General features: G+C 39.8%; 3 protein-coding genes and 2 non-coding genes across 5 annotated transcripts; 3 read left to right on the top strand and 2 right to left on the bottom strand.

Annotated features, from left to right (window-relative positions):
• Nucleotides 1–51,610: 51,610 nt before the first annotated feature.
• LOC145577970 (uncharacterized) lies at nt 51,611–52,141 on the bottom strand. The gene has a single exon (XM_081635384.1). It carries the CDS (start codon nt 52,139–52,141, stop codon nt 51,611–51,613), a length of 531 nt encoding a protein of 176 aa, XP_081491510.1.
• A 1,617-nt stretch (nt 52,142–53,758) lies between these two features.
• LOC145577969 (uncharacterized) lies at nt 53,759–54,229 on the bottom strand. The gene has a single exon (XM_081635383.1). The coding sequence runs from the start codon at nt 54,227–54,229 to the stop codon at nt 53,759–53,761; it is 471 nt and encodes a 156-aa protein (XP_081491509.1).
• Nucleotides 54,230–75,324: 21,095 nt separating this feature from the next.
• On the top strand, nt 75,325–101,210 carry LOC145579146 (polyribonucleotide nucleotidyltransferase 2, mitochondrial-like). The gene is made up of 16 exons (XM_081636412.1): nt 75,325–75,675; nt 75,807–75,962; nt 76,263–76,433; nt 79,434–79,559; nt 79,639–79,800; nt 79,917–80,036; nt 80,569–80,706; nt 80,905–81,067; nt 86,974–87,099; nt 91,614–91,744; nt 93,830–94,049; nt 94,130–94,213; nt 94,486–94,565; nt 94,716–94,859; nt 98,237–98,824; nt 100,575–101,210. Exons 1-16 carry the CDS (start codon nt 75,382–75,384, stop codon nt 100,677–100,679), a joined length of 2,808 nt encoding a protein of 935 aa, XP_081492538.1. The 5' UTR covers nt 75,325–75,381; the 3' UTR covers nt 100,680–101,210.
• Nucleotides 101,211–112,196: 10,986 nt separating this feature from the next.
• On the top strand, nt 112,197–112,302 carry LOC145580436 (small nucleolar RNA R71). Its single transcript, XR_014099480.1, has one exon. It is a non-coding gene; the product is annotated as a small nucleolar RNA R71 (small nucleolar RNA).
• A 31,495-nt stretch (nt 112,303–143,797) lies between these two features.
• LOC145580561 (small nucleolar RNA R71) lies at nt 143,798–143,903 on the top strand. The gene has a single exon (XR_014099579.1). It is a non-coding gene; the product is annotated as a small nucleolar RNA R71 (small nucleolar RNA).
• Nucleotides 143,904–144,179: the final 276 nt, after the last annotated feature.

Raw genomic sequence — 144,179 nt, 5'->3', positions numbered from 1 at the left:
GAGGCAGTTTCGTACCCAGCCAGGAGAGGGTGCGACATGCGAAGAGAAGGCTCTCCTTGGGTTTTTATTTCCTGATTGGTGATGCATATAAATAGCCTTCTTATTGAATTTTGTAATCATCCTATTTTCCAATAAACATTAGAAACTAGTATTTTAGAGAGAGAATGTAGCTTATTCTTCAAGTTTCGTCATTGTAATCAAGACTTGGTAAAGGTTATTTCAATCCAATGCTTATTCTCTAAGTTTCCATCTTTAATCAAGTTTCTCATTAGTATTCTCTTATCCTTTCCTTTAGTTTGATTTATTAGCTTTGATATTCCTTGTTTTCATCTATTTCTTTAGTTGAGCTTGTTGGATTTGTTTTTCCCTTTGTTTTAATCATGTTTAATTTTATGTTGATTGAATCCTTGTTTAGTTTTGTTATGATGGTTAATTTCTCTTTCATAGGCAAAGTTTTTAGCTAGGGGAAGGGGGTGAAAAGCATGTATTAATATTGATGATTGATGATGATTTGATTGAGCTCATGCTATAAATTGATGAATGTATGATTTTTGATGGCTTGAGATTATTAGTAGCACATTCTTTGATGTTCCCTAATTTAGATGCACGAGAGTGATTTGAATTAGGTTAAGATCACCTTTACTTTAATGATTGCATGAAAGTGAATTGTTTAAGTAGAGTTTTATGTATTGTGCACTCTTAATATCTCAATTTGATTAGTGTCTAATTCGATGCATGAAAGTGATCTCAATTAGGCAAAGACCTAATTCATTGATTTGCTTAGACAATTGCATGAGAGTGGGATGTTTAAGTAGAATTCAGTATTCTATGGCATGTTCTTCATGATAATCCTCGTTGTCCATCTTTGTTTAATCGTATTTGACACCCCCGTACCCCCTAGCATTGTTTCCCTTATTCTAGTTCTTCTGGCTTTCTATTTCTTATTTTGCTTGTTTTCATTTCTTCGTAGTAGTAGTTTGACAATTGAAAAACACAAAATAAAAATTCATTCAAAATACCCCTTTGCAATAGATTCATAATTCACCTTGATTGAGAAAAACCCCTTTTCCTCGTGGATCAATCCTTTGCTTGCCCCTATACTTGTATTAGGGTAGTGAAGAGTTATAAATTTTGTTTGATTAGGAGGAGGTAGTAAAAGACCTACTTTACCTCGATTAGTACCCTGTGAGATCTTTCTATTTCTTCTTTTCCTTTTTCTTTCTTGTTTGCTTAGAATAGGTTTAGTCTAGGATGAGTTGATTGTTCGAGGATGCTTGCCTTGTAACACCTTAGAGTGTTTGGGATCATTGGCGATGTTGTCTAACGACCGCTTGTATGTCGATTGGGTTTTACATGTCTTGCATGCATTCTTGCGCATTTCTTTTTCTTCTCCTTTCCTTTTTATTTCTTTTCTTTTTCCCTCTTGTTTTCTATTTTTCAACCAAAAATGAAAAAGACAAAAAGATTTTGAGTCTTTGTTTTCATTTTTTTTAGTTGTTTAGCTTTTGTATTTAGACATAATACCATCCAAGCCTTTGCATTTGAATGAATAATTTCCTATGTCGTATCGGTGTGCATGTTTAGAGGGTATCTTTGGTTGATTCTAGAATAGGGTATGCTAAGGTAACGGTTTAGACCTTTTGGGGCCTTGTAGCCGGATTCCATTGGTTTTTGGTAAAAATGAGTTACTCCCTTTAGTGGATTTAAAGCTAATAGTGAGTTTTTGCTACAACCATGTGAGGTTTTATTTATTCTTGCTTTCAACATTTCTTGATTGAGCGGCACATGGATCCTTGACTACTGTATGCTTTATCTAGAATTTGACTTTCATCTCCCGAGATCGCGACCGAGCCATTTAGGAAGGATAAAGGCATCTTTTCGGGGTGGTAATTTTTACTTTTCTGGGATAGTTTTCTTTTCTGTGTTTAGGGTTTACATTTCCTTTCTTGCTAACCATTTGAGCCTTATACCCTATTTTTCAAGCCACATCTTCAGCTTTTGAGCCTTTTGTTTCATTCTTGTTCCCATCATTGGTTTTTGTGAAGCATTTTGGTCTCTATTGTTAGAGTTTTGGTGGATGAGAATGTTTGTTTGGTTCTTTTAATGTAAGCAAGTTTGTGTTGTAAATATCTTGTGAATAAAAAGCAAATGCAAAGTTGAAAAAGCCGTCCATAGTTAAAAGAGGCGAGGACAATGAAATAATGTGAAATTTTAAAAAAGTAAAAAATGAGAAAAAGCAAAGCAAATTCAAAAGCTTTGACAAAAAGTGAAAAAATGTGAAAAATGGAAAAGTTCAAAAATATTTTGATGTGAGTGTTTTCTCCCTAAGCATTGAGGGTAATGCTTTATTTTGGCTTGGGGTGAAGCGTTTTTACGCTTTTTATATATATGACTGTTATTTTGGTTTTGAATAAGCTTGGGGGTGTCGCTGTTTTTGTTTGGTGATTAATTGGTTTTGGTGTTGAGATTTGGCCAATCTTTGCTTCACAATTTAGGTATACCATCAAATTTCAAATTTTAGCCTACCTTCACCCTTTTCGCCCTTACATTACAACCCTTTTCACGACCTTTTGACCTTTGTGGTTGAGTCACAAGTCGGTGGAGGGAGATATAGGACAAGCCTATAGAGCGGTATGCAATATTTGAGATGTCGGGTAGGCTTAAAACTTTTTCTTTTCTGGTTCCTTCGAGGAACCATTGAGATGCTCACTAAAGGTGGATTTGAAGCTAGTTGGGAGAACGCGGTAAGATTGTTTGGGATGAAGGTGAATTGTGCCCCATTAGTTCTCCATGCTTAGCAGATCTTATGTTTCAATCAACCTTGGATATCTTGGAACATACATACCCTTATTGTATAGAAAATTGTTTATTCACTTGCATTTGTTCATTGGCAAAAGTCCATGTCAAAAGCTATTTGTTTGAATTTTTTATTTTACATTCTTTCAATGATTTTGCCTCATTTTTACCAAGAGTTATGGGTCAAACTCTTAGGATACCCTTACGAGACCTCACTCGTCCTCATTGGCGACTTTGGGGTTTAAAGGGCTAGTTGTAGCTAAAAACAACCGTGATTCCTACGAAAGTGACTCTTCGTGTACAATCTTATCTCTTTATTTACTTTTTATTGTTTGAATATTCTTTCATCCTATTTCTTCTTGCTTTGTTTTGCTCGAGGATGAGCAAAAGTCTAGCTTGGGGGAGTTTGATGAGTGTCATTTATGGCACTCATTTAGCTTCTCTTAGGATGATTTTTCATTGCTTTTGTATCTATTTTATCTCCTTTTCTCTAGTTTTACTTGTAATTTCTCTATTTTGCATTTTCTTTAGTTTTTTCCTTATTTTCTTGCTTTTCTTAGTTTATTTTGTGTTTTCTCCTTTACTTGTTTGCTTTTCTTTGATTTTAGTAGAATGGTGATGTTAGAGAAGCTCATTGGCGTTCTCTCGGGGCATACAAAGCCAAGGATGCAACCCGGTTCTTCCTCTTAAAGCTCAAAGGTGTTGGAGTGTGACCGAGAGGTGGATTCTAGGTCATTGAAACTAAAATTCCTCCAATCAAACTAATTTATAACCAAACCTACACCTAGTAATAGGGCAAGTTCGGGTCGAACCACTAGGAATAGGGGGAAGTTAGTTATTGCCTAAGTCAAGCTCTATTTTGAAGTGTAAAAGGTTGTAGGTTATCTAAGTTCAACTAAACAACAAAGTAAATCAATATATCAAGACACTAGGGATTTAGGATCCACATATTCTTGCAATGGACACACATTAATCGGGTTGGAGATTGATTAATTCAAGTATTGCGAGGGAAGATAGACAATGTAATCGAAAGAGCTCAACAAGATATCTCTTAGAGGTCTAACTAGCGCCAACTACGAAAGACTCTACTAGGAACGTCAAAAACCAAGCTCGATCGGTAAATGTAAGCTACAAATCAATGGTTCGTATCAATGTAGGCACACAATGCAATCTAGTATGACAATTAAAGTTAGCTACTCTTTAACTAATCACACACATGCACAAAATCAATCAACAAATTTAATCACAATGCTAAATCAATATCAAAAACTCCCAATTAGCTATGATCCATCACTCAAACATGCTTTACCACATCCCTAGCTAGTAAACTACTCACAATCCATGAAAGAAATCAAAATTAAAACTAAGGTAATCAACAAATTCATCATCATCATTTCAATCCAACAAATTCAACTAATCAACAAACTTGAACAATCAACAAACAATTGAAATCAAAAGCTAAAGATTGCATTAAAGTAAAAGAAATCCTTACAAACTTTGGTGAAATCAAAGGAAAATGTGCTTAGAATCATCAATCATCAACCATGAATTTCTCTCTCTAAAAATCTCTACTCTAAAATTCTAATTACTTCTCTCTCTAAAAAAAATGAATTCTCTCATGAAAAATGTCTCTCCATTTTTCTCTCTAAAAATAGAAGAAAAATCTATGTATAGTAGAACTAACAAAGCGAAATTAGTTAGATCGTCCAAAATAGACCCGTACAGGCGCGACCTTCTTCAAGGGGATGCACGGCTGCGCAAAAATGGGTACGGAACAGGGGGAGCAACAGGCGTGGCCGCGCCAAGGGCACGCGCGCCCGCACCTGGGAACAGGGCAGCTTCTTCCCCTTCATCATGACGCTCCTTGTGCGCTCCACTTGGTGTGCTTGATGAACACGGAGCATGGAAGAACCTAAAACACCTTGACGGTGGGTTCAACACCTAAATTATTGCCCCCACGGCTTGAATGCACGGCCTAAGGTCAATTGGAACTTGCACATCTCCATACTTGGGCTTCAAATGGAAGACACTAGGCATCCTAATCAATGCAAACTCGAGAAGAAACCTTGGGAAACCTTAGACAACGATCTTAACCTGAAAATGAAAGAAAACAAACAAATAAAAGGGAAAAAGACAAGAAAAACCAAGAAATGCATGAAAATAGGAAATCAACTCAGGAAAGTGCAAACTAAAGAAATAAAGAGCAAAACTAAGGAAAAAGGAAAGAAAAGAGCTATAAAAGCAATCTAAAATCACCCTCAAAGAGAACAAATGAGTGCCATAAATGACACTCATCAAATTCCCCCAAGCTAAACTTTTGCTCGTCCTCGAGCAAAACCAAGCAAGCAAGAATAAGGATGAGAGTTTTATTCAAAAATGAAAAAATAAGACATGAGATGAGAATATACACTAAGACTCACTTTCGTAGGATCACGGTCAATTTTCGCTACCAAAGATAAGCCATTTAAACCTCTAAATCGCTCTAGAGGACGAGTGATGCTCTCGTAAGGGTTTCCTAAGAGATTAACCCATAACTCTCAACAAACAATCATGTGGCAAATCACAAAAGTAAAAGAGATCAAAAGAAAAAATAAAATCAAAACCTTTACGAATTAGACTTTACAAAATGACTACACTTCAAATGAATAAACAACTTTCTTAAGCAAATAGGGGTATGCATGTTCCAAGATATCCGAGGTTGATTGAAACATAGAATATGCTAAGCGTAGAGAACTAGTAATCACAATCCACCTTCATCCCATTCGATCTTACCGCGTTCTCCCTATAGTCTCAAATCTCCCTTTAGTAAGCATCTCAATACCTGCTCGAAGGAGCCGGAAAAGAACATATTTTAGGCTACTCGACTTCTTAACTTTGTATCCCCTCTCCTTAGACTTTAACTCATAATTCCCTCCCCCGATATGTGACTCAACCTCTAGGTCAAAAGGACTTTCCCAAAGGTTGTAACGTAAGGGAAAAAGGGTGAAGGTAGGCTTAAAATTTAGAATTTGGTGGTATTCCTAATTAGTGAAGCAAAAGGGTGATCAAATCTTCTCCTCATAACCAAGTTAACACCAAAAAAAAAAACAAATTAACACCCCCAAGCTTATTCAAAGCTATATTCACAATCATATATACAAAAAGCGTAAATGCTTCTTCCCTAAGCTTAAAGGAAGCATTGTCCTCAATGCTTGAAAAGGGAGAAAAGATTAACATCAAAATATTTTTGCATTTCTCATTGTTTTTCACTTTTTCTTTTCTGTTTGCATTTTTCAAATTCATAACAAATGTCCTTGCCTCTTTTAATTATGGACGACTTTTTCAACTTTGCATTTGAATGTCCTTGCCTTTTTTTAGCTTTGGACGGCTTTTTCATTTATTCACTTGCCATTATTCACAAGATATACAAAACACAAGCTTGCTTACAAATAAGAACCATCATCCAAATTCATATACCACAATCTCCAAAAACATGATCATTTGCTTCACAAAAACCAAAAATGGAACAAAAATGAAACAAAAGGCTCAAAATTCTAAAGATATGGCTTGAAAAGAAGGGAAAAGGCTCAAATGGTTAGCAAGAAGGCAAATGTAAACCCAAGGACTAAAAATAATGAACACTATCCTAGAAAAGAAAAATCACCACCCCGATAAGATGTCTTTGTCCTTCCTAGATGGTTCGGTCTCGTGTTTGAGAATTATGAGTCAAGATTCTAGATGAGGTCTGCAATAGTCAAAGTCCATGCCACTCAAGCAAGTAAGTGTAGAAGGCTTGAAAAATTATAAACCTTACATGGATGTAGCAAAAACTCACTATTAGTGTCAAATCGACTATTGGAAGCAACTACCAAGCATGCCACAAACAAGTAGAATCGGGTTTCATGATCCCCCTAGTTCTTAGACATGCTACCTTAGCATACGCCATCCAAGAATCAACCAAGCATATTCTCAAACCGTGCATACCACTACCAATTAGGAAGATGTTTATTCAAAAGCAAAATTCCGTTGGTATATAGTCCAAATCACAAGAAAGACAACAAAAAGAAAAAGGAATGCCTTAAAATCATTATACAAACCAAAAACAAAATGAAAAGAGAAGAAAAGAAAAGAGAAGAAAAGAAAATAAAAGTAAAGAAAAATAAAGAAAATAGGAAAACAAAGATAATGGAATAGTAGGAAAATAAAGAAAGGAACAAAGATGCAAGTATAACACATAATCCCCAATCGTCAAACAAGTGGTCATTCGACAACAACGTCAATGACCCTAAACACTCTAAGGTGTTACAATCATACATTCTCGAACCGTTCAACTTCTCCTAAATCTAATCCTAATCTATGCATCCAAGAAAAGTAAAGAAATAAAAGAAATAAAATAAGAAGGATCTCACCGGGCTTCCAAGCAATGCTAATAAAAATAAGGCGAAAGAACAACCACCTTCATTAAACTCCAAAAATCAATAGTATCATCATCAAATCCAAGTGAGAAGAAAAATAGAAAATAGAGCTATAAACAAAGAAAACGGTTAGTAACATCAAAACAAAATAAAAGAAAGCAAAACTAACCAAAAAGAAACTACAAAGCAAAAATCAAGTTAAACTACAAAAAAGTAAGAAAAAGCAAAAAAATCTAAAGGAACTATATAGTAAACTAGCAACTAATCACCTAAAATACAAGATTTGGATTAAAGGGATTTGGATTCAAGGGTTTTGGGTATTAGGGCTTTAGATTCACGGGAGCAAACAACATGCATCATAATCATAGAAATCAACAAACCAACAACATCATCAAGAGAGAAAGAATAGAAATGGAAAGCTCATAGAAACAACAATCAAACACCATCAAGAAGAGACCAAGGCATGTTGTTTTGGGTAATTTTACCCATGCCACGTGGCCCAATCCTGTCCTGACATGTGCCATACTCTAGTTGGTCCGAATTGGACCAATCTCCATTTGACACGTGTCCTTCCTAGAACTTGGGAGAAAAAAGGCGGCCTTCAAGGGCTCAAATCCCGAGAAAGCCGTAATACAACGCAGCCCAGCAGAATTAGGTCAGAGTGACCTAATCAGGGGTACGTTTCTTAAAGAACCTATAAATAGGGAGATTCCCCCCATTTTTGGGGCATCTACATTTTATTACAGCATACCCTACATTCTCTTACATCAGAGAAACACCCGATCTCGGAATCTGAGAAGATCTCATTTCATTTTCCGCACCTTCTCCTACTCATATTCAAGTACTAACTTGACCGTCGGAGGTGGAACTCCCATCACCCGAAGTCTTCGTTGTTTTGCAGGTACTAGCTTCATGCAACCAGTCTTCGAGCCATAACTCTCCCGAGGGACAAAAACACCCAAAACATTTGGCTCCGTCAGTGGGGAAAGTACCTCAAGGATGGTTCAAGAGTCTGTACCACCTCCTGACCTTACGATTAATCAGCCAGAGGTCTTTACAGAGAATGAGGATGATGATCCCCAAGTCGAAACATACATGGCCAAGGATGGCTCACTCATCTCTAGGAGCATCAGTCCTAGATAGACTTTGGAACAGGCTGAAAGCCAGGCGGGTACAAGCAGGCCCCCTGGTCAGCCAGAAGGGGAAACCCAGTCGGCAAGAGGTCAGGCTCCAGTCACTAGAGACGAGCTCGTGAAATTCATGACGAGTTTTAAGGGTGAGATCAAGGACCTGATCGAAAAGAAAACGGTTGGCTCTAGCAAGGGTAAGCCGGCCAAGAAGTCACCTCGAACTGCGAGGAAGAAGTTAGTCAGAGACAGGCATCCTACTCCACACCCCAAGGACAAGACTACACCTGTCATTGACTGGTCAAAGATCCTTCTGTCCTAGAAGGGTCCAAGAAATCCCCGCCGGGAGGATCAACCGGTGGGTAACAAAAAATATACCCCTGACGCTCGGCAAATCATCAAGCGCAGGAGAAGTCAGCAGCTGTCTGAGTCAGCCTCTACTTTGAGCTTTCTAGACAGCTTTAAAAACACATCCGCAAGGAATACACAATCCTTGCATGAGAGCCATACAGGCGGTAATACCGTCCATTCTGGCCCTAAATGATTGGCAATGCACCGTACGTACCCCATCATGGTCTATGGTCCGTATTCTCCTCACTTCATGCAGCCGACCCTCTTTGGGGGTCAGGCGGCATACAATGTCCAACCTTTGGACTGGCAGCTCCGTCTGCTCAAAATTGGTGAACAAACTTCTGCGTTCACCAAGGAGATAACCGAGGCCGCACAGTCGGCCAAGGTTAAGAATGTGTTGGTAGGTGCCTATGATGGTACCACCAACCCGGAGGACCACCTCAGGCCTACTCCAACCTCATGCACATGCAGGGGTTGGAGGAAGCTATGTAGTGCCGGTGCTTCCCGGCTACATTGACGGGCATTGCCCAACAGTGGTTTGGCAACTGCCAGCCGGATGTATTGACAGCTTCAAGAAGCTTGCCTTCCTGTTTGCCTCCAACTTCTCGATGAACATCCATGCCAAGAAAACAAGTCTCGACTACAGCACCATCCGGCAGGGAGATAGAGAAGGACTTCGCTCCTATGTCAGGCGGTTCAACCTGGTGAGAATTCAAATCCAGGGGCTATGTGACGAGGTAGCTTATACAAACTTCTTCAAGGGTCTGAAGGACGGGTCGAACTTTAAGTTCGACCTTGTCCGGAAGAGGGTTTTCACCCTTCAAGAGGCGTTGATAGAAGCGGAGAGCTTTATTCAAGCCACCGACCTCTGCTCTCCCAGCCATCAGTCAGACTCTAAGAAGTTCAACAAGCGAAAAGAGGGTCGGTCTGCTCAACCGGCTCAGAAATCTGAAGGGAGCAAAAAGAGAGAAGAAGTTTGGGCGGTTGAGGAACCTAATCAGCCGTCCAAAAAGAAAAAGAAAGAATTCAAACCGTATATCTCACAGTATGAATTCAATAAAGACTGTTACACCATCTTTACAGAGGTGAAGGACCAGCTGACCATTGAGAAGCCGAATCCTATGAAGAGTTCTGTTTAGTCGCGGAACAAGAATAAATTCTGCAACTTTGATCAGGAAGTGGGCCATGACACCAATGAGTGCTATAGTCTCAAGCGGACGTTGGACCGTTTGGCCGACAAGGGCTTACTGAAATCCTACGTCTTGAAGTCCAAAGCGACTTCTAAGACGAATCCGGGGCAGTCGTAAAAAACTGTCCAGCCTACTAGTAGCTCGGATACCGATAAGGATCCGGTCTACACTATAGCAGGCGGATTCGCATGCGGTGGCGCTACCATTCGGGGTACCAAGGATTATCTGAAGAGGATGATCCATTCAGTTGATGATGGACAAGCGTCTTCTAGCGGGACTTTCCCAAACGTTCTCATCACTGAGAAGGATCTTACGCAAAGTTCGCCGACCGCATGACGACCTAGTCGTCATTGAATGCAAGGTCGCCAACCAGCTGGTTGGCCGAATCCTAATAAACACGGGTAGCTCCTCTGATCTCATCAGCTATAATTGTTTGTCCAAGCTTATTTACAAGCTGGACATTCTGCGCGACGTCTCCCGTCTATTAGTTAGCTTTGGTGGAGGAGTCGTGCACCTAGTCGGACAAATTGATATACCCATCCGGCTGGGGGAGAAGGGAAAAGGGCGACATGTGATCGTCCGGTTTCTGGTGGTTAAAGAGCTGACCGCCTACAATATTATTCTTGGCTGACCCACTCTGAACGAGTGCAAGGCCGTCATCATCCCAGCTCTAATGCTTCTCAAGTATGAAAAGGATGATGGCTTTGTTGGCTCCCTCAACGAGGATCAGAAGACGACCAGGGAGTGTTATCTCTCAGACGTCAAGCCGACTTTTGCTGCAGCCGGTCAGCAGAAGGAGCCAATAGACCTTGACGACGTCAAGGACCCTGATTCACCCCCTCCAGCAGCCGCAAAGAAAAGAAAAACTGACCATTTAGTGGAGGTGAAGAAAGAGAAGAAATTGCAATCACTGACCGGGGAACGGTCAGATGATCTCCGTCCCCAGCCGGCTGGTGAGCACATTGATATTCCTCTGGAAGACAGCCGTCCAGAGCGAACTGTTAAGGTGGGGACGGTTGCCTTTGAAAGGGTTGGTGCCAACTTGCACCTTCTACTGAAAGAATTCAAAGACATTTTTGCCTTTGAAGTGGAAGAGATGTCAGGCATCAGCTCGGATCTCGCTGTCCACAAACTCGCCGTGGATCCAAAAAAGAAGCACATCCGGTAAAAGAAAAGAAATCACGGCGAAGAAAGAAGTCCGGCGGCAGATGCCGAGGTCAAAAAGCTGTTAGACGCCGAGTTCATTTGGCCATGTAACTTCCTTGATTGGGTTGCGGGCGTGGTGCTTGTAAAGAAGCCAATCGTACTTGGCGCATGTTTGTTGATTACACTAACTTGAAAAAGGCATGTCCAAAGGACAGTTACTCGCTTCCAAAGATCGACCCACTTGTCGACTCTACAGCCGGGCATGCCTTGATGAGTTTTATGGATGCCTACTTCGGCTTCCATCAGATACCCCTGTGGAAAAAAGATCAAGAGAAGACGGCCTTCGTACTGATCAGGGGTTATTCTGTTATACAGTGATGCCGTTTGGCTTGAAGAATGCGCCGGCTACTTTCCAACGGATGATTAATCAGATTGGGAGGAATGTAGAGGCGTATATTGATGACATGATAGTCAAATCCAAGCTAGAGACGGATCACCTTGCTGATCTCCGAGAAACCTTCACCACACTCAGGCGGCATAATGTCGTGTTAAATCCCAAAAAATGCGTTTTTGGTGTTGAGTATGGGAAGTTTCTCGGATTCCTAATTGATCAAAGGGGGATAGAGGCTAACCCAGAGAAGATACAGGCGGTGATTGACATAAAGTCACCGCGCACTGTCAACGAAGCTCAGAGGCTTACCGGTTACCTGGCTACGCTTGGAAGATTCCTCTGCCGGTCAGGTGACAAATGCCTTTACTTCTTCCATGCAATTAGGAAGAAGACTAGATTTGAATGGGGAGATGAGGCTGAGGCGGCCTTTCAGAAATTAAAAGAACATTTACACTCCTTGCCGAGGCTTGTTAGCCCTTTGCCAAAGGAGACGCTTTACATATACCTAGCTGTCTCAGATCATGCCAAGTCTTGAAATCACTTACGAACCAAGGAAGGCAGTGAAGGGTCAGGCGTTTGCCGACTTCATTGTCGAAATGACAAGGCCGGTTGCTCCGGACAATCTTGATCAGGTTTGAAAGGTGAATGTAGATGGGAGCTCCATTATGAACGGCTGTGGTGCAGGTATTATCTGTCAATCTCTGGAAGGAGACAAATATGAATATGCACTACGGTTCAAGTTCCAAGCCTCAAAGAATGAGGAAGAATATGAAGCCCTGCTAGCCGGTATCCGCATGTGTATGGCGGTAGGGGAAACAAAAATTGACGCCTGCTCTGATTCTCAGTTGGTCGTTAGCCAATACCATGGTGAGTATGAAGCCACCCATCCGACTATGATCAAATATTTGCAGGCGTTCAAGGTTGAAGCTGGGACATTTGAACAATTTCATCTAAGTCAAGTGCCCTGGTTTGGAAACAACCAGGCGGATGCTCTGTCAAAATTGGCATCCTCCGCCTCCTTCGATACGCCTCGGTCAATCTTTTGGGAAGTGATGGAAAAACGGAGCATATCTGATGATAAACCCAATGGAGTGCTGGATGGAAGTTCTACTTGGATGGATGGCATCCGGGTGTATCTAACAGACGGCACGCTCCCTGATTCACCCCAGGAGGCGGCCGTGCTGAAGAAACGTGCTGCAAACTTCGAGATGAGATAAGGAGAGCTCTTCATGGCGGGGTTTCTGAAGCCTCTATTGAAGTGTGTTACCCCAGAAAAGGGGAGAGAAGTTCTCGAATAATTGCATGTGGGATACTGCACCTCTCATGCAGGCGGCAGGTCCTTAGCCGTCAGAGCCAGGCAGCACTATTTCTGGCGCACTCTTAAGTCAGATGCCATGGAGTTTCTTAAAAAATGTGATAAGTGTCAAAGATTTGGCAAGCTAATCCATCGCCCGGCTACTGACCTGACAACAATCCACAGCCCAGTCCCGTTTGCTAAATAGGGCATGGACATTGTAGGTCCTTATACGCCTGCACTAGACGGAAAGTGCTACATTCGCGTGGCTGTGGATTATTTCACCAAGTGGGTGGAAGAAGAGGCGGTCAAAGGCATCAAGACAAAGGATGTCATCTCCTTCATATGGAAGAACATTATCACCCGGTATGAGGTACCTATGTCCATGGTATTTGATAATGGACCTCAATTTGAGATGCCTCGGCTTAAAACTTGGTTGGGAGATTAAGGGATCTCACATTGTTTTGCATCAGTCGGCCGACCCTAATCAAACGGCCAAGTTGAATCCTTCAACAAACTCATCTAAGACGGTATCAAAAAGAAAATTGAAAGAGCCGGTGGTTTATGGGCTGAAGAGTTAATTCATGTCCTATGGGCCATCCGGACAACAGAAAAAGAGGCAACCGGTGAAACCCCATTTCTCATGGTTTACGGTGCTTAAGCCGTCTTGCCCATCGAGCATTATGAGTCGACTTTACGAGTCATGCTATACGATGAAGAGGCAAACTGGGAGGCCATGCGGCTTGCATTGGACTCACTCCCGGAGCGTAGGGGCAATGCCGCCATGCGTCATGAGATTTACCGTCTGAGAATGACTCGTGCCTATAACAAGAGAGTCCACAAACAGCCCTTGAAAGTTGGGGACTTTATGTTACAATAAATAGAGGCAAACGGTAAGGCCAATGAATAAGGAAAGCTAACTCCTAATTGGAAAGGCCCCTACCAAATCTATGCGGAAGTGAGAAACGGTACCTATCGGCTGGAAACCCCAGACGGCAGGCGGCTGCCTAGAACTTGGAATGTAGACAACTTGAAAAAGTACTACTTTTAAGATTTGTAAATTTTTGTAAATAAAAATCCCATCAATGAAAAGTTGCTTTTTGTTTCCAATTGCTTTGTATATACATGCGCAACAATCTACTACCGACTGTGGAAATCACAGATAGTCTATTGAATAAATAAGCTAGGATAAGTACCTAGCGGCTAACCTGAAATTGAGGCCAATGGCAGGATGCAAATTTATTTCATAAATTCGTCTACTCCAATATGAGTATGGCGTCCGGCGACGCCCCTCTGGGTTTTATCGTCGCATAGGGCATTCTATCGTTTGTTGTACCAGCATATACAGACGGCAAAGATTGAACGACCTAATTGGTTAACTCATAGTTATTTGGCCAAAATAGTCTAAAAGAATGATTAAGCTTAAAACCGGATGTAAAGTGACATCAACCGGTTAATTACTCAAAGTTCTCTGTTAGACTATTCAACGGGGCAGATGAACCAGGTGTAATGGATTACAGGCACCCCAGACGGCCTTTAAGCCGTCTGAGGAACATCAAGCAGGCGAACAATATGTTCCCTATTCCATTAACTGCCAGGCGGCAAGTTCCCGTCTAGCTCACAAAGAAATGAAATGCGAATGCAACAAAAAGGGGAAATAAGGCTTTGATCCAGCCTACTCCCCGGTTGGGTAAAATGGCTACTTATTGATTATGTGGACGGCTGTGTATTTGGTTTGGGGCAATCACTACTATGATTGATTGACTTACGAACATTCCATACTCTTTAAAGTATCAAACATTCCAAATTCAATCAATTAAAGAAGTACTGAAACCCACCACACATCCGCCAGGGGCAAGAATAGCCGGTACACTATTTGAATTGCCGAATTGCCGCATGCTCTAAAAAGTTAGGCAAAAATTCAAAAATCAAAATCAAATTTGCAGAATTTAAGTGTAGAAATTGAAACAAAATCAGCAAATTCAGCAAGCCGACTCAGTCGGCAAACTTAATTCAAGCCGGTAAAAACCGGATTGCAGTGTTAACCGGATAACATCCGGGACAACGAAAATAAAAATTGTCACCCGACTCCTTAGTCGGTAAAAATATACAAATACTCGGCACGCAGGCCGGAAAAGCTAAAAATTTGGCATACTGCCGCAGAAAATTCAAGGCTAGGCCGCCTGGTCCTCATTATGTTGGGCCGCCTGGTTCTCCTCTTTGGGATTCTCCCCATCAGATTGGATTTCAATGGCTTCTCCTTCTTCGGGGAGCTCCTTGGCAGGCTCCTCAAGCTCTCTGTTTGCCTAGGCCTCGAAGGACTCGGGCTCCGGCTCTCCTTTCTCTCTTAAATACACTACATTTTCAGCATATTAAAAAGCTAGAGCCCACAAACCATAGTCCTTGTTGGGGTAGAGAGCATTCCAGGCGATCTTCATCCGGGCTTCGGAGTCCTCTTCATTTTCAGCAATCAAGCAGTCTTGCTCCACCTTGATTGTTGCCTTGATATTCATTTGGACTTGCTCCGCATCCTTCTTCAGCTTCTCAACCTCCACCTTGAGATTAACATTCTCCTGGGAGGCACCCTGCAAGGCCTTAAGGTCTTCCTTCGCCTTCTTGAGGTTGGTTTTAGATGTGTTGGCCTTCTACTTGGCCTCATCCAGGGCTTTTTGAAGACCTCTGACCTGATCCTCCTGTTACATCAATTCGGCTTTAGTTTCAAGTTTATTAATTGTATATTGATATTCAGCAACATCTTGAGAATCCCTAGCTGATCTAGTGGCTCTCTTTACCTCCTCCCTCTTCCGGGCATATGGTCGTTTGAGTCCATCAACCCTGAGCATGGCCTTAATACACAAACGGTGTCAATCATGCGGGATATATTATACTTAGTTCTAGAAAAGGGGAATTAGGTATACCTCAAACAGGAGTGCAGTGATCCTTTCAACATTGAACGTCTCAATGCCCGGGATGGCATCCTTCTCCTTCTTGGGGACGTCCGGCCATCAGAGGGATTGATCTGCACCATATGTGAAAGGGGGTGAGTGATCTATATACGCGGCACCAGCTTGATGTCGGTTGTCGGACGAAGAAGTCTGTTGAGAGTGAGATTTCACTTGCAATGGCCATCCCAGCTCAGGCGGAGATTCGAAGGGATTGTATTTACATTCAGGAGCTTGTGGGATTGCACCACCCACAGGCGCAAAGAGGCCGAATGGGACCATATCAAAGCCCACTCCAAAGCCTCTGATGGTAACAATTCTCCCCCCGATACGGAGGCGGTTCCTCCCGGAAGAGCCTTCGGGTCCCGTCTTACCTGAAGCCGCTTTGGCAAACTTTACAGGCTTGGTTGGGGTGGAGGCAGTCTCATCCCGTCCCCGTTTGAATAGGTTCTTAGTAAAGGACCTAGGTGCCTCTCCACCCTGCAATTAAAGAAGTATTAAATATACAACCAACAACGCCTGTTGGAAAAACAGTGCAATGAGCTAGACGGTTCTTTACCTCAGCCTTCAGCTTGGCGGCCTTAGCCTCTGTCAGGTATCTCCGGATTTGTGTAGAGGACTGCTTGGGAGTCTTCTCGTCAGTTACCATGTTCAAAGCTTCTTCTGCAAAAATAATGAACACATGATTAGTGCAAAATCATAATTAGCTAACAATTGTACAAGCGGAATTAAACCGTATGTATATCAAACATACGCTTTGGAAACATCGTGCTAAGCCCACAGGCGAATAAGAACGCCTCATCTCTAAACCATGCGCACATGGGAATCCAATTATTAGGGACCTTTATTACGTCCCTGGTTGAGAGTGTCTCCGGATGGAGCTTAAAAAATTTGGTTTCCATGATAGCGTCATAGTCATCCCCTGGGTTCCGGGGAAGGGCACATTTGCGACCTATTAGGTCGGGCTTTTTATTATACCGGCGCAGCTCTCGGTTCACTCGATGGGTTGGGGCAGACAGTAGGTAGAAACGGGTCTTCCAACTGTCATATTTGGACACCTTGTCCAATGTCATTTGATACTAAGGGAGGGTGGTCAAGGTGTACCACGCCCTCCAACCGCCTGAGTTGCGGCTAAGATAGTGCATGTGTGCAAAAGCCTCCTAGCTGGGATTCAAGTTTTGCATCTCACAGGCGGCAACATATCCCAGACGCTAAGGCCATAACCCCTGAGTATGGCTCTCACAATATTGTGAAGCGGGAACCGGAGGCGTGCCAGGAATACCGCCTCATAGCATCCCAAGTAGGCATTGGCATTCTTCGGTCATCTTTCCAAGAGATGGTGCCTAGCTCAGGCGGCGCCTGGATAGTATATCCATTTCCCAAGGGTCGCTTCTTCACAAAGCTTTCAATGCCCTTTAGCATTATCCGCCTGTCTTTGGCGGAGATATGGATCTTAAAGGGATCATCCTTTGCTTCCCATTTTTTCCTCTCTTCATCCTACTATCCTCAAGCGGGGAAAGAGGGGCATCACTATCATTCTCAGGGCTAGACCCTAAGGCGGAGCTTTCACCGTCTCCCTCGTTGCCGGCTAACCCTGATGTAGACTTTTCCCCGTCTCTATCTTCGGGGCCAGCTTCATCAAGGTCCATCTGGGAGACGGCTCCCTCTCCATCTCTACCCTTATCGTATAAGATTGTGTCACTTGGGGTTCTAAGTATCCCAGACGGGGAATATTCCTTTGATCCTTCATTCCTCTCTGACCCCTCAACCGGGGTTACCTCATTAGACGGCACTTCCAAAGTACCAACTCTTAGACGCCGTCTGGTGGCTCTCTGTTTAGTTATAGCCATCGTGTCCTTCACAGACACATAGATGGTCGGTTGAGGAGTACAAAATTGCTCCATGCACCCAGAGCCAGCACTCCCAGTCCTATACTCAGCCGTACCAGGAGACCGGATGACTACTGACCTAGGTCGTGCCGTGTGTGTTGGTGATGAGTCCATTTATTGAATGAATTAAAGCAAATGTAAATGAGCTGAAGGGGGTAGAGGCGGTACCTTACGTTTATCTCTGAAAGGGGGGCAAACGGTGATGACTGGATGAGATGCTGCTGGAGTTGACTTTGCTTGCTTGGGGCACAGGAGGTTGTAAACCGGCTAAGGCAGGCAGAAAATGAGCAGAGCTTGTGTGCACACACGGACGGACGGCAGGCTCTTTTTATCTAGAATTGGTGATTTTCTCTCTCTAGAATGTTTTGGAAACGTCCAAAATGAGGGGGGTACATCGTGTATTTATAGAGGGGTTAAAAACAGGGGCATTTTGGCAATTTCCGCGGAATGTGAAAGGTTAAACTTTCACAGTAAAAAAAAACAAAGAAAAAAACTTTATTACTATTTCCTATGGTTGAGTGACATGTGTCACAGATGCCACGTGGCGCGCCACGTCACATCTATGAGGGGCAAATATTTTGGGAAATTTTTCCCATGCCACGTGGGCCAATCATGTCCTAACACGTCTCATACTCTAGTTGGTCCGAATTGGACCAATCTCCATTTGACACGTGCCCTTCCTAGAACTTGGGAGAAAAAGGCGGCCTTCAAGGACCCAAATCCTGAGAAAGCCGTAATACGACGCAGCCTAGCAGAATTAGGTCAGAGTAACTTAATTAGGGGTATGTTCCCCAAAGACCCTATAAATAGGGAGATTCCCCCCATTTTGGGGCATCTACAATTTATTACAACATACCCTACATTCTCTTACATTAGAGAAACACTTGATCTTGGAATCTGAGAAGATCGCATTTCATTTTTCGCACCTTCTCATACTCATATTCAAGTACTAACTTGACCGTCGGAGGAAGAGCTCCCATCACCCGGAGTCTCCGTTGTTTTGCAGGTACAGGCCGCGTGCAACCAGTCTTCGTGCGGTAACTCTCCCGAGGGACAAAAACACCCAAAACACATGCAATTATCAATCATCGAGGCAATAAGTAGACAAGGCAATTCCCTACAACAATATTGGCCATTGAGACAAACCCCTAAAAAAAATTAAAGTTCCCCTAAGCTAAACATGAATTCATCTCAACATCCCATCAATACAAAGCACAAAACACATAAAATAAGGGATGGAGGAAAAATTCACAAAATAGGGGAACTAACTACCACTCGGCCCGACACTATCATGATCATCCCCGCCATAGGAGAACTCGGATGGGGGACAATAAGGATCCCATTTCCCGGTGTAACCGGGTGGCCAACCATAGTGCCCCTTTAAGTTATCTTGTTGCCAAGGGGCAAGGGGAGTATATTGCTTGGGCAAAGCGAGCGGTAGTGGATGATCGGGGTGGACATAGGGGTAGTTAGGATCACCCCTATAATCGCTCCCGCCGGGAACACAGTAATCATAGTTACCGTGCTCATCGAGAAATGAGCGAGTCTTGGTGTTGGACCCTGGAGGTCCTTGCCAATAAGGATACCCACTTTTTGGAATAGGACCAAGTTGGGGTGGAAAATATGGGTAGTTAACCGCGGGGGAGATCTCCCCACGGTTAACACTTGCATCATACAATTGTTGTTGTTGGAGAAACATACCTTGTAGCATCTCCGAAATGCCTCTCAGTTGATTATTTGCTTCAAAATCTTGGTCGTACATGCCTTCCAAACAAATTTGCATCCCCTTCATTTGCGCACTAAGAGCATCCATATCGGGGTTAGCAAATTTTTGTTCTTGTTGCTCTTAATGTTGTTGTTGCGGTTGTCGATGTTGTTGTTGTTGTTGACGATGTTGTTGTTGAAATTGTTGTTGTTGTTGGTGTGGAGCTACTTCTTCTTCCTCTTCATTTTCTTCTTCTCTTATTTCCTCATCATCATCATGGGGGAGGCGGTTACTTAGGGGCACATGCCATACATTAGGCACATCCTCACGGTGGATAGAAGTCAAGGAGGGGTTAGGAAGATAGCCCCAATGTTTGTTCTCCCTAAGCCAATCAAACACCTCATCATCATCATTCTTAGCCAAAAATTGAACTTGCTTCAATTGTGCAATGTCGAGGTAGAGGGTGCTCAGATTACCCACCGGAGTACAAGAGGGCAAGAAGTGGCCAAGATGAAGGTTGGTCACGAGCCTCGTAACCATGCTACCACAAGGGACCTCTCCGGACTCCCTAGATTGCAACCCCTTGCAATATCTCAAAAACATGAACCCTAAGTTCAAACGACCTCGGTACTCCACCCTAGTAGCCAACCATAGAATCCGGAGCTCTAATTGACTCATTTTACCCAATTCTTGCTTTGGGATTATCGAATATCCCAAAAGCCTATGAAGAACTCGAAGACACGACTGGAAAACTTTGCTTATCGCGGCATACCGAGTAAGAAAGTCGCCTTCCCTCGAAATATCATCCCACCAAGAGTTTTTGTCATATTCATCGAATAAGAACTCGGCGAGAGAAAGATCATGGTGAATGTTAAAGAGCTGAAAATGGACCCGGTAGTTGCCACCTTCTACCGCCTCACATGAAACCGTAGCTAAAAACTCCAAATTTAGCTCAAAATAAGTACGGTAACATGTGTTCACGAAGGTGCTCATGCGAAGATTGCTGAACAATTCCCTTAAATCCTCATCAATACCCAGTTTGATCATATCTGGTTGAAAGTAGTGACGAGAGGGCTTCAGGGAACGGTTCTTTTTGAGCTTGGCATATCGATCTTTTTGTATTGGGTCCTTGATTTTTGTTTGGGGAATAGGAGTAGGTTTTTGTGGTTGGGAAGTAGATGGGTTTGAAGTGAAAGGAATAGTGTCCTTCGAACAAGTGTATTATTCCGATAAGGGGTTCAAAATTATTAGAAAGCTAATTTTTCAGTGAGGTCAAGTGATCAGAATGCTTGGGTGGAGGCCGCTTCCGATCAATTGTATTAATACATAATTAATATTACAACTTAATCTTGACTGAACCCTTCGGGTCACACCCAAGCAACTAACGAGCCGAAGCAACGAATTAATTAGGAATTAATTAATAAGTCGACCGAGTAATTAATATTTAGACGTCGGAAATTCGAGCTTGGAGCGTCGAAACCGAGCATCGGAAGTTGAGTCGAAAATAGTAAAAGACGAGACGTGAAAAATAATAATAAATCAATAATGATGGAAATACCCCTAGAATTAGTAAAACCGAGTGCTAGGGGCGCGGCAAAAGCTAGCGACCTGCACCAAGTGTGCGTGGCAATGCTAGCATGCGGTAGCTAGTAGCCCGCACACTTGGTGCGTGGCTTGCTAGGTCGTGGCAGCTAGCAGCCCACGCTTTTGGGCGCAAGTGAGGTGGGCCGAAGCCTCACAACCACCCCATGGCAGCCCACAAGGCAACCAAGGGTGCCCAAGTGAGTTGCCATGTGGCGCAACTCAAATAGAGGAGAGTTAAGGGAGGTGGCCGGTTATGGGGGCATGAGTGGGGGGCATGTTTGGTCCCCCTCTCCTCCAAATGGTCCTCACCTACTCCTCATGGTACGCTTGCCACTTGTTGATTTATTACTAGTTTGATTATTAATTTTATTTTAGCTTTAAAATAAAATGGGAAAATCAAATTATCCCACATTGATGGGAGAGCTTTTCACACTCATAATTTTCCCTATAAATACCCAAGTTAGGGTATTGGAAAATTCACTTGAGTAAAAGTTGGAAAAGGCATCACTAGTAGTGAAAACCTTTGAACTCAAGAGTTGAAAAAGGCATCACCATTGTGAAATCCTTTGAACTCAATTACTCGGGTTTCGGTCGGGCCTTGCTAACTCCAAGGCATTGGACCTAGTCGGTGTTTGAGTTTTGGGTGGACTTCCGTTGGAGGTCATCGTATTTTCGAGGCTAGCTTTCGAAGTAAGAGCCCCTCGAGGTCGGGCGAAGCACTTGTCAAAGGTATAATTATTATCTTAATCTTGTCATTAAGTTAATTATGTTTATGGTTTTTTTATTGTGAGTGCGGTCTTGTTTTTGGGTTTGTTTCCGCGGTGAGTGGGACTCACCAAACCCCAACAGCGGTATTGGAGCCTCACTCGTTTATTTTAAAATCATATTATTTTTCAAGGTGTTTTATGGCTTAATTTTTCTGGTTTTAAGTTGCTTATTAGATTAGTAGCTCGTTTTATTAATTTTAATCCCGTATTATAGCTGACTTCAGCTCCCGAACCCAGATTTCGACCCAAAAGTAGTGAATTTTGGGTGAAAAAGGCATTCTGGAAATGGTTTAAAACCCTTTTAAGCCTCTATTTTTAGCAAAAACACGACTGCACTTTTCGAGGGATTTTTCGTTTTGACGAAAAATTTTAAGTCTTTCGAACCCTGAAAATTAATTGCATATTTATGGTGGTTATGTAATTGGCTCAATACATATCTTATATGCAATTTTAAACCTCTTTAGGCATGATTACTTGGTAGTAATTTGTGTTTGAAAGCTTGGTTTTATATTTTCACATAATTGCAAATTAATTGTATTAAGTGTGAAATTGTTGTTCTTTGAGGCTTCTAAGTACTAAAGATTCAATCTTTAATTATGTTAACTGATTGAAAGTTTAAAGTTACTAAATTCCATGAATTTTTGTTGAACTTTGTTGATTTAATCATTTTAAGTTGATTGGAATCATAAAGTTTGAATCTTGTGATAGATATTTGTTTATCTTCATATTGGAAGATATAATTTTTCAAGGATTCACAAGTATTAAAGTTGGAATCTTTATTGAACTTATGTTCATTTTTTTCCAAACTCCTTTTAACTTTGTCAAAATCTCAAGATTAATTTAAATTGATTAAATTAATAGTGAGAAATTGCCTTATTTATTTTGTTGCACCAAGTTAAACTAATTTCATTAAAGATTGATTCTTGAAAATAATATTGGTTAAATGCACTTGGATGATTTTTATTTGAGTTAGACTTGTTTAATTTTCAAATTTTTGCTCATTAAAATTAGTTCTAAAATTAATTTAGAATTAATAAATTGTCACGCGAAATTTGGGATTGAAATCCCGAGGCTATTGCACGCAAATCGAGGCAAAGCCTCCCTTGGCTAGTCGGGCTGCATAGCAGCCTTGTGTGTGGCATGCACGTCCAGCCACAGCAGCAACGCAGCAGCACCAGCCAAGCAGCAGCATGCTGCGGCTGTGCTACATGCGTGCGTGTTGCTGCCGTAGCGCAACACATGGCTGCTGTGGTGCGGTAGGCTGTGCGAGCATTTTGAGTGCATGGCTTAGTGCGGCAGGGGTGTGCGTGTGGGCTGTGCTGCGAGCTTGCGGCATGGTGCACATAGCTAGCAAGCTTGTGCGACCTCGTGGCTTGTGTTCTTGCACGCCCCATAGAAGAGTCGACGCGTATGCGGTATTCTAAGCTATGGGTGTGACGCTTAGCATGGGTCACGGCTATGCGCACCTCCCCTTAATTAGCACATATACCCCGGTTTTAAGGCGACGTTATTTTGCATTTTAGCCGTTTATTTATTTTAATTAATCTTGTGTATTTTAATTAAAATTTTGGAGGCTATGCCTCGGTTTTGAGCGGCATTGGAAAAATTTAATTTTGGCAAATTTTGGGCTTAATTAAGTTGGATGCGGAATTTAGTGGGAGTTTCAAATATTAATTGCGCTTATTTACATAATCGGTTAAAACAACTTTGACTAGTTTTAATTAGGCTTGTTAATTGGATTAACCACCTAAATTAGTTACTAGTTATCGCGTGTTTATGCATTGTTACTTGTTTTATTGTTGTAAAATGCATGGGCCATTCACAAATAGTGAATGGATAAATGGAATATATGTTCTCTCACAAGTTTAATAAAATGGCAACTAGTGGGGCCCGATTAGGATAGAAAATACGGACTACGATCCGTGATGTATTTTTGTAAATCTAAATACGGTCTGCGTACCGTTGAGTATTTTTGTACCTTAAAATTTAGATTACTCCTAATCGTAGATACTAATAGTTGCATAATTTTAGTCAAGTCTTGAAGATGGAGGTTCTTGGAAGACAAAGCCATGAAGTTGCAAAAGAAGACCTTTTGAAGACTTGAAGAATTCAAGGGGTCATGCTAGTTGCCAAATATGCATCAAATGCTTATGCTTTACATATTTATAATCATTTATATGAATTATACGTTAGATGCATGTTTAGGATTTCGAATGTTGTGATGATTAATTAAGTTCACTTAAATCAACCAACATAGAAACCCTAGGTCCCTAAAATATTGAGTAAAATTGTCATTCCAAAACAACACTTATCGACCTATTGAGAGTAGTGATGGGCTACGCCAAAGCGAGGCATCACTACTACTCCCTAGACTCATAAGGCATACCGGGTATGCAAGTTGGTTTTGGTTGTACTCAACGATATGAGTGATGGAGTCCTAACATGTCGTGGCAAAGTGAATAAATTGTTGAGAGAGCATTAGATGCGACGATTTATTCAACCAAGAGTGGCTTGGAGCCATTAGCAAAGCGTTGCTTACCTTGGGAGATTGAGTGATAAGACAAGCCAAAGCATGCTTAGTCACTCTTTGTTTCCTTGGATCTTGGAATCGACTTATTTTCACAAAATAGGGACAATTTTATGTGTAAAAAAGACGTTAAATAAGTTTGAAATATGCATGAATTAAATATTCCGGAACAATGGAAGAAGAAATTCTCCAAGTACCTTCCGGATGTACTCCTCAAGGCTCTAGAAGATGTGGTCAATCTGAGGGTCACAAAGAGCGACAGATGTGGTCTAACTGTGATGGACTTGTGGAGGAAGTGACTAGGTCACTGTCTAACATGAGGATCAAGCCACCGCAAGATGGTTGTCTCAGCAAAGAGAGGCAAGAAGTATGGGCTAGGGTCTATAGTGCAAGACTTAGACCCGGGATGCCGCTTCAAGCCCATGTGCAAAAGATGACAAGGTGATTTAACCATCTGGAACTGATTGGTAGGCCGGTGGAGGATGAGCAAGCGGCTCATATGCTTTTAATCTCACTCCACTCGGGGTACATTGCAAATAAGAGGCAACTTACCAACAATTGGGATAAACTATCCTACAAGGAAGTTGTCCAAGAGCTCTAGAAAACCTATTCTTGCAAGGCGGCTAAGGTTGCTCTAAGGCCCAAGAAGAAGGAGTTCAAAAACAAGGCTAAGATGCGCTACTTCTATTGTAGTAAGCAAGGTCACTACAAAAGAGAATGTAGCGAGTATCTGGAAAATGAGGCAAGAGGAAAAGCAGCCTCAATCTCAGGTATCATCTTAACACTTGAATATAAGCAATTTATAAGGTATTAGATACCAGAAAATTGACTCACTTTATGCTCCTGTTTCAGGAACAAAGTGAGCAGTGCTTTTTCAAGTGGACATGAGTACACAAGTGGAAGATGAAGATAATCTATCCAAAGAAAGCTTGTAATCTCATGAGTTTTGTCTAAATTCTAAAACTTGTTGAGTTTTATATACCATACTTTGATCTCATGACGTTGGACGTCATTTTAACCATGATCACAAGACTTTTGTTTCATGTCTTGTTCATATTTATGGAAATGACACTTTTGTGTGTTTAGACAAAATCGTTTATTATGATACCAAAAGAGCTAAGACCATGGAGTCAAATCAAACTTACTTGTGGCATTGTCGTCTTGGCCACATTAACATCAAACGCATCAAGAAGCTTCTACAAGAAGGCGTTCTTGACTCTTTCGATTTAGAATCTTTTGAGAATTGCGAAGGATGTTTATTGCAAGATGATTAAGCAGCCATTTTCCAAGTTGGGAGAAAGGGCCGGTGACTTATTGGGCCTAATACATACCAATGTATGTGGACCAATGAGCTCCGCCACAAGAAATAGACATCGATATTTCATCACATTCACAGATGATTATAGTAGATATGGCTATGTCTACCTCATGTCTCATAAATCTGAACTGTTTGACAAGTTCAAAGAATTTTAGAGTGAAGTGGAAAATCAGCTTGGCAAGAAAATCAAAGCCCTTTGATCGGATCCAGGTGGTGAATACTTGAGCCAAGAATTCGATGACCATCTGAAAGATCATGGCATACTTTCAGAACTGACACCTCCAGAAACTCCACAATGGAACGGAGTATCCGAACGGAGAAATTGAACCTTTTTAGACATGGTACGATCAACCATGGGTCTTAGTGATCTTCCTATCTCTTTCTGAGGACACGCACTTTTAATTGCGGCACTAACACTAAACCGTGCTCCATCGAAAGCTGTTGAAAAGACTCCATACGAGTTATGGACAAAGAAACCTCCTAGGTTGTCTTTTCTAAAGATATGGGGATGCGAAGCATATGTCAAGAAATTGATTTCTGAAAAAATTCATCCCAAATCTGATAAGGTTTACTTTGTGGGCTACCCAAAAGAAACCAAAGGGTATTACTTCTATAATAAATCGGAGAACAAAGTGTTTGTTGCTCGCGATGGTGTCTTTTTGGAGAAGGAACACCTTTCTAAAATGACAAGTGGGAGGAAAATCGAACTTGACGAAGTTCGTGTGGATGAGCAACAAAATCAGAATGAAAGTTAAAGTGCTCAAAAAGCATCTGTTGACGAAGGTCAAAGTGATCAAAATATGCAAAGTCAAACCGACAATGCAAATGCTCAGTCCATTACCCTACATAGGTCTCAAAGGCCGAGATCTCAACCTGATAGATATCTTGGTTTAGTATTAACCGAGAAGCAGGACATCCTGATCATGGTTAGAGATGAACCGGCAACCTACAAGCAAGCGATGGCAAGCACCGACTCTGCTAGATGGCAAGAGGCCATGAGAGCTGAAATGGATTCCATGTTTGAAAATCAAGTCTGGGACTTGGTTGACTTACCCGAAGGTTACACACCTATCGGATGTAAGTGGATTTTAAAGTTGAAAACCGACAAAGATGGAAATGTATTCATTTACAAAGCTAGATTGGTAGCAAAAGGTTATAGACAAGTTCATGGTATTGATTACGATGAAACCTTTTCTCAAGTCACAATGCTTAAATTCGTTTGGATCCTCCTAGCGATTGCTGCATATTACAACTATGAAATATGGTAGATGGACGTCAAAACCGCCTTCCTAAATGGTATTTTGGAAGAAACTGTGTATATGACACAACCTGAAGGTTTTGTCGACCAAAACAACGCTGGAAAGGTATGCAAGCTTAAGAAGTCCATTTATGGATTAAAGCAAGCAAGCGGAAGTTGGAATTTGTGATTCGATGAAGCCATCAGTAAGTTTGGTTTTATCAAGAATCCAGATGAATCTTGTGTTTACAAGAAGGTCAGTGGGAGTGACATCGCCTTCCTAGTCTTATATGTCGATGACATATTACTCATTGGAAACAATATTCCGTTATTAGAGTCTGTAAAGGCTTGGCTCGAAAAATGTTTTTCAATGAAAGACTTGGGAGAGGCTCAGTACATACTAGGCATCAAGATCTATAGGGATAGATCAAAAAGGATGATAGGATTGAGTCAAAGTACTTATATTGATAAGGTACTAACTCGATTCAGCATGGAAAGAGCCAAGAGAGGCCACCTACCCATTTCGCATGGCATAACCCTAAGCAAGAATCAGTGTCCAAAGACACCTAATGAGAGAGAAAGGATGAATCAGATTCCATATGCTTCGCTAATTGGATCGATCATGTATGCCATGATATGTACTAGGCCAGATGTGTCGTATGCCTTGAGCGCTACGATCCGATACCAATCAGACCCAGGAGAGGCGCATTGGACTGCGGCCAAGAATATCCTAAAGTACCTGAAAAGGAACAAGGATAAATTCCTGGTCTATGGTGGCAGAGATGAATTAGTTGTTGAGGGTTATACTGATGCAAGCTTCCAGACAAACAGAGACGACTTCAAGTCACAATCTAGGTACATATTCTGTCTCAATGGAGGAGCGTTTAGTTGGAAGAATGCTAAGAAAAGCACAACTGTAGATTCTAAAACTGAAGCCGAATACTTGGCAGCATCTGAGGCAGCTAAGGAGGCAGTTTGGATTCGCAAGTTCATTGGTGAACTTGGTGTTGTACCCTCCATCGAGGGACCGATAGACCTCTATTGTGACAACAATGGAGCTATTGCTCAGGCCAGAGAGCCAAGAGAAAATCAGAAGGTTAAACATGTCAAGCGGCGGTTTCACATGATTTGGGAATGGAAATCAGAACGTGAAATCAAAATTTGTAAAGTTGGAACAGATGACAATGTAGCCGATCCACTGACTAAACCTTTGCCTCAAGTGAAGCACAACAAGCACGTTGAGGCAATGGGAATCAGGCACATCGGAGATTGGCTTTGATTTCCTTATTTTAGTGTTTTAATTAAATTTGGACAATTTTAATGTAAAGCACTATGATGAACCATTCAGTTTTAGAGTCATTAAATTTTTCATGCAATTTAAATCACTCCATTGGCTATTTAATTGTGGTTTAGAATTAAATAATGAGTCCATTCGATTCTTGGAATATTCAAAATAGGGTATCAAGACCAGTCTTGGTAAGGAAACACCTATTAAGTGAACATTGAATATTATAATAAAAAATTATCCCTAATCAAGATCATTTAAACGATGGACGATTAATGACCATTTGAGATTAGTGTGTAGTTTGATTTATAGCACCGTTTCTTGTGCTACAAGGACATGATTGTCATGAATCATTTGCACAGGTATTGGTTTAGAACCATACTGGATCGACCTATGAGAATACTTTAAGAGATTAAAAATCGTCATAAGTATACTTCTCATTATTGCTATTGAAACCTTTTTCCTCGACCATGAGTATTGTGAGCTTTCTTGTTTGAGTACTAGTCCGCTTTGATGATTGTCAAACGTCTGCCGTAACAGGGGATTATAACGGCATCACTCGGGCGGCTAGGTCCTCTCAGTAAGAGAAGCTACATTACAAGACTGGAAATGTCCTCCTCCTATTAAATATAGGGAAGATGTCTTTGTTGTTTACAAGGCCTCTCGTAGAGCGAGACTGTAGAATGCATGGCCCTGCTCGGATGGATTTTAGAAATCATCTGTTTATTGACAGTCAGACTCGGAATTGAGAAACACTTCTGGACGTAACAAGGATGAAAAATAAATCTTACCTTATAGTTCATGAAGACGCATAAGTGACATAGGAAAAGGGCTATACACTAAAAGCACACTTGTCCGAAAGGACAAGTGGGAGATTGAAAGGAATAGTGTCCTTCGAACAAGTGTATTATTCCGGTAGGGGTTTGGAATTATTAGAAAGCTAATTTTTCAGTGAGGTCAAGTGATCGGAATGCCTGGGTGGAGGCCGCTTCCGATCAGTAATATTAATGCATAATTAATATTATAGCTTAATCTTGATTGAACCCTTCGGGTCACACCCAAGAAACTAACGAGCCGAAGCGACGAATTAATTAGGAATTAATTAATAAGTCGACCGAGTAATTAATATTTAGACGACGGAAATTCGAGCTTGGAGCGTCGAAACCGAGCGTCGGAAGTCAAGTCGAAAATAGTAAAAGACGAGACGTGAAAAATAATAATAAATCAACAATGACCGAAATACCCCTAGCATCGGTAAAACCGAGTGCTAGGGGCGCGGCACAAGCTAGCAACCCGCACCAAGTGTGTGTGGCAATGTTAGCATGCGGCAGCTAGCAGCCCGCACACTTGGTGCGTGGCTTGCTAGGCCGTGGCAGCTAGCAGCCCACGCTTTTGGGCGCAAGTGAGGTGAGCCGAAGCCTCACAACCACCCCATGGCAGCCCACAAGGCAACCAAGGGTGCCCAAGTGAGCTGCCATGTGGCGCAACTCAAAAGGAGGAGAGTTAAGGGAGGTGGCCGGTTATGGGGGAATGAGTGGGGGGCAAGTTTGGTCCCCCCCCCCTCCTCCAAATGGTCCTCACCTACTCCTCCTTGTATGCTTGCCACTTGTTGATTTATTACTAGTTTGATTATTAATTTTATTTTTGCTTTAAAATAAAATGGGAAAATCAAATTCTCCCACATTGATGGGAGAGCTTTTCACACTCATGATTTTCCCTATAAATACCCAAGGTGGGGTATTGGAAAAATCACTTAAGTAAGAGTTGGAAAAGGCATCACTAGTAGTGAAAACCTTTGAACTCAAGAGTTGAAAAAGGCATCACCATTGTGAAAACCATTGAACTCAATTACTCGAGTTTCGGTCGGGCCTTGCTAACTCCAAGGCATTGGACCTAGTCGGTGTTTGAGTTGTGGGTGGACTTCCGTTGGAGGTCATCGTATTTTCGAGGCTAGCTTTCGAAGTAAGAGCCCCTCGAGGTCGGGCGAAGCACGCGTCAAAGGTATAATTATTATCTTAATCTTGTCATTAAGTTAATTATGTTTATGGTTTTATTTATTGTGAGTGCGGTCTTGTTTTTGGGTTTGTTTCCGCGGTGAGTCGGACTTACCAAACCCCAACATGAAGAAGGTTCTTCAATGGTGATGGTGGTTTTTCGTTTTTTAGAGGAAAGAGCTTGAATAAGCTTTGACATTGTGTTTTCTACAAATTAACCAATCAAAATCCAATTAATCAACTCCACAAACACCACAATAACACCACAAAACACTTCCAAACACCAAAATCACAACTCCTTAATCAATAACACCAATCACACAAGTAACACCTTACTACCAAAAATCCAAATTTCAAAATTCTCACAATCACCACAAAATGAACCAAATTTGCTACACAAACATACAACAACACAATGTTAAGCAAAATAAATCATCAACAACACAAATAACCAACCCAAATTTCACATTCAATCACTAAGTACATCCAAATACATATTACTACTATTCACAATCATAAACAATCAAAATCTTGCAACAATATGATATAATTATGTAAAATAGAGTCAAAGAAGAAGATTATACCACACTGGAAGCAAGATTGATCAAGAACAAGCCACCAATTCCCACCAAGTAGAAAAACCCCAAATTTGGTCTTCAATGGAGGAGAGAGATTGGAGGTTGATAATTGAAGAAAGTAGTATGAATTTTGTTGTTAAGGATGAATTTATAGAAGGAATTTGATGATTTTTTATAGATTTTTGATGATTTGAGGATGGAAAATTGATGAACAAGGGTTAGGGTTTTCGGTTTCTAGAGTGAGAAGGGAGATAGTGGGTGCAAGGATGAGAGTGAAGGGGAAAATGGGGGAAAGAAAGGAGAAATAAAGAAGATAAGGGACTCGGCTCGATAAGGTGCGCGGCCGCGGGACCTGGTTGCGCGCCCGCGCTAGTGTCGCGCGCGGCCGCACCCCTGCTAGGCGCGCTCCCGCCTGGCTTGGCTCCTCTTGAAATTTTTGCTCGGTGCGTTTTGCTGTGGGCTCATTGTCCAATATTATCCCGGGATTATTGAACCCACCAAGTATGGCAGTTTCAAAACATGATGACAGTGGGTTCAACATCCAAAAATAATGAGACCACTACAATGAACCCACCAAGTTATAATTTACTTCAAATTTTAACACAACTTCCCCTAACTTACTTCACTATATTACCTTACCCTTTTACCTCAAAATTCGATAAAATCGAACATATTCTCATCAAAAAACGAAACCTTTCCATTGCTTATGCTTGCTCGAAATAATCCATATCCAATGAATTTAACCTATCAATCCAAATAGAAAACAAGTGAAAGAAAAGAAAAATAAAATTAAGAAAATTAAGAAAAATAGAAATCAAAAGAAAAGGGTTAGAAAACCGGGTTGCCTCCTGAGAAGCGCTTGCTTAAGGTCCTAAGCTCGAACCTTCCTCCAAATCATGGAGGGTCAAAGAACACCACCTTATCCAAAGTGGTGGAGAGGGTAAAATCATTGCAAAGCTTGTGAAAAATCACATCATGAACCATGTCATCTTGAATAATAGAAACTGATTCAAACTTTTTAGGCTTTAACTTCCTCTTATATTTCTTTGAAACTCTCATCTTCTTCTTTGATTTCTTCTTCTTTAGATCTTTGATATCCTCATGTTCACCACTTGAAAAACTATTCTCGTCATCCTTCAAAGAAAGCTCAAACCAAGAAGACATTTCAAACTCATTCTCAAGATTCGAGGGATCCTTGTCTTCTTCACTAACAACCTTGCTTTCAATAATTTTAGGAACATCATCACAAGCTACGCACATATCGTTAGTAGAAGACATAAACATGGAATCATTAGCATTCGAAGGCAATGAGTTTATGCACATAATTCCTTGCACATAGGATAGAGACTCATGCATCGACTTGAGCTTAAAACTTGCCTTATTATTACCAACACACAAAGTAATCATGCCACCTTTCACATCTATCAAAGCACCCGAAGTTGCTAAGAATGGCCTCCCCAGAATGATAGGAATGTTGTTATCTTCCGCAATCTCTAGCACAATGAAATCAACGGGAATAGTGAAATCTCCTATCTTGAGGGGCACATCCTCAATTCTACCCATTGGGAACTTAATAGAACGGTCGGCCAATTGAAGGGTCATGTTGGTTGGAAGGAGCTCACTTAACTTAAGTCTCTTGAAAACGGAGTAAGGCATGATGCTAACACTAGCACCAAGATCACAAAGGGCATTTTGAAACAATTTCCCATTAATGTTGCAAGTAATGGAGAAATTTCTGGGGTCTTTCATCTTTTGGGGTAAGTCATTATGGATAAAGGCACTGCAACACTCCCCCAAACTCACCAGTTTAACCACATTGCAATCTCTCTTACCGTTCAAGATTTCCTTAAGAAATTTAGATTAGTTAGGCATTTTCCCCAAAACATTGGTGAAAGGAATAGAAAGATGAGTTTTCCTAAGCATCTCGATAAATTTCATGAATTGTTCATCCAATTTGTACCTATTGAACTTTTGGGTGTATGTAAGTTTCGGATTGAAATCCTCATTTTGCTTCCTCTCTTTCTCTTTTTTCTCCTCATTAGAACTCTCACTCATCTTGCTGGACTCAACACTCTTCTTTTTCTATTGAACTTCCTCTTTGCTCACACTCCTTGACACCTTGTTCTCATTTTCCTCACTTGAGTCACTCCTCTTCTCATCCTCCTCACTCATCCTAGAAACTCTCTCTTCAAGCACTCTCCCACTTCTTGTGGTAATAGAATAAACGGGTTTCTTAGGATAAATTCCTTGAGAAGGTAATAAAGAAGGGCTAGCATAATCTTTCAAGGTATTGGCTAGTTGAGTGATTTGGGTCTCAAGCATCTTGTTGTGTGTCATCATCTCATTAAACTTCTTGTCACTCACCGCCATGTAAGTGCTTAAAATTTTTTTTTGATTTTCAATGATCTCCTCTAAGTTAGTTCTAGAAGATGGGGTTTGAGCATAAGAATTATCACCATTTCCTTGAGGTCTTGGAGCAAACCCGGGTGGGGGTCCCCATTGATTGTTGTTTTGAAAATTGCCCCTATTTTGACTGTTCCAATTACCTCGACCTTGATTGTTGCCATATTTTTGGTGTTGGCCACCAAAGCCATGAGATTGGCCTTGATTTCCATACCATTGGCGTTGGTTTTGATTACTATAACCTTGATTGTTATACTTACCTCGGAAACCTTGATTTCCTTGGTTCCTATAACCACCATTGTTGTAGTTATCAAAACTCCCTTGTTGGTGAGCATTCCTAGTCCCAAAATTCCTTAGACCTTCAAATATTTGTCGATTGTTATTGTTGGAAACAAAATTCACTTGCTCACAATCATTGTTTTCAACATCATCACAATTCTCAAAAGTATGTGGACAACTAGAAGAGTCATGGTCATATGACCCACAAACATCACAAAAGACACATCCACTTGGCATATTACTTGAAGTAGAAGGAGGATTAGAGTTAGAAGATGTACTTCTCCCCTTAATGTGGGAGGGAAGACTCAGTGTAATTGAAGAGGCACTCTCTAGCTTAGCCTTAATTAATGTCATCTCCTTCCCCAAGTTTGAGATTTGGGAAGACAAATTATTAATTGCATTGAGATGATCAACCGAGCAGACCATTGAGCTACTTTTGCTTGTAGACTGTCTCTCTCCCTCTTGCCAATCCATGTAGTGACGAACTACATCCTCTATGATATCAACAACTTCTTCCTTGATTTTGTTCATAATCGGGCCTCCGGCTCCGGCATCAAGACATGACTTCCCTTGGGGACTCAATCCTCCATAGAAGATTTGTATTATTTGGTATGTCGGGATTCCATGGCGAGGAAATTTTCGTTGATATTCCTAGGATCTTTCCCAAGCCTCATAAAACTCTCACTAGGCTTTTGCTTGAAACTTTGGATTAGAGTTCTTGCCTCGGCGGTCTTCTTTTGAGGGTAAAGAGAGAAAGAAACTCTTTAGTGACCTCATCCCAAGTTCTCAAGGAATTAGGCTTCACTTCCTTATCTAGCCACTCCAAGGCTCTTCTGATTAGAGAGAACGGGAATAGCTTGAGCCTTATGAATTCTTGAGAAACCCCATTGACTTTGATTGTGTTGCAAAACTTCTCAAACTCTTTGAAATGATTTAGTGGGCTTTCGTGCTGGATACCACTAAATTGCCTTCGTTCAATCATTGTTATCATCGCCGGCCTTATCTCAAAGTCATTAGCCGGTGTTTTTGGTGGAGCAATACCACTCTCAAATCTATAGGCACCGAGAGTTCCCAACTCCTTCAAAGAAACCCTTAGTACTTCACCCATTCTTCTTTGTTCTTCTTCTTGAAATTCTTCTTCACTTGAAGAGCTAGAACTCAAGGATCGTCTAGCAAGGATCATCTAGCAACTCTTATCCTTGCAATTGTTCTCTCAATCTCCGGATCAAAAGGTACTAAAGTCCTTCCTCTTGTCCTATGCATACAATCTCAAAGAAACAATTAGTAGCACGGCTAAAAGTGTAGCCTAAAAGAGAAAAATCTTTTTGTATTTCTTAAATGAAATGAAATAGACTTAACAACAGTAGCAAACAACTACGCCATTCCCCAGAAACGGCGCCATTTTGACCGAGAGGTGGACTCTAGGTCGTTGAAACTAAAATTCCTCCAATCAAACTAATTTATAACCAAACCTACACCTAGTAATAGGGCAAGTTCGGGTTGAACCACTAGGAATGGGGGTAAGTTAGCTATTGCCTAAGTCAAGCTATTTCGAAGCGTAAAAGGTAATGTATGTTATTTAAGTTCAACTAAACAATAAAGTAAATCACAAAGTAAATCAATATATCAAGACACTAGGGATTTAGGATCCACATATTCTTGCAATGGACACACATAAATCGGGTTGGAGATTGATTAATTCAAGTATTACGAGGGAAGATAGACAATGCAATCAAAAGAGCTCAACAAGCTATCTCCTAGAGGTCTAACTAGCGCCAACTACGAGAGACTCTACTAGGAACGTCACAAACCAAGCTCGGTCGGTAAATGTGAGCTACAAATCAATGGTCCGTATCAATGTAGGCACACAATGCAATCTAGTATGACAATTAAAGTTAGCTACTCTTTAACTAATCACACACATGCACAAAATCAATCAACCAATTTAATCACAATGCCAAATCAATCAAAAACTCCCAATTAGCTATGATCTATCACTCAAACATGCTTTACCACATCCCTAGCTAGTAAACTACTCACAATCCATGAAAGAAATCATACTCAAAACTAAGCTAATCAACAAATTCATCATCATCATTTCAATCCAACAAATTCAATCAACTAATCAACAAACTTGAACAATCAACAAACAATTGAAATTAAAAGCTAAATATTGCATTAAAGTAAAAAAAATCCTTACAAACTTTGGTGAAATCAAAGGAAAATGTGCTTAGAATCATCAATCATCAACCATGAATTTCTCTCTCTAAAAATCTTTTCTCTAAAACTCTAATTAATTCTCTCTCTAAAAAAAATGAATTCTCTCATGAAAAATCTCTCTCCATTTTTCTCTCTAAAAATAGAAGAAAAATCTATATATAGTAGAACTAACAAAGAGAAATTAGTTAGATCTTCCAAAATAGACCCGTACAGGCGCGACCTTCTTCAAGAGGATGCTCGACCGCGCAAAAATGGGTACTGAACAGGGGGAGCAACAGGCGCGGCTGCGCCAAGGCCATGCGCGCCTGCGCCACCAGGCCGTGCGGCCGCGCCATCATCGCGTGTGCCCGCGCCCGGGAACATGGCAGCTTCTTCCCCTTCATCTTGACGCTCCTCGTGCGCTCCACTTGGTGTGCTTGATGAACATGGAGCATGGCAGAACCTAAAACACCTCGACGGTGGGTTCAACACTAGAATTGGGGCCCCCACGGCTTGAATGCACGGCCTAAGGTCAAATGGAACTTGCACATCTCCATACTTGGGCTTCAAATGGAAGACACTAGGCATCCTAATCAATGCAAACTCGGGAAGAAACCTCGGGAAACCTTGGACAACGATCTTAACCTGAAAATGAAAGAAAACAAACAAATAAAGAGGAAAAAGAAAAGAAAAACCAAGAAATGCATGAAAATAGGAAATCGACTAAGGAAAGTGCAAACTAAAGAAATAAAGAGCAAAACTAAGGAAAAAGGAAAGAAAAGAGCTATAAAAGCAATATAAAATCACCCTACAAGAGAACCAATGAGTGCCATAAATGACACTCATCAGAGTGCAAGACCCAAGTCCTCAAGGCCGCGCTCTCATGCCGCGTGGACATTAAAGTCGGTGTTGAACCCACCGTAAAGGCCTCAAGTGACTGCCTCTCCTACATATATCATGTGGAACGCACGGGAGCATCATCGAGCGCACGAAGCCTATATCCCCTGCTGCCAGGCGCAGTCGCGCACGAGTGAGGAGCGGCCCCGCGCAGCTTCCTCCCCCCTATTCCGTACCCATTTTGTTGCGGCCGCGCTTAGGGATGAGAGGCCGCGCCAATTGATGTTTCTTTTGGACGTCTAACTAACTTCTCCTTAGTTAGTATTACTATATATAGATTTCTTTCATTTCTAGAAAGGGAAGGACATTAAAATTGAATTAGAATTAGATTTTGATTAGAATTTTAGAGAGAGAAGCTCTTGATTTTGGAAACTTTGTTCTTAAATTTTAGAAAGAGAAACTTGGTTATGTTGATGAATACTACTTTCAATCTTCTTCCTCTTTGATTTTGATCAAAGTTTGTTAAGAATTCTTTACTCTTTAATGTAATTTCATGCTTGATTCTTGATTTGATTGAATTACTTGTAGTTTGTTTGATTTGATTTTTGATATGTTTGAGCATATTTTGATTACTATGTTGATGATAAAATTTGTGATTAGATTAGTTTTTTTGTTCAAATTTGCAATGTATAGTGAGTAGATTAGGGATAGGGTGAAGCATGTATGAGTGATAATTCATGGTTAATTAGGGGATTTTGATTGATCATCATTGTGATTAAATTGGTTGGTGAAATTTGTGCATGTGTTTGATGTCTTGAGGAGTGATCAACCTTAACTATCATGCTAGATTGCATAATAGGTTTCATTGATACAAAAAATTGATTTGGATGCTATTATTATCGATTGATCTTAATTTGCGATTTTCCTTTGAAGTCGATTGTAGAGACATCTAGCTTGACCCTAGGAAATAGCTCTTTGAGTGATTTTGATTGCATTTGTTCCCTTCCCTCGCATTGTATGCTCAATCGATTTATTTCCCAATTAGTGTGACTATCATGAGTGCATGTGGATCTCAACTCCCTAGCATGCTTTATATCATTCTTGTATTCGTTTAATTGCGTTGTTAGATTTTCTAGACCAACCCTCATTTAGGCTTCGAAAAGCTTAGCTTGAGACCTTAGTAAATACCACATTCCCTTAGGTTCGACCCGGAGTTACCCCTATATCTAGGGTTGGGTTTGGTTTTATAAATTTTGTTTTGATCGGGGAACTTAGTTACCAACGACCTAGATTTATCCCTTGTCAATTTTCTTTCTTGAAAAAGTGTGTGTTTTCTGCTTCTTCTACTTCTAATGATTGCTGGACCATAAATACGGCAATGCCTCACTCACTTGATGCTGATCATGTTCAGGTTGCCTCCTCTGATTAGTAGCACCATAATGTGCTAAAAAATTCCTTTGAACACATTGTTTCAGCGAATGATATGTCACAAACTCCACCACTTTGTCCTGTTTCCCCTGCTTATTTTGCTAATCTTTTCTTGGTACTTTGTTGCTTCGAACGACACTGTAAATTCCACAACAAAATCTTAAGATTTCAAATTTTCCATTTTTAACGTCATAATGCATATAAAGTATGAGCATGTTTGTATTTTCTTACATAATAGTTCTGTTGTACCAGTGGCACCTAAATATATTAATCTGAAATGTTAATACTGAGCGTGCATTTACACTCCAGAAATCGTTAGATTTTTTTGTTCATGTGCCTTGTTTACATTCCATAAGAAAACAAAACCCATGTCCATTGCTTTCTAAAATTTTTCCTTGTATCTTTTTCTCAGTTATCTCATAATTTGACTCTTTGGAAGCTCCAAATGCTTAAAAATGTGAACTATAGGTTATAGCAACCTTAACACTTGCTTTGACATTCCACAAGAATTAAGTATAAATTAAGAGCCATGTTCAATTCCTTCCAAGAAACAACCAATTTGAAATTGTGAGCAATAGATTATAACAACCAATTAGAATTCCAAGTCTCTTCTTTATTGATTCAAGTAACTCCTAGATATGACCCTGGGAAAAGCATCTGAAGTTGTCCACCTTAACACTAGCTCTGACATCCCTCCTGTTTCCCCTGCTTATTTTCCTATTCTTTGCTTGGATTATTATATGTGCATATATGTTAGAAATATTATATCTGCATTTTCAAACAATAATAAATTTAATTTTTGTTATTTATTTAAAGGAAATTGAAGAAGATCTCCATTTATTGACTAGAGATTCAACACTTCTTTATAACGTTACATGCCGAGCGTATAACCAGCTTAACATAGAAGATTAAGAAGCAAAGATTGAATGTGTCTGCATCAGATTCTCAATTTTTCGAAACACAAAAGCTAATGGAAGACCCTAAAGTACAAAGGGCTATGGATGAAATAGTAAAGCTTTATGATGATTTGAGAGATGTATCTCAACATGGGAGGAACATCGTAAATATCCTGAAACTGATGACAATAATCAAGAGGATGATGAAAATGATGGCAATAATCAAGAGGATGGCAATAACCAAGAGGATGCAGATAATCATTCAAATTTTGAACTTAATGCTATAAATATGGATGACGAAAAGGAAGAATCTGAAAAAGAGGAGGAACAGGAAAACTCTACAAAAAAGGAGGAAAAGGAAGTGAATGAAAACAAAGATGACAAGGAGAAAGAGAAGAATGAAAAGGAACAAGAGAAAAATGAAGAGAAACAAGATAAAGAAGCTGAAGTTGATAGCTAAGCAGTTGATGTTGATCTTACTAGTATAATATGCTCAGTTACTAAGAGTATCCTAAAAGATATTGTTGTTCAAGAAAATCAGCCAGCACTTACAAAGAAAGTAACAGAAATAACAATTGAAGGTAAGATGTTAACAAAAGAAAGTAAATATTGTATAAAAGTAAATTCAAATCAATTAAAAGTAGATAGGGTATGATTTCATTGTTACTAATTCTTTTGTTTTATTTTAGGTGATGGTGATAAACAACCTGTTGCACAACTGAACATTGTGCTTAAGGACATCCACCAAGAGATAGCTTCAAAGATAAACATCAATCTAGATTGTGGAGAAAAAGATGTTGAAATCGATTTCGTTTCAAAAACAATGAAAAGAAACAAATAAAGAATGAATGAAATGTCAAAGTTATATTAAGTAGTGGTTGATTACTGCTTTTGTGAAGTAGAGTGCATTCAAACGGTAAGTTATGAAATTTTTTTAATTTTAAAAATATTCTATCTACTTTACTTAATATTTAGTTTACTTTAAATGATATTGTACTTACTTTACAAACATTATAATGTGTGCAGTTAAGAGATTGTGAAATATAAAGCTCCTCTCGTGATCAAAAGGGATGATATAGTATCCTTAGCTCCAACTGTCCCCCCTCAAATGATAAAGTCTAATATACTTCAATGTTGGTCATTTCTTTTAAATGATTCACGATCGAAAGAAGATCCATCATGCTTTTTCTTTGGCATTAACCACAATGTAAGCATTAAATTAAATGTTTATCATTAAATTAAATGTTTAACTAAATACATAATTAAATGTATATGATCTAATTAAGTACATTTTTTTATATCCTCATTAATATGTAGAGACCTATAGAGCTATCTCTCATGTCACAAGATCCTTCCCAACCAAGTCCAAATGAAAAACAAAACTAATCTCCTTCAACACACGCAGCAGAATTGAATCAGGCATGGTGTAGACACCTAATTTTGTCTCCCCAAAAACCAAACCCAGTGTTGAGTACCTTTCGCGTCATTTAATTATTCGAACGAAGTGAAAGTGTGAAAAATCTTTGTGATGCGGTTGTTTTAATAAAAATAACTCTTCTTTCTGTTTTTGAAAATGAACTTTATTTATGAAAATATCCAGTCCAATTTAGTTTGGTCCATGATAAGGGTCCATCAATAGTGTAGTTGGGTTGGTCTCTAAAAGAGCATTCCAACGATAATTATAAGCCCAATTTCGATGAATAATGAGGAAGTTATGGCCAAATTAATAAATTGGGCCTGAAATGATTTTATGGCCAAATGATCTAGTGGAGGGCCCATTAATTAATATTCCTAAATTTACTATGATTGATTTTAATCTTCTAGAATAATCTAGGAGGTTGTTTTGAGTTCTAATAGGATTAGGATTAATAATTATATCTTTTATGAAAATAAGAATCCTATTTGGATTAAAACAAGAGTTTTTAAAAAAAGATTAAATCTGATTTTTGAAGATAAGTACGGACGTTGTTAATCGAATTTAATTAGATTAAGGATTCCGTACAAGTTTTTAGGAAACGCGTGAATCAGTGCGGAACGACAAAACTGGCGCTGAACGACAAGCCTGTCGCAGAGCGACAGGTCTGCCGCATCGCGCTGGACTTTGTCGTTCTGCGACAGAGGCAGTTTTACTCCTAATAGGAATCGGTCTTTTTCTGATCGTTCCCGGACTATTTTCTCTATAAATAGGGTGGATATTCTCCATTTTTAAATCATCAACAGGCTTGATCATCAACAATTACCAACAATCATCTAATTCTATTCTTTTCTCTGTTTAAGCTAGAAGCTTATTCTTTCTCCCTCTTTCTATGCCTTTTTACACCTTTTTACAAAACACAATATTCCTCATTCACAAGTTCTAGACACACCTAGCCAAGTTCAAAGTTGCCTTCGCCCTAAACGTGAAAGGTTGATAATTTCTGAGGGTTTGGTCCCAAATCCCTATTTCAATTATTTAAATTAATTGTTTGATTTAATATTTTCCTTGAAGTTACTAATGTGTGTATTGTTTTGATAGAAAGAGATACGAGGCAACAAAGTAAGTAGTTTCATTATTATATTTATGTAGAAAGCATGCTTATATTATTTTAATTCCTAGTATCATGTTAGGATGTCTTTATTGCTTTCTAGTGTCATGCTTAGGTTATGCCTATTTTTAGGGTACGTTCAATCTCTTTTAGGTTGGATTTGTACCTTCATCCCCGAATATCCAGTCATGGGTCCAGACCACTATGGAGTTAGCGATCTTATGCATCGTGAAGGGGTGTAACCTTCACCCTATGAACGGTTTACAAGTTCCTAAAACTTGTTGGAGACTCTTTTGCTCTAGCTTCCTTCCCTTTGGACGCCACCATACTTAAGTGTATGATCACAGTGGGGCTCAAGTGTGGGATGCTTAAAATATTCCCTACACATGGTATGATTGGATGTGCCTCTGTGATGCAATGGAGAAAATTATGACAGCTCAGTTGGTATGTTTAATTATTTATGTCAATTAAACTACATTAAAAGGCATTATAATTTTGAATTTATAGACTAATAAGTCAAATTTAATCGCAAATCTTTGTTTCAATCTGTCTGAGTGGCCACTATAGTTTTGTAGTGATTAACCTGTTGAAACAGACCATTCAATACTTGGATAATAGGGAGTATGATGACAGGCATAAGCCTTTCTACAGAATTCTTGCATCTCTTGTGGTAAGATTTTTTTATTTATCAAAAGTAAATTATTATTAAAAGTAAATGACATTACTTTAAGTAAATGACATTACTTTAAAGTAAATAAGTTTGTATTAAAAGTATACATTATAATTCTTGTAAAAAAAATAAGATAAAATATAAAGTAAAAGATGTTCTCATTAAAGTAAATCATATGCTATTTAAAGTAAACCATACCATAAATTTGTTTTACTTATATATTGCTTTACAAATGTTATAGGTGGAGGAAATGTCAAACTTTCTGAAGAGAATTAATCATGAAAAGGCTGATGAAATACTAGAATATGAGTTTGATGAAATTAACTTCAAGTGGAAGACACCAAGTACTCTTGATTGTGGTGTTTTTGCAATGATCCATATGCTGTTTTTTTCTAGAGACACTTTTGATTTTGACCTTGATTTAGCAAATAGGACAAAGGAGTATCGTGCAGAAATCTGTTCTGCAATTGCTTTGGCAGAGATAAACACTAAAAGAAAACATCTTGTGGAAAAAGTTTCAAGGTTCAGAGTAGTTAGGAAACTTGAGAAGGAGAAAGGGGTGGAATATATGATATTTGTTTCTGATTTCATGAAAACACACAAGGAAGTAATGGAAAACATGAGCTTGAAATGTCACCAAATGATTGACTACTTAGCAATCAATGATGATGAAAACTTTTAAAACAAGAGGTATGTTTTACACTTGTAAAAAAATAAATACTCCTGTTGCATTATATATTAAATTGTTTGGCATAAATTTAACTTTATATTTTATTTAACATTACAGCGAAATAGTAGGTTGGTTTATAGATTCAATTGAAATAGTAAGGGAAGATTGTAACACTTTGCTCAATGAATGGAAAGTTTCAACTAATCTGATCACCTCTTGGGCAAACCACCTCAATTAACAATGAAATGCAAAAAGACAGGTCTGAAAATTACTTGGTTTGATTCTTCTTTGAATTAGAAAGGAGGAGTATCGATGTCGAGCCTGTGCAAATTATCAATAGAAGCTCCACTTGGATGGACGGAGTAATCTACTATCTAAGGGATGGAAAAATCCCGAACGATCCCAAAGAGAGATGGCTGATGAAGAGGAGGGCGGCCTGGTTCGAAATGAAGAGTGGGGAATTATTAAAAAAAAAAAGCTTTTGTTAAGCCATATTTGAAGTGCATCACACCAGAGAGGGGGCATGATGTATTGGATGACTTTCATTAAGGGCAGTGTGGATCGTACATAGGCAGACGAGCCTTAGCAGAAAAGGTTACCAACCTGGGGTACCACTGTCCGAGCATGAATTTGGACGCCGTGAAGATGGTGAAAAAATGTGACAAGTCCCAGAGATTCATAACCCTTATTCACTAACCTGCAAATAGCTTGTCAGCCATAAGCTGTCCGCTCCCCTTTGGAAAATGGGGCATGGATATCTTGGGGTCGTATACTCCAGCGTCAGGGCAGAGTAGACATATGTTAGTAGCTGTAGACTACTTCACCAAATGGGTTGAAGTTGAGGCCGTTCGAGGAATCAAATGGACAGATGTGTCCGCCTTTATCTGGAAAAATATCATCACTCGCTATGGTGTGTCACAGTGAATGGTGTTTGACAATGGAACCCAATTTGAAAGGTGCCAACTCAAAAATTGGTTAAGTGACCAGGGCATCACTCATTGTTTCACCTCGGTCGGACGTCCGCAAGCCAACGACTAAGCTGAAGCTTACAACAAGCTGATCTCCAACGGCATCAAGCGCAAGCTTGAGAAAGCAGGCGGCCTTTGGGCAGATGAGTTGGTCAATGCGTTATGGTCCATTTGTACGACAGCCAAGAGTTCAACAGGTTAGACCCCATTCTTTCTAGTCTACGGTGCTGAAGCCGTGCTCCCAATTGAGATGTACGAGCCTACCCTCTGGGTAATTCTATATGATAAATCGACAAATTGGGAGGCCATGAAGAGTGCCTTGGACTTTCTTCCAGAGGCCAGGGGCAATTCGGCACTTTGGCATGAAATTTATCGTCTTAAAATGACGAGGGCATACAATTCCTCGTAATTGGCCGAGCCAATGAAGACGGAAAGCTAACTCCAAACTAGGAAGGGCCATATCGAATCAAAGAAGAAGTGCAGGATGGTACATATTATCTCGAAGCCTTAGATGGCTGTCCTATTCCTCGTACTTGGAATACAGACAATATGAGAAAGTATTTTGTTTAAATCTAGTACTTAGCCAAAAAGTTGTATATACAACTAGGTCTAAACGACCGAGCGTTGTAATTAAAGCCGTACGGCCCCAACAATATAATTTTGACAAAATTCATGAAAAGTGGAACATTATTATCTAAATTTTAGCCATTCATTTATGATTATTTAAGTAGAAATGCCGAATGAAAATAATAAAAATGTTGTTTGCAACATAGTAGCTCGGCCTTTGAGAGGCGCTACAGAGCGGCCGAGTAGGTGTATAGCAAGGGCATCCCTAAGCTACACAACTCGGCCATAGAGACTATAAAGTCAATTAAACCGTCCGACCTCAACATGGTCGGCGATTGACCATTAGGAAGCCATAAAATTGCCCAAGATACTTTTACCCAAATGGAGGCAAGGTCATGCCTAGGCGTATAAGCCCATTCAATACTTAGAAACTTCCAAGTTGAGATATTACTTGAAATTTCTTAAATTGCGTCCGAGCGATAGTGTCAAAGGACAACTCAAACAAAGACAATAAAGCGGCCATATATAATGTTGATTCAGCATTCACCTAGTCCAAGGGCAATCATTATTATGATCGGCCCAAGGAAGGAATCCCCTATTAAGACGGACGGTGATTTGGGTATTTTTTCCCCACCACTTGGCAATGTGACTTTGCCACGTGTCACCTAAGAAGGCCTCTAAATGAACTTCTCATGGGTTAACACGTGTCAAGCAGATATCCCCTCAGAAATTGGCGGCCTTCAAGGCCTAATTCCCGAGGTAGCCACAAAACGGCACAGCCCGAATCCCTAGGTCATCAAACCCTAGGGTAAGGAACACTTTTCTAGTACCCTATAAATAGGGAGATTCCCTCATTTATTAGGGCACGTCTTAATCATTACATCATTTATTACTCTCGAAATCAAAGAGCACCTAATCTCGAAATCCGAGAAGATATTTACTTTCCGCATGTTTTACTCCGAATCCATACTAACATATTCTTCGGAGGCGGACCTCCGAACATCTGAAGCTCCGTGGTTTTGCAGGTACAGGCGACTTCGTTGGATCCTGTCTTCTAACTCTCCTAAGGGACACAAAAACACCCGAAACATTTGGCCGTGTGTGGGGAAAGTACCTCAAAGATGGTTTCACAAGAACCTGTACCGCCTTTAGAGACCAACTGATCTCTTGTTGATGGAGAGGTCCATTCGGAACGTGTCTCTGGTGACGACTATGAAGTTGAAACCTATGTGGCCCCTGATGGGTCACTAATCTCTAAACGCATCCGTCCCAAAGACAGACGAGAGCGGAACAACGACTAGGCGGGTATAAGCAAGCCCCCCGGGCAGCTGTTTGATTAAACACAGGCAGCAGGATCAGCCCTAGTCACCCGAGACGAGCTCATGAAATTCATGACAAGTTTCAAGGGTGAAATCAAGGAATTGATCACCAAAAGGACGGCTGCTCCTAGAAAGGAGCAATTGGCCAAAGAACCAGCTCAAGCTGAGAAAGTAAACTCAGTCAAGGACCGACAGCCTACCCCTCACCGTGCTACGAAGGAGAAGGCTCTGCCCCTGATTGATCTATCAAACTCCGTTTTCCGAAAGCGGCAAAGAGAAAGGCCATCCGGCATGTGCAGTCGGACGGCAGCAAAAAGACCTTTTCTGATGGTCGACATTACATTGAGCAAAAGAAGAATCACCAACTGTCTGAGTCGGCATCCACGTCAACTTACCCAGATAGCTTCAAGAATACCTCAGTGAGGAATTCACAATCTGTACATGGGACTCCGTCAGGCGGTCCCTTCTTCCACACGAGTCCCCATGTAATTAATTCGGCACAGTATGTGGCCCAGCCATTATATAGGCTGCCTGCTTTGCCCTACATCCAGCCTGCTTTCTTTGGAGGACTCTAAAAGGTCTGATAAGCAGAAGGATAGTCGCCCTACTCAACTGAGTCAAAAGCCTGAAGAAAGCAAGAGGAAAAAAGAGATCAGGGCGGTTGATTACTCTGATCATCTTACCTAGAAAAAGAAGAAACAACTTAAACCGTACGTTCCAAGGTACAAGTTTAAAAAGGACAGCTACTCCATCCTCATGGAGATAAAGGATCGGCTGACCTTAGAGAAGCCGAATCCAATGAAAGGCTCCACTGAAAAATCGGAACAAAAGCAAACACTGCCACTACCATGAGGATGTCCGCCATGACACTAACGACTGTTACAGCCTCAAGCGAACGCTTGACCGTCTTGCTGACAAAGGAGTGCTGAAGTCCTATGTGAAGTCCAAAGTGACTTTCAAAGAGAATCCGGGGCAGTCCTCCAAAAAGACTCCCTAGCCTGATGGTAGTTCGGACACCGATGAGGAGCCTGTCTACACTACAGCAAGCGGATTCGCTAGGTGTGGCCCGACCATGCGGGGCACCAAGGACCATCTGAGGAAGATGGCAATTCATATGAAGGGGGCCAGGCGTCTGGCACCACCGCCTTCCCAAAAGTTTTCATCACTGAGAAGGACCGGGGCAAAGTCCGTCGGCCGCATGATGACCCTGTGGTCATCGAATGCAAAGTGGTCAACCCACTGGTTGGCCGCATTCTGATTGACACAGGTAGCTCCTCTGACATCATCAGCTACAAGTGCCTTTCCAAGTTGAAGTATAAGCTGGATAGCATGATGTCTCCCATCCCCTTGTTAGGTTTGGGGGAGGAGTGGTGCACCCAGTCGGGAGGATAGATCTCCCTGTCCAGCTGGGAGAAAAGGGAAAAGGGCGGCACATGACCGTCCGATTTTTGGTGGTCGAAGAGCTGACCGCCTATAACCTCATTCTTGGCCGACCCACTCTGAACGAGTGTAAGGCCGTCATCATCCCATCTCTCATGCTACTCAAGTATGAGAAGGATGATGGCTCTGTTGGCTCCCTGAACGGAGATTAGAAGACGGCTAGAGAATTCTATCTCTCAGTTGTCAAACCCGAGGCCGCAACAGCCGGACAAGGGAAGGAGCTAAAAAACCTTGATGATATCAAGGATGATGATTCGGCCCCACCAGCCGTAAAGAAAAGAAAGACTTATCAGCTGGTGGTGGTTAAAAAAGAAAAGCAATAGCAATCATTAACCAGGGAATGGTCAGACGACCTCCGTCCCCAGCCGGCTGGTGAACAAATTGATATTCCTCTGGAGGTCAGCCACCCAGAGCGAACTGTTAAGGTAGGGACGGCTGCTTTTGCGAAGTTGGTGTTTAGGCAAATTTTAGTAAGGCATCTAGGAATTTGCTTAGGGATTTAGGGGTAATAACAATCAAACCATAAATATGAAATATAATAACCAAGAGCAATAATATGACAGTAAATAAGCAATTAAACTTAAAAGAGAATGAGTTTAGAGATACAATACTGAGTAAGGACAGAGCTCCTTGTTCAGTAAGGACACGATTCGAGAGCATAAGTGAAATAATCAATTTATATTAATGTATATGTGAACGTACATAGGTATTATGATGTCTCACTATGCTATTTATACTTAGGACCCATTAGGGTTACAAAGATATCGAATATATTCAAAGCGTGGGAGATCTTCTTGATTTATTCTATTTCCCTGTTCAGCAAGTATATTCTTGGAAAGTATCTTCATGATTGATATTCTGATCTTGCTTGCCATACTTATTCCAATCAGTCCGTCTTGCTTGATTTAATGTATCTTTTGATTATTGAGCAATGCCCTAGAATATTGGGTTGCTTGGTAATACGGGCCCAACAATTACCCCTAATTTTTATGTTCAAGCCTTGAAGATGAAAGTTACCTAAAGGAAGCCGTTGGAAAAATATTCGAATTTTGGAAATTATTTCAACAGTTAACAAAAATGAGGATCGTGGTGACAGTTATAAGGCAAGTGCCTCGATAACTGTGAAGGGCGGTTTATTCTCCTTGCAGGTTTTGTTGGTGCGCAGGCTTACATCAAATCACTTCACTTCTTTGCCCCAATTTTGAATTTTCTTCAGGTATTTTCTCTCTCTTCTCTGTTCTTCTCTATTTCTTTATTTCTTTTACTTCTCTTGTGTTTTGCGATGGGTGACGCTGTGAAAGTAGTGTTTGCTGGGGTTGATGAGGGTGTGAAGAAGCCAACTTTTACTACACAGAACGTTTTCCCTGCTAAGGATGTCTATCCTTCTCATATGACGAAGGAGGATGTTCATAGAATCGCTGCTGTTGAGCGATTTCCTGATGGAGTGGTGGTGAAAATTCCATCTTCTAAGGAAAGGGCGGACTGGACTGCCCTGGGCTGGGTGTGTTTCTTCGAGTATCCCTTTGTAATTGGGCATACATTTCCTTTCTCTCCCCTTGTTCGTCAATTTCTGTCTAGGGTTAGGGTTTCACCTTGTCAATTGTTACCCCAAACTTGGAGGGTTTTGCGAATTCTTGACTTGTTGAGTGCGAGGTTGGGTATAGAATTGGATGTGAGGGATTTGTGCTATCCTTACACTATTAGGACCAGTGGCAAGGGTCGAGTTGGGCTTCGCTTGAAGGATGGTGTTAGTCCTTTGGTGACAGATCCGGAGAAGGCGTTTGATAAGAAGTGGTATCACAAGTTTTTCTTTGTGAGGATTGATTCATTGGGTGATGACTGTGATTTTTTTATTGACATTGTTGAAGCTGAAGGTATTTTGTTTTCTTATTTTCTTTGTGCTGTTTTCCTTCTTTGTTGATTTGGGCTTATTTGCTTAATGGTTGCAGTGAGTAAATTGAAGCAGCACTCTCAATCTCCATCTCTGATCGATAAGTTGTACGAGCTGAGTGCGGACAAGACATCTTTTATCAAGTTGACGCAGGCTGAAGTGGTTGTTCAGATTGAGTCTTTGGACGATTCTGACTCTGATAAAAAAGTTGCCCCTACTATGCCTCAAGGTTTGTCTCTCTTCCTCGTGTTGGTTTTTGTTTCTATTACGATGCTGTGCCTTGTTGAGACTGTACTACTGTGTGTCTATTCTCGTATCTGTTGGACATTTCTGGAACTTGTTGTTGAAATTGTATTGCCGTTTTGTTGTAACTGGCTGAATTTGCTTTTATTTATCTTGCTTTTCGTAGATACTTCTAGGTCACTAAGGTCCCATGATCTGCTTAGCTCTTCTTCCATCTTAGGTCGCATCAGATCGCGGGCTTCTTCCAGGACTCCGGAGGATGTTCCGGCTAATGTGATTCTGTTGAGGAGTGCCCCTCCTCCACCTCCGCCTCGTACTAACCTTAAGAGGAAATTGGAGATACTTGCTGATGTTGATGTTGCCAATTTCTCCTATGAATCTCTGGCTCCTCATGTGGGCACTTTGTTTTTACCGGCCTTTAAGGAGCGCCAGTCTTCGCAGACCTTTCTCGAGAGGTTGATGTACAGTCCGTCCAGGTATAGTATACTCCCAAAAAAAAATTAACAAAACGGGAATGACGGATTGTTTTATCCTTACTCCGTTGTGTGTTTGTGTAGGGTATTTAGTCGTGCTTAGGCGTATTGAACAAGGTATCAGAGTTCACTCGGGTTTATGATGCCATGAAGAAGGAACTTGACGCCCTTTCTGACAAGTATAAGGCTGCTACTAATGCTCTGAAGGCTGAACGGACTAAGCACAAGGAGTGCCTTGCTGAACGGGATGGGTTGAAGGGTACCTTGAAGGATGCTGCGAATGACTCTTGATGCGGCTAGCTACTACTTTGGGAAGGCACGCTTGGAGATGATGGAGGATTATCAGCAACGGAAGCATTAAGCGTAGGACTATGCTGCTGAGAAGGCTGCTTTTAAGAAGACTTTTCCTGAGGGGACTACTGCTCCTGGTACATTGCTGTTGAGCTATGCTGATGAGGAAGTCAACTCTCCCATGAATGAGGATGCTAAGGATGGCCCTGAAGATATGAAGTCCGTTGCTGAAGAGAGGGTCCTTGCTGACAACACTGGGGAGAATTAGTTTCAATGGTGCTGAAGAGAGGGTCACCTATTTATTCTGAACGATTTTTATTTTCTTTGAATTGTGTTTGCTTTTACTGCCTTAGTGCTGTTGGATATTTTGTTTTTGTGCTGCCTTGCTGCAGCTGGATGCTTTGCCTGTTTTATTGCTTTTTTGCAACTAAGTAATTTTAATATTTTGTTATGCTATGCATATTTTGTGTTAGCTTGTGTTTTTCTTTGTATTACAGTTGTCCTACAGTTGTATTACAGTTGTATTGCAGTTGTAGTATGGGTGAAATAATGCTTACATGTATTCGCTGTTGGCGTTTACTTGTTCTGCAGGGATGGATGCTTGCAGTAATGTATGCCTTTCTGTGCTCTGTATGGTAGTGTAGCTGTTGTCCTTGCAAAACAGAATTGGGTGAAGGGTGGCCGTGGGTTTCCCCAACGGCCCTCCGATGCTTAAGTCAGTACTTGTAGTAAATATAAACTAAATTGACTAAGTTTAAGTGAAGAAGAGTACCTTTTGTGCTGCATCTGGCTGTTGGAGATTTTTTGCGTTTTGTTTTTCTTCTCTTTTTTTTTGGTTTTTTTTTTTTTTTGTTGTTTTTGTTTTTTTAGTAAAGACGAAAAGAAAGGTTGGGACAACTACTACATACCTTCGTTCTTCAGAAATGATAGAGTTTTAAGTGTGCTGCGTTCCAGCTTCTTTGTACCTCTTTTCCTTCTGCACTCTTGAGTCTGTAGGCTCCGTTTCCTACTACCTTGATGATCTCGTAGGGTTCTTCCCAGTTGGGTGCTAGCTTTCCTGCATTCACCTCTCTTGTGTTTTCATATACCTTCCTGAGGACCTAATCTCCCATCTTGAAAACTCTTGCTCTAACGTTCCTATTGAAAGACCTTGCTACTTCTTGCTGGTAGGCTGCCATTCTCATTTTTACATCCTCTCTGAGTTCTTCTACAATGTCCAAGTTACGTATCAGCTCGGCGTGGTGTCTTTCTTCTGTCATTAACCCATACCTTGCAGTGGGGACTTCCACTTCTGTTGGAATGATTGCTTCACATTCGTACAGTAGTGAGAAAGGTTTATATCCTATAGCGCCCTTTGGGGTTGTTCTGTCTGCCCATAGTATACTGGGTAGCTCATCTGCCCATTTCCCTTTTGCGCCTTCCAGTCTCTTCTTCATGTTGCTGATTAGGACTTTGTTGCTTGACTCTGCTTGTCCATTTGCTTGTGGGTATCGTGGCGTAGATGTGATAAGGGAGATGTTCCATTCCTTGCAGAATTTTGTTGTCTTATTGCTAATGAACTGGGACCCGTTGTCAGTAATGATTTCTACTGGTACTCCGAATCTGCTTAGGATGTTCCTTTTGATAAATGAGATCACATGTTTATCTTTGATGTCGTTGTATGCTTCTGCTTCTATCCATTTTGAAAAGTAATCCGTCATTGCTAGGAAGTATACTCTTTGCCCTGATGATGGAGGCAGCTTCACTATACCCATTCCCCATTTCATGAACGGCCAAGGCGTCAGTGTTGGGTGCAGCTCTTCAGATGGCTTATGTGTTAGAGGTGCGTGTTTTTGACATGCCAAACATTTCTTAGAGAACTCTGCAGCGTCTTTCCTTATGTTGGGCCAGTAGTATCCCATTCTGAGTGCCCTGTTGGCTAGGTTCCTTCCTCCTGAGTGATTTTCGCATTCGTCGCTGTGTAGGGACTGTAGAACTTGCTGTGCTTCTCCTTTTTCTAAACATCGTAAGAAGGGACCTTCCCTGTTGGAATTACTTTGTCTGTGAGATAATCCTTGAGAGGCTTCATCCAGCTACTATTTTCCTCCCCTGTAGGGTCTATTTGTATTTCGTAGACGTTCATAGTCGACTCTTTCTCTTTGGCTGGTGAGAGTACGTGTACTAATGGGATAGCTCCGAACTCATCAGGGTTAATGTTTGATCCCAAGTTTGCCAGGGCGTCTGCTTCAGTGTTCAAGTTTCTGGGTACTTGGTCTATCTTGAATACCTTAAATTCCTTAATGAGTTTCTTTGTTACCTCCAGGTAGGCTATCATCATGGCGTCTTTTGCTGCGTACTCCCCGTTGATTTGATTCACTACGAGTAGAGAGTCTGATATTACTTCTAAGTGTTGTATCTTCATGTCTCTTGCCACTGTTAGTCCTGTGATTAATGCTTCATATTCGGCTTCATTATTGGTTGCTTTAAAGTTACACCTACCTGCCTGTGCTATTTTGTCTCCTTGGGGCGATGTAAGCACTATTCCCATACCCACACCTCGTATGTTTGCCGCACCATCTGTATGGTGTGTCCATTTCTATGTAGCCTTTGGTTCTCGTAGGGCCAATACTTCCTTTTGTGCTTCCTCTTCAAGAGCTGGGCTGAAGTCTGCTACAAAGTCTGCCAGAGCTTGTGACTTAATTGCGGTTCTGGGTTCGTACTGTATATCGTACCTGCTGAGATGTAGAGCCCACTTCTCCATTCTCCCTGACATTTCAGGCTTCCTCATGATGACTTTGATGGGATAGTTGGTTCGTACACGTATAGAGTGGCTTTCAAAGTATGGGCGTAATTTTATTGAAGCGGTGACTAAAGCTAGGATGATTTTCTCTAAGGAAGCGTACCTTGTTTCCGTGCTGAGTAAGGTTTTACTTACATAGTAGATAGGAAATTGCTCCTTGTCTTCTTCCTTGGTGAGGACTGCGCTGATCGTGCTTTCCAATACTGCGAGGTACAATTGAAGCGGTTCTCCCTCTTTGGGTTTGGAGAGTATTAGGGGGTTGGCTAAATACTCCTTCAGCTTCTGAAATGCCTCTTCTTGCTCCTGTTCCCATTTAAACTCTTTGTTCTTCTTTAGTACTTCATAGAAAGCTCTGTTCTTGTCTGATGATTTGGAGATGAACCTATTCAGTGCTGTTATTCTTCCTGTTAGGCTCTACACGTCTTTCTTTGATTTCGGTCGCTCTAAATCCAGGATGGCCCTGACTTGGTCCGGGCTAGCTTCTATTCCTCTTTGTGTCACCATGTAACCTAAGAACTTTCCTGATTGTACTCCGAATGTACATATTGTAGGATTTAACTTCATTTCGTACTGCTTCAGGATGGCAAAGGCTTCTTTGAAGTCCTTGACGTGATCGGCTGCCTTTTTGGACTTGACTACCATATCGTCTATATAGACTTCCATCGTATTCCCAATTTGTTCTGCAAACATTCTGTTTACCAACCTCTGGTATGTTGCTCCTGCATTCTTCAATCCAAAAAGCATTACCCTGTAGCAATAGATTCCTTAGCTAGTAATAAAAGCAGTCTTTTCTTGGTCTTCTTTGTGCATGAGGATCTGGTTGTACCCACTGTATGCGTCCATGAAGGAGAGTAGTTCATGTCCTGCTGTTGCATCTACCATGGCATCAATGTGAGGTAATGGTAAAGGATCTTTTGGGCAAGCCTTGTTGATATCTGTGAAGTCGATACATATTCTCCATTTTCCATTCTTCTTTTTGACAACTACTACGTTGGCGAGCCATTCTGGGTACTTTACTTCTCTGATCTTTCCTGTCTTCAACAAATTTTGAATTTCCTCATTGATGATCTTGTTCCTTTCTGTTGCGAACTTTCTTCTTTTCTGTTTCACTGGTGTATGCATAGCATCTACGTTCAATTTGTGAGTGATCACATCTAGAGGGATTCCCTTCATGTCTTCGTGAGTCCAAGCGAACGCGTCTTTTTTAGTTTCCAAGAATTCTGAGATTTGCTGTCGAAGATCTATACTCAATTCTGATCCTATCCTGACTTTCTGATCTGGATGGTCGGGGTTCAGCTAGACCTCTATTGCTTCTTGCTCTTCCGCTATACTGAGTTTTTCTTGGCCCAGCTGACCCTCTGGTTGTTATGCTTTCAGGGCGATCTTGTAACATTCTTTGGCCTCTTTAGGATCCCCTTTAATTTCTTGAATGCCCCACCTTGTAGGGAACTTGATGACTTGATGATAAGTAGATGGGATAGCTTTCATTTCGTGTATCCATGGTCTGCCCAGAATCATATTATACGATGATAATGTATCGATCACCAGGAACTTGACTTGCAGATTCATCCCCTTTGCATAAGTTGCCAATGTAATCTCTCCGCTTGTTTTCTTGGTTTCTCCGCTGAAACCTACTAGCATTGTTGACTTGTTGATGATGCTCTTCTCATCAATGTTCATATGTTTCAAGGTATCGAGCATAATGATGTTTGCGGAGCTTCCGTTGTCAACAAGGATTCTCTTGATCATGCAATTTCCAACTGGGAGTGAAATCACTAGGCCATCATGATGGCCTTCTACTGCATCACTTTCCTCGAACATGATTGGGGTGTCCATTTTTTACCTTGCTTTTCTATCAGGCTGATCCATATGGCTTTCTTTCGCATGCCGCTTTGCTGCTTGATATGTTAGGCCGCACACTTCTGACCCTCCTAATATGAAGCAGATGGTCTTGACGATTGGAGGAGGAGGTGGGGGGCCACCTTGCTTAGATTCATTCTCTCTTCCTGAAGCTTTAGTCCTATCTGACAAGAGTTCTTTAAGGTAGCCTTTCTTCAATAGGTAAGCAACTTCCTTCCTGAGCGCAACGCATTCATCAGTTATATGACCAATATTTGAATGGAAATCGCACCATCTTGATGGATCTTTCTTTTCTCCTGGTCTGTAACTCTTTCTGGGTCACTGCACGGTATCTCCCAGTTTGTTCAGGGTTCGGATTACACCTGCAGGGTTAACATTGAAATAATATTCATGCAATTTAGGTGGGAGTTTAGGATCTTCCCTCCAATCTGAGAATTCTCCCTCGACAGCATTGATTGACCCTTCATCAAAACGGGAACGCTGGTACGGCTTGAAGCGATGATCCCTTCTAGGCAAGTTATTGCTCCTTCTTGGCTGGCGATCTGGTTCTGGAGTCTTTCTTGCATACACATCTTCTTCAAATCTGACTTGTGCCATAGCTTTGGCTTGTACGTCTTCAAAGGTTGTGCAGGGATATTTCGTTAATTCCTTATAGAGTTCGCTATGATCTAGCAATCCCCTTCTCAAGGCTTCGATTGTTATGGGGGCATCACACTTGTGTATCCCGATCTTCTCCCTGTTGAACCTGTTAAGATAATCCCTCAAGGACTCTCCATGTCTTTGCACGACACGGTATAGATCTAAGGATTGCTTCTCGATTTTCCTGCTACTGGCGAACTGAATCTTGAAGAGATTCACCATCCCTGCAAAAGATCGAATTGTCCCGTTATCTAAATTAATGAACCAAGTTAGGGCTAGACCTGATAATGTGGCTCCAAAGCCTTTGCACATGATGGCTTCTCTAATATCTCTGGGGATTGAACTAGTCATCATCTTCTGCTTGTAGAGGGACACGTGCTCATCAGGGTCTGTTGTTCCATCGTACATGGCCATATTGGGTGTAATAAACCTCTTTGGCACTTCCACCATGGCGATCTCTTCTGAGAAGGGTGACTCTATGTAGTCGTCTGCCGCCTCTTCCTCCACGGGCTTTGGCACTCCGGGGATCTTTGCAATCTTGGCTTCAAATGCCTTGAGGTATTCTTTGACTACCTTTTCTATCCTTCCTTCCTCAGTTCCTTCCTGCTTGCTTTTCTTAAAGGTTCCTGCATCAATGAAATCTAAATCCAGGGTGTCTTCCCTGCTATTAGAACCTTTTTCCCCGTTATTAGGGGTATGGAAAGTTCCAGACATATCAAGCTGCATGGCTATGCTTTCAGTGCTTTTTCGGGTGTTAACAGTCTTGGATGCAACTGACTATATTTGGCTACGGAGGGCTTCATTTTGTCTTGTTAGGCTGCTAAGCTTGGCTTCAGTTTAGACTTTCTGGGCTAACAATGTTTCGATTTGGTTTTTTTGTTGGTCTAGAGTTTGACGGAATGCGTTCATTCCTTCATTGATTTCGGCTATGGTGAAGGGTACTGGTTGCCCGGTCATGGTGATTGTCTTGGTTTTTGATGGGTTTGGCAGGTTAATTGATTATCAGCCCCACGATGGGCGCCAAATTGTTTAGGAAAATCTTAGTAAGGCATCTAGGAATTTGCTTAGGGATTTAGGGGTAATAACAATCAAACCATAAATATGAAATATAATAACCAAGAGCAATAATATGACAGTAAATAAGCAATTAAACTTAAAAGAGAACGAGTTTAGAGATACAATACTGAGTAAGGACAGAGCTCCTTGTTCAGCAAGGACACAATTCCGAGAGCATAAGTGAGATAATCAGTTTATATTAATGTATATATGAACTTACATGAGTATTATGATGTCTCACTATGCTATTTATACTTAGGACCCATTAGGGTTACAAAGATATCGAATATATTCAAAGCGTGGGAAATCTTCTTGATTTATTCTATTTCCTTGTTCAGCAAGTATATTCTTGGCAAGTATCTTCATGATTGATATTCTGATCTTGCTTGCCATACTTATTCCAATCAGGCCGTCTTTCTTGATTTAATGTATCTTTTGATTATTGAGCAATGCCCTAGACATATTGGGTTGCTTGGTAATACGGGCCCAACAGTTGGGTGCAAACTTGCACCTTCTACTGAAAGAATTCAAGGACATTTTTGCCTTTGAGGTGGAGGAGATGCCAGGCATCAGCTTGGATCTTGCTATCTACAAACACGCCGTGGATCCAAAAACGAAGCCCATCAGGCAAAAGAAAAGAAATCACGGCGAGAAAAGAAGTCAAGCGGCAGCTGCCGAAGTTAAAAAGCTGTTAGACGCCGGGTTCATCGGCCATGTAACTTTCTTGACTAGGTTGTGAATGTTATGCTTCTGAAGAATCCGAATGGTACCTGGCGCATGTGTGTTGATTACACTGGCTTGAACAGAGCATGTCCGAAGGATAGTTATCCACTTCCAAAGATCGACAGTCTAGTCGACTCTACAGCCGGACATGCTCTAATGAACTTTATGGACGCCTACTCAGGCTTTCATCAAATTCCTCTGTGGAAAAAAGATCAAGAAAAGACGTCATTCGTCACTGATCAGGGGTTGTTCTACTACATTGTGATGCCGTTTGGCTTGAAGAATGCGCCTGCTACTTTCCAACGAATGATTAATACATTCTTTTTTAATTAAATTGGGAGGAATGTAGAGGCGTACATTGATGACATGATAGTCAAATCCAAGCAGCAGGCGGAACACCTTCCTAACCTCCGAGAAACATTCACCATACTCAGGCGGCACAAGGTCATGCCAAATCCCAAGAAGTGTGTCTTTGGTGTAGAGTCTGGGAAGTTTCTCGGATTCCTAATTGATCATAGGGGGATAAAGGCCAACTCTGAAAAAATACCGAGGGTCATTTACATGAAGTCACCCCATAATGTCAAGGAAGTACAGAAATTAACAGGTTTCCTGACGGCCCTAAGGAGACTCCTCTGCCGGTCAGGTGACAAGTGCCTTTACTTCTTCCAGGCAATCAGGAAGAAGGCTATGTTTGAATGGGGGGATGATGCTGAGGCGGCCTTCCAAAAATTAAAATAACATTTGCACTCTTTGCCAAGGCTGGTCAACCCTCTGCCCAAAGAGACGCTCTACATGTACTTGGTTGTCTCAGATCATGATCTCAGTGCAATTCTCCTTGATGAAAGAGACGGCACCCAGCTCCCGGTCTATTTCATTAGCCATGTTCTCAGAAACGTAGAGCTTCAATACCCCATGGTTGAAAATTTTGGCCTTACTCATTATATGGTTGTCAAGAAGTTAAAACCTTATTTCTTGGCACATTCGGTAGTGGTCTACACTGACTAACCGATCAAGCGCCCAATGACAACATTAGAATCATCTAGCTGAATGCTCAAATGGGCTATTGAATTGCAAAGTCTGGAATCACTAACGAACCAAGAAAGGTAATAAAGGGGCAGGCATTCACCACCTTTATTGTCGAAATGTCAAGGCCGGCTGCGCAAGATAACACTGATCAAGTTTGGAAAGTGTACGTGGACGGGAGCTCCACTATGAACGACTGTGGTGCAGGGGTTATATATCAGTCTCCTGAGGGAGATAAGTACGAGCATGCACTACGTTTCAAGTTTAAGGCTTTAAATAATGAGGTAGAATATGAATCCCTGCTAGCTGGCATCCGCATGTGCAAGGCGGTAGCGGCAACCAAGATTGACGCCTACTCTGACACTCAATTGGTTGTTAGCCAATACCATGGTGACTATGAAGCCACCCATCCGGCTATGATCAAATATTTGCAGGCGGTTAAAGTTGAGGCCGGGACAATTGAAGAATTCAATATAAGTCAAGTTCCTCGGTCCGAAAACAATTAGGCGGATGCTCTATCTAAGCTGGCATCATCCGCCTCATGTGATACACCTCGGTCAGTCTTTTGGGAAGTCATGGAAAAACGAAGCATTGAAGAAGATCCCATTGGAGTACTTGACCAAACCTCTACCTGGACGGATAACATCCGGGCATATCTACTAGACGGCACACTGCCGGATTCAGCTCTAGAAGCAGTCACATTGAAAAAGCGTGCGGCCAACTTTGAAATTCGCAAAGGAGAACTTTTTAAGGGAGGGTTCCTACAACCCCTCTTGAAATGCATCACCCCAGAAAAGGGGCAGGAAATTCTGGAAGATTTGCATGCAGGCCTTTGTGCCTCACATATAGGCAACAGGTCTCTAGTAGAAAGGGCTAGACAGGGCTACTTCTGGCCCACCCTTGAGAAAGACGCCATGACGTTGGTGAATAAACGTGATAAATGCCAAAAATTTGGCAAGCTTATACACCGTCCAGCCACGGATCTGACGGCTATACATAGCCCAGTACCATTCGCCATAATGAGGCATGGACATCCTAGGGCAATATACCCCTGCAGCAGGCGGACGGAGGTAAATCTTTGTTGCTGTGGATTATTTCACCAAATGGGTGGAAGAAGAGGCGGTCAAAAACATCAAGACAAAGGACGTCATCTCCTTCATCTGGAAGAACATCATCACCCGATTCGGGGTGCCTATGTCTATGGTTTTTGATAACGGTCCTCAGTTTGAGACGCTTCATCTCAAGACTTGGTTGGGAGATCAAGGGATCTCACATTGTTTTGCATCAGTCGGCCGACCCCAAGCAAACGGCCAGGTTGAAGCCTTCAACAAGTTAATCTCAGACGGCATAAAAAAGAAGAGTGAAAGAGCTGGCGGCCTATGGGCAGATGACCTACACCACGTCCTATGGGCCATCAGAAAAACAGCAAAAGGGGCAACTAGAGAGACCCCATTTCTCATGGTGTACGGTGCAGAGGCCATCTTGCCCATTGAACACTATGAGCCGACTCTTCGAATCATGCTATATGACGAAGAGGCAAATTGGGAGGCCATGCAGCTAACATTGGACTCGCTTCCAGAGCGCAGGGACAATGCCGCCTTACGCCATGAGATCTACCGTCTGAGAATGACTAGAGCTTACAACAAGAGAATGCACAAGCGGCCCCTAAAGGTAGGGAACTTTGCGTTGCGGAAAATGGAGGCAGTCGGTAGGGCGAATGATATCATGGTGTCCTTCGAACAAGTGTATTATTTTGATAGAGGGTTCGGAGCCATTGAAAAGCTATTATTCAGTAAGTTCAAGTGTTCGGAATGCCTAGATGGAGGCCGCTTCCGAACAGTAATATTAATGCATAATTAATATTACAACTTAATCTTGACTGACCCTTCGGGTCACACCCAAGCAACTAACGATCTGACACCACGAATTAATTCGGAAGGAATTAATGAGTCGCTTGAGTAATAAATATTTAGACGTTGGAAATCGAGCAAGGAGCGTCGAAACCGAGTGTCGCAAGTCGAGTCGAACTAAGAAAAGACGAGATGGTAAAATCACTTATTAATCAACAATTTACTGAAATACCCCTATCATCGGAATGCCCCGAGCAAACCGAGGGCTACGGGCATTTTGTAAAGCAAGGTGGCTAGCTTGGGCGCCAAGTCTAGCCTAGCATGGCTAGCTGGGTGCTGCGGCTTGCTAGCGCACTAAGGCTAGCAAGGCTGCCAGCACATGGCTAGCAAGCCATGCTAGCATGTGCATGGCAGCCGTAACATGCTAGCAACCCAGCACGCATGGCGCTACAGCCAGCCGCACATAGCAGTAGCGTAGCGCGCATGGTGCTACGGGCAACCGCACACCAAGCACCAACTAGGCTGCTTGGGTGCCTAGGCTCGGCCTGCCATGTGGCGGCAGCCCGTTGGGGCACATGGCACTAGGGAGCCGGTTTTTGGGAAGCCCTAGGGATCAAGTTTTGGTCCCCTCTTCACTTGTGGTCCTTACTTAACCCCTCATCTTAGAATTCCACTTGTTGATTAATTAGTTGTTGGCTATTTCCTTTTGTTTTTTATTAAAAAATAAGAGAAAATAGAATTTACCAACTCTCCCACATTGATGGGAGAAAGGATTTCTCACTTGAGTTTCCCTATAAATATCCCACTTGGGAATTGGGAAAACTCACTTGAGTAAGAGATCAATTAGGCATCTCCACTTGAGAGAAAACCTATAAGCTCATCAATTAGGCTCGGCTTTTTCAAGTAAGATCTCCATCCGGTTGAGCGAAGCACCCTACAAGGGTAATTTAGTCTTTTCTCTATTCTCGTCCTCATCATCACTGTCCCAAACTCCTTTCTCTTGAAGAATTTTGACTAACTTTTTATTATCAATCAGTTTTTGAATTAAATCCTTGAAACAATGTTCTATAGTGTGTCCCCCTGATTGATCATATGGACAGTACGATATGTCTGTCCTCTTTAGTGATTCAAATGGTCTTGGTTCGAGAGGTTTGATCTGCCACTCTCGGAGAGAATTTTGAACATATTCGCATAGGTGGTCCCAATCGGAGTGTAGGACTTATTGCTCCTTTTGGGTGTTTCAACTATTTGGAGAGAAAATGGCTTCCTCTTAGTAGTCTCTATAAGTGTCACCTCTTTATTGACATGTTTAGTTTGTTCTTGTTTTGTGCGTTCAAGAACTTTTCTACACATGCCTATTGTTTTCCCCATTGTTTATATGAGAAGTAAAACGTCTTCTTTAGTGGCCGGTTGTTGAATTGAGGCCCAATCACTCATGGCATCGAAAAAGATTTCCTCTTCTTCTTCAAGGGCATGAGTTTCTTCGACTGGTCTGATTAAAGATAAGGGATCAACATAACTTTCCTCATCAGAAATAGCCAAGGAGTCAGAAAGTGGTGCACTGTTGATGCTTGGCTTCTTGCTTCCAGGAGGCACTGGGAGTTTATTGCTTTCAATCAAGTCTTGGATAGCTTCCTTTAATTTCCAGCAATTCTCAGTAAGATGGACCCTTCCTTGATGGTATTTGCAGTGTGCATTGGGGTTCCAATTAGTCGTTCTCCTTTCGACTGGTGGATCCCCAAATGGTCCAATAGGAGTTATAAGACCTTTTGCATGAAGACGGTTAAATGCGGTGTCATAACTCATACCAATAGGAGTAAAGTTTCTCCTAAATGGTTTCTTTTGTCCTTGACTGTTCATGGTGAGGACTTCATTCGGATTAAAGGTGCTAACATTATTTGAGTGGGTGGTTTTGGAAGAAGAAGGATTGTCGTTCTTCTTTCCTTTCTAGCCACTGTTGGAGTTAGTGTTTGCAGCTTTTTGCTTTGCAAGGTCATCTTCAATATTAATTCCAATGTCATAAACGGCCTTAAAAGTATTCAAGTTGCTTTGGTACTTAAGATGTTTAGAATATTTTTCCTTGAGATTCTTTATGAATAACCTCACAGACTCTTTTTCAGTAGGCACTTCAATCATCTTAGCAGAGGTTTCCCTCCACTTATTAAAGAAAGAAGTAAAACCTTCATTCTCTTTTTTCTTAAGTATCTCAAGTTCCCTATGATCAGTTTCAACTTGAATATTACATTTATATCTATCAATAAAAGCGTTTACAATAGCATCCCAAGTAGAGGTTTTCTCTTTGTCAAGGGAAAAGAACCATTGTTGACAAACGGTTTCAAGAGATAGAGAAAATAATGAATGAAAGACTTTCCTATCAATCCCCTTAATATTCATTATGGTCTCGAAAGCCCTTAGGTAGAAATAAGGATTGTTTGTTGCCTTGAACCTAGGGATGTCATTGGCATTGAACTTCTGCGGAAGAAGCTCCTTGTCCACTGGAACCCCTTGTGAGCTAATGCCCTAGAATCTATAGTCATTGGAGAGTTTGCCCAAGCTTTCTTGCATGAGCTCCGTTTATTGATGCTTCACACGGTCATTAATTTGAAGAGCCATGGTCTTTATCAATTCAGTTAAGTTAGCCACATCCTGCCTAAGTTCATTAACTACTTCCTGAGCACCATTATCTTCTTAGCTTTTCTTTTCCGACTAACTGGTTTGTTAAAAAGTAGTATTTGAACAAAGGTTTTGTCCTTTATTAACCGCCCTTCCTTTCTTGACCAAGCGCTGTAAATTAAACCATTTATTTGTTTTAATGACTTGACTCAAATTGACTTTGACTTTATTGGTTTTTAAAAACCAAAAAGGAAAAATTGGGTCAAAAAAGCAAAAATAGGGTGTATTTTTGAGGACCAAGTAAGGGCTCAAACAAGTTTGGTTTAATTGGAGGATTAATATCCGACTTACCCCCCTTAAAAAAATGACGAAAAATACACGCATACAAGACTCTCTAGACATGGTCAGAATGTGACATATTGTGTGTGCGCTTTAATAATGAATGTGAGTGACATACTTTGACTCTTGTATGAGACCATGAGACTATGTGCCTAGACTCAATTAAGGACTGAACATGAAAGTTGTCATTAATAAACCGATTAAACCGTTTAAGCAAACTGATTAGTTAGACTCGTCGTGAAGACTCGAGCAAAAGCATGGACTGTCGCTAGAAGACAGGACTGTCGCCAGACACTAAGGAACAGCGCCAGATGACAACATTGTCGCCTGGCGCTAATCACTAGCGCGTGGCACTACAGTCTAGACCTTTGCGCCATTGCTGGAACATTGATCTAGGACTGTTTCCAGTGTTTTACTCTAAAGGAACAAGCCTAAAAAGTTGTACTAAGTCAAGTTCGATCAATTTATTTAGACTTTAATCATTTTTTAATTAATTAATTTAGCAAATTCCTTTAGTCATTAATTAGTTCATTTAAACTCATTCACAAGTCAAACAAACGGTTAGTGTAAACACATATAGGTTATGCACAAACAAATATTGCACAAGTAGTCAAATAGTCACAAAATGATGCAATTAGTTTGCAACCTAACCATGGCTCTAGTTCTCTAAAGTTCGGGATATGGGTTAGTCAAAGAGGGTTCATGGTTATGAGTCCGGATGCACCGTGCGGAAGCCTTACCTTTGGAAGGGTTGGCGCGAGTGGATGGGACCCCGCGAGTTAAACTCGCTTCCACGGTTTGGTGAATTCAACAAACTCAGATGTACCCTTCATTGCCAGGAGCGTTCGATTGGGTAGATGGAGTGTGAATCCCCAGAGGGTTATGGCCATATGTAGAACACATATGGGTTTCAGAAAAAAAAAAAAGGAAAAACTCAATCAGGAAGTAAAATCGAGCAAACAGTACTAGAAACTAGTCGAAACAAGAAGGTAGATTTCTGGCTCGGTATTGGAAGAATTCAATGAGAGAAAATAGCATCTGTCGCCAGACGACAGAGCCAACGCTCGGCGATGACGCTGTTTTCTCAGCGCTAATTCCTACATGCCTCGGCGGCTTTCTATTCTTGAATTTTCCAGTTTTTTTCGCAGCGTTATTTCGACTTTAGTTGTGAAAGATATTTCCCTAATTTCCTACGTGTAAAAATCCTATATTTTTGACGCATTTCGAATGGTCTTTCCAATGCGGACCTTTTTATGCATATGCCACAATGTTAATCAAAATTACGCACATGAAATACTTAGAACTTTTCGAGTCTCATCCACTCATTCTAAATCATTGCCAAAATAAATTTTAGGAATTAAAATAGAAATCCTCCCCAGTGGAGTCGCCAAAAAAGTGTAGGGAATATTTCAAGCATCCCACACTTGATCCCCACTGTGATCATACACTTAAGCATGGTGGCGTCCAAATGGAAGGAAGCTAGAGTAAAAGAGTCTCCAACAAGTTTTAGGAACTTGTAAACCGTTCACAGGGTGAAGGTTACACCCCTTAACGATCCAGGAGATCGTTAACTCCAATAGGTCTGGAACCATGACTAGAAGTTCAGGGATGAAGGTGCAAATCCAACCTAAAAGAGATTGAACTTGCCCTAAATAGGCCTCTACTTTATTCTTCTCGTATTCATGTGCGCTTTCTGACTAACATACAATCAATATATTAACCTTAAACCTGTTTAATCTATATTGGTTGAATATTAATGCACAAACAAAACTATTATTGGCGATCACTTGAATTATAATCATATTAGCCTAAACAAGATTATTAATTATCTTATTAAGCGTGATTACAAGTACAAATTCCCTTTAAACAAGCATAAAAGGCATGATTAAGCAATAACAACAATAATATATATAATATCAAGAAACATAATATAATAACAATCATCATCATAATATTCTCAATAAAGCTTAATAATAATAGCAAGATCCTAGGCATGATACTAACAAGATTAATAACAAATCCTAGCATGTCACTAAACATTAAAGATCAAAGCTTTTTATTCCTAGCATGATACTAACATGATATAAGGAAAGAAATAGGAAGCATCATAAACATACATGATATTAGAAATTAGTTATCACTAAACATGATACTAGGAAGCAATAAAACATCCTATCATGATACTAGGAATAATTAAAGCATGATTTCTATATCAAAATAATAGCAATTAAGGTACTTACTTCGATGCCTTGTATCTCTTTCTAATAAGAAAATACACTCGATAATAACTTCAAGGAAAATAATAAACAATTAAATTAAATAATTGAAATAGATATTTGGGACCAAACCCTCAGAAATTATCAACCTTTCACGTCTAGGGCGAAGGCAACTTCGAACTTGGCTAGGTGTGTCTAAAACTTGTGAATGTGGAATTTTGTAAGAGGGGAAGGCTTAGAAAGAGGGAGAAAGAATAAGCTTCTAGCTTTTAGAGAGAGAATAGAGAGAGATGATTGTGAATCCTTGATGACTGCTGATGATAAAAAACAGGGAAATACGACCCCTAATTTTATAGAAAATAGTCAGGAAACAAAGCAAGTCCTATTCGAAATAAAACTAGCATCTGTCGCCAGGCGACAAACATCAGCGCTAGGAGACAAGCTTAGCGCCGGGCGACAGATGTTAGCGCCAGGCTACAGATTTTGTCGTTTGGCGCTAATTAAAAGATAAAACGCGCTTTTGTACGGAATCCTCTTCTTAATATGATTAAGCAGCAAATTCCGTGTTTAGCAAATTAAAATCATATTTGTGCCAAATCACATATTTTATTCAAAATAAAACTCTTTAAAATATAATTATCACTCCTAATCTCATTAGAATTAAAAAGAACCTTCTAAATATTCTAGAAAATTAAAATCAATCCTAATAACTTTAGGAATAATAATTAATAGGCCCTCCTCTAGATCATTGGGCTGCATATAAAAATCATTTCGGGCCCAATTTAATATAATCCATAACTTCCTCATTATTCATCGGAATTGGGCTTATAATATATCGTTGGAAAACTCTTTTCAAGCCTAATCCAACTACACTATTATTGGACCCTTATCATGGACCAAACTAAATTGGACTGGCTATTTTCATAAATAGAGTGTAAGAGGAAATATTTTCAAAAACAGAAAGAGAGATATTTTAATAAAACATCCAAATCACTAGATTTTTCACACTTTCACCTCGTTTGATAATCAAATGACGTGAAAGGTATTCATCACTAGGTTTGGATTTGGGGAGACACATTTGGGTGTCTACAATATTCCATTGTCACTTGTACCCGCCTGGTCATTGTTCCGCTCCCGTCTATCTTTGGGATGAATGCGTTTAGAGATTAATGACCCATCAGGGGCCACATAGGTTTCGACTTCACAGTCGTCGTCAGAGTCACGGTCCGAATGGACCTCTCCATCAACCAGAGGCCAGTTGGTCTCTAGAGGCGGTACAGGTTCTTGTGAAACATCTTTAAGGTACTGTCCCCACAGACGGCGCCAAATGTTTTGGGTGTTTTTGTGTCCCTTGGGAGAGTTACAACTCAAAGACTGGATCCAACGAAGCTTCCTGTACCTGCAAAACCATGGAGCTCCGGATGTTCGGAGGTCCGCCTCCGAAGGTTAAGTTAGTACAAGTTCGGAGTAAAAACATGCGGAAAGTAAATATCTTCTCAGATTCCGAGATCAAGTGTTCTCTGTTTTCAGAGTAATAAATGATGTAATGATTAGGACCTGCCCCAATAAATGGGGGAATCTCCCTATTTATAGGGTCCTAGAAAAGTGTGCCCTACCTAGGGTTTGATGACCTAGGGATTCGGGCTACACCGTTTTGCGGCTACCTCGTGAATTCGGCCTTGAAGTCCGCCAATTCCTGAGGGTATATCTTCTTGACACATGTTAGCCCCTGAAAGCTCACATTGTGCCATGTGGCGGGGATGAAATACCCAAATCAGTACTCTCCCCACAAACGACGTCAAATGTTTTGGGTGTTTTTGTCCCTCGGGAGAGTTACGTCACCAAGACAGGTTCGACACGATCTGTACCTGCAAAACACGGAGACTCCGGTTGGTAGGAGGTCCGCCTCCGACGATCAAGTTGGAACGTGTTGGAGAATGTAAAAAGTGCGAAAGGTAAAAGTGAGATCTTCTCGGATTCCGAGATCAGGTGTTTTCTCTGATGTGAGAGAATGTAGGGTAGGTTTTAATAAATGAATTGTAAATGTCCCTAAAATGAGGGAAATCTCCCTATTTATAGGGTCATTGGAAAAAGTGCCCTTCATTAGGTCAGGATGACCTAATGGGTTGCGCCGTTTTGCGGCGCTCTGGGGAATTGGGCCCTGAAGGCCGCAATTCTATCTGTTATCTAAGACTGATACGTGTCAGCTGTTGAGTGGCCCATATTAGACCTGTCACAAGCTGCACATGTCCCTCTCTGATTGGGCCACGTGTCTAGGGTATTTTTACCTTAAACAGTTATAGTACAAGATACCACGAAAAAAAATTGCAAGTACCCATGTTTGGGGTTATGCCAGCTGATTTATTTTTAAGAATGTCAACTTTAGAGCAATCCAAAGTTCTTTAATTTAACACTGATGAACCTGCAGTAAAAAAAAAAGTAAAACCCTGTCACAAATATTTGTTATAGGAAAAAATAAAAAGCTATGATAAAATAATAACACCGTATAAACATGTTAAAAAATGAAAATAGAAGAATAGCTGGTGCAAAAGCATTGGCTACAAAAATTAGCAATTTCCCCAAAAACCACTGCAGCGAAGTCATTTACATCAGAGACATTAAAAAGCAAGGCCTTGATGAACAAATTACAAATGCAAGTCCTTAGGTGGAATACACAGGTCACTTGATCATATCTATAAATAGCTACACCTAAACAAGATACAAGTAAGCAATAAAGCTACTTTGAAGTCTGAATTCTACTAAACAAGATAAGAAATATTAACGTAAGATTTTAATAAAAATTATTACATATTTAGTATGATCTAAATTAGATATACTATTCTACTCATAAGAGTGTCTTGAATTCCTGCAGTAGTTAAAATAAGTAGGTACCCGAACCTTTTAGCATAGATATAAAACTCTAATTTCAATAATATTCCTCTTTAGGTGGCCAATTTATACACAATCAAGGTTCGAAATGCATCACCAATAATTGTCACAACCAGGTATTTGCCTACACCTTCCAATTATCAACCATATAAGAGTATAGTCGATTGAAAATCATATAAACTATTAAATTTGGTATTGGTTAATACCTCCTTTAAGCTCTTTGTTTATGCCTTTGCAAAAATTTGCCTGAATATACTATTTGTCAGAATCTTAGGTATTTTACCCAAAAGTCAACTTACTACTGTCATCAAACTTTATGACTAATTTTACAAAAAAATATGAATGCAATCATATTGTCAAATTTTCTAGAGAAAATCCGATAAATAATTATAGAATTTTATTTAATTAAGTGGAAAAGCAAATTAAGAAACTATAATGTTGACATCAAGCAGCTTAATTGAAAAACTTGATTTGAGTATTTATACCCCGCAAAGTGGCCTAATGTGAGTGCGACACGTGTCACAAAAAGAGGCGTCCAAATGGACTATCCAGATGATGACACGTGTCACGCAGATATGGCCCCTAGGAGTGGCAGCCTTCAAGGCCCAAATCCCAAGGAGCCGCAAACGGCGCTGCCCTAAATCCTAGGTCATCAAACCCTAGGACAGGGCACACCTTTCTAGGACCCTATAAATAGGGAGATTCCCCCATTTACTAGGACACATCTTAATCATTACACCATTTATTGCTCTCGAAAACAGAGAACACCTGATCTCGGAATCAAAGAAGATACTTACTTTCCGCACGTTTTACTCCGAATCCGTACTAACTTAATCTTCGGAGGCGGATCTCCGAACATCCGGAGCTCCGTTCTTTTGCAGGTATAGGCGGCTTCGTTGGATCCAGTCTTCGAGTTGTAACTCTCCCAAGGGACATAAAAACACCCGAAACATTTGGCGCCGCTTGTGGGGAGAGTACCTCAAAGATGGTTTCACAAGACCCTGTACCGCCTCTAGAGACCAACCGGCCTCTGATTAATGGAGAGGATCATTTGGACCATGACTCTGGTAACGACTGTGACATCGAAACCTATATGGCCCATGATGGGTCATTCATCTCAAGGCGCATCCGTCACAAAGAGAGACGGGAGCGGAACATTGACCAGGCGGGTACAAGCAAGCCCCCTAGGCAGATGTCTGATCAGACTCAGGCGGCAAGATCAGCCCCAGTCACCCGAGACGAGCTCATGAAGTTCATGACAAGTTTCAAGGGTGAAATCAAGGAATTAATCACCAATAGGACGGCTGCTCCTGGGAAGGAACAGTCGGCCAACAAACCAGCTTAGGCTGAGAAAGCCAATTCAATCAGGGACCGACAGCCTACTCCTCACCCTGCTACGAAGGAGAAGGCTCGGCCCCAGATTGATCTCTCCAAACTCCGTTTCCCAGAAACGGCAAAAGGAAAAGCTCTCCGGCATGTGCAGCCGGACGGCAGCAAAAAGACCTTCTCTGATGCTCTACACTACATTAAGAAAAAGAAGAACCAGCAATTGTCTAAGTCGGCATCCACATCGACTTATCTAGATAGCTTCAAGAATACCTCAGTGAGGAATTCACAATCTATACACGGGACTCCGTCAGGCGGCCCCTTCGTCCATATGGGTCCTCATGTAATCAACTCAGCACAATATATGGCCCAGCCATTATACAGGCCCCCTGCTTTGCCTTACATCCAGCCTGCCTTCTTCGGAGGACAAGCGGCATACCATTACCAGCCTATGGACTAGCAGCTTCGGCTACAAAACCTTGGAGAACAACCCTCTACGTTCTCTAGGGAGATAGCCGAGGCCGAACAGCCATCCAAGGTTAAAAATGTGTTGGTAGGGACCTATGATGGTACCTCCAACCCAGAAGATCACCTTCTAGCATACACCCACCTCATGTACCTATAGGGGTTGGATGATGCCGCATGGTGTCGCTGCTTCCCAACTACCCTGAAGGGCATAGCACAACAGTGGTTCGGCAACTTGCCGGTTGGATGCATTAACAGCTTCAAGACGCTTGCGTTCTTGTTTGCTTCCAACTTCTTCATGAACATCCCTGCAAAGAAAACAAGTCTCAACTTGAGCAATGTGCAGCAGGGAGATAGAGAAGGGCTGCGCTCCTATGTCAGGCAGTTCAATCTGGTGAGAATCCAAATTCAATGGTTGTTTGACGAGGTAGCCTATACATACTTCTTCAAAGGTCTGAAGGACAGGTCGACCTTTAAGTTTGACCTCGTCCGCAAGAAAATCTTCACCCTCTAAGGAGCCCTGATGGAGGCGGAAGCCTATATACAGGCGACCGAACTCTGCTCCTCAAGTAAGCAGTCAGACTATAAGAAGTATGACAGGCAGAAGGAGAGTCGGCCTGCTCAGCCGGCTCAAAAACCCGAACAGAGCAAGAAGAAAAAAGAGATCTGGGCGGTTGATAACTCTGATCAGCCGGCCTAGAAGAAGAAAATACTATGGAAACCGTACGTTCCAAGGTATGAGTTCCACAAGGACAGCTACTCCATCCTCATGGAGATAAAGGATCAGATGACCCTAGAGAAGTCGACTCCAATGAAGGGTTCCGTTGAAGATCGGAATTAAAACAAACATTGTCATTGCCATGAGGACGTCGGCCAAGACCAATGACTGCTTCAGTCTCAAGCGGACGCTTGACCGTCTGGCCGACAAAGGAGTGTTGAAGTCCTATATGAAGTCCAAAGTGACTTCAAAAGCGAATCCGGGGCAGTCCTCTAAGAAGACTCCCCAGCCTACTCGTAGTTCCGAAACCGATGAGGAGCCGGTCTACACAATAGCAGGCGAATTTGCCGGAGGTGGCCCGACCATGCGGGGCACCAAGGACCATCTGAAAAAGATGGTCCATTCTGTTGAAGAGGGACAGGCGGCTGGCAAATCCGCCTTCCCAAAAGTCGTCATTATAGAGAAAGACCGGGGCAAAGTCCGTCGGCCGCATGATGACCCTGTGGTCATAGAATGCAAAGTGGCAAATCAAAAAGTTGGCCGCATTCTGATTGACACGGGTAGCTCCTCCGACATCATCAGCCACAAATGTTTATCCCATCTCAAGTATAAGCCGGATAGCATGCATGATGTCTCCCATCCGCTTGTCGGATTTTGGGGAGGAGTGGTGCACCCAGTCGGACGGATAGATCTCCCTGTTTGACTGGGAGAAAAGGGCAACGGTCGGCACATGACCATTCGTTTTCTAGTGGTCGAAGAGCTGACCGCCTACAATCTCATTCTCGGCCGACCCACTTTGAACGAGTGCAAGGCCATCATCATCCCTTCTCTTATGCTGGTCAAGTATGAGAGGGATGATGGCACCGTTGGCTCCTTGAACGGGGATCAGAAGACAACTAGAGAGTGATATCTCTCAGACGTCAAGCCTGCGACTGCTGCAGCCGGATAGTAGAAGGAGCCAATAGACCTTGATGATATCAAGGATGACCATCTAGCCCTGCTTTGGGTAAAATTACCCCGCCACGCGGCCTAATGGAAGCAGGACACGTGTCCACCCTGTATTGGTCCAAATTAGGCCACTAACAAGATGACACGTGGAATCCACTGTCAGGAAAAGGAATGGCGGCCTTCAAAGGCCCAATTCCCCAAAAAAGCCGCCAAAACGGGGCAGCCCACCAAATCTAAGTCACATGACCTACTTAAGGGCACAATTCCCAACGACCCTATAAATAGGGAGATATTCCCCCATTTTGGGGACACGTTCAATCATTTATTACACCTACCCTACATTCTCTCACATCAGAGAAATCTCCTGATCTCGAAATCCGAGAAGATCTCACTTTTACCTTTTCCGCACTTTTTGCTTTCTCCAACACGTTCTAACTTGATCGTCGAAGGCGGAGCTCCACATCCCCGGAGTCTCCGTGGTTTTTCAGGTATAGGCGCAGTCAGATCAGTCCTTAAGCTATAACTCTCCCGAGGGACAAAAATACCCAAAACATTTGGCGCCGTCTATGGGGAGAGTACCTCAAGGATGGTTCAAGAGTTTGTACCGCCTCCTGACCCTAAGGTTAATCAGCTGGAGGTCTTTACAAACCATGAGGATAATGATCCTCAGGTCGAAACATACATTGCCAAGGATGGCTCTCTTATCACAAAGCGCATCCACCCCAGAGACACTCTAGAACGAAGTGAAAGCCAGGCGGGTACAAGTAGGCCCCCTGGTCAGCCGGAATGGGAAACCCAGTCGGCAAGAGGTCAGGCTCCAGTCACCAGGGACGAGCTCATGAAATTCATGACGAGTTTCAAGGGTGAGATTAAGGACATGATCGAAAAGAAAACGGCTGGCTCTAGCAAGGGTCAGCCGGCCAAGAATTCTCCTCGAACTGCGAGGAAGAAATCAGTCAAGGACAGGCAGCCAACTCGGCATCCAAAGGACAAGGCAGCCGCAACCCTTAACTGGTCCAAGATCCTTCTGCCCCAGAAGGGCCCAAGAAAGCCCAGCCGGAAGCAATAACCGGTGGGTAACAAAAATTCTACCCCCGACGCTGAACAAATCATCGAGCGCAGGAGAAGTCAGCAGATGTCTGAGTCAGCCTCTACTTCGAGCTTTCCAGACAGTATCAAAAACACATTGCAGGGAATACTCAATCCTTGCATGCGAGCCATACAGGCGGTAATACCGTCCATACTGGCCCTTAGATGATCGGGAATGCACCGTACGTACCCCCCATGGTCTACGGTCCGTATTCTCCTCACTTCATGCAGCCGGCCCTCTTTGGGTGTCAGGCAGCATACAATGTCTAACCTTTGGACTGGCAGCTCCGTCTGCTCAAACTTGGTGAACAAACTCATGGCCTACTCCAACCTCATGCACATGTAGGGGTTAGAGGATGTTATGTGGTGCCGGTGCTTCCCAGCTACATTGAAGGGCATCGCCCAACAATGGTTCGACAACTTGCCAGCCGGATGCATTGACAGCTTTAGGAAGCTTGCCTTCCTGTTTGCCTCTAACTTCTCAAAGAACATCCCTGCCAAGAAAACAAGTCTCGATTTGAGAACCATCCGGCAGGGAGATAAAGAGGGAATTCGCTCCTATGTCAGGCGGTTCAACCTGGTGAGAATTCAAATCCAGGGGATGTATGACAAGGTAGCCTATACAGACTTCTTCAAGGGTCTGAAGGACGGGTCGACCTTTAAGTTCGACCTTGTCCGGAAGAGGGTTTTCACCCTTCAAGAGGCGTTGATAGAGGTGGAGAGCTTTATTCAAGCCACCAACCTCCGCTTGTCTAGCCATCAGTCGGACTCCAAGAAATCCGACAAGCAAAAAGAAAGTCGGTCTGCTCAGCCGGCTCAGAAAGCTGAAGTGAGCAAAAAGAGAAAAGAAGTTTGGGCGGTTGAGGAACCTGATCAGCCGTCCAAGAAGAAAAAGAAAGAATTCAAGTTGTATGTCTCATGGTATGAATTCAATAAAGACTGTTACCCTATCTTTACAGAGGTGAAGGGTCGGCTGACCATTGAGAAGCCGAATCCTATGAAGAGTTTCGTTCAGTCATGGAACAAGAATAAATTCTGCCACTTCCATCAGGAAGTGGGCCATGACACTAACGACTGTTGTAGTCTCAAGCGGATGTTGGACCGTCTGGCTGACAAGGGCTTGCTGAAGTCCTATGTCTTGAAGTCCAAAGCGACTTCTAAGACGAATCTGGGGTAGTCGTCAAAAACTTTCCAGCCTACTAGTAGCTCGGATACCGACAAGGATCCGGTCAACACTATAGAAGGCAGATTCGCATGCAGTGGCCCGACCATTCGGGGCACCAAGGATCATTTGAAGAGGATGATCCATTCAGTTGATGATGAACAGACGTCCTCCAGTGGAACATTCCCAGACGTCCTCATCACTGAGAAGGACCGGGGCAAAGTTCGCCGACCGCATGACGACCTAGTCGGCATTGAATGCAAGGTCGCCAACCAGCTGGTTGGCCGGATCCTAATAGACACGAGTAGCTCCTCTGATCTCATCAGCTACAAGTGTTTGTCCAGGCTTAATTACAAGCTGGACAATCTGAACGACGTCTCCCATCCATTAGTTGGCTTTGGTGGAGGGGTCGTGCACCCAGTCGGACAGATTGATATACCCATCCGGCTGGGGGAGAAAGGGAAAGGGCGATACATGGTCGTCCGGTTCCTGGTGGTTAAAGAGCTGACCGCCTACAACATCATTCTTGGCCGACCCACTCTGAACGAGTGCAAAGCCATCATCATCCCAAACTCTCATGCTTCTTAAGTATGAAAAGGATGATGGCTCTTTTGGCTCCTTCAACGGGGATCAGATGACAGCAAGGGAGTGTTATCTCTCAAACGTCAAAATTAAAAGAACACTTGCACTCTTTGCCAAGGCTAGTTAGCCCTCTGCCCAAAGAGACTTTATACATGTACTTAGCCATCTCAGACCATGCCCTCAGTGTCGTTCTCCTTGCTGAAAGAGACGGCATCCAGCTCCCGGTCTATTTCATTAGCCATGTTCTCAGAAATTCTGAGCTCCGATACCCCATGGTTGAAAAATTTAGCCTCTCCCTGTACATGACAGTCAAGAATTTGAAACCATACTTCCTGGCTCATCCGGTTGTGATATACACAGATCAACCTCTCAAGCGGCCTACGTCAACTTTGGAGTCATCCAGTAGGATGCTTAAATGGGCTATTGAAATTCAAAGTTTAGAAATCACTAACAAACCAAGAAAGGCAGTGAATGGTCAGGCGTTCGCCGACTTCATTGTCGAAATGACAAGACCGGTTCCACTGGACAATACTGATTAGGTTTGGAAAGTGTACGTGGACGGGAGCTTCACTATGAACGGCTGTGGTGCAGGAATTATTTATGAGTCCCCTAAGGGGGAAAAATTTGAGTATGCACTGCGGTTCAAGTTCCAGGCCTCAAACAATGAGGCGGAATATGAAGCCCTGCTAGCCGGCATCCGCATGTGCAAGGCGGTAGGGGCAACCAAAATTGACGCCTACTCTGATTCGCAATTGGTCGTTAGCCAGTACCAAGGTGAGTATGAAGCCACCCATCCGGCTATGATCAAATATCTTCAGGCGATCAAGGAAGAGACTAGAACACTTGAAGAATTCCATCTAAATCAGGTGCCCGGATCTGAGAACAATCAGGCGGATGCGTTGTCCAAACTAGCATCCTCCGCCTGCTGTGATACGCCTAAGTCAGTCTTTTGGGAAGTTTTAGAAAAGAGAAGTATACATGAGGAGCCCATTGGAATTCTTGACCGAAGCTCCACCTGGATGGATGGCATCCGGGCATATTTAACAGACGACACGCTTCCTAATTCACCACAAGAGGCAGCCGTCATGAAGAAGCGAGCTGCAAACTTTGAGATGAGAAATGCAGAACTCTTCAAAGCAGGTTTCTTGAAGCCTCTACTGAAGTGTGTTACCCCCGAGAAAGGGAGGGAAGTTCTTGAAGATTTGTATGCGGGATACTGCGCCTCTCACGCAGCGGCAGATCCTTAGCCGTCAGAGCTAGGTGGCATTACTTCTGGCCTAATTGATTGATTAATGATTGATTGACAAGGCTTTTGGTCTTTTCATGGGATAGGTTTTCGAACCATTAGCAATATGTACCTTTTCTTTTTTTTTTTAAAATAAAATAATTAACAAAAAAAAAAAAAAAAAAAACTTAAACCCTAAACCCTCCTCTGTCAAACCGTTATTCATTGAAGTCAGTTCCCTCCAAGCTGTAAAGCCTCCAATTCCATGGCGACCAAAGTCTTGAATCCTCTCCTTACTTCTCTTCCATTGTTACTCACTCGACGAAGATTCAAATTACGCACATTTTGCTGCGGAAATTCTCCTTTGAGACTTGGGACGAAGTGCCTTGAAAGTTTCAAGGAGGAATTCGAGGTTGGAAATCGCTTAACGTCCTTCGAAACTGGTAAAATTGCTCGCTTTGCTAATGGCGCTGTTGTCATGGCTATCAATGAGACCAAAGTCCTCTCTACTGTTGCTTCTGCTAAAGGGGATTCTGCTCGTGATTTTTTACCTCTCACTGTAGGTGCCTGTCCCTTTTGTCTGATTATTATTGAATATCGAAATAACTGCAAATTGAAACTAATTATTTGCTTATTTGATTGAAAAAAAAAAAAAAAAAAGAAAATAATTGTTTATTTTGTTTCCTTAAGGTTGATTACCAGGAAAAGCAGTATGCGCAAGGCGTGATTCCGAACACATTTATGCGGAGGGAGGGTGCTCCGAAAGAGCGCGAACTTTTGTGTGGTCGTTTAATTGATAGACCTATTAGGCCATTGTTTCCTCATGGTTTCTACCATGAGGTTCAGGTATGATTTATTTTCATTTATTAGGCTATTGTACGTATGTTAGGTGTAAATGTACGATGGCAATGCTATTGAAATTATATGTTATATGGAGCATCATAATATGATTCCATATTTATATCAACCATGATAGTGTTTATGAGGTATGCCAGAGGTAATGTCTGACAAATAATTACATATAAACTCCCTTAATTGCGGCCTACCAAATGGGTTGTTAAAGTTATGTTTTACATAATCTTCCAGCCACCTCCTTGTATGATGAGCAATAATATTTCCACTGCCCTTCAATTCTCTTCTCCGTAGGTAATGTCAAGTGTTCTCTCCTCTGATGGGGAACAAGACCCTGATGTGATGGCAGCTAACGCAACATCTGCTGCCCTTATGTTATCAGATATACCTTGGGGTGGTCCTATTGGAATGATTCGTATTGGGAGGATTAATGGTCAATTTATAATTAATCCTACCATGGATGAGGTAAGAAATTCAGATCTTTTTGATGTATCTATTGTAAGTTTTGTTAGCATAGATCTATAAGGATGTTAAGTATGTTTTGCACCATATATACACACACACTAAGATTACATTTGAAGATGATTCTGAAGCTTTCCAATCCTTCCTTTATCTCTGTATATGGTGTATATTGATAATGTGTATTGACTTTTACTACTCTTTTACTTACACAATGGAAAATACTTTTTGTGAGTGGCACACTAGTTGAATGTCCAATATATTCGAATATTCTTGGATGGATTGTAAATTGTCTTTTCTAATCTAAGCCTTCACTTAATTTCAAGGGAACTGGGAGCCCATATTATCTGAATTAGGCCTTCTAACATCTACATGGAATGAAATACTTTAATTAACCTTCTATACTATACTTCTAATTGGCATATTAGGATTCTCTAATTAGCTGGTTTATGGTTTGGTTCTAAAATCCTTCAGCTTAGGCTTCAACAAATTTCACTCTAGTGTTTAGCCTAAGGGTTCAAAATTTTGATTTGTAAGACTTCAATCACCTAACTCATGATTTAAGAGGGTATTTTAGGTAGATATTTTTGCTTCCCGTGCTAAACAAATTAACTTTGCTAAAATTATGCTCCACATGCCTAATTTAAGTTTTACTAGGGCAGCGCCATAGCTAGCCATATCTAGAATCATTTTTGGTTTGGCCTTACATCACAAATTTAGTTATTAGGAGCATAATGAGAGAAAATATATAAGCAAATATGTTTAAGTGTATAAATGTCCACACACTATTATTAAGAGTTAGAAAAAAAATATTTATCATTAATGAGGGCAAATAAGTAAATGAACATTTTAGATGGTATATTTGTCCAAACACTATTCATTAAAAAAAACTTGTACATATTAATGAGGATATATATGTAAATACACATTTTAAAGCGTATAAATGGAATAACACTATAAATAAGAGTAATCTTATACTTTTTATAAGGTAGGGATATGTCTGGTTGTAAACACATTGATTAATAGGGAATTTTAAGGTTCCGAATTCGAAAAGCTTATAAGCTGAATAAACGCATATTCACTACTCCCTCCGTCCCTTTATTATATGCCTGTATTCCTTTTTGGGGTGACCAAAATTACGTGCCTGTTTCAATTTATAGGTTGTACTTTTTTACAATATTATTCTCTTTTTGATGATTTGTCACCCTTTTTCTTTTTCTTTTTTGTACTTTAACATCAAATCCCAATACTTTCTCTCTCCTAATTCCCAACCACTTTTTCTTTCTCTCTATCTCTCTCTAACCCCACATGCATATTTATATGCCCAATTATTAGTTTTAAGGAATCTTTAACTTTCTTAATTCCCGTGCAAAATGAGAAATAGGCATGTAATAAAGGGACGGAGGGAGTAATTGTTAATGATTGTCCTACCATTACGTTGGTTATTAAGTCACACTTATTATGACTCCTTATTGCCTAAGAAAGCTCAAAACAAAAAAAAGGTTGAAAACAAAGTTTACAAAATAATTCTGAAAAATGATAAGAAACTCAAACGTGCTTAAAACATGATATACCTACCCTAAAAAGGGTAGTAAAAACATATAAACCAACTCTGAAATAATTATGATCTAACTAGGATCTACTAAACAAACGGCTAGGTCAGCCCAACTTGCCACCTTCTTCTTTTTTAATCTCCAAGTAAAAGTGAACATGAAGGAAATATATGCAAGTGTCACATAAGTTTGCCCTCAAATCTGATTACTTCTTGGAAAAAGTTGACATGATCTCTCTTTTTGTCATCTTGGAATGGAGTTGTTTGATTTGCTTATAGTATTTGAGCTTTGCTCTGTCAAGGAGTTTTTGCAATCACCTATGAGTGAACCATCATATGACATTGAAGTAGAATAGCTATATGTTGGTTTTATATGTCAATTTGCACATGATTTTTGCTATGCCTATAGCTATCAAATTCGTGTAAGATTTCTATGCTGAAATAACTTGGGTTGTGGGTGACTGGTGTATATGTGTTGAATACAGATATTTATTCTGGGAAGGAATACCTTTGTGTGCAATGGTAGAGATCATATATTCTATGGAGTTCATTTTTGAAGTCTTTAATTTGATATATTGTTGTTTCTTGTTCTTTCCTATCTGACTCACGTAATTAAAATGGACATCAGACCTTGGAATATGCTTAAAAACAAATCCAAGACACTACTTTATATGAACAACTTGCAAGCTTACTTAATGTTGAAACCTAGGAATTTGTATATTAAATGGCTTGGCTACCTGGAATATGTATTCTAATGGTTGACATGTCCAAAACTAATAATCGTGGGAGATTGACCAGCATCATAGATGTATGTATAAGTAAATCTTTATTGAAATTGTACCTCCTATGATGGTTCTCTAGTAAATAATTTATTTTGATAAAAACATTTGAGTCTCTGTGAGGAACAAATATTGTGGTGGCCTTGCTGTGAAATACTTTAGTTATTTGAGTTGAAATTAATGTTGTAAAAGGCTTCAGGTGCATCAAGGCACTTTGGGTCTTGAAGTGTTAGTCTAAGGTTAAGTCAAGGGCATGTGCCTTGTCAAGGTGACATGCATACAAAGATTTCTATAAATATATAAATATATAGTAATGTGATGCAAATTGTGTAACTGGGTAACACATTGGTGAAATTTTTTTCCCATAGTTATCAAAGTCTTCTTCCTTTGTGAATTGTGATAGAATTCACCATTCTCACGATCCACTGTCAACGCACTTGGACTGTGAAGCTTTGCCTCTCCATTTGCCTTCACCATTGGTTTTCTTTGTGCAATGTGCATATATTGGCATGTTTCTTGTGATTCATCAACCTCAAGGGAACCTTGCCTTGCATTAGAAACACTGTGCTTGGGCTCCTAAGAGAGTATATAATCGAGCTTTGTTGCTGAGTGCCTTGGTGCACTTACAATGTTTAGAATTGTTAACTCTATTGCCTTGATGTCAATGTTCTGCAGCTGAGCTCGAGTGATCTTAACTTGGTGTATGCCTGCACAAAGGATAAAACCTTGATGATAGATGTGCAAGCTTGCGAAATTTCTGAAAAAGATTTAAAGGCTGGCCTGAGGCTTGCGCATCCTGAGGTCAGTTTCAGATTAGCATTCTTTTATATTGTATGGATAATCAAGAGACTATTGGTGAACCTTGGCTTAAATTCTGCAGGCTGTTAAGTATCTTGAGCCTCAAATCCGCTTGGCTTCTAAAGCTGGCAAACAGAAGAAGGAATACAGATTATCTATGATGCCAGAAACTACAATGGAAAAGATTAGGAAGTTGTCAGAATCACGTATTGAAGCTATTTTTTCTGATCCTACTTATGGCAAGGTAAACTTATTACTTTTGTAAATGTTTTCTAGTGAATGTCAGATTCTTGGTTTCATTCAGTGTTTTATAGAAGTAGAAAATTGATCCATCTTCTTTTTTATAATTTTTATGCGTAGTTTGAAAGAGGTGAAGCTTTAGACCAAATCACCCAAGATGTAAAGAAATCCCTTGAAGAAGAATGTGATGAAGAAAGCATACAAGGATTATCCAAGGCAGTAGATACTGTGAGGAAGCAGGTAGTTTGTTTGTCTTATTATATTCTGCATGGCATTCTTTACTGAGTTAAATTCTTGTAAGGCATACTGGTAAGTAGCCTTTTTTTTTGGGGTTTTTGTTTTGGTTGTAAATCTAAGTCTTGAAGTATTTTTCTTGGTGCAGTTAGCTTACAACCACTATTTCTGCAATTTTCAAAGTCATGAATTTGGATTACTTTCTTTTATTTTGCTCATAACTCAAGGTCAAGGATGAGCTTGAGACCAGTCTCAGCGCCCTTTTCTCACTTGATTTGTTGACTTTCTTCTGAATGTGGTCTACAGAGAAATACTCCTTGAATCCTCTAATGTAGGCAACCCATTGTCAAATCTTCTTAATTACAGTTGAAAGATGCTGACTCAACATTAGGAGTGCATTTACCATATCAGTAACTATATATTTTTCCAGCGCTAATCTTTTGTCTTTCCCTTTATCTTCCACCTTTTGTGCTCATGGAACATTAATTCCATACATGTGTGAATGTTGGGAGTAATAGTTAGAATGATGTCTTGCCAGATTGTTCGAAGAAGAATTCTTAAAGAAGGTGCGAGAGTTGATGGACGGCGCCTTGACGAAGTGAGGCCAGTTTACTGTGAATCTGGTAACTTGCCTGCTTTGCATGGATCTTCCCTCTTCTCACGTGGAGATACTCAGGTTAGTGTATCTATCTATATATTTTCATTGGAAGCGGGACAAAAAATTTGAAATGGGATGCTTTGAAGTTCTATTCATGTCACTTGCCATGATACAGTACATGTATTAATTCGTATAATATCTTTAGAAACAGGACAAAAAGACTTATATGGGATGCTTTGAAGCTCTATTCATGTCACTTGCTTTGTTAAACTTCAGGTACTATGTACTGTTACTCTTGGGGCACCTGGTGATGCACAACGCTTGGAATCTGTAGTGGGCCCTTCAAGTAAACGGTTCATGCTTCATTATAGTTTTCCTCCATTTTCAATCAATGAAGTGGGGAAACGAGCTGGCCTTAATAGGCGAGAAGTTGGGCATGGTATGGTAGTAATATCATGTCTGATTGTGCCTTGTTTGAATTTTCTTCTGACCCTTTGAACTCTAGAGAATGACATGTGACTATAGCGTTTTTGCTAGCCTAGGGCCAGTGGTTTACTATGGAAACAGGCAAGTGCACACTAGAAGCACATAACAAGATTGTATAGCAGAAAGAAAACTTAGAAGACATTAAACCAGAGAGCATCCACTTAAGAAACCTGCAAGCAAGACAGTGTTAGAGAAAGTACAAGAATAATGAAGTGCATATCAGTCTGCACAGTTTGAGATTTGAAGTCTAAATTAGAAGAAGGCATAGAAAAAATAAATTAGAATTCACTTTAATTAAGTGTTATATGAAGGGATGAGCTAATATATGAAGAAAAATAAATCACTAGATGGCAAAATCTTAATATATTTTTATTTACTTAAATTTTTGTTTTTGCAAACCACATAATTTGTTGGAGGGGGTTCTGGTCATTTACGTTTTTACTAATCTGATAACTTCGTGTCATATTAATAATTTTGAAGCCCATTTATTAATATCTACATTTGAAATATAAACCTAGAAACATTATTTTTACTATTGCAACAAAGCAAAGGATAAATAATGTCTATGTTTGCGATTGGTACTTCCACTTGTAATGACACAAACTAAAGAAAAAGGAGAGAGGGAGAGAATATTTATTGCATTGTGAATATATGAAGGCTAACGAAAGAGAAAAAACAAGTCTAATTTTTAAGGTGGGTGGAGTCAATTATTTGTGGGGTTGGATCTATTATAAATTGGGCAAATAACATAGATATGTGAACTTTTCTTTGTGTATATGTGGTTAACCAAGGTCAATGAGTCCTTGGTATTTGATTTATAGAGAAATAGCTTATGTGTATATCAACATAATTTAAAGCTATCTTACAATTCATATGGTGGTTGTGGATGACTTTATTTTAATGGACCATATGAGTCATTTTGTTTATGAAGTTCTAAAAATTTCAAGAATCTTTTGGATGATAGAATTTGACCACAAAAATAAAGTAACTAATAATCAAATCACACAACTTAAAGAAACTCCTTGGATCTTGAATCCCTTATATCATTCTTAAATGGGAACACAGTAAATAACTAGCTCATTCTTGAATAAAGAGTTAATGTATTACACCTAAAACATAATTAAATGATTAATGCCACAAAGGAGAATTAACTCCTCATAAACTCTAATATAACAATTACAATTGTTTCCTTATATAGTATTATTCCTAACTCCTAAAAATTATGAAGTTCTATCAAATAATAATCAACTAATAATGCTTGCTTGCGTGAATGCCTTGATCCCATAAGAGGGGTCTGCTACATGAATCAATACGAGGACTTCCTAGGAGGTCACCCATCCTAGTACTACCTCAATCATTGTGGCTCATGTCACGTGATGTGACGGAATTTTTTTACACTGGCTGTCACTAGCCTACCATAACCCTCCTCCTTTATATTGGGACTAGCAGTGGGTTTGGCGGAGTTAATAATCAACTAATAATAGAAAATAAAATATTAATTTCTTTATTACTTTAAGTTAAATTCCAGGTCTTCTCATATTTGCATCATTTGGAGTCTAAAGTGTCAAGTATAGTAGATCTAGATAGTGATCCCTCTATTACTTTAAGTTAGATTTGTTCAGAATCTATAAGATTTTAATGCAAATAGAATCTAATACTCCCTTAATTGGGGAATACATATTCATATTGTCAATGTGTTTCAAAATATTAACCAATTTTATTTTAGGGAATTTAATACACTTTTGAAGATATTTATGCTTAAATTTGTATTGAAAAGTGATGAATATTGACTTCTTGAATAAACATCAAAGAAGTAAGTCTCATTAAAGAGTTTCAAGAAAAACTCAAAAACCTTGTTCCTAGATTGAAATTATCAAAGTGATGAACAATAGAAAAAAAATAAATAAATCGGGTTGTTTTCCTTTGTATCCTAAAGGGATGGCTTCAATTGATCTAACCCATGGCAGTGGTGGATCTAGGCATAGTATGTAACGATAAATTTTAATGGGGTCATTTAATTAAAAATGTAAGCAATTTTTATAAAAAAAAATTAATATGATGAGATATATTTTTTTTTTTTACATTCAAGTGGGGTCAAGGGACCCCACTAAAAGCCTTGCATCTGACTTATGGTGAATTCAAGGTGATGGTTATCAATATGGTGAAATGTGTCCATATCAACCCTAGAATGACTTTTACTAAGCTCCTTATACAAGTGCAAAGCTACACAATAATAAATTACATGCAATGTGTACAACTCAAAGCATATCCATACAGCACGTGACACTCTTTCAACCCTCCTATTTTGTTTATCGTTCCATGTAATCATTAAAAAAAAAAAAAAAAATAAAATAAAAAAGTAGTTACATGATTGTACAATAATTAAACTCTTAATGTCAAGGTCAAACATTATAACTTAAACATTAAGCTATATCTTATTATATGTTAATTATTGCAAACAAAATACATATAACTTATAAGATAACATAATAAATAAAGATTATATTGAAGTGGATTGAATCATGGATTCTATGCATACTTACTATTATGCTAGTTTTCATTATTAAAGGTTTATATTTGGTGAATTACATAAAATATTAACTCAGATAAAGGACTTAGAACAAATATATCCTGTTGATTATTTTATTTTTTGATTTATACATATATTTTTTAATTCCTTGCACTTTTGAGTTTATGATAATAATATCTAGCCTTTTCCAAAATACAACATTATTCCTTTCATCGTGGATTGGGGTGGGTTGGGGTAAGGGGTTTATAGTGGGTATGTATGTGAAATCAGTATCGAGGCAAATGCTTTACTAGAATGATCTTATGTTTTACACTCAAGTACAATAGGGAAAGTGGAACATCGTGCTTCAGGAATGCTTAAACTACTTCATTGAAAGAATAATTTTATTATTATAGTGGCTTTTTTGGACCTTGTACTCTATAAGAGAAAAACGAAATAATGTGTGGAAATTTTTTCTTTTATTTTTGTTTGTTATTTTAAAATATAGAGTATTAAGTGTAAGCCTTATTCTAAAGGCTTTGCTACCTTCACATAGTAGGTGATCTAATATGAATTTATTAATGTTTTGTTTGATCCCATAACTAGTGTGTGGTGTGGGCGTTACCCCGAATTCTTAATTTGAGTTGGGGGTTTTATTTTTTTGCATTTGAAAGATGGAGCTTAGATTGTTTCCTTGTAACAAATTTGAAGGTCATTGAATTACCGTAAATTATTAAAGGTTTTTTTTAGATTGTCCCGCATAAAACATTCACTTTAAAAGTAATTGTTGAATCTTTTGAAGACTTTGACTTTGTAACATAATTTAGATGACATTTCTATCTTTTTTCTTGAACGAAATTCATAGTTTTCTCCCCTTTGTAGTTTAGTTCCTCACTACTCTTTTGTCCCTGTAGGGAGCAATACAAGTGAAATACATTAATTGTTAAGTCATTATTTATTTGTGATTGTTGTGTAGATAATATGTGAAGAGTTTTCTTACACTTCAACTTTGTTACCATTTGTTGTCTGTCCTTTTCATTTTAGTATTTGGAGGGGCTTCATCTTGATCAAGTTGCTTACTTAGCTTCTTTTTGCGTCTATGTTTTCTTCCTACAGTTGTTTGCTTATCTTTTGTAATTTAACCAATTAATAACACGGTTAATTGTACATTAAAGATTTTCCTAAAAATTTCTCTAGTTTTACCAAAAGAGATAATGGCATGCAATCAAATGTTTTTCATGAATAAAAATTCAGATTATCATGCAAAACAATAAGCCATAATCAAACCATTTTAAATAATTGAATACAAAATCATGCAACTTACCAATTTTGTTTCACCAAGTCATTTTCGATCTCTCTCTCGACTTGGCCTTCACAATGATGTATTTTATTTTGGTTTTTATATATTTATCTAGTATATTTTTTCTTACACCATAAGAAAAATTATATAAAAACCAAAATAAATACATCATTGTGAAGGCCAGAGGGAGACCGAAAAGATTTGGTTGGAAGGAGTTCGGAAGGATATGAATTATATGGATTTGCATGAGGATGAAGTATTGAATCGTATGGGATGGAGGAGCAAGATTTATATGTTGATGACTACACGGAATAATCAAATTTGGTTCATGTTAGCAGACCCCACTTATGGGATTAAGGCTTTGATTGATTGATTGACAATTCACAATGATTAGTGAACTGTAATGCACCATAAGAAAAAATAGATAAAAACCAAAATAAAATACATCATTGTGAAGGCCAAGTTCCCAAAGGCAATTAGATATGAAAGGGTAAAAAAAGTAAGTGATGATAAAGTTGTATAAGGAAAAATAGCAAGCCGTCGGAGATGAAGAGTTTAGTAAAGTTACATAGGGATAGATGGCTAATTGAAAACTATAATTCGAAATCTTTGTGGGTTTAATTACATGCAATTTTGGTTACAAACTAAAGTGAATTATTGATAACTCAAATAAAAAGTGAATGAATGTAAATTAAAGAGAAATGAATGAATTTGAAAGATAAAAGAATACAATATATAGTGAAATGAATTGGATTTGAAGAGAAATGAATGTAATTTAATGTGAAATGAAAAAAATTTAAAGAGATTAAATGAGTGGGATTATATGAAGAAAATTAGAATTGATTGTGAATAAGGTATACTCCGTAATAATTTTTTATTCCTTATGTTTTTTTATTATTTTTTTAATTATTGACTTTTTTTAGTTAATATATGGCTTGCAAATTATTTCTTATTGTGTTGAACATTCATAAAAATTAAAGTGTACGGATCAAACCTTTAATTAACCCAACAATTTTTTAAACAATATTTATGCAATGTCATTGCTCATGTGTCGCCACCTCATATTAAGGAAGAGCTGACACATGTCAATCACATGTTGTTCTTTTGAGTTTTGAAAATAATATAGATTCTCATCTGATTTGCAGTATGACTGAACTTTTACATTATATATACACATACATGTGGAAAACCAATATCAAATAAGGTGTTAGATTTATCTTATTGCGTATTTTTTTTTATAGATATTTTATATTAATAATTTTGACTAATACACAATTACTGATATTTGATCACATGACAAGATCCTAATGTAAGGTGAAGAGACTAACGCCTAAGTCATTGACTAATTGATGTCATGTGCTAGTTTTCTATGTAAGCATTACAATGTGTAGTGATGTAGGTTGTTTTTGTTGTCCTATGCATTTTCATAAACATAAAAGATTTATGGTGGGTATCTAAGATGTGAAAGGTCAAAGTTGGACATTTTAAAACCTTTAGATTGTGGCATCCAAATGCATTAGTGAGATGTAAGGAGAGTAGAGAAATACTCTAGCATAGGCAACTAGGCATAGCCATTTCAGCCCCATATATGTATCATTTTGTCTTCTATCAACCAATTGCAATAACCCAGAACATTAAATTTGCAAGCTGTGTGGTATCTGGATCGTATATAGCTTACATGTGCCGTGCATAAATGCTGATTGGAGGCTTAGTTTATTTACTGAAAGGCAAAGTACGGTTGTTTTGTTCGACAGACATAGTTGATTATGTAGATCTTTCTTGCTGCTTCAGGAAGCTCTATGAATGAGGTTAATATGGGTTTAAAATCTTGGCTTTTTCCTTTAATGTTTTATTTTATGTTTGTGTCGTAAAATTGATGACATTGTGGGAGACATTGTTGTTTATGAGTTACTTATGATTTTCTTAATCTTCTGTTTATGTGTTAAAAATTTATTGAATCTTTATTTATTCTAAATGCTATGCTTAAAGGCCAATTCTTCCAATGTCTCACACAATTGATGGTTTTAAAATATAATTTGTTGTGATGTAGGAACACTTGCTGAGAAAGCTCTTCTTGCTGTATTGCCTCCAGAACATGATTTTCCTTATACAGTGCGTGTAAATTCAGAAGTCATGGCTTCTGATGGCTCCACCTCAATGGCAAGTGTTTGTGGAGGTATTTCTCATACATTATTTGCATCAGTTCCGTTCTGTCTAACTTTTCATAATAATATTCCATCCGTTCCATTATAATTGACAGTCAAAATAAGACACTTGCCAATGCACTAGCTTGACCCTAAATATCAATTATTAAAGATTAATAAAATTACAAAAAAGTTGATATAATGAAAGTTTATATAATTATCTAATTTAACATGTACATAATGATTTTAATTTTTAATTTTTTATTATAATTATAATACATTAATAAAAAACCATTGCCAAAGTTAATGTATGGATATTGAAAAAAAGTAAAGTGTGTCAATATTATTATGGAATGGAGGGAGTGACTATTTGGTCTCTAACTTTGTCTTATATCTTGTACATCTAAGTTAAATGCTTTATACTGCATCATTTGATCTCTTTTTTATTCTCGTACATATTTGAAAGGTTTTTTATTTTTATTTTAATTTTTTATTTATTTTTATACGTCTCCACCCCCATGGAAGGAGCTATAAGGTGGCTGGTGGAGTCTGGCACCCCCGAGCCCACTTAGTTGTCTTTTTGATATTTCATTTTCGGCTCCCATACCTATAAGTCAATATTTTAGAGTGTTAAACACGCTTCAGCCTTGTACATGTTTGCAGTGAGTCCCAACCTCCTATGTTCAAACCCAAAGTCTTTGGTTGTTTAATATTTTCCCTTTGTTCATACTTCATACCTTTTTCAGTAATCAACAAGGTTTGATCACCAGTCTAAAATCAGACCAAAGACTGCTGAAGGAATATTTTTGTTTCTCTATTTATAAAAATATCCGTATAGTAATATGGAAGTTTTGTTTATTAAAGAAAGCTACTCCCTCCGTCCCATAATTAAGTGCTTGTTTATCACATAGTACGAATATTAAGGAAAAGTGAGATTCCTTTATTTGTAATTAACGGTAAGTAAATCTTCTAGTACTTTTGCATTTAATGAGAGAGAAAGTGATGGTTTGAAATTTGAATGAATGGGAATTAGGTGAAATGGTACAAATATGGCACTTTCGGGTACAAAAAGGTAGGACAAGTTTTTACAAGGGTAAATTTGTCCGAACTTATATGATAGATTGGTAAGGTTTCAAATGAGTACGGTTTTTTGGGACACCTAAAATGGAATATGAGCACTTTATTGTGGGAGAATAATCATTAAATGCATTTTTGATAGCCTTATGTTAAATAACTCCCGGTAAGCGAGTAGTAGACTAGTCGCAGGGTAGGTGCAAGAAGGCCTTATTGCTCAAGTAGTCTAACCTCCGAAGCGAAATTGAGTATAGAGAAATGCTCTTTACCCTCATAAGGCCTATCCCCACTAGGGTTTTCTATCGCTCGAAAATGTAAGAAAGAAATGGGTTAATCCGGCAAAGTTTTAACCTACCTTGTTGCCTGTAATGCTTGCTCATCTTTCAGACAATTGTCTTGATGTTCTTATTTGTCGCCTCCACCGCCCCATTCATTTGTGGCCTTTATGGAGAGGACTTGTGGTGTTGAATCTTGTATTTTGCCGGTAAGCGTCTTCGCATTCTGCTTGTTAATGGGTTCCTTGGTCACTGATTGTCTCATGGGGGACCCCATAACGATAGAAGATGGTTTTCTCCAGGAACTTTGCCACACGCTTTGTAATATTAAGTTCTTCCAAGGATATTGAAGAAAGTTAGTCAATTTAGAGGGTTATATACATAATTTCAAATAAGATACAAATGTGGTCTACTAGACTAGAGAACGAATTGGTTTATTAACACCCCAAGTGATAACTTTCTTTTGAATTGCTTACTTATTAATTGCACTTTTAATAATTATCTTTTTTTTTTTTTTAATGTTTTTTCACTAATTATTCTCATTTTTCACTCTATTAAATTACATAACTTACCTTTACAACAATTAGAATTTTGTCTTTTTTTGCGCCAAGCAAAAATTTAGGATAAACTATCTTTTTAAGAGAGAATTTATAATTTACACAAGTATAAATTTATTACTTTAATCATCTAATTTGATATTATGTTAACCTATTAGTTGTTGGTGTAGTAGCGATTGGAACTACACTTGGTAGGAAGGACCCGTGTTCGATCCCCCGCAACAACAATTGGGAGGGGACTGGAACCTAACCACCCACAACTAATCCCCGAATCCGGATTAGCCCAAAGGGTGAACCTGGTGGAAAAAAAAATCTAATTTGTTATTATGTTTGTCAGTTTGGTAGGCAATGCTAAAAGTTACTTAAATTAAAATACAATAAAGTTTATAGTTATAAACAATGATGATCTCAGTGGGTTATATGATACTAGATCGAAAAATAACTAATCGGTTATGTATACATACCAGTTTTGATAATGGGTTATATGAAACAAAGCACTATGTTTCAGTAAACGTCACTGCCAGCAGTAAGGGAGTCTCACTTAATACATGTGGTCATGGAATCGAATATGCCCCTCCCCCCCCCCCCCCCCCCCACTCCTTTTTTTTTTTTTCCTTCCTTTTGACTTTTACTAGCCCAAAAGGACTCCCAATACCGGTACCTATTTCCCAAACAAACCAAAGCATTAGGCATTGACTACCTCACTTTTATTTGAAGTGATTTTTGTTGTCTATAATCAATTGGAAAAATTGCTCCCATTAATCTGAACTTTGCCTCGTTTGCCCATATTAATCCCTACTTTGGATTATTCCCCATCACTCCCAACTTTAGGGGGTATTAATTTTTATTGCACCCAAATGACTTGCAACCAGTCAATTAGGTAAACATTTGTGAATTAGTCTTTTTTGCACACGTGTCAATATGTAATTGGTTGAAAAAAAATAGAGAAAAAAAAACAAAAAAAAAAACCCAAACAACCCTCCTCTTCCACCACCGCCACCTCCCCTTAGCTTCTCCCAGCCCTAACCTCGACGCCGGAACCCCTGGCCCACCTCGACGCCGGAAGCACCCCAGAAACGCCCGAAAACGACCACCAGAAACGCACCCCTATTTCTCCCTGAAAACGGCCACAGAATTGGCCGAAAACAGCCGAAATCGGCCGAATTTCGGGCTGAATGGTTGGTTTTAATCCCTTCGTGGCTAATTTCGTGGCCTCCTTGCTCGGGATTTGGGGAACTATGGTTGGGTAGGGGGAGGGGTTTTCAGGGGTGGGGGAAGGGAAGGGGTGGAGGAGGGGTTTTCGGGGGTGGGGGAAGGGAAGGGGTGGCTAGGCGGCGGTTTCCGGCAGCGAGGGAGGGGTTTTCGGGGATGGGGCCGATTTTCCGCCGGGGTGGGGGTGGGGGTGTGGTGTTTTCAGGGGCTGAGCATGGGTGGTTTGTGGTAACCTGTAATATTAGGTTGGATGACTGGTTGGGTGTAATAGAAATTAATACCCCCTAAAGTCGGGAGTGATGGGGAATAATCCAAAGTAGGGATTAATTTGGGCGGACGGGGCAAAGTTCAGATTAATGGGAGCAATTTTTCCTAATCAATTCAAGCAATTTTTTTATTTCAGATGTTAGGGTTGAATTAGAATAATAATTTACAATTTTACATGTTGTCAAGAGGCTATGAGTTAGGGTTTGATGTAAAATTAGTGTTAATTAGTTTTGAAACATGAAGAGTATTCTCCTCAATGACTTATGTAAAGAAGTAAAAAACAAATTGTTCAACAAGATGAGTGATCAACTATGGAATGATATTTAGTCATATGCACTGAGAATTTTTTATTTCTAGTTAAGGATGATGATATAATAAATAGCTTTCAAACATGATGACTCGTCTCAATTGGGGGATTTTTTTTTTTTTTTTTTAAATATGTGCACACCCGAATCATGATTTGTAATTTATATTTTAAATTGTACTATTGGATTTTATTATACTCCCTCCGTGTTTTGATAAGTGTTATAATTACCAAATGCGGCCGTGTTTTAATAAGTGTTACATTTCCTTTATTGGCAAAAAACTATATTTTAATATTACACCTTTCTCCTTTCATGGTCCCCACCTAACCCACTACTTTTTATTTTTTTTTATTTTATTATTTATTTCTTCTCACATTCATTACTTTTCAATAAATTATTAACCTCACTATCTTTCTTTTATAATTTTTTAATACTCCAACTACCCCACTTACCTCTTATTTTATTTAAGTCAATTAAATTGCCTAAAACTATGTACCGATCAAAGTGTAACAATTATTAAAACATGGAAGGAGTACGTTCTTTAGGACCCTGAACCCATTAGGAATTTTTTTTCGGATCCACCACTGTTCTGTTGTAACACTAAACTAATTATTTATGTGCAAGACATTATTAAGTTTACAATTTTTCTATAAAAATATGCACCTCTTTCCCTCAAAATCATGGATTTGCCAATGATGCCATCCTCCCCCCCCTCCCACCCCTCTTTTTCTGAATGATATAAGGACAACTTTTCTATGTGAGTGCTCTATGAATTTTCATGGGTTATTATTGATGCATTTGTAGTTCTACTTAAATTCCGTTCTCCTCCCTTCGCTTACTCCGTTTTTTCTGGTAGGTAGCATGGCTCTGATGGATGCTGGAATTCCTGTGAGAGAACATGTAGCAGGTGTATCTGTAGGCCTTGTTAGTGAGGTTGACCCAATTACTGGCATGATAACGGATTATCGCATTCTGACTGACATTTTGGTGAGACACTTACTTATCATCATTCTTCTAATAATGCCTGATATTTGTGGGACTTATAAAGTTAATTGAGGTAAAGATTGTGGAAGAAGCCCTCATTCATTATTGCTATACTTGTAAATATGATCCTATAAAGAAAGTTCTTCGGGGGGGGGGGGGGGGGGGGTGGGGTTATCATCACGCATATCATCTTTTAAAGGTCCTAGAAAATTAGGCAGAGCATTATTAAAAGGTGCCAATGTTTCTTTTTAACCTCAATCCAAATTAAGCTAAACATCCTTATCTTTAATTTTTATTTTCTCATTTCATTCTTCCTAACTTATACAGGAAACCTACATATGTGATTTAGATGGAAGGAGAAAATAATCGAGATTCCAAATTCTAAAGATATGCAGTAACTTAGAGTGCTAGAAGACTCTAGTCATTCTAGCAATATGAAACAACTCCTAATTTGTCGCCAACATAATATGTTGCCCACATAAAGGGCTAATGAACATTTTTTTATAGCTTAGATTTCCAAATGTAGGCAACTAAAAGACTAGATGATGCAGAGAAGGATTTTTGTAAGTGAGCATAGATATACTCCCTTTGGCCCTTAACATTCGCCCCAATTTCCTTTTTAGTCTATCCTTTTTAAATTGCCCCATAATATTTTTGGTTAGGGGACCACACTTTTATCTTCACAACCACTATCCTTGGTCCCAAAAATTTTCTCTACCATAAATTTCTTCCAACCAAGGTTAGGGGACCACACTTTTATCTTCACAACCACTATACTTGGTCCCAAAACTTTTCTCTTCCATAAATTTCTTCCTAACCAAAAATAAAAAAGAAAATGACCTTAATTCTATAGAGCAAACAAAAGGGGAAGAAGGGAATATAGTCAAAATGGTAGAAGAGTCCCTTATTATATCCTTTTGCTTATGAATTTTAAGGAAGCACCCAACTTCAACTAAAAAAACAAACTATTTTTACTTAAAATTTCTCTCACGTGGATTTCTTCTGCAGTGGAATTCTAAGAAACAATATCAACCTTTAGATTTATGTCGATGACTACACAGAATTATCACTTTTGGTTCATGTAGCTGACCCCACTTATGGGATTTAGGCTTTGATTGATTGATTGAATATCCCCTTTGTGGAAAATTATTATTGGAATGAATTAGAAAATTGATGCTCTTGTGCCTTGGTCTCATTCTAAGCTCTCATTTTAGCCACTAATTTTAATTATGCCTTCACTCTACTATTGATTGAATCATTACTATAATAAATTTGGGCTGCTGTTATACGTGAACTATAGTAGGAAATTTGTTGCACACAAGTGCATCACTCAACTTTTAACCATTAACTGTTGCTCATGAACTTTTTAAGATGTGGTCATGCCACGATGAGCTCTAGTATTTTGAGCCTTCAATAGAATTTTGATTGAGTCCTTATATGCAAATAATCGAGCATCATGTAGGATTTTAATTTAAAGTGTTATGGGAAAGAAGTAAAAATTGATGCTCTTGTGCCTTGGTCTCATTCTAAGCATTCATTTTAGCCACTAATCTTATTTATGCCTTCACTTTACTATTGATTGTATCATTACTGTAATAAACTTGGGCTGCTGTTATAGGTGAACTATAGTAGGAAATTTTGTACTCACAAATGCATCACTTTACCTTTTGTCATTCAATGTATCTCATGAACTTTTTAAGAAGTGGTCATGTCACAATGAGCTCTAGTCTTTTGAGCCTATAATTGTGGTTTGATTGAGTCCTTACATGCAGAATTGGAAGCTTCTTATAACAAAGATAAGTGTAGAAACTTCTGTTGTTTCATTTGATTTCATATATAAATGTGAAGATTTGAATTAGCATCACCGAGATAGATAGTTCTTTTTTCTCATCTATTGTCTGTTATTTAACTACTATTACTGCGGGAGCTGCCAGATATATGTTTTATAGCTCATTAGCTACTTCAACGCAACTTTTTTTCTAAGGCACCCTTTGCCCGTCCGAGCTAAATCACACACTCTTCAGTTTTTTATTTTTGTGATTGGCCAGACTATCATAGCGTAATGCTTTCATTGATCAAATTTTTCAGGGGCTGGAAGATCATCTCGGAGATATGGACTTCAAGATATCCGGGACACGTAATGGAATAACAGCAATTCAGTTAGACATAAAACCAGCTGGAATTCCGTTGGATATAATATGTGAAAGCTTGGACCCTGCTTTTAGAGGCCGTCTCCAGATTCTTGATCATATGGAGCGTGCAATTAATGCACCTCGTACTGAAGATGATAGAAACTCCCCTCGATTAGGTAATTATTGATGACATCCGCACTACACTGTCACCGTTGTGATGCACCTTTACTAATTCTAGTTACTTTCCTTGCTGCAGCTACCTTGAAGTACCACAATGACTCTATTCGCCGATTGGTTGGACCTTTAGGTGCCCTGAAAAAAAGGATTGAAGAAGAAACAGGTTTATTTAAACTCTAATACGGTTTATTTTGTTGGACCTAGTTTTCGAAAATTTAACTGTGGATCAGCAAATTTCAGTATGAGCATTATTGATCCAAATATGTAAGAACAGGAATTGTGTAAAGCCAAAAAAAAAAAAAAAGTGTTCTGTAGGTTATCTATATTAAAACTTCAAATATAAGGTTATTGAGATTGGAAAACTAATAACACAATCTACTGCCTGTAATTCTCTTTAACAAGTGCTAATATTTGCTACATCAATTTTCTTGTCAGGTGCACGGATTTCCGTTGGTGATGGAACACTTACTATAATTGCTAAAAATCACTCTATAATGGAAAAAGCACAGGAGAAGGTGCCCCATCTAGGCTCCTCTGTTTATAATTATAATTATTTTTAAACCCTAATTGTTCAGTTCATTGAGTTGCTTGTAGTTCCATTGTACACCAATACAAATATTCTTATGATTTGTTGAGTTATAGGAATACTAATTCTATATTTTCAGATTGAATTTATCATAGGTCGTGATATTGAAGTTGGAAAGGTCTATAAAGGTATTGTAACGTCAATCAAAGAGTATGGTGCTTTTGTGGAGTTTAATGGAGGTCAGCAAGGTCTTCTGCACAAGTCTGAGCTGTCTCATGAACCTGTAAGTGAGATTCTTGTGATATCTTTAATTCAAACTTACAACTTATATCCCATTTAATCCCACAACCCAAAAAAAGAAGTAAAAAGGATGGAAAAAAAAAAAAGAAAAGGCTATGAGAGCATGAACTTATTCCTCTTGAACTTGAAAGGAATATTGAAATGGTTGTCACTTTTTCAATGTTAAATTTTTTTATTTTTTTTTTCCATTGTAGTTTTGTTGATTTTCTATTGTAGTCATGACTTGTATCTTGGTAATTTATTTGATTTTTTTTTTCTTTTCTCAAACTGCTTTAGGTAATAAAGCAAATAGCTTATAATGGTTTATTAGTGCAAAAATCATATGTGCGTGTCTGTGTGTGTGTGTTGTACTCATCAGAGTATGTTTTGGTGGTTCTTGAGTGTTTTTCTTTCCCCTCTTTTTTAGAGAGCAAATTAACAAAAGACAAAGAATACAAAACAAATAGCATAGGGACTGCAACTGCTGATTGGTTATTGCTAGTCTCCAAAAACGCTATGCCTTTCCACCTACAAAGTTTGTATTAATGGCTAAGATCTCTCTTAAGGTGGAAGTTTTTGTTTAAGACACTAACTTTGTGCAGGATCAATACCAATGATATGCTCCGAAAAGTAGGTCACAACTTGCTTTGCTAAGTTAACAGTGAGTCTTGTTCACCTGTTTTCCTTCACAGTATTTTTGGAGGGATAAGAGAAGAGAGATAGGGATAAGAAGGAAAAGGATCTGAGAATTCTTTTGTTTGTTTAGTGAAATGAGGATAAGGATAAGCAAGCTACTTATAGGGGGGGGGGGGGGTGGTTTATAAGGGATGGGGATAAAGATGAGTTAGTAAAAGACTTTTTACCCGTAATAAATAGGGAAAGAGGAGGGGATAGGAGAAGGTTAAGGGTAAAGTAGTTCTGTAACTTATCCCAATCTAATTCCTAAGCTATACCAATAAAGGGAAATCATCATTTTTATCCTACAACTCCTTATCCCTGTCCCTATCATTGTAAGTGGTTTTATTTCTTCAGAGAACATTCTTATAATGCATAAAGTGGCCTTGGCTTTGGGCCCAAATTTAGCAGATTGGCTAATGATGATTTAGCTTGTGGGGTTTGGTAAGGAAAGAGATTATGTTGCTTTGGAGGAAAATGCTGTTGAGCATTTGTTTGGAGAGGAATGGAATTATCTTAATGGTGTTGTGGTAATTCAAGGAATTATATATTTATTTTAGACCATATACCGTTCATAAATTAACATAATACTCCCAACTCTTTTTTGCCCCATTTATGATTTACATTTCAAAACAACCCTTTCCTCTTCTTTTTCTTTTTTTTTTTTCTTCTCCTCTTTTTTCCTTTATTTATTTATTAGTTTTGTTGTGTGTTTTCTCCTAAATTAACCTTCTTATATAACTGATCGGTTATCCCACCGTGGCTACCCCACTCCGCTTGCCAACAGCAACCGTTGCAGTAAAGAAATTACTCACAACACTATTGGGAGTACTAAAGTTTGATACTGACTGGAGTAGATTAGGACTTTAGCGGGCTTTTTGTTTAAAGTTTTTATTTAGCAGGCGGGGTGAAATCATTGTTCAATTTCTTATTGAGTTATAACAATCAAAAGTGGTATAAGAAGCAGCATTATTCTTGTTTCAATTTGGGCCTGGCCACTAAACTCTCTTTGCTAGCCCAAACGAAGCTTATCTTTCACCTTGCATGCCAAATCCATCACCGAGTCTAGCTGGTTGGCTCTTAATAGCCTTACCTCCACCTTAATGTCATTGCGTAATCCATAAACAAATTGTCTTATGACATCTTGATAAACAGCCGCTGGTAATTTGCCACTGCTCTGAGTTGTGTAAGCTACCACTGCTCATGCAAGGTTGGAACTTACGCTGAAGCATCCCTTTATCTCTTCTCATTGTGTTATTGGGTGGCAACGATGCTCCCACTGGAAGACGGTGGAAATTGAAATACTAGTCTACTCTAAGAATCTGTCCATTGGAATTAACTTCATGGAGTTGCTAAAGTCTCCAATCAAAAATCCATTCCGAACATTACTCTAGTGACATAACACTGCTCCTCATTGGACTCTATGAATGCGGTTACTTTTTCCTTTGTCATCATCACTGTTGGGATGGAATTCGTCTCCTCTTAGAATTTTGATTTTTGATTCACCATCTCTTGCTGCTAAGCCAACCAAAATCCATTAGTGGGTTACTGTAAATTTGTCCTATGAAGCCATGCTTGAAATTTTTTGTTCTTATCCGCATAGTAGCCATCTAATTGGATTGATATCAAAGGAAACTACTTTCCTAGAATCTAGCTTCTGACAATCTGAAGCAACATTATGAAAATAAGAGTTTCACATTTTCCAGGTTAAAATATGCTTGCTAATACTGGTGTCATGCTTCTGCCAACACTAACCTACTGACCTTTCTGTATCTTCGTTGGCAGTTATTGTGAGCAAATTTACTTAATAAAGTAATCTAGCTTTTGTCTTTGTAAGAATCACCTTCCTTAATAACGATGAAACTTCTTTCAAATTGAAGAGACCTTTTGCTCTTCCTGACATGTTCCAGCTCATATTTTCCCTCACAATTTTGCCCTTAATTAGTATTTCTGTGGCCTTATGAATGTTATGGACGGCATCCAAAAAAGAATCTAAGGTCCAAGTAGTTTACGCTCTTTTTACAGAGCTTAATATTCTCATGCTCAAATTTTTGAACAGAACATCAACATCTTGCTTTACTATATTTCTGAAGTTTACATAATAGTGGCACACAAATTGAAAGAAATAGCAAACAAAGTCATAAAATTGCCTTTTGTCTATTTTATTTTTTGTGTTTCATTTGTTCCTATCTATTAAAGTTAAACACCCAATGACAAGTCAAGAGATATCAAATTCAGCAAATCTTGCATCAGCAGCATGTGAATAATTAGTAATCCCCTGCTTTAGCACATAATTTCTTTCAACCATTTTACAGGACCCTCTAGGCCTCTAAATTGAAATTTGCTTAATTTCAACAACATGAAGGTGGATTCTATGTAGTAATCATAGGAGAATTGGGAAATAAGAACATCAAAACGAAATGCATCCATCTCAAATCTAAAGCAATAGATTTATACCATGCCTTTGCACTATAAGTCTCATATATCTGAGATCATTGACAACCCTTGATACTGTGTTGATCAGTTTGGCGGTGGTTTTATTCTCTTGTAGAAGATTGATTTTCAGGTTTCGTTTGTTTTGAGCTGTCAAATCAAGTGACCTTGACCAAATTTTGTTTTTAGTTTAGTTTTTGGAGTCTACAGTTCAAGCAGGTCAACTGAATCAGCTAAATGTTTTTAACTTCCCGTGTCTGTTTTTCCCATCAGGTCTCTCGAGTTTCAGATGTAGTGTCTATTGGTCAGCAGCTTTCTTTGATGTGTATAGAGCAGGATGTTCGTGGTAATATTAAACTATCCCTTAAAGCGAATAAGAGTTCTTCTGCTGATAAAGGATTTGCTGGAACAAAAAAAGGTGCATCTCAAGTATGGGCATCAATTGGAGATAAAACTAATGGTCAAGAGAAGAATAGTGGTAAAAAGGACCCAGTTGTAACTAAATATGCAGCTGCTGAAGTCGCAACCTCTGCTGTTTCAGATAGTTCCTTTTTTATTCGAAGTGCTGCAGAGTGTGATGAAGAGGAAGAAAAGTTAGCTACTTTAAGTCAAAATAGGACTCTCCGCACTTTTGCTTCCTCTGATCAACTAACTCTAGATCAAAGTGTCAATGACTCTGGTGGAGCAAAATCTGCTAGTCTGAATAAAGTGTGTAAAGATAAGAAGTCGGAAGTGGGATCTGGTATTTGTGCAAAAGACCTGAAACTTGGCACAGTAGTCACAGCTAAAGTATATCAAATTCGTACACGGGGGTTAGTCCTCGATTTGGGGGGCGGACTTAAAGGAATGTATCGTTATGAGGTATGTTTCCTTTTTACATCTCATCCTTTTCTGAATTGACTCTGTTATAGGAGTTTTGTATTCTCAGGCCTCCATGTCAACTTGAAAATTTTTATGTGTTAGGAGATCTTTTACGAAGTATCACTTATCTCTAATATGATTTAAATTATTGATTTATCATCCAAGAATTTTAAGCAAGCTATTCATTAAGAAACTGTATGCATGGATGCTCAAAGTTGGTTGCCTATTTTAATGGCTTTTGCAGACTCTGTACACCTGTGATCTGTGTGCTACATTTTGTTGTCATTCTTGTTAACTTTTTAGAATCTGTAGTCACCATTACATTTAATATGCTCCCTTCCCCTCCCTCTCTCAAATACCCCTTTAAGGTAGGAGATCAATGAGGACACTGCCCTTCTTCAGATTTTAAATATCTTTGCTGTATTCTGTCACTGACTGGAATATTGAGGAAGCTGTTAAAATGGTTTCCATCTCATGTTAACGTGTAATTATGTTTCTTATTGCCGTTCCTGCCAGTTCAGTCTAGAAGGTAATGGTCCCTCTATACCAAGATAAATGCTTCACTTAGATGGCCATTATTTAAAATAAAAGAAATGGCTATAGTGTTTTTGCAGCAGAGGCTTGTCACAGTAACTTAGATACTACTGAGTTTTTTGTTTTCTTTCACGGTCTCATCTCTTGGAACATTTGAAATAAATTTCTTTGAGGTGTATGGAAAGAATCTTGCCTCATATTATAGACTTGGGGTCACACTAGATGTGTAGAAGGAAGGAAAGTACTTTGGGTTGCATACTGCTTTCTGTATTTGGTTTGATTAATTGATGCAAATTCTAGAACATTTCTAATATCACCTCAATCTGAAATACTCAACATTCCAACTTATATATGAACTCTTGATGCTTCATTTTGCACAACAAAATGTAAACTTTGCATAAATTATTTGAGGTCAACTGGTGGTAATGACCCAGTTTGAGCAACTTAAATGAGGTAACAATTTGGTATCATAATGCTGTCAAGTAAATAATACCTTTCGATGGTACAGTTATACATGATATTTTAATAGTTGCCAAAGTTGTAAATGGACATCTTATGCTAGTGTATGTGTAATATGCAACCAGGTAAATCAGTAATACCATTAAAAGGTGATTGATACCCCAAGTATGTACCCAGATTGCCTCACCATTAGTTCCAGTTGAAAGGAGCATGATCTTTTTGTTGCTGTGACATTAAATTTGTTCTGTGATCTTATACCATTCTGTGTCCTTCCAGCTATCGCACTGTTTTGAAATTAAAAAAATAAAATAAAAAAAAATTTCTTGCATCTACCAATGCTACCAAAATTCATCACCTTTTTTCCCCTTTGTTTAATGGGGTAAGAAAAGTGGTTAGTTGCTTAAATTGCTTATTATAGAGAAGCTGAATAGTGTGCAAATTGCCTTTCTCCAGAAGCCAAGTGCAATGCAATGGTCTTGTTGTAATATTTAATTGTTACTTTATGAGTGAAGTGAATCAACTTACTTCCTCCGTTTTTATTTAGATGTATCATTTTCATAATTGCGGACTATTAGGCATTTTTTGGAGTGGAGAGAGTTAGAGAGAAAAAATAAAGAGGGTCCATGTGGTAGGATAGAGATTAAAATTTTTATATTTAGAAAGTGATGAATCTAATGAATATAGAGGAAGAATATTCCTTTGAGATTGGAGTTCTGCATAAAACTTATTCTTCTAACAATTTCATATTTGTCTGCAGGCAAACGACGAGAGGGACTTTAAGGTAGGTGATGAATTGAGATTGCAGTGCTGTAGTTTTACAGGCAAAGGGGTTCCAGTTATGTCACAGGTGAAAGATGAGTAGTACAACTTATTACCTTTGTGATATATATTTTGATGACAATGAGCTCCTCGGAACTTATACGTATAGATGGCAGCATCAGGGAAATTGATATGCTGATGTTCATGATACTCTTGCGAAGCTTGCATCGATCCGGACAATTGTCTAATTCTATGCCTCCTCCAGAGAATTAATTGCTTCTTAATGGTGACATGAGGGAGGCTCTCATGCTGCCAATAGATGAATCTTTGGCAGGACACATACGAAGGAATGTGATGGTCTCAATTCTGTAAAAGATTTAATTGTTAGATATGTTTTATGTGATTTCTTGTTAATTTAGGTTTACTCAATTATAATGTAACCGATTGAATGGCAAAATAATTACTAAGCTGAAAACTCTGACCATTCAATGTAAATTGTTTAAGATAATTTAAGGGTTTTGCTTATCCGTTTGGTTACTTTATTTTGATGTAATTTCAAATCTGAATGACGTATAAATTAGTTGAAATCCATAGTCCTAATAGTAAATCTATCTTCAAGAGGATGTTCACAAGCTGGGCTCTTCTCCTTACATTGATAAAGTTAAGGTTTTTTTTTTCTAATGAGCCCATAAGCTCATTAAAACTCCTTGCCAGATTGTCCAACCTTTTTTCCTTGGGATAAATTGGATGATCTTGTCACATACCTTATTAGAGATTGTTTTACCAATAATAATGTTCCTAGCGGTTTCAAAAAAAAAAAAAAAAAAAAAAAAAAGAAAAAAAAGTAATGTTCCAAGCAATGTAAATGACCTATCATATCACAACATCTAGTCTTGTGTGTGACTAGTTGTAAAAGAACAAAGTAATCCCTATAATGCTGATCAAGTAACCTCTATCATACTGACCAAGTAACCCTCATAACACTGCGAATTAACCCCTGTAATATAAACCAAGTAACCCCTGTAACACTGACCAAGTAACCCCAGTAACACTAACGAAGTAACCCTTATTAAGGTTGGCCACACCGTGTGGCCAGCCACATATAAGAGTTTGTGCACTAATAAATAAAGTCAGTCTCGCAGCCAGGTTAAGAGACGACAACACTTGGCTTTCCTGTTTTTCGACAAGTGTTGAGCCACGTAGGCGACAAATAGGTATTATTGTGACACATATGATGCTAAATAAGGGGTTTTTGAATAGAATTTTTAAGATAAAAATGTTTTATAGAGTTTTTTTATCACTATACTTCTAATATTTCATACCTACAAAATTAATCATAACTTTTAATAAATATCCTATAATTAGGTTTTATTTCCATTATACAATTTGTTGTAAAAAATTCTTTAAAATAAGATCCATTTATAATATATTTAATTTAGTTAAAAATAATAATAGAGAATCTGTTAAAATGAGTTTTAATCAATAAAAATAATTTTTGTTTCTTAAAAATACTTTTAATTCAGTAAAAATAATTTAAGTTCAATAATAATAATTTCAAAAATAAGCTATACATACTTGTTTTGGGTAAAATTACCCTTGCTACGTAACCCAATCAGAAAGGGGACATGTGTCATCCCATGACAGGTCCAACATGGACCACTCACCAGTTGACATGTGGCATCCCCAGTCAATAGAGGAATTAGCGGCCTTCAAGGCCCAATTCCTGAGAAAGCCGCAAAACAGCGCAACCCATTAGGTCAGGGTGTGATGGGATGAAGAACGGTAGGTCGTTGGGCTACCACCCCACCCAATCAAACAAAATTTGTAACTCAACAAACCCCTATTAAGTGTAGTGGTAAGTCAAGGTCGAACCCAAGGGAATGGAGGTCGAATGCACAATGCCTAAGTCAAGCTATTCCGAAGTCAAATAAAGGGGTTTATGAAGGAAACTAGAGCTAGGGCTAAATGATGCAAGAACTTGTATGAAATCAATCTAAAAGACACTAGGGCAATGGATCCACATGTAATTGTTATGGAAAATGGTAATTTGAGAGGTCAAACCGACTAAGTCAAGTGATATGAAGGAAGATCAATCATGTATCCAAAAGAGCATACCAAGTTAGTTCACCTAGAGGTCTAACTAGCGTCAACTACACTAAACACTACCTAGGGAACGCCACAAAGCACCTCAATCGTGAAATTGCAAGTTACTAATCAATGGTCCGTATCATAGCAAGCTCACAATGCAATCTAGTGCAATAATCAAAGATGGCCAAACTTCAATCAATCACACACATGCACATGAATTATCAACCAAATTTAATCATATCATCAACTCCATCAATTATCCCCAAATTACTCTAATCCATCACTCAAACATGCTTCACCATTTCCCTAGCTAGAAAACTACTCACTAGCCATGGAAATCAAGATCAAAACTACACTAATCATCAATTTCATCATCAACATAATTGAAATCAAAGATCAAAACAACAATCAATCAAAAAATCAATAAAACTTCAATCAATCAACAATAACATGGAAAACAAATGAAATCAACTAGAATCAAACTTGTATTGAAATCAAGAAGAAGATCCTTACAAAACTTTGATCTAAAGATCAATTACAATGAAGAATTCTTGAACAATCACCAAAAACCATGAGTTTCTCTCTCTTCAATCCTTGAGTTTCTCTCTCTAAAATTCTAATCAAAAACTAACTATATGAAATCCAATCTCTCCAAAAAAACTCTCTAAAAAATAGAAAGAAATAACTATATATACAAAGAGGAGGTCGGTATTGACGCCCAAAAATAGACCCACGTCGGTGCGGGCGCTTGGAGGAGAGAGAGTGGCGCGCACGGGAACACACCCAGATTGGTGCGCCTGCACGCACCAGGTGTGCGGCCGCACCCGACCAATGTGCGGCCGCACCCGACCAATGTGCGGCCGCACACTCCCTGGGTGCGCCCGCACCTAGCTGGGTCTTTCCCCCTTCTTCTCTTTGTCCTAGCTCAAGTGGTGCACACATCCTAGATGATGATGATGGAGGACAAGGTAGGCAGAAACTTTCTTGAATTTCTTGAAGAGTATAAGCCATGAGAAAGGCATATACAAGGCCTTGAAGCATGCCCCTTGGATCCATCTTAGACTTGTAACTTCTTGCACAAGCTTTAGGCATGAAAACAATGAAAGATCATAGAGAGGAAGCTCGAGAATTCTTGGACAATCAATCACCACCTACAAACAAAGGATAAAAAGCAAGTAAAAGGGAAAAAATAGCAAGTAAAATAGAAAATTCATAAAATAGAGAAACTAACTACAAAAAGCATAAAAATGAAGAAAACAAGAATAAAACTAGGGAAAACTAAAGAAAAGAGTGATAAAATGAAATAGAATTCATCCAAAAAGGGACCAAATGAGTTCCATAAATGTCACTCATCAAATTCCCCCAAGCTAAACTTTTGCTCGTCCTCGAGCAAAACAAAGCAAGAAAGATAAAGGATGAAAAATTTATTTGAAAAAGAAAAAGAAAAAGACTCAAGATAAGAATATACACTAAGACTCACTGTCGTAGGAATCACGGTTGCTTTTAGCTACAACAAGCCCTTTAAACCCCAAAGTCGCCTATGAGGACGAGTGAGGTCTCGTAAGGGTATCCTAAGAGTTTGACCCATAACTCTCCACCAAACATCAATGAGGCAAACCATAAAAAGGAAGGAAAATAAAATGAAAACAAACCTTTGCGAAATGAACTAACATAAAGACTATAATGCAAATGAATGACAATCTTTCTCAAGTAGTTAAGGTATGCACTTTTCAAGATATCTAAGGTTGATTGAAACATAGGGTATGCTAGGCATAGGAACTAGTCATCACAATCCACGTTCATCCCAAACAATCTTACCGCGTTCTCCCCACTAGTCTCAAATCTCCCCTTAGTGAGAGTCCCAATGATTCCTCGAAGGAACCGGAAAAAGAATTATTTTTAGGCTACTCGACAATCTTGACTATGCATCCCCTTTCCTTAGGCAATGACCCATGATGCCCTCCCCCGAATAGTGACTCAACTATCTAGGTCGAAAGGTCTTTCCCAAAGGTTGTAACGTAAGGCATAAAGGGTGAAGGTAGGCTAAAATTTAAAATTTGGTGATTTTCCTAAAGAGTGAAGCAAAAGGGTGATCAATCCTTAACACCACAATCAAGAAATTACCAAACAAAAACAACACCCCCAAGCTTACTCGAAGCTATACTCACAAAAATATATACAAAAAGCGTACACGCTTCTCCCCCAAGCTAAAATGAAGCATTGTCCTCAATGCTTAGAAGGAGAAAAGTATACATCAAAATAGTTTTGAATTTTTCACTTTTTCAATTTTTTTTTTGTTTTTTGTTTTTTTTTTAATGAATATGCAATGTCCTTGCTTTTTACTTAATTCGGACGGCTTTTTCACAAATATTTGCCATTGTTCACAAAGAAAATGATATCACAAACTTGCATTCATAGAAACTAAAATTCCAACTTATCCACCACAAACACCATCTCAAATGATCATATTGCTTCACAAAAACCAAGAAAAGTAGAAAATGAAACAAAAGGTCAAATGACTAAAGATGTGGCTTGGAAAGAAGGGATAAGTCTCAAATGGTTGCAAGAAGGCAAATGTAAACCCAAAAATAAAGAAAATAACAAAATATAACAAAAATGAAAAACACCACCCCGAAAAATGTGCCTTTGTCCTTCCTAGATAGTTCGGTCTTGGGTTTGAGAATCATACATCAAGCTTTATTAGATTAGGTTTGCATAGTCAAGGATCCACGCCGCTCATACAAGAAATGTTGAAGGCTTGAAAAACAAGTAACCTCACAAGGATGTGGCAAAAACTCACTAATGGTGTCAAATTGACTATAGGGAGCAACTACCAACATGCCACAAACAAGTAGAATCCGGCTTCATGATCCTCCTAGTTCAAACCAACTACCCTAGCATACACCTATCCTAGAGTCAACCGAACATAGTCTCAAACCGTGCATACCTTTACAACCTAGGAAGAAAATCATGCAAAAGACAAGTCCAATGTACAAAGTTCATTTCATAAGAAAAGTGAAAAATAAAGCCTCAAAATCATATCAAAAATGAAAAGAAAAAAAATAAAGGAAAGTAAAAGAAAAATTAAAATAAAAGAAAATAAAAGAAAAGAAAAGAAATGGAGACATAGAAAAGGAAATATAGGAGAAATAGCATGCAATGGACTAGAAAGCAAGTTAAACACATAAAAATCCCAATCGACAAACAAGTGATCGATCGACATCAACGTCATCGATCCCAAACACATTACGTGTTAACAAGCATTCATCCTCGAACCATTCAACTTCCCCTAAACTAATCCTATTCTATGCAACCAAGGAAAATAAAAAGAAAAATAAGAAAGGTCTCACCGGGCTTCCAAGCTTAGCAAAAATAAACGAAGCAAGTAGAAACCACCTCGTTGCATTCCATATCCAAAAGCTCTTCAAGGAACCAAGTGAGAAAAAGAAATAAAAGAAACTATGAACAAAGAAAATGGTTAGTAACTTCAAAACAAAGAAAAGAAAACAACAAATTAAAGGAAACTAATCTAAACAAAAAGTATATACAACCAAAGGAAATAAAAGCTAAACTAATCAAAGAATAGAAAGAATAAAAGAAATGAAACTAAGAAAGCAAGAAAGTCTAAACTAACTAAAGAACTACACTAAACTACAAGATTTGGATTCAAGGGATTTGGATCAAAGGGTTTTGGATTGAAGGGATTTGGATATTAGGGATCAACAACAACAACATCTCAAGCAAAGCATCATCACAAACAACAAGCATCCAAACAAATAGGGCAAGCAAGCTAGCTACAAGGAAGGTAGCCTAGAGATCAAGAAAATGAGGAAATCAAACAAGAGGAATAAAAATAAGCATGCAAACAACTAAGGTATGTACACAACAACAAAATTGGTCATCGAGCAAATTATTAGTTCCCCCAAGCTAGATAAAAATACATCTCAACATCCCAAGCAAAACAAAACATGCATAAAAAATGTAAGGGATGGAGGCAAAAAGCACGAAAAGCAAAAGGGAACTAATAACTACTACCATCACCACCACCACTACCACTCGGCCCGGCCCCATTGGGGTCCTTGTTGCGCTCGGGGTCATCGAAGGGATGAGGGTAAGGCTCCCATCCTCCGGTGTACCCCTCGGGCCACCCATAATGCCCCTTGAAAAGATCTTGTTGCCAAGAAGCAAGAGGGGTGAAGTTATCGGGCAAAGTGAGTTCGAAGGGGTGGTTGGGATGGACATGGGGGTAATTAGGATCACCCCTATAGTCACTACCACCCGGAGCCTTGTAATCATAGTTACCGTGCTCATCCGGATAGTAGCGACGCTCGGTATCGGGGTTGGAAGGCCCCGACCAATATGGATGCCCATACGAAGGTAGAGGACCTTGTTGGGGCGGGAAATACGGATAGTTAACCGGGGGAGTAATGTTCCCACGGTTAACTTCCGCATCATAAATTAGTTGTTGTTGAGCAAACATACCTTGATGCATTTCTTGAATACCTCTTAGTTGTTCATAGATAGCCCCAAAGTCTTGATCATACATGCCATCCACGTGGATTTTCAATCCACTCATTTGCTCACTAAGAGCCCTCAAATTGGCATTGGCATAAGCATGTTGCCCTTGTTCTTGTTCTTGAGGAGCTTGTTGTTGTGGAAATTGTTGTTGTTGTTGTTCTTTTTCATCATCTTCCTCATCCTCATCGGAGTCGAAGTTAGGACGCCGAAAGGACTTGGGGACATGCCACACATTGTTGGCGATCCGGGCCAAAGAAGTCAAGCCGGGGTTAGGCAAATAGCACCAATGCTCATTGCCCCTTAGCCATTCATATCTCCCTTCAATATAGCCCTTGGAGATGAATTGGATTTGACCCAATTGTTGCATGTCAAGGTAGAGGGAGTTGCTATCCCCAATCTCCTTACAAAATGGGAGATATGCATCAAGGCGAAGGTGAGTTAAGAGCCTAGTCACCATGCCCCCGCATGGGATCTCTCCCGAACTCCGGCCATGAAGGTCCACACAATATTGGGCAAAGATATACCCCAAGTTCAACCGGCCCACATACTCCGGGCGGGTAGACAACCACAAGACCTTGAGCTCCAACTTGCTCAATTTCCCCAACTCTTGTTTAGGGAACACCACATAGCCCAAAAGACGGTGCACAACCCTAAGGCAAGGTTGGTACACCGATGAAATCTTAGCCTTGTTGGTGATAAACTCGTTACCACCCGAGATGTCTTCCCACCATGAGTTGTGATCGTACTCCGGGAAGATATAGGGTTCAACGTTCAAAATATCCCCATGGGGATCAAAGTCCAATGCCGCGTTAAACTCTTCCAAGGAATGATCGAAGATATGGTTGAACAATTGGAATCGCACCCGATATACCCCTCCTACGGGTACAAGCTCCAAGGTAGCCAAGAATTCCAATGTAGGCTCCTTGTAGGTGCGATAGGCATCGGTGATGAAAGAACCCAACCGAAGGTTTAAGAGCAACGACCGCACATCATCATCAATCCCCAATTTTACCATGTCGGGTTGGAAATAATGGCGGGTTTGTTTGAGGGTTCTCTCATCCTTCAACTGTTGGTAGAAGGTCTTTTGTTTGTCGGTGAAATTTTTCTTTTTGGGTAGAGAGGTTGGAGGTCGTGTTTGAGAGGAAGAGGGGTTGGAAGTACTTGGCCTAGAAGATGTACTCGGCCTTGAGGAGGTACTTGGGCGAGGCTCATCGATGTTAACATCGGTTTTTCTTTTCTTGGTGAGTTTCTTGAAGTATTTAGACATGTTTAAGAGTTTGAGAAAGGTCACCAACAATGAACAATGAGCAAAACCAATGAACCAAGAATACCACACCCAAATTCACCTCTTACTACCAAAATCACCAAACTCCAATTTCACACTTCCTTTCAATCAAAACCAATTCCAAACCAATCAACAACACCAATAATCCAAGAAAAACTCCTTTCAACAATTCAAGAACAACCACAAGACCAATACCAACAATCACAACATACTACCCATATTCCAAAAATCCAACTCACAAAATATCAACCAAAAATGATGAGAATCACTACAAAATCAACAAACAATACAATGTTATGCAAAATCAATCAATAAACATCACCAAATCACAACCAATATCAAGATCAAGCATAAAAAATCACAAAACCAATACTACACTATTCATGCTCATACAATTTTTCAATCTATGCAAAATTATGATATATTTGGCAAAATTAAAGCAAGGATTAGTGATTATACCATAAAAGAAGCAAGATTAACCAACTTAGAGCAAGAAATTTCAACTCCTTACAAAAGCCCCAATTTTCGGCCAACAAGAGTAGGAGAGAGAGTGAATGAAATTTGGGTCAATTTGTGAGGAATTTTGAGTGTAGGAAGGTTTGTGAGTGATTTTGAGTGAAAATGGAGTGATTTTAGTGAGGATTTGAGAGATTTTTGATGGTGAATAAGGGGGTTAGAGGTGCGCACAAGAGGGTTTGGAGGAGGGTTATGCGTGAGGAAGATAAGGGGAAGTGATGAAATGAAGGGAAGAAGGAGGAGGAAGAAGATATATTGCACGTCCAGCTATGTGCGGCCCACAAACTGGTGTGCGCCCGCACACGCAGGCTGTGCGCCCGCACAAGCCTCGTGTGCGGCCGCACACCCCTGTGCGTCTCCAAATCTTCCTTTTTCTCATATTTTTGATACTTACTGCCTATTTGGGTGCGCACATGAATCATGATGGTGATGAGGAACAACATAGGCAGTAGCTAAAATCATTTTCAAAGACCTCAAAGTTGAAAATTCATGTGCTCACCACAAAAATTCACTAAGTATCAAATTCCTCCAACTTTTAAAACTTGGATTTCCTATCTTACCTCTCTAAAATTCTTACCCTTTTTACCTCAAATTTCGATTAAAATCGAACAAAATATAGCTTGTGCCACGAATACCTTCCATTCACCATGCATTCTTGTAGAATTCCAATCCCGCAAAAGTCATCCTAAAAATTCAATCAAGTAGAAAAGTGAAAGAAAAGACAAAGTAATAAAAGAAACCAAAAATAAGAAAATTCAAAAATCAAAAGGAAAAGTTAGAAACTCCGGGTTGCCTCCCGGGAAGCGCTTGCTTAAGGTCCTAAGCTCGACCCTTCCTCCAAATCATGGAGGGTCAAAGAACACCACCTTCTTCAAGGTAGTTGATGGAGCAATATCTTCTTCAATTTTGAGCAACTTCTCATCGTTGCTTAATGAAACCTTCACAAAATTCTTTTCAAATTCTTCCTTCTCTTTTCTCAATTTCTTTCTTTTTCTTGATTTCTTCGAGTCACGGGCTTTTTTCTTCGGCTTGACTTCAACATCCTTAACCATGGAAGCTGTCTCTTCATCTTGAGAATTAAGCTTGAACCAATTTGGAATCTCAATTTCTTTTTCATCCCTTAGCTTTGGAATTACAATTTCTTCTTCACTAACATCATCAAAACTTGCACAAACATCATCGACAATCTCAAAAGTATTGTTAGTAGAAGAATCAACCATGCACACATCATCAATGGAACGAGAAAGACTAGCACATGCTATATCTTGCACACAAGATAAGGACTCATGCATTGGCTTCAACTTAAAACTTTCTTCTAATTTTCCACATCTCAAAGTGATTCGGCCTCCCTTCACATCTATTAATGCTCCCGAGGTGGCTAAGAAAGGTCTCCCTAGAATGATTGGAATATGCTCATCTTCCTCAATCTCCAAAACAACAAAATCCACGGGAAAGACAAACTCTCCAATCTTTAGAGGGACATCATCAATTCTCCCCTTAGGAAGCTTAATAGAGCGATCGGCCAATTGAAGTGTTATATTAGATGGTTGAAGCTCACCTAGATCAAGCCTCTTGAAAACCGAAAAGGGCATAATACTCACACTAGCCCCTAGGTCACACAAAGCACTCTCAAAAACCATCTTTTTGATTTGGGAAGGGATTGAAAAATTCCCCGGATCTTCCATTTTCTCCGGAAGCTCACCATGGACAAGAGCACTAAAACACTTCCCTCCTTCCACCGAACTACCCTCATCAAAATTTTCCTTCTCCTCTAGTATCTCCTTAAGAAACTTGGAGTACTTAGGCATATCGGGAATTGGCTCGGTAGAGGGTGTGGAATCATGGACTTCCTTAAGAACTTCAAGGAACTTCCCAAATTGCTCATCCATTTTGAATCTCAAGTATTTTTGGGGGTATGGTAGATCGGGAAATCTCTCTACCTCACTCATCTTTTCAACAACACTTTCTTCTTTTTCCTCAACCTCACAATAAATTTCCTTAGACTCAACCCTCTCATCTTCATTCTCCATAGCACCACTCTCATCTTCTCCCTCTTTTGAACAAGAAACTCCCTCACTAAAGTCATTTCCTCCACTAGTGGAAATAGAGTACACGGGTTTCTTTGGTTCAACACCTTGGGAAGGCAAAGATGAAGGACTAGCATAATCCTTAATAGTGCTTGCTAATTGGGTTATTTGAGTCTCAAGCATCTTATTGTGAGTCATCATCTCATTGAATTTCTTATCACTAACCGCCATATAGGTGTTAATGATCTTGGTTTGATTATCAATCAATTCCTCCAAAGTGGTCCTAGGAGAAGAAGGTTGTGAATAGGAATTTTCACCTTGAGTCTTTGAAACAAATCCGGGAGGGGGACCTCTTTGAGCATTGTTTTGAAAATTTCCCCTTCCTTGATTGTTCCAATTACCTCTATTTTGATTTTGACCATAACCTTGATTATGGTTACCACCACCTTGACTATGGTTACCATTACCTTGGTTATGATTTCCATAACCTTGGTTTTGATTACCATAATTTTGGCTTTGATTTTGGCCACTATAACCTTGGTTATGGTTACCACGAGAATCTTGATTCCCTTGGTTCCTATAACCACCACCATGATTATAGTTGTCAAAATTTCCTTGGTTTTGGTAATTCCTATTCCATTGGCCTCTTTGATTATCAAACCTTTGGACATTGTTGTTTGACACAAAATTCACATGCTCACACTCATTGTTGTCAAATTCATCAACACATTCATTGTTGCAATTGCTAGAATCATGGCCATATGATCCACATACATCACAAAACAAACATCCCATAGGCATATTATGTGAAGTAGAAGGAGTTTGAGAGTTAGAAGAAGTACCTCTCCCCTTAATTTGGGAGGGAAGATTTGAAGCTTGAGAAGAGGAAGAAACACTTTCCAACTTGGCCTTGATTGCCGTCATCTCCTTTCCCAAGTTTGTCATTTGAGAGGAAAGATTGTTGATGGCATTGAGATGGTCCACCGAGTACAACGAAGATTGCTTGCTTGAAGAATCTCTTTCCCCATCTTGCCAATCTCTATAGTAAGTCACCACATCCTCTATTATGTCCACAACTTCTTCTTCGGTTTTGTTCATGATTGGACCACCGGCCCCTCCATCAAGACATGCCTTGCCTTGAGGACTCAAACCACCATAGAAGATTTGGATCAATTGATATGTTGGAATTCCGTGGTGAGCACATTCTCTTTGGTACTCCTTGAATCTTTCCCATGCTTCATAAAGACTCTCATTTGGCTTTTGCTTGAACCCTTGAATTAAAGCCCTTGCCTCCGCCGTTTTCTTTTGAGGATAGAAACGGGACAAGAAAGCTTTAGTGACATCATCCCACGTTCTCAATGAATTGGGCTTCACCTCTTTGTCTAGACATTCCAAAGACCTTCCTATGAGGGAGAAAGGGAACAACTTAAGGCAGATAAATTCTTGAGACACTCCATTAACCTTGATTGTGTTACAATATTTTTCAAACTCCTTAAGATGGTTCAATGGGCTCTCGTTCTTTGCCCCACTATATTGTCTCCTCTTAATTAGGGTGATCATTGCCGGCCTAATTTCAAAATCGTTTGCCGGTGTTGTAGGTGGAGCTATGCCGCTCTCGAACCTATATGCACCGGGCACTCCCAATTCTGTCAAGGCAACTCTTGGTTGTTCTCCCATGACTTGCTCTTGTTCAATCTCTTCTTCGCTTGAGGAACTATAATCCAATGTCTTGTTTGCTACTCTCCTCCTTGAGAGAGTTCTTTCAATCTCCGGATCAAAGGGAACAAATGAACGATCTCGGGATCTATGCATACAAAACTCAAAGAAAATATAAGTAGCACGGCTACAAGTGTAGCCTAAAGTGTAAAATCTTTTTGTATTTTGCAAATAAAGTGAAATAGACTCAACAACAACATGCACTCAAAGCACCATTCCCCGGCAACGGCGCCATTTTGATGGGATGAAGAACGGTAGGTCGTTGGGCTACCACCCCACCCAATCAAACAAAATTTGTAACTCAACAAACCCCTATTAAGTGTAGTGGTAAGTCAAGGTCGAACCCAAGGGAATGGAGGTCGAATGCACAATGCCTAAGTCAAGCTATTCCGAAGTCAAATAAAGGGGTTTATGAAGGAAACTAGAGCTAGGGCTAAATGATGCAAGAACTTGTATGAAATCAATCTAAAAGACACTAGGGCAATGGATCCACATGTAATTGTTATGGAAAATGGTAATTTGAGAGATCAAACCGACTAAGTCAAGTGATATGAAGGAAGATCAATCATGTATCCAAAAGAGCATACCAAGTTAGTTCACCTAGAGGTCTAACTAGCGTCAACTACGCTAAACACTACCTAGGGAACGCCACAAAGCACCTCAATCGAGAAATTGCAAGTTACTAATCAATGGTCCGTATCATAGCAAGCTCACAATGCAATCTAGTGCAATAATCAAAGATGGCCAAACTTCAATCAATCACACACATGCACATGAATTATCAACCAAATTTAATCATATCATCAACTCCATCAATTATCCCCAAATTACTCTAATCCATCACTCAAACATGCTTCACCATTTCCCTAGCTAGAAAACTACTCACTAGCCATGGAAATCAAGATCAAAACTACACTAATCATCAATTTCATCATCAACATAATTGAAATCAAAGATCAAAACAACAATCAATCAAAAAATCAATAAAACTTTAATCAATCAACAATAACATGGAAAACAAATGAAATCAACTACAATCAAACTTGTATTGAAATCAAGAAGAAGATCCTTACAAAACTTTGATCTAAAGATCAATTACAATGAAGAATTCTTGAACAATCACCAAAAACCATGAGTTTCTCTCTCTTCAATCCTTGAGTTTCTCTCTCTAAAATTCTAATCAAAAACTAACTATATGAAATCCAATCTCTCCAAAAAAACTCTCTCAAAAATAGAAAGAAATAACTATATATACAAAGAGGAGGTCGGTATTGACGCCCAAAAATAGACCCACGTCGGTGCGGGCGCTTGGAGGAGAGAGAGTGGCGTGCACGGGAACACACCCAGATTGGTGCGCCTGCACGCACCAGGTGTGCGGCCGCACCCGACCAATGTGCGGCCGCACACTCCCTGGGTGCGCCCGCACCTAGCTGGGTCTTTCCCCCTTCTTCTCTTTGTCCTAGATCAAGTGGTGCACACATCCTAGATGATGATGATGGAGGACAAGGTAGGCAGAAACTTTCTTGAATTTCTTGAAGAGTATAAGCCATGAGAAAGGCGTATACAAGGCCTTGAAGCATGCCCCTTGGATCCACCTTAGACTTGAAACTTCTTGCACAAGTTTTAGGCATGAAAACAATAAAAGACCATAGAGAGGAAGCTCGGGAATTCTTGGACAATCAATCACCACCTACAAACAAAGGATAAAAAGCAAGTAAAAGGGAAAAAATAGCAAGTAAACTAGAATAAAACTAGGGAAAACTAAAGAAAAGAGTGATAAAATGAAATAGAATTCATCCAAAAAGGGACCAAATGAGTGCCATAAATGTCACTCATCAGGGTGACCTAAGAGAGGGCACTTTTCCCAACGACCTTATAAATGGGGAGATTTCCCCCGTTTTTGGGACACGTTCATTTATTACATTCTCTCACATTAGAGAAAACAACTGATCTTGAAATCCAAGAAGATCTCACTTTTACCTTTTCCGCACCTTTTTACATTCTCTGTACACGTTCTTACTTGATCGTCGGAGGCGGAACTCCAACCACCCGGAGTCTCCGTTGTTTTGCAGGTACAGGCAGCTGGAGTCCAGTCTTGGTGACGTAACTCTCCCGAGAGACTAGAAAAACCCAGAAACATTTGGCGTTGTCTGTGGAGAAAATACCTCTAAGATGGTTTTAGAGTTTGTACCGCCTCGTGAACCCAACCGGCCTACGGTCGATGGAGAGGTCTATTCAGACTATGATACAGACAACGACGTTGGTGTGGAAACGCATGTAGCCCCTGATGGGTCACTCATAAGTAAACACATCCGTCCCAAGGATAGATTGGAACGAGGCGAAAACCAAGCGGGTTCGAGCAAATCATCCACCAACTAGGGATTCAAGCGGCAAGAGGAAAGGCTCCCGTCATCGGAGACGAACTCATGAACTTCGTGACTAGTTTCAAAGGGGAGATCAAGTACCTGATCAACAAGAGGACGACTGGCTTTAGCAAGGGTCAGTCGGCTAGAAAATCAGCTCATGCTGAGGGTAAAAAGCTTGTCAGGGACCGGCAGCCTACTCCACACCCCACTACTAAGGAGAAGGCTAGGACCTTGATTAAATGGTCCAAGGTTCGTCTGCCCCAGACGGGCACGAGGAAAGTCATCCGGCACATTCAGCTAGATGGCAGCAAAAAATCATTCTCTTATGCCCGACACATCATCGAGCAGAAGAGAAACCAGCAGTTGTCTGACTCGGCTTCCATGTCGAGCTTCCCAGACAGCTTTAGGAATACCTCGGCAAGGTATTCCCAGTCAGTACATGAGAGCCAGACAGGCGTCCAGTCCATCCATGCAGGCCCTCAAATGATTGGTTCAGCCCCGTATGTGCCTCAGATGCCATACGGCCATATGCCTAACCTTACATCCAGCCGACTCTCTTTGGAGGTCAGGCGGCATTCAACGTCCAACCTCTAGACTGGTAGCTTCGTCTGCTGAAACTTGGTGAACAACCTTCTACGTTCACCAAGGAGATAACTGAGGCGGCACAGCTGACCAAGGTTAAGAATGTCTTGGTTGGTACCACTAACCTAGAAGACCACCTCATGGCTTACACCAACCTCATGTACTTAAAGGGGTTGGATGATGCTAGCTGGTGTAGATGCTTCCCGGCTACATTGAAGGGCATTTCCCAACAATGGTTCGGCAATTTGCCAGCCGGATGTATTGACAACTTCAAGAGGCTTGCCTTCTTGTTTGCATTCATTTTCCCTATGAACATTCCTGCCAAGAAAACAAGCCTTAATCTAGGTGCGGTACGGAAGGGAGATAGAGAAGGGCTAAGGTCATACGTCAAGCGGTTCAATCTAGTTAGAATCCAGATTTAAGGGCTGTCTAATGATGTGGCCTACACAAACTTCTTCAAGGGTCTGAAGGACGGGTCAACCTTTCAGTTTGACCTCATAAAAAAGATTTGGGTTTAAAGGTACGAAATGAATGATTTTGGCTTAAAACATTTAAAGAAACGTTAGAAAAATAAAAATTCACGAGACTTTTCAACATTTCATCTTGCTCGATATTCAATGACGTGAAAGATACTCATCATTAGGTTTGGGTTTTGGGGACACACAAACAGGTGTCTACAGAAGCTCTCACTTTGACTGAGTTTAGAGAAACATAAGTTTCGAAAACAAAAGTCAAAGTAGCGATGAGGACGGAGAATGATTCTGAACTTTCTGCAATCCTAAATCATTCTTGTAACGCCGATACCTGCAAACTAGCGTTAGTTAAACAGATAAAGGAGTTAGAAATGCGTATCTTGCACCGCCGAGTACACGCCTCTGGGGTAACCAATTTTCTTTGCTGCATTTTGTTTTGACAACCTCCACAGTGCCTCGTGAACTCCATCTGAAGGTAACAGTGCCTCACTTTCTTCATTTGTTGTGATAATCTTCCACATCAAAGGGAACACCGTCGAAGGTGACCTTGTTTCGCCATCTTCAGAATCTCGTCTTTAACTTGACTCGACCAATTGATTGACAACCTCACACCCTAGTGAAAGATGTCAAAGACTGCCTCATCAAGAATTGCTCTCCTCAAATCTTGGTGACAACCTCCACAATCATAGCGAACGTCGTCGAAGGCCGTCTATCTCGTGCTATCTTCTCAAATGAACTGACAACACCCTCAATCTTAGCGAAAGCCATCGAAGATCGCCCATCTCGTGCTATCTTCTCGAATCAACTGACAAGCCCCTTAATCTTAGCGAAAGCCGTCGAAGATCGTTCATCTCGCGCTATCTTCTCGAATCAACTGACAACCCCCTCAATCTTAGCGAAAGCCATAGAAGATCGCCCATCTCGTGCTATCTTCTCGAATCAACTGACAACCCCCACAATCTTAGCGAAAGCTATCGAAGATCGCCTATCTCGCGCCATCTTCTAAAATCAAATGATAACCTCCTCAATCTTAGCGAAAGCTATCGAAGATCTCCCATCTCGCGCCATCTTCTCAAATCAAATGATAACCTCCACAATCTTAGCGAAAGCTATAGAAGATCGCTTCATCTCTAACCTCCCTTCTCAAATCAAAGCGAAAGACCCTTTAATCTTAGTGCCTCCTGTCAAAGACTTCTTCATCTTAAGTCTTTAAATTTTCTTGTCTTTACTCCTAGGTTTAATTGACCTTCCCGTCTTTGGAAAACTTAATATAAGAACCTTATCTTAAGATTCTCCAATTTTCAAGATAATTTCTGTAAAAATCTTCCATCCTAGGAATTCTTTGTGTTCTTTTTCAAATCTGCTTAATCAATATTCAATCGATAATTTGATCGGCATCAGGTCGATCATCAATCAAGTTGTAATTAGACTGACTACTAATTAAAGGTGTAATGGAATCAAAATGTGATCGTCATCATGTTGATCATCAATCAAAATTGTAATCGGGCTGATTACCAATAAAATATCTATCAATTGTTCAAAAGAATTAAATGATAATAAAGAGGCTCAAATGTATTAGTCATGGTCTAACCAACCAAGTTGTGAGACCATCAAAGGATGACACAGGAAAAATTAGAGCCATCGCGCAACGACCGGTTTATCACGCTCGCGCCACTTCAGGGTGCATCGTGCTGTGTTTGCTTGTTTGTTGGTTTACGTCTTTTTGTTCACTTTTGATTAATGAAATTGTCTATAATCCTTCGTAAAAGTTGCTCGTCTACCAAGGACTTAGTGTACCTGCATCTATATTCTTGGACTATAGGACTTTGCTTATGTTTGTAACTATCTTGAGGTTAACCCAAGGCACTCAACTTATTGTGTTACCTAACCAACTCGACTCAACATGTTTTGACACATGTGTGGACTCAACTCGATGTGATATGACATAACTTAATGTACATGACTCGTGTGTGCATTGTATTGTGATTGTACGACTTAAAAATGCAGAAAAAATTTTCCATCATTTTTGTGGAGGGTACCGACTCTCTCCCAAAATAGAAAGGCGTGAAAAGAAAGAAGTAAAGTGTTGGATCTTCCTCAAAGGGAAAGAAGATGCAAAGAATTGAATCAAGTGATGATGCATGTTGTATGAGCTTAATAATAAGATGTATGTGTTGATGTTGTTTCTCATAGTGCAAGGACTGTAACATCCTAAACTTTCTCAGTTGATATCTCGATGATAAAAGTATTTAGGTAACTTAGGCACGGAGGCTAATTACTTCATACTTTGTGATGCAATGATGATTATGAGCAATGAATAACTCTAAGATGATAAGACATGCTTTAAAGTTATATCTAAATTTCATGACAAAAGGTTCCTAAAGGAAGGATTATTTAGCCATGTATGTGTGACATGTGTGAGAGTGACATTACGGTTTGGCCGCAAAGGCTAAGGTTTTTGGAAATTTTTTTGAGAAGAGTCCAATAATGGTGGCACTTAGGCTGGCTAGGCTAATGATGTAAGGATCAAGCCCCCAAGTCTAGCTCTAAATGGATAGGGATGAGCGTTGGAGATCCTTTGATATGATTATGCATGAATGTGAAAATGAATGTGAATGCATTTTGATTACGGCCGCACCCCTATGTGAGGTTGCCTACTGTAGGCGTCGTTCGAAGTACGCCTACATTAAGCATGTGGTGAATATGCTTGGCACACATAGGAAGTGGGAATTGACATATACGATTAGGGACAAAGCAAAGTAGGGAGCCGCCAACAAGTTTTTAAGGAACTTGTAAACCGTTCATGGATCATAAAAGGCAACCACGAATAAGGGACAACGAAAGGTAACAACAATTGACCCGTGAAGGTTACACCCCATTCATAATCCATGAGATTACTAACTCCATATGGTTCGGAACCACGAAAGGAGGATCGGGGATGATGGTACGAAGTGAGTCATGGAGCCACATTCGCCCGTATTGGCCTCTACTCGATTCTTATAGTGAAAAGTGATTCCTGCAATCTCAAAGGCATGCAAACAAAGATTCAATTTGCTCCAAACTATTATTAAGCTAAATCGGTTGAATATTAATGCAACATATAATTCTAAAATATGTAGTGATCACTTGATTTAATAACAAGATTAAGGAACCTAAACCGGTCGTCCAAATTATCTTATTAGGCGTGATTTTCAAGTACATATTCCCTTTAAACATGCAATATGGTGATCAATAAATATATTAATAGAATAAACATTAATATTGGGAGCAATTTAACCATAATAACGTTAGTCAAATCAAATATAAATTAACCTAATCATGATACTAGCAATATAAAAATAAGTAATTAAATTAATTAATTACTCACATTACGCGCGTTTCTTTAAAATTGCTACATCATTAATAAATTGTTAGTAACATCAATAAAAATATAAATCAAATTGAAATTAAATTAAATTAAAAGTAAAGTTGATTTGATCCAAACTCTCAGTTAATTATACCTTTCATGCCTTGGTTTAAGGACGGAACCTCAGGTTAAGTATGGACTCCTTGGAGTGCTTAGGGAAGGAATAATGTAATTAGAAATACAGGTTTAAGGTTTAGAATATGAGAGAGAGAGGAGAATGATTTTTGGTGTAAAAGAGAGGAAGAGAGAATGCTTTTTGGTGCCCCGAACTGCAGAAATAAGGGGGGTATTATAGGGAAAATGAGTAGAAGAAACACATGGAACCCTAAAAAGATAAAACCATAAAAATAAATGCCGCGACGCGTCAGCAGTATGTCGCGACACGGCAAAATATGTCGTGACACGGTATAATTTAGTGTGACGCGGGGTAATTTGGTGTGACGCGGGACAGAAACAGACCTAAAAGACAAAACGCGTGAAGTCTGACACACGGGGAAAACACGGGAACTTCCCGTGTCACGGCGTATGTACCGTGACACGGTGGAAAATGCCGTGACGCGGCAAAGTCCACCGTGGCGCGGCACATGGCGCCATGTCACGGTGTTTTATTTTTTCGAAATGCGGTGGAAAATACACAAAAAAGGCACCATGACACGGTGTAAAATACCGTGTCACGACAATATGCACCGTGCCACGTCAGCCTCTGCCGCGTCGCGGCATTTTAGCTGCTGCGCCGTAAGTCCAGTTTTTTTACGCGTTTTTAAAACTACGATAACTTTGATCCGTAACTCGGAATAAGGCATATAACATATCATTGGAAAGCTTATCAAGTCTACTTTCTAACCCAATTAAAATCAAGTAAAAATCATTTGTAGATTTTATGAAATGGCCGTTTTAGTGAAAGGGTGTCAGTTTTGGGCCGAGTTAGTATTTTGCTCATATCTTCTTCGTTTTAAATCGGAATTGGGCTTATGATATATTTTTGGAAAGATTATTTCAAGGCCTATCCAATAATAATTGGATCAAAATTATCGGGCCACAAAATCAGTTTCTCTCGATTTTGTGATGTGGACACGAAAAGTGAAAAAACAAGTTATGGTTTAGGGAAATGAGCTAGGAAATGGATTGGTTTATGAAATTTATTGAATGGAAACATGGATTTAAGCCCTCCAAAGATTAAATACTCAACCGGAATAGTAATGGCGGTAAAAGGTTGTTCATCATCGGGTTTGGTTTTGGGGAGACATATTTAGGTGTCTATACCTACGTATCTATTAGGAATCAAGCCAAACGTAGATCTAGCCTAACCTTGCACAAGTGTGTGTATACCTCAAATAGGTCTTTTGAAGGGTTGTAATGGGGTTAGAATATAGGTTGAAGAAGAAAGGATAAAAGCTCAAGACCCAATATAAGCCCCCAAGGTGTGCAACCTTGTATTTGAATCTTGGTATTGATATGCTTTAGAATTCTCAATTTTGAGCTCATTTTCTGTTATTTTTTCTCTTTTTTTTTTCTTTTGCATTTTTTATATTTGATAAGTGTGGGCAATCTCGATCGTGCGGTCTATCACTCGGTATTCATGTTTCTCAAACACGGTACCGAGCACTCGATAAGAGACGCAATCTGAGACGTGTTCATATCAATGACATTGGAATACTTGCCCTTTTGCACACTTTTATTGCTATTTGCCTTTTGAACTTTTGACATTTTTGGTAAAAATCACTCAAGTTTCTGTATTTGGAAATTGCATAAGTTGCACACCATCCCATCCCAAAGTTGAGAGGATGTGGGTTGAAAAAATAAAGGTCTATTGTTGGACGAAGCTCAAAGTGGTTTATCAAGAAAGGAATTATATATTTGAAAGGGTGAAGCTGATATGATGTGGCTACAAGAGGTGCCTCAAATCATTGGTGTTTTAGGTGGTTTTGTCCCTCGGGAGAGTTAAACTCGAAGACTAGTCTAGTGACGGCTGAACCTGCAAAATAACGGAGACTCCGGGTGCTTAGAGCTCCGCCTCCAACAATCAAGTTAGAACGTGTAGGAGAATATGAAAAGGTGCGGAAAGTAAAGAGAGATCTTCACGGATTCCGAGATCAGGTGTTTTCTTTGATGTAACAGAATGTAGGGTTGTTGTAATAAATGTATCTGCCCCATAAATGGGGGAAATCTCCCTATTTATAGGGTCGTTGGGAAAGGTGCCCTTTCTTAGGTCATTTTGACCTAATTTGGTGGGCTGTGCCATAATACATCTCTCTTGGGATTTGGGCCAGAAAGACAACCTTTTCTCCTATTTGTTTGGAATGACACGTGTCATTAGATGATAGATCCACTTGGGCCTCCCAAAGGCTAACACGTGTCAGCTTCTGATAAAGCCACGTGTCTTGGGTAATTTTACCCAAAACATTTGCCCCTCACAAATGTGACGTGGCTTGCCACGGGGCATCTGTGACATTTGTCACACATGCATTGGGTGATTAGTTTTACTTTTCACCTATCTGGGTAATTTACAAGGGTTCCCCTGGATTCACCCTCTATAAATATTATCATTGCCTCTCATTTTTCGCATATTCACGAAAAAATACTTGAGAGAATCTAAGAGAATCTTTGACTTTTCTTAAAAGGACGTTTGCACCTGCCGCTTGCTTTCATCCGTCTAACACAGGCGGTTCAAGAAACTTTCAACAGTAATTTAACGAGGTAACCACCTACTTTTTCTGTCTCTTAATACTCTTCTTTTTCGGTCTATGTTTATTCTTCCCTTTTTATAAATGGTATCACAAACACACACGGCACAACCTAAGATAGTTTTCAGCCGGTCACCTGGGACGGCTGAATCTAGGACTAGGGATGCCGCCTGCCCCAATCTGCAGTCGTCCCTGAATCCGACCGTGTCTGTGTCTGTGCAGGGCACTATAGCCAGAATTAAGAGGACAACTCAGACGTTCAGTGATGAAGAGGACGAGGGTGTTATTAGGGTGCCTAGGAATGAAGTCTCATATCATCCTTCTGGCATCCCAACTACACCGGATGACTCCATTTTGGATGAGTCAGAAAATGAGTCTAGCGAAGTGACATCCAGTTCCGAACAGGGTTCGTCCCAGTCGAATGCTATCTCAGGCGGCTCTAAAAGCAAAGAGAGGCCGCCTGAGGCTGCTAAAGAGGAATTCGAAGAGGAGGCCGCCTCTGTTGAGAGAGGCTAGGAGGCAACTTCGTCTTATCTTCAAGAGAAGTACACCCCGTACTTCACTCACATATCCGCTGCCACACAAAGGCTCATGCGGAAAAACTTAGAAGAAACCCAAGACACCTATGTGACGGGGGCCGGCTATGGAATAAACGTCCCAGCCCTTGACGACACAGTCGTCTGGCCGCTTGAACAAAGCTATGGGGATACTTGCTTTGGATGTTATGCGGCCAAAATACAGGCGGGCCTTCGATTCCCACTGGATTCGGCCATTGAAAAGATCCTTGACGGGTACCGCTTGGGGGTATGGCAGTTAGCACCCAATTCTTGTGTCAATATTTTAGGATTTGTATCCGCCTGTAGGATGTAAGGGGTTGAGCCTTGCTTCAAGGCATTCGCCCATATGCATTATTTTAGTAAAGCTCCCAAGTCATTCGGGCCCGGATGGTTCACTTTATCTTGTAACAAAGGTTACAATGACTCTGGGGAAAGAAAATAAGTGGAAGGATTGGAGGAACAAGTTCTACATCATCTCTTCCCCAGACCCCATCTGGAATAAAAAGTTCAACTCTTGGAACCAGAATCCTTATCTTTTGGGTCAGAAAGCAATTCTCCAGCTTGCGTCTGATGAAGGTTGGGATCAGATTTTGACGTCTAGGCTATTTAAAGTTGAAATAAAACCGGTACAAGAGGGGTCTGAGAAGGAGATCATCCTAAACAGCTACATCCCCAGGTTTGAGTGGCTGACGGATCCCTGCTTCTTGGCCGTCTTTGGCCTAAGCATAGAAAAAGGAAGAGGTGGGCAGCCAGATGAGTGTTTTTTAGAGCACTTTTAAATTTTTACTTTGTTGTTTTACTAACCACCCAGTCAGCCTTTTTGCAGAAGAAGCACTGTCTCAACTAGATCCCAGCAAGAAACCAGGCAGCTCCGCCTCTGCATACCGCCAGATGGTTCGGCAGAAGAACCAAATTTTCAAAAAAGACCAATTGGAGCATGTAAGCTTTCTGACATCCGCCAATTTCTTTATGGACTTAGATTTTATGGTTTTTTCTAAGTGTTGTGTTTTTTCAGTAAGGATCTGTGAAGCCACCTGTACTGCCGGCTCTGGATCAAAGGCCCCCCAAACGGCCCGCTTTTGGGGAGGTGCCAACGCCCACAAAGCAGCGGAAGAAGATTGCTCACAAACCTTTTGCGAGCCAATTCGTATCCCACCCCTCAACAGGCGTCAAGTCGCCGGCTGCTATGGCTGCCCTTAAGAAGGCGGAGGAGTCCAAGTCCTCAAGGGACAAGCCTCCGACTGGTACTACCGGCTCTCCAAGAAGTCTTTACAGCAGACGGAAGGACAAAAATGCCCAGGATCTGGTCGTTATTCCAGGTACCTTCGCCTTTGACCCTTTGCCTTACCCTTGTAGGGTTAAGACTTATAGCCAGTCGCCAACAAGTTTTGAAGCCAGCCGGTTTATTGGCCGGATTTTTGCCAGCCTCTCACCAAATGTTACATGTGCAGATGCTCCTCAAACGCCAAATGTGCGGCGAATTGCTAAGGACATGCTCATCACCGTCTCTGTTGAGCAGCGTGACTCCATTAAAGGAGTCGGCTCCCTCAACTTTGATGCCATTCTAGCAAATCTGGCGGAGGTAACTTTTCTTTTTAAGTTAGATTATTTTTCAATTCTTGATTTGGCCGACTGCATATTAACCGTCTCTTCTGTTTACCGAATGTAGGCCATGCTGAGAGTGAATGGTCTTAGAAAGCCATTTAACGATAAGCAAAAAAGGTAAGGGCTGCCAACCTGAGGGCCGCTTCCAATCTTGACAAAGCCATGTATGATGTAAATAAAACTGAGTTGCTGACTCAAGATATCCTATACTCACAGGCGGCTGGGAATTTAAGAGTCAAAAAAGATTTGGAGGCGGCCCAGAAGAAGGTGACTGAGCTAAGGGCGGAGCTGAAGGCGGCCAAGTCTGAGTTGGAGAAGCTTCAAGATGCTGGCAGGGAGACAGATAGTCTCAAGCCCCAAAACGAGAAGTTGCAAAACAGGCTTGCCAATCAGGAGAAGCAGCTCACATCCAAGTGGACTGCCCGGGTTGAGGAAGAGAAAAGCTGCTCATTCAGGAGAATGAGGCCGACTGCGTCACTCGTATGAAGATGGCATGGAAGTCTCTGTTCCCTAATGACGATTACTCCGTCTGGGAGTATCGTTATGAGCTAGCTACTGATGAGCTTGATGCACAGGCGGATCAAGAGGCGGAGGGGGGAGCGGATGTCCGAGATGAGGACGAAGACAAGGAGCACAATGAGCAGCATCCGACCAACGATGACGTGGCGGATGAAAATGAAGTTGAGTCCTCTCCTGAAGCTGATTAATGATTAATCAAGTTTTTTCTACGGCCCGATGACCATTTCAAATACATTTCCCACCTACGTGCCGAGTATCTGTTTTTACCGTCTAGGGAGTCGGGTTTATTCAACAATTTCTATGTTTTCCCCTGATGTATTCCTGGTAACAATGTTTGATTTTGCTGGCCAAGGGGTCAGCTTTTGTTTATAAATTATCCGGCCATCTAGTCGGCCTTCATTTAAAAGTTAGGCTCTTTTATATGCTTGCATGAATGTCTGCATCTTATTTGATACAGGCGGCGTACCGGGTGTTATTGCCCCTGGACGGCTATAATCTTAGGTTCAAGATGGGTTGATTTGACTTGGAAACTTTTGATACCTAAAAGAGTATGACTAATTTCTAAGTCAATCAATCACTACAGTGATTGCCCTAAACCAAGCGTACAGTCGGCCACTAACCATCCGGTTCTTTTAAACAAACGGCCTTGAACCTTTTTATAGGTGGCCGAATGACTATTATGTGTGGGCCTTAGCCCTTAGGTTCTCACCATTACGCTCAAAAGGAGCAGGCGGACTGAAATGTTTTATCTGCTCTCGTCCGCCTACATTGCTTCGTTTGAAAATATAGACGGCTTTACAGCGCTGGAGGTGAAGCAGGCGGTCATACAGGGGTCGCCTGCCCCACTTAAACAAATACGAAGGTCATACTTAACCCTCGTAAGTTGCTAACTCAGACGGCTATGAGTGAATCAATTAGGCTACTTAGTCTAGGTCGTCTGAGTATGTTAGGAACGAAGAAATTATTTAAGTAATACTTGATGCATTAATACCATCCGAATGATTTTCAAACATTTGGACCACCTATCCCAAACGGAAAAATATATTTTAAAATTTTATGGTCTGTGTAAATTCTACACTTCACTCCATACAAGTAATGGCACCAAATCATTAGTGTAAATATGATTGCAGCTAATTCTAAATCATGGGATGGGTAATTTACTTCATGAGTTTTTGATTTCCTTGAAGCATATGCAATCACCTTTCCATTTTGCATAAGCACACATCCTAAGCCATTCTTTGATGCATCACTATACACATCATAGATTCCACTATCGTCTGGCAGTGTAAGCACTGGTGATGTAACCAGCTTCTGTTTCAAGAGTTGGAATGCTTCTTCACACTTATCATCCCACTCGAACTTCTTGTCCTTCTTCATTAGAGTAGTCATAGGTTTAGAAATCTTTGAGAAATCCTTCACAAAACGCCTATAATACCCTGCTAAACCTAAGAAACTCCAAACATCATATATTGTTTTGGGCGTAAGCCAACCCTTCACAGCTTTGATCTTTACTAGATCTACTTCCACTCCATCCTTAGACACAAAAAATGACCTAGGAATGCTACCTCCTCCAACCAAAATTCACACTTAGAGAACTTTTCATAAAGGTTATTTTCTCTTAGTGTTTGTAGAATTGCCCTCAGGTGTTCTACATGCTCCTCTTTGCTCTTTGAATACACCAATATGTCATCTATGAACACTACAACGAACTTATCCATAAATTGATGAAACACCCTAGTCATCAAATCCATAAAGATTGCCGGTGCATTTGTCAATCCAAATGGCATCACTGTAAACTCATAGTGTCCATATATTGTCCTAAATGCAGTTTTAGGAATGTCCTCGTCTGCAATCCTCAATTGGTGGTACCCGGACCTCAAATCAATCTTAGAAAATATTGTTGCACCTTTTAACTGATCAAACAAATCATCAATCCTTGGAAGTGGATACTTGTTCTTTATTGTCACCTTATTCAGTTCCCTGTAGTCAATACACAATCTCATACTCCCATCTTTCATTTTAATAAATAAGACTGGCACTCCCCAAGGTAATGCGCTTGGTCTAATGTTTCCCTTTTCCAATAAATCCTGCAGTTGCTTCTTTAATTCACTCATTTCTACAGGTTCCATTCGATAGGGTGCTTTGGATATTGGTGTTGTCTTTGGGACTAAATATATTGTGAAATAAATTGCTCTCTTAGGTGGCAATCCAGGGATCTCTTTTGGAAATACATCCAGGAACTCATTCATCACTTCTATATCCTCTAGTTTAGTTGCCTCCTCGTGATCTATGTTTCTCACACTGTAGAAGTACACTGGATGCCCCTTTTTAATGTACTTTGCCAACTTTAACACGGATATTAACTTTGGGCATTTGGTTTCACCATGCATCCAATAAGTGACTGACTCATTCTCACTTGTGTTCATTTTCACCTTCTGCGATCAACAACTAATTTCTGCACTGTACTTGCTCAACCATTCCAATCCCAGAATGAGATCAAAATCACTCAACCCAAACTCGATGAGATTAGACAGAAACAATTTCCCATTAATTTCTAAAGGCATGTCTATAAAGGTTTTGGAATGGTTATTAGTAGGTCTACTACTTCTATTGTTTTCAAACAGTCTTTAAGTTTCGAAACAATACCCTTTGAAATGAAAGAAAAAGTTGCACCAAAATCAAACAAAACTTTAACAGAAAGAGAGTTAATAGATAAAGTACCAGTGATGACATCTTTCGTGGAATCAGCCTCATGCTTACTCAACACATTCAGTTTCCCTGTAGCTCCACCATTCTGTTGATTATTCCCAGTGTTGTTGTTGTTGTTGTTCTTTGCACCATTCTACTACACTCCTTTATTCCCAGCAAAGTTATTGTTGTTCCCCCTGAAAGTGACAAGAGGAAAATGTAGGTCGTTATCTACCTCTCCCTAGAGCAAAACTTAATTTGTAAACACTCGACCAACCTAACACAAGTATATGGTAAGTCAAGGGTCGAACCCAAAGGAATGAGTAGGAACGATGCTATAGCCTATGTCAAGCTAATTCGAAGAATATAAATGGTTGTAGTTGGTAACTAAGATGTCAAAAAGCTAGACAAATCGACGAATTCAATATGCTAAACACTAGGGATATAGGTGCCACATGCAAGCTCAATGATTATGCTAATTTATAGATCACTCAATCGATTCAACATGACAAGGGACAAACAATAGTTGCAATCAAAGGAATCCAAAAGCTATCCCTATAAGCCAAGCTAGGGTTCACTATGAATGGCTAACAAGGAAAATCACAATCAAATTCAATCAATTAAAGCAATTCTCAAATCAAGGGTTCATGTCATTGAAATTTGCAATGCAATCTAGATTAATATTATCGGTTGATCACTCCTAGTTTAATTAATCACATGCACAACTATGTCAACCAATTTAATTGCAACATTCAAATCAATTTAGCATCATCAACTAGCAAAAATCATCAATCAAGCATGCTTCCCCTTCTCCCTAGCAACTAATCTACTCACTAATCATGGTGAAATTAAGGAACAAAACAAATTCAATCAAATTCATATTCATTTAAAGCTTAATCAAAAGAAAATCAATCAATCAACAAATTCTAGAGCAAGGAAAATAATCTCAAACAAAATTCAATAAACTAGAAAGAATTGCATTAAAAGTAAATCAAAGGAAAGAAATCTTACTAACTTTCATTAAGTTAAAGAAGGAATTTCAAGATCCAATTGAAATCTAAGATCAAATTCAAGTACAAACAAGTAAATCTTAAGCTTCTCTCTCTAATTTCCCTTTCTACTATTTCTGGAAAATTATATCTCAAGTACAAAAGTTAAGTCGTCATAAAAAAGAAAGTCAAAAGCTATAAATAGAAAAATCAAGCGAAAGGGGCTGCACAGGGCCGTGCGCACGCACAGACCAGCCGAGAGCCGAGCGTGCACACAGCTAGGTCTGCGCGCATGCATAGACCTATCGAGCGTGCACACAGCTAGGTCTGCGCGCACGCACCCCTGTGCCGCGTGTGCACCCCTTTGTGGTGCATGAGGCCTTGGCTCCTTTGCTTGCTTGATCAAACTCCGCGCTCCCGAGCATCCCCATCATCAGTGCACTCGAGATGATGCCCGCAAGCAAGGCAGTCCCAAAATGAGCAAATTGACTTGATTATTCACCTACAAAACACAAATAAAATAAAGAGAGAAAGCATAACAAAATAAAACTAAAACTAAAACTATGAATTATCAACTAAAAATATGAAAAACTTGTAAAAACTAATCGAGAACCAAAGTGAATTATAAAAATGGAAAATCAAATAAAACTAAGAGAATTATATGAAAATGATGAAAGAAAATAAAGAAAATGAATCTAAATCTTATTCTTTTGAGCGCCATAAACGACGCTCATCAAATTCCCCCAAGCTAAACTTTTGCTCGTCCTCGAGCAAAACAAAATCAAACCCAAGGGAAAATGATGACACTATTCAAGCAAAGAAAGAAACAAGAAAACTAGAGAAGATGAGACTATACCCTAACTCACTTTCGTAGGAATCACGATCAATTTTAGCAACTAAAGACAAGCCATTTAAACCCCTAGATCGCTCTAGAGGACGAGTGATGTTCTCGTAAAGGTTTCCAAAGAGGTTAACCTATAACTCTTTTTATTAAAAGGGAGGCAAAGCATAAGAAAAGAAAAGAGAAAGTTTAAAACCTTGAAAAGAAAAGAAATGCTTATACACTGGAATTTTGCACATGATCAAAGCACGAAGGATGTCAAACTTTCTAAAACAGTAATGGTAAGCACGTTCTAAGATATCGAGGGTTGATTGAAACATAGGGCATGCTAAGCGTAGAGAAATTATGAGGCGCAATCCACTTTCATCCCAACCAATCTAACCGCGTTCTCCCTAATGGCTTCAAATCTTCCCTTAGTAAGCGTCTCTATGGTTCCTCGAAGGAACCGGAAAAGAATAGAATTTGAGGGTTCTCGACATCTTGACCTTGCATCCCCTTTCCTTAGGCTTTAACTCATAATGCCCTCCCTCGGTATATGACTCAACCACTAGGTCAAAAGGACTTTCCCAAAGGTTGTAACGTAAGGGCAAAAGGTTAGGGGTAGGCTTAAAATTTAGAATTTGGTGGTACACCTAGGTTATGAAGCAAAGATTGGCCACACCTCGACACCAAAACCAAGAAGTCACCAAACAAAAACAAACTAATACCCCCAAGCTTATTCAAAGCTATATCCACAAGCATATATACAAAAAGCGTAAACGCTTCTCCCCCAAGCTAAAAGGAAACATTGTCCTCAATGCTTGAAAAAGGGAAAAGAATCACATCAAACTTTTTTTGAATTATCTCATTTTCACTCTTTTTTTTTTAATTTTCATTTTATCAAAGCAATTTTCCTCGCCTCTTTTAACTTTGGACGGCGTTTTCGATTTTGCATTTATTATGTCCTTGCCTTTTTTAACTTTGGACGGCTTTTTCAATTTATTCATTTGCCATTATTCACAATATATACAAAAGACGAGCTTGCTTACAAATAAAACCAATATCCAACCTTTTAGACCACAAACTCCAGAATCATGACCATTTGCTTTACAAAAACCAAGAATGGAACAAAAAGAAACAAAAGGCTCAAAGTTCTAAAGATGTGGCTTGAAAAGAAGGGGAAAGGCTCACATGGTTAGCAAGATGGCAAATGTAAACCCAAAGAACTAAAAAGAAAGAAGAAAATCCTAGAAATTAAAAATTACCGCCCCGAAAAATGGCCTTTGTCCTTCCTAGTTGGTTCGGTCTCGTGTTTGAGAATTATGAGTCAAGATTCAAGATTAGGTGTGCAAAGGCGAAGGATCCACGCTGCACAATCAAAAATGTTGAAGGCTTGAAAAAGAAAAATCCTCACACGGATGTAGCAAAAACTTACTAAAGTTGTCAGATCCACCAAAGGAAGCAACTCCGTCTTACAACAAACCAAAAGAATCCGGCTTCAAGGCCCCAAAAGGTCTAAACCGCTACCTTAGCATACCCTATCCTAAAGTCAACCAAAGATACTCTCAAACCGTGCAAACCATTGTATTTAGGAAGAGAAATAGCCAATGTGCAAGTTCAAGTGGTACTAAGTCCAAAGTAAAAGCAAAAATATGAAGAAAGAAAAGCAATGCCTCAAAAACATTTTATTCATATTCACAAAAACAAGTTTTGTTTGTTTTTTTTTCGTTTTTTTTTTTTTTTTTTTTGGGAAGAAAAGAAAAGGACTAAAAACAAAATAAAGAGAACAAGGGATAAAAAGAAAACAAAAGAATAAGAAAAAGAGAAAAGGAAAATATGAAAGAAGAAGAAAACCAAAAGAAAAGGAAAAAGAAGAAAAGGGAAATGAAATGAAAAATAGAAAAGTAAAGGAGAAGTAGAAAGCAATAAGGAAGTATTGCTAACACACATAAATCCCAATCAACAAACAAGTGAACATTCGGCCACAACGCCAATGTTCCCAAACACACTAGGGTGTTAAAAAGTAAACAACCTCGAACCATTCAACTTCTCCAATAATTAATCCTAGACTAAGCAACCAAGAAAAGAAAAAGAAGGGAAAAATAAAGATCTCGCCGGCGCCAAAGCTATGGTTCATTAAAAAGGCAAAAGAGCACCTTTATGAATCGTAGAAATCCAAAGCATAAGCAATAGAGCAAGGTGAGAAATAAAAAACTATATACAAAGAAATTTGTTAGTAACTTCAATACAAAAGAAAAGAAGAAAAGAGAAAATAAAATGCATGAAAATAAAGAAAAAGCAAGTAATAATAGCAACAAGAATCAGAATCATCAGACTAAAGTAGTATCAGGAGACAAGATATCAGACAGTCATCATCAGGAATCATCATAACAGAGACACAGAGAAATTCAACGGACAACGATCAGCGAAATAAGCAACAAAAACCAATAACCAGGCAGAGAAATCAGCAGAAATACAACATCATCATCATAAAACCAAAAACCACAGAGATCAATACTAGACCAGAAGCATATGAGACCAGGAATGAACTACAAAATCAAGGGGGAGAAACGGTGAAGCACAGAAACAAACGACATAAACCACCCCTAAGCTTAAAGTAGACTACCCCCCCAACTCTAAACCTAAAGACATATAGGCAACAGAGAAACATCATATAAAGCACATGAAAAGGGGGGTAGCCATGGTAGTATCACTCCGCACTATGGTAAGGGGTAGAATGAGAACTCCCCTCACCGGTCTCCATCATATGACTAGAGCTAGCCATCTCGCTCACGTCTATGGGAGCCTTACCCCTTAACCTACCTTCCCTCCTAGCTCTATCAACCTCAAAATAATGAGACCAATCATCTAAGACCGGCTCACCCGACCTACCCCACCTTCCTAAAGTCTCGAGGTCCGGAAAGGGCGAAGGATTAGCCGGATCATATGTATAATCACAACCACCGGGCCGCCGATAGTCGTAACTGGCCGGGGTGGTGCCTATGATAGAACTAGGGTGAACATGAGGGCCCTCCCAATAAGGGTAGTAAGGTCGAGGACCAACGGTAGGATCAAAAGGCTCTCATTGAGGGATAGGTCCTTGTTGGACTGGGAGATACGGGTAATTCACATAGGGCTCGATCTCCCCCCTCCGAAAATGTAAATCGTACAATTGATTTGTATGATAGTCATAACCAAGATTAGGGGTTTGCATAGAAGGAATAGAATATAACACATTAGCAATAGAATCAAGCCTAGCATGAATGGTTGACAAATCAAAAGTAGAAGGAGTAGGAGAGGGGGAAGGAATAGGCGTACCATCTGGTTCAACCGTGGGAATAGTTTGAACGTTCGATGAGAAAGCATTGGTTGAGCGGCCTCTTGTATGATTCGTCCTTCCTCGAATAGAAGGATCAATATCTCGCACCGGAGGCCTCCAAGACAAGGAATCTTTCTCTTTCGGTCGGGTGGTTGCCTCTTTGCATGGGATTAAGAACCATTCTTTAATCGGGGAAACTTTCCAAATGAAAACATCATCCTTTCTAGTACAATCGAGAAACTTTTGGTTCACAAGGGCGGAGATGTTGAGGAAATGAGAAGAAGATTTTTCTCGAGGATCGATAATTGGGGGAAGCTCATTTAACAAAGTCTTATAGTCTCATTGATGCAAAGAGCTAGGATAGAAATCATCCCTCCCAATTGGATGCTCCCCGATAGGCTAACTCCTTCACGGATATCCAAAAATCAATTGATCAAATGCTCCGTGAAATCCACTAGCTCAATCTCAAAGTCGTTTTGGTCGGCTATCCATAACCAACAAAGCTCTTCTCGGGAGATAGCTCCCAAAGAGTCCTTGGAGCAAAGAGCGTAAGTGAGGAAACGGTTGAAATACCGCATAGCCGGATGAATCATGGAAGCGGTCTTGGAATTTTGAGGCTCATACTTTCCTTCCTCGGAGATACTTCTCCACCAACATTGCTCATTATATCCATTGTCATTTTCCATTCTACTATGCGCCGGATAGATACAATGATCCACGTCCTCGGCCCATGGAAACTTGAAGTACGAACATAGTTGAGAATCCGTCAATGAGTGATCATGATTGAAAAGTTGGAAAGTCAAAATCCTTGAAGAATCTTCACCCGGTTCTCGGAATACTTCAAGAGAAGAAAGAAATTCATAGGTCACCCAAGCATAAGTAGGGGCGCTCAAATCTAAAAACTCTACAAGATCAAGGCCCTTTGCAAGAAGCCGAACATCCTCATCTATTCCGAGAAACTTAGTTGTTGCTTGATCGTAGAATCTTGTTGGTCTTAGCTTCCTCTTGGATAGACGCTTGAAACGATCCCAATGTGATTCTTTAGAAAATTCAATGCCGTATGTCTCTTCTACCTCGGGTGGAGGTGGAACAACATGCCTAGATTTGCTTGAACTTGGTCTTGCCTGCTTCTTTTGACGGATAGGAGCCATCTACAAGAAGGAAAACAAGCCAAGAAAACTTAACATTTATCATATTTCAATAATAAGCATAAGTAATTGCTCAAGAATCAAGCACAAATGCAATTATCTCAAAATAGAAGCAAGATATGGCTACATATGAACAATGCCATTAATATAGAATCATGAATTTGAAGCAAGTAGGCATGGATTAAAGGCAAAATTGAACATAAGATACCAAATCATGAATCAAATTGAGCAAAATAATCTCAAACATTGAATTATCAAATCAATAAAACCATCATAAAGAATACCCATGAGAAAGAAAATGCCCAACAATGGTGATTTAAGTATTCAATCAAATTATACAAAGTTATCATGAAAAAGCTTCAATTCAACCCTCAATGACATCATTCAACACAAATTACAAGTTAAAAGAACCAACAATGGAGTTCTACCATGAAAGCAAAAATAAGGGTTTCAAGCTTGAATAATGAGGAAGAAGATGACTAGAAAATAACAAATTATACCTCAATGAAGCCTTGAATTACTTGCAAATTGCCCAAAATGAAGATTTAAGAACAAATAGAACACCCAAAGACAAGTTCCAAACCTCAACACAAAGCTTTAAAATTCGAAAAATAACCCAAAAATTTCGAAATTGGGTTCGAAAATCTAGAAATATTTGGTTAAATTTCGAAAATGTGATGTGTTTAATGTAATTTGTGATGAATTGATAATAAAAAGGGTGAATAAGCTGGAGTTTTCAAAGAGATTTATGGGTTTTGAAAGCAATGTAATAGGAGAGCAATGAAGGGAGGTCGAGGAGAGAGAATGGGGTAAAGAAAGGAGGATAGGGGAATGAAAAAGGGGCGAAGAAAAAAGGGGGGGCTGTTGGCGACGGTGCGTGCACGCAGGGGTTGGTGCGTGCGGGCAGGGGTTGGGGCTGCAAAATTGGCCAAAAACGCTGCCTACCTGGTGCGTGCGCGCAGCCAGGAGGTGCTGCGCACCAGGTAGGGGCTGGGGGGGCTGATTCGCGCTTGAGACGCACCAAAAGCTGGCCAAAGTTCTGACCCCTGTGGTGCGCGCGCGCAGGGATGGGGTGCGTGCGCACCAAGGGGGTACGGGGGTGGTTCACAAACCGTCAAATTTTGTCAAAGTTAGTGTAAATTTCTGACCCCTTTGGTGCGCGCAAGCAACCTATGATGCGCATGCACCAAGCAACAATATCTCGGCCATGTATATACTCTCGTGTTTGCATAATGAGATAGTTGAAAGCGCATTCGAAAAAGAGTAGAAAATCAATAAAAATGCAAACATGAGAGCATAAAACCCCAACAAGCTTTTCCACCTAAACTTAACCAAACCTCGTGAAATCTTGAAATAACACCAAAATTGTTGGAAATTTTCTTCGATCCAATCTCATGGTACCTAAAATCAAGAGAACAAACAAAAATAAAGAGAAATAAGAAAAATTCTCAAGGATAAAAGAAATATAGAAAATCGTAAAATCAAAAGAAAACGGTTAGAAAACCGGGTTGCCTCCCGGGTAGCTCTTGTTTAACGTCATAGCTCGACGTCCTCCACCAATTAAGGTGGCTGTCGGAGAAGCAATGAGTGAACAAGGCCAACAAAAGCACTGTCAAAATACTTCTTGAGACGATGGCCATTGACCTTAAACGGAGAAGAAGAATCCATCATTGAGACCTCTACAGCACCACTTGGAAAAATATTCTTGACCAAATAGGAACCGCTCCATCTTGACATGAGCTTTCCGGGAAACAACTTCATTTTTGAATTTTAGAGAAGAACCTTATCGCCAACACAAAAATCTTTCTTCTCAATAAGCTTGTCATGTGTTTCCTTGGAACGAGCTTTGTACACACTAGCACAATCATAAGCATCAAACCGAAGCTCCTCTAGCTCATGAAGATCCAACCACCTTTTCTCCCCCGCACTTTCCAAGTCAAAATTTATCTTCTTGATTCCCCACAAAGCACGGTGTTCAATTTCAACCGGGAGATGGAATGACTTGCCATAGACTAGGCGGTATGGAGTGGTACCTATGGGGGTCCTGAAAGCCGTTCGATAGGCCCAAAGAGCATCATCCAACTTATCCGACCAATCCTTTCGATTTCTCGCAACCGTCTTTTCAAGGATGAGCTTGATTTGACGATTAGAGATTTCCACTTGACCGCTCGATTGGGGATGATATGGGAGGCCAAATCTTTAATGGACTCCATGCTTCCTCAACATCTTTTGAAAGGCATGGTGAATAAAATGAGAACTGTTGTCACTTATCACCGCCTTTGGTACCCCAAATCTTGGAAAGATTATCTTCTTAAACAACTTCATAACCACCTTGTGGTCGTTAGTTGGGGAGGCAATGGCCTCGACCCACTTAGACACGTAATCAACCGCCACAAGGATATATTGATTTCCGAAAGATGAGGGAAATGGCCCCATAAAATCAATACCCCACACATCAAACACCTCCAACTCGAGTATGGGTTGTTGAGGCATTTCATTTCTCTTGGAGATGTTCCCAACTCTTTGACATCAGTCGCATGTCTTTACAAAGCCCCATGAGTCCTTAAAGAGATGTGGCCACCATAGACCGCAATGAAGGACCTTAGTGGCGGTCTTAGAGACACCCATATGGCCCCCGCTTGGATTCGAATGACACATTTTCAAAACACTAGGCACCTCTTCGTTTGGCACACAACGTCTGAGTAAGCCATCGACCCCTCGCTTGTATAAGATGGGATCATCCCACACATAATGACTTGCCTCTCTCTTGAGCTTCTTTCTTTGGTTCTTAAAAAAGGAAGGAGGAAACTCCCCACATGCAAGAAAGTTCACTAAATCGGCAAACCATGGGAGCTCCTTTGCTTCAATAGCATACAAGAAGTCATCAAGCATCCTATCCTCAATTGGAGAACCATCATCATGAGTTTGAGAATCTTCTAAACGAGAAAGATGGTCCGCCACAACATTTTCCACTCCTCTTTTATCCCTATGGCAAAGGTTTGGAGCTTAAGAACCCACCGGATCAACCTTGGCTTGGACTCTTTCTTGGCAAAAAGATACTTGAGAGCCGCATGATCCGTGAAGACAATGGTCTTGGAACCCAATAGATAACAACAGAACTTCTCAAAAGCATGAACTATAGCCAAGAATTCCTTCTCCGTTGTAGTGTAATTCCGTTGAGCTCCATTTAGAGTCTTGGACATAAAATAGATCACATGAAGTTTCTTGTCCACTCTTTGACCCAAGACACCTCTTATTGCCGAATCACTTGCATCACACATCAACTCAAATGGTAAATCCCATCTTGGAGCTTGAACAATAGGAGTAGAGATTAGAGCTTTCTTCAACTTATTGAATGCCTCCAAACACTTATCATCAAATACAAACTCGGCATCTTATTGAAGAAGATCATTGAGGGGCTTTGCAATGAGCGAGAAATCGTTGATAAATCTTCTATAAAACCCGGCATGCCCTAAGAAAGATCTCACTCCCTTTACATTCACCGAAAGTGGAATGTAATACCTCGTATTTTTATACATGTTTTATTTAAAATAAGTATTTTGAGAAGTATTTAAATGAATTCAAAGGATAGGTAAAGTATTTTATTAAAAATAAGTACATTGGTCCATATGAAATACTGCAAAGGATAGGTAAAGTAGCTTATAGGTTAGCCTTACCTATGGAGCTAAGCAAAGTGCATGATGTCTTTCATGTGTCTCAATTAAGAAGGTACATACCTGACAAATCCCATGTGCTACAACCTGAAACCATTGAACTAGACCAAAGTTTAACCTATGAAGAAAGACCTGTCAAAATTCTTGACAGTAAAGTGCGTAGTACACGCAATAAGAATGTTAAGATTGTGAAAGTGCTATGGTCTAACCAAGAGTATGAGGAAGCCACTTGGGAGGCAGAAGATGAAATGAAAAAGAAATACCCAGAGTTGTTTCACGTATGTTGAGTTACGGGGACGTAACTCGTTTTCTTTAAGGGGGTAGAATGTAGTAGAATTTCGCGTTTTTTCCCTATACTTTCAGTTATTTTTGTGCTTTTTGTACAATTTTATCGAGTATTTTGAGTTATTGTGTTCTAAATGAGACACAAAAAGGTAAAGGTATGACAAAAAGTACAGCAATATTATACTAATTAAGGAAAAACTTTGAATTTCGTTTCCTAAGTTTCGGGACAAAACTTCTTTTAAGGAGGGTAGACTGCAATACCTCGTATTTTTATACGTATTTTATTTAAAATAAGTATTTTGAGAAGTATTTAATTGAATTGAAATGTCTTATTTAAAGTGTTTTAGTTATTTATTTTAATGGGTTTGGAAATATTTTATAAAAGGAAAGTTTATTTAATTAATTATTTTAATTAAGTTGGGGTTTAATTTAGGAAAGTTTTATTTTAGTAAAGTTTTATTAGGGATGGGATTAGGAAAATTAAAAAGGAAAGTTTAGGGAGAAGGGTCTTAGAGAAGGGGTATAAATATCCCACATATGAGGCAAATCAAACTTTGTCCAGAGTGGAGAAAACCCAAGGTAAACTTCTCTCTCCTTTTTCCTTATTTTCTTTCTTTTTTTTTCTCCTTTTTCCCCTTCCCCTTCCCCTTCCCCTTTTCTTTTTTTCGGCTGCCCTTCACCACCACCGGCCGACCACCGGCAGCGGTGGCCGCTAGCCGCCAGCAGGTAGCAGCGCTAGCCGCCAGCCACCCACGCCGGCAGCAGCCAGGTGGCTGTCGGCTGTCATGTTTTCCGAAAAAAAAAATTTTAAATTAAATCTTTGTTTAAAAAACCAATTTAATCCTAGATCTAAATATTAATTATGGGTTTTGTGATTCGATTTTGATGTTTGACTATGAGTATTATGTTAATTAATTTTCAGATTATGTTTTTAATTAAAAAGCCCCAATTTTTGAAACCCTAGGTTCTTGATTTATAAATTATTGAAGGATTATGATATATAATGGTGTAAACCTTTGATTAAAGTGTTTTAAGACTAAATTACAGCAAGTTTTAATTAAAATATAGTGCTGGAATTTTTGGTAAAGCATTAAAAATCAAGTTTCTTTAAGGAATTTTAATTACCCATTAATTGGGATTAAAGTATGATGTTTTAAATATAATTTCAGCTTATTTTAAATAAATTATGAGGGGTTCTATAATAGTATATATTGCTGGAAATTTGTGTAGAGTGGATTTTAATACTCTTCTATAATTTTAAATTGTAGGAGACTTTGAAGTAAGCAATTTTTATTAATTGTGGCGATATTAAGATCGTATACAAGGTACGTTTGCGTACCTAGCATAATTTTGTTGATGTAGTAGCATGCTAAATGTGTTTGATTGATTACGAGTAGTATCATGCTAGGTTTGGATTGGAAATTATGATTTGGATGTTATTGGTGATTGGATTATGAAGCATGATTTGTTTGTGATGGATTATTGGAGGGAAAATAATAGTTTGGAATATTATTTATGAACCACATATTTATTTATGGCATGTTAGAGAGCATGTTTAATTAAACTAAATATTTAATTTAGTTTAGAATATTGAAAAGGAATTTTATTATGGTTCATATAATTTTTATTGATGCTTTAAGCATGAGGAAGGAGCTATATAAGTGTCTATGTACACGAGGAATAAATTGTATGTTGGTGCCCTAGTGCACTTAAGGTGTTTTTAACACCGAGGGATAGGATTTGTGGCGCTTCATGCGTTTAAGGTGTATTTGACAGCGAGGTAGAATTAAAAAGGGTTCAACATTTAATTTTATATGGTCACTAATTATTCAAGAATTAAATTGGTTTATTGAATTGTTTGATTAATTAAAGTTGATTGAATGATTATGGTTTGAGAGTCATCACTTAGTTTAATAATCTGTAAATTACGTAAAGTGAAAGAGATTACGCACCAAAACTCTTATAACGTATATACCTTGAGTATGAACTTATGGGGGGGTTATGGGGTTTTATATTTAACCATAACTTCTACTGGAGTACAGGACGCCGTACATTCCTTTTATTATTATTATGCGCAGGAATTCCGCCACTTACGAGTGGTTTTTTATGCTGGCACGGTTAGCTCCCGTGTCAGTAACCTCAATTTATTTGGGGGAGGTTAGTGGGAAACTCGTTTGATGCGTAATCAACGCTAAATAAATTATTTAGTGTCTAGTGAGAACTTTTATTGAATGTTGTATGCTTGAAAAACAGGGGCAACAAGGTAAGTCGTGTGTTGATAGGGAATAGTATGCTAGTGTGTTAATTACGCTTATGTACTCAGCTTTGTTGATTGTGTGTTCTGTGTGTTATTGGCCTTGTCTTTATCATGGCCCTATGATGACCCATTTTTAATGGAGAGTAGTGGAAATAGGTAGAGATAAGCATTTCATGTGATGAAGCATTTTCATGAATGGGCGTGAGTGAAGAGCGAATCATGCTAGTTTCTATAAATATATGATGTGTTTATTGCTTTAATTATATATGACTTGATTATTATGCGTGACTAACGAGAAGAGTTTTGAGTTCAGTTTTTGTTTTAATAAGGGCCTATAATGGTTCCAAGTTGTAGGTTGAATTTATTTTACTTCGTTTGACTTTGGTTTGACTTTACTTTCGTTGGTGGACTTTTTAAGTTGACTTGTTTTGACTGGTTTTGAAATTATTCTTCCGCTGTGTGTCTTTGATAGTTGCCTTAGCCGTTTTCACGGTGGTGGTAATATCTTAGATTTTCCTATTTAAAGTTTTAAACAGCGCAAAACAGGTATTTTAAAACAAAGGAATTTCTAGGGTGTTACATGGAAGCTTTTCAATGACTTCAATTTTAGCTTTATCCACCTCTATCCCCTTGTGAGAGATCTTGTGGCCAAGGACTATGCCTTCCTCCACCATGAAGTGACATTTCTCCCAATGCAAGACCAAGTTCACCTTCTCACACCTTGTAAGAAATTTTTCAAGGTTTTCAAGGCATGCCTCAAATGAAACACCTCCTACGGAGAAGTCATCCATAAAAACCTCCATCTCCTCTTCCAACATATCTCCAAATATACTCATCATGCATCTTTGAAATGTCGAGGGAGCATTGCAAAGGCCGAACGGCATTCTCGTATAAGCAAATGTACCATATGGACAAGTGAAAGTTGTTTTCTATTGGTCATCCGGGTGGATAGGGATTTGGAAAAATCCCGAATAACCATCAAGAAAACAATAGAACTTGTGCCTTGTTAGTCTCTCAAGCATTTGATCAATAAAAGGAAAGGGAAATGATCTTTCTTTGTAGATGTGTTTAGACATCTATAGTCTATACACATCCTCCATCCCGTGACCGTCCTTGTCGGAATGAGCTCACCTTTCTTATTCTCAACGACGGTCATACCTCCCTTCTTTGGGACAACGTGAACGGGAGAGACCCACCTAGAACTAGAAATGGGGAATATGATTCCCGCGTCCAAAAGTTTGGTGATCTCCTTCTTCACTACCTCTCCCATTTAGGGGTGTACCTTTCGTTGTCTCTCAATAGAAGGTAAAGCACCCTCCTCAAGAGTTAAGTGATGTGTACATAAAGCAGGGCTTATACCTTTGAGGTCATCAATGGTATAACCCAAAGCACTTCGGTGCTTCCTCAAAACACCACACAACTTTTGAGCTTGATGCTCACTCAAAGAAGAGCTAACAATCACGGGAAAAGTGAAATTAGGTCCCAAAAATTCATATCTAAGGTGTGATGGAAGAGGTTTGAGCTCAACCATTGGAACACCTTTACCTTCCTTCGATGTTGCCACTTGCAACGCCTCTTGGCTAGAAATGCTCAAACACATTTGCTCTTCAACATCATCAAAGCTTCCATTGAGCACATCTTCATACAAAGCCATCTCCTTTCTAGGAATACCTATCTTTTCCTTATTCAACAAAACATTCTCAATAGCATCGTTAGAAGTGAGAAATTGCTCATGCATAGAAGACACAACATGATCGAGAGAATCAATCAACATGCAATTTTCTAAATAAGAACTTGACACTTCATGCTATCATTCAAGTCAAATTCTATCACCTCATCCCCTACTTGAGTGAAATTTTAGCACTTTTCACAGCTACCAAAGCACCCGAAGTAGCAAGGAATGGTCTCCCTATAATGATAGGAATATTAGCATCTTCGTCCATCTCAAGCACCACAAAATCCACCGGAATAACAAATTTCCCAACCCTCAAGGGAACATCCTCTACCTTACCCTTAGGAAACTTAATTGACCTATCGGCCAATTGTAAAGTGATGTTAGTAGGTAAGAGTTCCCCTAGCTCAAGTCTTTGGTACACCGAATATGGCATAAGGCTAACACTAGCTCCTAGGTCACACAAGGCATTCTCAATTTGCATTTTATAAATGGCACAAGGGATGGAAAAGTTTTCGGGGTCTTTTCGCTTAGGTGGAATCTTGTTCATTATGATTGCACTACAATTCTCGGTCACCGTCTCTACACCATCACAAGTCCTCCTGCCACTCAAAATGTCTTTGAGAAATTTTGCGTAGTTGGGCATTTGGGTGACAACTTCGGTAAATGGTAGAAAAAGGTGAAGTTGCTTGAGCATGTCAATGAATCTTCCAAATTGTTCATCTAACTTATGTCTCATGAATTTTTGTGGATAAGGAAACTTGGGTTTCACAATTTTTTTCTCCACTCTCACCTCACTAGGCTTCTCAATCTCAACCTCACTCAAAGATGCACCATCTCTCTCATCTTCAACCAAAACCCCTTTTGTGCCCTCTTTGGTCTCACTCTTCCTAGGCAAACTCTCCTCAAGAACCTTACCACTCCTTGTGACAATAGCATTGATCGGTCTCTTGGGATCTAGGCCTTGGGAAGTTAAAGAAGAAGGACTAGCATGGTCTTTTAAAGCATTAGCAAGTTCAGAAATTTGGTTTTCAAACATCTTATTATGAGTCATCATTTCATTAAATTTCTTATCACTTACGGTCATGTAAGTGTTCAACAACTTTGTTTGATTTTCAATGATTTCTTCCAAATTTGTTCTATGTGAAGAAGAAGAGGATTGAACAAAGGAATTATCATTTTGGGCCTTTGGAGCAAATGCGGGTGGAGGTCCTCTTTGAGCATTGTTTTAAAAATTGCCTCTACCTTGATTGTTCCAATTACCCCTATTTTGATTTTGACCATAACCTTGATTATGGTTACCACTACCTTGATTATGATTCCCATAACCTTGGTTTTTATTACCATAATTTTGGTTTTGATTTTGGCTACTATAACCTTGATTGTTATAGTTACCTCGAGAACCTTGGTTCCCTTGGTTCCTATAACCACCACCTTGGTTATAGTGGTCAAAATTGCCATGATTGTTGTAATTCCTATTCCATTGACCTCTTTGATTCTCAAACCTAGAATCATACACATAGTTCACATGCTCATTCACATTTCCATCTTGATCATCACAAACATCCATACATGCATGAGGGCAACTAGAAACATCATGATCATATGACCCACAATCATCACAAAACAAGCATCCACTAGGCATGTTATTAGAAGAAGGAGGGGGTTGAGAATTAGAATACATAGCTCTCCCCTTAGCTTGGGAGGGAAGACTTGAAACTTGGTAGGTAGCATTTTCCAACTTTGCCTTGATAGCAGACATCTCCTTCCCCAAGTTTTTCATTTGTGAGGATAGATTGTTGATTGCATTTAGATGATCAACCGAGTACACCGAAGAGCTACTCTTGCTAGTAAAATCTCTTTCTCCATCTTGCCAATCTCTATAATACCTCACAACGTCTTCAATTATGTCCACCACTTCCTCTTCCGTTTTGTTCATGATAGGACCTCCGGCTCCTCCATCTAAACATGATTTTCCTTGAGGGCTAAGGCCTCCATAGAAGATTTGAATGATTTGATAGGTTGGAATTCCGTGATGAGGACATTCTCTTTGATACTCTTTGTATCTCTCCCATGCTTCATAGAGGCTCTCACTTGGCTTTTGTTTGAAACCTTGAATCAAAGCTCTAGCCTCCGCCGTTTTCTTTTGTGGATAGAAACGGGATAGAAATTCCTTGGTAACCTTGTCCCATGTCCTTAGTGAATTCGGCTTAACCTCCTTGTCTAGCCATTCCAAAGCGCGCCCTATGAGAGAAAAGGGAAAGAGCTTGAGGCGAATGAATTCTTGGGAAATTCCGTTCACCTTGATAGTATTGCAATATTTATCGAACTCCTTGAGATGGTTTAGCAGGCTTTCATGCTTGGCCCCACTAAATTTTCACCTCTCTATCAAAGTGATCATTGCCAGCC

Source organism: Chenopodium album, chromosome 14 (assembly GCF_948465745.1).
Source record: "Chenopodium album chromosome 14, dcCheAlbu1.1, whole genome shotgun sequence".
In the NCBI taxonomy this organism is placed as follows: domain Eukaryota; kingdom Viridiplantae; phylum Streptophyta; class Magnoliopsida; order Caryophyllales; family Amaranthaceae; genus Chenopodium; species Chenopodium album.
This window is presented reverse-complemented; position numbering and strand designations above follow the sequence as displayed.

Excerpts from the sequence above, each read along its gene's own strand:
- LOC145577970 (XM_081635384.1), bottom strand. The coding sequence starts at position 52,141 with ATGGGAATAGTGCTTACATCGCCCCAAGGAGACAAAATAGCACAGGCA.
- LOC145577969 (XM_081635383.1), bottom strand. The coding sequence starts at position 54,229 with ATGGACACCCCAATCATGTTCGAGGAAAGTGATGCAGTAGAAGGCCAT.
- LOC145579146 (XM_081636412.1), top strand. The coding sequence starts at position 75,382 with ATGGCGACCAAAGTCTTGAATCCTCTCCTTACTTCTCTTCCATTGTTA. Across the intron at positions 75,676-75,806 it reads GTGATTTTTTACCTCTCACT|GTTGATTACCAGGAAAAGCA; the intron begins GTAGGTGCCTGT and ends TGTTTCCTTAAG. Across the intron at positions 76,434-79,433 it reads TTAATCCTACCATGGATGAG|CTGAGCTCGAGTGATCTTAA; the intron begins GTAAGAAATTCA and ends AATGTTCTGCAG.